This window comes from Hyla sarda, chromosome 1 (assembly GCF_029499605.1).
Source record: "Hyla sarda isolate aHylSar1 chromosome 1, aHylSar1.hap1, whole genome shotgun sequence".
NCBI classification, from domain to species: Eukaryota; Metazoa; Chordata; class Amphibia; order Anura; family Hylidae; genus Hyla; species Hyla sarda.
This window is the reverse complement of record NC_079189.1, coordinates 501,500,719-501,644,897: the sequence shown is the minus strand read 5'-3', so window position 1 is coordinate 501,644,897 and position 144,179 is coordinate 501,500,719. Positions and strand designations below refer to the sequence as shown.

The 144,179-nt window shown below is 42.4% G+C and overlaps 1 protein-coding gene across 4 annotated transcripts; it reads right to left on the bottom strand.

Annotated features, from left to right (window-relative positions):
- Positions 1-67,133: 67,133 nt before the first annotated feature.
- Positions 67,134-123,353, bottom strand: PJA2 (praja ring finger ubiquitin ligase 2). Of its 4 annotated transcripts, none has more exons than XM_056537486.1 (10): positions 123,183-123,353; positions 107,240-107,440; positions 98,764-99,790; positions 97,975-98,088; positions 97,124-97,300; positions 80,912-81,097; positions 80,118-80,229; positions 76,759-76,873; positions 74,967-75,088; positions 67,135-67,786 (listed from the first exon to the last, which is right to left on the bottom strand). In XM_056537486.1, exons 2-10 carry the CDS (start codon positions 107,436-107,438, stop codon positions 67,661-67,663), a joined length of 2,178 nt encoding a protein of 725 aa, XP_056393461.1. In that variant the 5' UTR covers positions 107,439-107,440; positions 123,183-123,353; the 3' UTR covers positions 67,135-67,660. The 4 variants fall into 4 exon arrangements, with proteins under 4 accessions (XP_056393464.1, XP_056393461.1, XP_056393462.1 ...); XM_056537487.1 differs by lacking the exon at positions 123,183-123,353 and adding an exon at positions 123,046-123,066; XM_056537489.1 differs by lacking the exon at positions 123,183-123,353 and having other exon boundaries at positions 67,134-67,786; positions 107,238-107,363.
- Between the last annotated feature and the right edge of the window lie 20,826 nt (positions 123,354-144,179).

The following is a 144,179-nucleotide window of genomic DNA, read 5'->3' as shown; positions in this document are numbered from 1 at the left end:
AATCCCTAAACAAAAACACAATTTTTGACATTTTAGAAGAAGATTTTGGATAGCAGGTGCTACCTATCATTAAATTTTAATTCCCAGACCCAGGGCCAGCAGCGGCATCAGTAAACCATATATTGCCTGAATGATACAGCCTGGAGTTGGCTGATGCATGAGTAGACAAAAGGGCTTCACAACCCCTGAAATAAAACACAACAATTTTTGAAATTTTAGAAGAAGATTTTGGATAGCGGGTGCTACCTATGATAAAATTTAGATTTCCCAGTCCCAGGCCCAGCAGTGGCAGCAGTAAACCATATATTGCCTGAATGACAAAGCCTGGAGTTGGCTGATGCATGAGTACACACCAGGGCTTCACAATCCCTAAAACAAAACAACAATTTTTGAAATTTTAGAAGAAGATTTTGGATAGCGGGTGCTATCTATCATGACATTTTTATTCCCAGACCCAGGGCCAGCAGCGGCATCAGTAAAACATATATTGCCTGAATGACACAACCTGGAGTTGGCTGATGCATGAGTAGACACCAGGGCTTCACAATCCCTAAAACAAAACACAACAATTTTGGAAATTTTAGAAGAAGATTTTGGATAGCGGGTGCTACCTATCATAAAATTTTTATTCCCAGGCCCAGCAGCGGCATCAGTAAACCATACATTGCCTGAATGACACAGCCTGGAGTTGGCTGATGCATGAGTAGACACCAGGGCTTCACAATCCCTAAAATAAAACACAACAATTTTTGAAATTTTAGAAGAAGATTTTTGATTGCGGGTGCTTCCTATCATAAAATTTTAATTCCCAGACCCAGAGCCAGCAGCGGCATCAGTAAACCATATATTGCCTGAATGACAAAGCCTGGATTTGGCTGATGCATGAATAGACACCAGGGCTTCACAATCCCTAAAATAAAACACAACATTTTTTGAAATTTAGAAGAAGATTTTGGATAGAGGGTGCTTCCTATCATAAAATGTTAATTCCCAGACCCAGGGCCAGCAGCGGCATCAGTAAACCATATATTGCCTAAATGACACAGCCTGGAGTTGGCTGAAGCATGAGGAGACCATTGAAATGTCAGATTTTTTTATTTGAAATTTAAATCAAAGTTTGAGTGTCCCGGACCCCGGCGTGTGGGTGCAAAGGACCAAATATAACAAGCCCCCATAGGGCTCATGTGGCCGTGAGATGTAGGTGCAACGTCTCCATTTCCCTGACCGGCCATTGTTTCCAAAACTTTTCGCCAAGGCAAACCATGTGAAGAACAGCGTGACACCACCGTGCCCTGCACACATGGTATGCTGAAGGGCCACTGAGACTTGTCTGGGCAGGGCAGTGGAGGCTTAGGACACAGTGGAGGATGAGGAGGCAGAGTCGCACACTGTCACAGGACCAACGGGCTGACAGAGTGGAGCAGGAAGCAGCATGAGTACACAAGAGGGGTTCACAACCCTAAAATTAAAAGGTGAACGTTGAAATCTCTATTGAAGATGCATGTTAGATAGTGCTACCATCAAAAAATTTAAGGCCCAAGCCCAGAAGCATCAGTAAGCCAAGTAATTCTTGAAACACACAGGAATAGTCAGGAGCAGTCATTAGCAGTACACCCGAGGGTTTCATAACCCCTTACATTGAAAGATCAATGTGGAAATTTGCATTAAGCATGTCTTAAGCTACTGCTAAACATCCAAAAATTAAAGGCCCAAGGCCCGAAGCATCAGTGAGGCAAGTAGTTCCTGAATGACACAGGATCAGTCAGGAGCAGGCAATTCATAACCCCTTACATTTAAAGATCAATGTTGAAATTCGCATCAAGCATGTATTTAGCTTCTGCTAAACATCCAAAAATTAAAGGCCCAAGGACCGAAGCATTAGGAAGCAAATAGTTCCTGAAAGACAAAGGATCAGTCAGGAGCAGGCATTCACAGTATCCAAAAGGGTTTCATAACCCCTTACATTTAAAGATCAATGTTGAAATTCACATTAAGCATGTATTTAGCTACTGCTAAACTTCCAAAAATTAAAGGCACAAGGCCAGAAGCATCAGTGAGGCAAATAGTACCTGAAAGACACAGGATGAGTCAGGAGCAGACATTCGCAGTACCCAAGAGGGTTTCATAACCCAAGAGGGTTTCATAACCATAATTGTGAAGTGCTGCTGTAGCAGAATGGTCAATCTACTCTGAGGCATCTGTCATTGGTAGCAGGAAATTCTGGCTGATCCATACCTGATTCATCTTCACAAAGGTCAGTCTCTCCACATTTTTCGTGGACAGACGAGTTTGCCTTGGGGTGACTATGGCCACGGCCGCACTAAACACCCGCTCTGATGGCACACTACTGGCTGGGCAGGGCAGCTTTTCCAGGGCAAACTCTGCTAGTTGCGGCCATAAATCAAGTTTGGCTGCCCAGAACTCCAGCGGATCTTCAAGGTTTGTTGGCAAGGCCATGTCAAGGTATGCCACCACCTGCTGGTTCAGGTCCTGCTCCATGTCTACCTGCTGCTGATGAGTTGCTTCACTATGCGGGTGAAGAAAGCTACTCATCACCGACTGTAGACTTAGGCTGTTGATAATGGAGCTGCTACTGCTCCTGCCACCCCTCCCCTCCCCAGCAGCCATGGCAGTGGAAGGTGAGCGCAGAGGGCCCCCTGAGTCAGACCTGCGAGTGGATGGACCATGTCGCCGATGACTACGAAGGATCTCTCTGTAGTAGTTTAGTTTGTCCTCCCTCTCAGTGGGTGTAAAAAAGGCCCCCATTCTGGGACGGTAGCGAGGGTCCAATAAGGTGGAGAGCTAGAAATCATCCCGCTGACGAATTCTGGGGTCACTGTGCAAGCAACTGAGCATGCATTGTGCCATTTGCGCCAGTGACTCGAAGGGACTACCTGCCTCCATCTCCACTGCATACTACCACAATGTGTCTGGGTCCTCTGTCTCGCCTTCCTCATAACCCTATAGCTCCTCTGGCTGTTCCTGCTCCTCCTCTCCTGTCGGATGACTAGAAACACCGGCCATCTCATCCAACCAAAACTGTGCTCTACTCTGCCCCTCATCCTCCTCCTCCAGTTCAGCCCGCACAGGGCTCATGTAGCCATGAGATGTAGGCGCAACGTCTCCATTGCCGTGACCAGCCATCGTTTCAATGATTTGTTGTATGAAATGTTGGAGTGGAATTACGTCGTTCATGCCGTAATCCAGGTGACTTACAAATAATGTGGCTTCCTCAAAGGGCCTCAGCAAATGGCAGGTGTCACGTATGAGCTGCCACTGGTTCACATTGAAGTTACACAGGGGAGCACTCCTATCTGCTTGGATCATCAAGAAATCGGTGATGGCTTTTCTTTGTTCGTATAGTCTGTCCAACATATGGAGGGTGGAATTCCAACGTGTGGAAACGTCACAAATAAGACTATGTTGTGGGATACCGTTCTGACGCTGCAGCTCAAAGAAGGTGTGCTTTTCTTTGTACGAGTGGCTGAAGTGCATGCACAGTTTCCTTGCCATTGTCAGGATGTCTTGCAAATGGGGTGAAGACTTCAGGAAGTGCTTGACAACCAGATTCAACATGTGTACCATGCAGGGCGCATGTTTCACACTTCCTTGTCGCAGTGCGGACACAATGTTCTTCCCGTTGTCGGTCACCATGGTTCCCATTTCCAGATTTCGTGGAGTAAGCCCTACTTCCGATTTCTTGAGGAATGAATTTTAGTAGTTCCACCCCTGTGTGACTCCGTTCGCCAAGGCAAAACATGTGAAGAACGGCGTGACACTGCCGTGCCCTACACACATGGTACGATGAAGGGCCACTGAGATTTGTACGTGCGGTGGAGGCGGAGGACACAGTGGAGGATGAGGAGGCGGAGTCACACACTGTTACAGGACCAACTGCCTGAGAGCGAGAGTGTGGAGGAGGAAGCAGTGTGACCTGTCCAAGTTGCTGTTGTGGCTGTGCAGGAACCACATTAGCCAGTGGGCCATAAAAGACATGTATTGTCCCTGACCGTAGTTACAGCTCCACACGTCAGAGCTGCCATGCACTTTTGAACACACCAAAAGGCTCAAGGACTGGCCCACCTTCTCTTGTACAAACTTATGCAGGGCTGGTACTGCCTTCTTCGCAAAGAAATGACGGCTTGGGACACTCCACCTCGGCTTGGCACAAGCCATCAATTCTCTGAAAGGTGCAGAGTTCACCACTTGAAAAGGTAGGGACTGCAGCACCAGCAACTTAGACAGGAGCACATTCAACTTCTGAGTGGGCGCATATTGTTGTCTCTTGGACATGGCTTCGCCGATGGATTGTTTGCGGAATGGCTGACTAAAAGCGGGAGAAGCAGGAACATCTGGAGCGACAGAAGGAGGGTTTGACACACAGCTGCCTTCGGCTGAGGTGGTGGAGCCTTGGCTGGATGAAGGAGGGAGCGGATGGCCACTGGGTGATGAAGCAGGCTGGACCACTACTTCGGAGCCACAGTTCTCCCAGGCCGCTTTATGGTGGCGAAGCATTTGTTGATGCAGGGCCGTAGTGCTGACATTGGGACCCTGGCCACGCTTTACCTTCTGCCGACATATCTTGCATGTGGCTACGTGAACCTCCTCCGGATGCCTGATGAAAAACTGCCACACCGCCGAGTAGCTGATTTTACCAACTACAGTCACCACTAATTGACTGCTACTGGCGCCGCCTCCAGGAACCCCTGTTCCACTACCTCCCAGAAAAGTAGGCTGCCACGAAGCAGGTGGTCTCCCCCAGGCACGTTTTGCTCCAGAATTTCCACTCATGCGACCATGCTGACTGCCAACCATGCTACCGCCTTGCTGGTTCAGCAGCTGTCTCAAGGGCAACCTGCAGCTCTCTTCTCCTGATGATAATTAAGCCCCTTCTGCACCTGGCTCCCAATTGTGATCGGCTTCATCATCATCAACAGGTGTCTGCATGTCACTGATGTCCTCCTTAGGTTCTCCAATAGTGTCTGCTTCAGGACCCTGAACCCTCAACAACGCCTCCCACGTCACTCTCCGCATCACTACTTTGCTGCCTAGTGGAGCAAGCGGCGCATGTCTCCTCCCCTTCTTGGCTGGGCAGTAGCTGCTGACTGTCCTCTATTAGATCGTCCTCAGTGAATAGTGGAGCTGAACCCACACAGCATACGATACTTCTCTAGGAGAGGGAACAGCATATGAACAGCAATGGGAGGACAGGGACTGCTCCCGGGCCATGCCAACTGAGGGTTGTGTCTGAGGAACCCACCGACTGTTGACTGGGTGTGTCAGATGTCACTTGTGATGAAGTGGATGACCGTGTTAACCAATCGACGACGGCAGATGGGTTGCTGGTCGTGACACGACCGCTGGCTGATAACGGGAGCTCAGGCCTCTCGCTGCAACTCCTGCTGCCACTCACCCCTAGTCTGCTGCGACCTCTGCTGGAAGTAGTTAGGCCTGTGCCACTCCTCTGTGCACGTCCTGGCACTTCTCTACCTGACATTCTTAATGCGTATATGAGGGTATTACAATACGCTTCCCTACTCTTTAAACAGTATTTGTTTAGAACAACAGCAGGTGATTACTTTTGGCTGTCCTTTGACAGTATGTAAGCCCTTGACAGATTAAAAGGTACAAAATGGTACACTACTTAGATGTACGTATGCGGTATGCACTGATGAGGGCAGTATAGTGCACCATAATATGCAGAAAAACTCTGTATTTTTGTAAAACACCAGCCCGTGAGTACTATTGTTTGGACTTTTACAGTATGTAGGCCCTTGACAGATTAACAGGTACAAAATGGTACACTTAGATGTACGTATGTGGTATGCACGTATGAGGGGAAAAAAATGCGCAACAATACGCAGAAAAACTCTGTATTTTTGTAAAACACCAGCTGGTGAGTGCTTTTGCTTGGACTTTCACAGCATGTAGACCCTTGACAGATTAACAGGTACAAAATGGTACACTTATTAGATGTACGTATGTGGTATGCACGTATGAGGGCAAAAAAAATGCGCAACAATATGAAAAAAAAACTCTGTATTTTTGTAAAACACCAGCCTGTGAGTACTGTTGCTTGGACTTTCACAGTATGTAGGCCCTTGACAGATTAACAGGTACAAAATGGTACACTAATTAGATGTACATATATGGTATGCACGTATGAAGGCAAAAAAAATGCGCAACAATACGCAGAAAAACTCTGTATTTTTGTAAAACACCAGCCGGTGAGTACTATTGTTTGGACTTTCATAGTATGTAGGCCCTTGACAGATTAACAGGTACAAAAGGGTACAATTATTAGATGTACATATGTGGCATGCACGTATGAGGGCAAAAAAATGCGCAACAATACGCAAAAAACTCTATTTTTGTAAAACAACAGCCGGTGAGTACTGTTGCTTGGACTTTCACAGTATGTAGGCCCTTGACAGATTAACAGTTACAAAATGGTACACTAATTAGATGTACGTATGCGGTATGCACTAAAGAGGGCAGAAAAATGCGCAACAATTTGCCAAAAAAAAACTCAGTATTTTGTAAAACACCAGCAGGTGATTACTTTTGCCAGGACTTTCCCTGTATCTAGACTTGTTACAGATACAAAATAGTAGACTGCTTTGATGCAGGTGTGTGGTATGTACGTATGAGGGCAGATAAATGCACTATAGTCCACTGAAAAACTTTTTTTTTTTTTTTGTGGAACAGCAGCAGGACACAACAGTGCAGCACCACCAACAAAAACAAAACAAAACAGGGATTTAACCCTAAATTGCACTCTGTCACAGAGTGTTAAGAATGGGGTGCACTGGTTTTTATACAGTCTACACACAATTATAAGTAGCAGATGTTTTCTGGAGGAAAAAAAAGCACAGAATTGCGCTGAAAATAAGGTGATAAGGTGGCTCATAAAGTTCAGGCAGCTTGTTGATCTGTATGAGGCAATGAAAAGCTATCTGCCCCTCTCTGATGAAATGCTCAATAACGTGAATAGTAGGTTTATGTCATAAGATTCTTCTCAGTGACTTCTGTCTGTCCACAATGCTGATGTGACTAGCAGTTGCCAGTGGTACACTGTGGTATAAGCAATACACACACACACGTAGTCCGTCCTCTCTCTCTGAGTGCATGGATGAAATGAGCAGCAGCAAGATATCCGCCGATTATATAGGGCTGTGACATCACAGGGGTCAATGAATGCTGCATCTCGCATGTGATTCAGGGTCATCCCGCCTACTTCCCTTCCCGCCGTACTTTCCCGCCCTCCCATAATCCCCTGCCCCATGTACTCACATGTGGATCCGCAATTTTAGGTCTCCTTTAGCCAGGAATGCTGTAAAATGTAATTTAATGAAGTGATTTGTGCAATAGAATCGCGGCGATATTTGCATTCATTGCGAATCGAATATTTCATGAAATTCGTAAAGAATTCGGGTTCATCAGCTTCGATTCGCTCATCTCTAATCTTGACCACTGCCATTCAGTTGTATGTTGACACAGTAGACTCAGTCATTAAAGCTACATTTGTTCTCCAAAACTATATTCTGGTCTATACTAGCCCCGATATAGAAGTGGAGGAAAATGTGTCATGGGGTGAGTCTGCTGGGTTACGGGGTTCGGGATCTCAACAAGCGCTAGTGGATAGAGAAGCCTTCACTTCCTATTTCCTGTCTCCCGAAGGTGCTGTTCCCTGGACAAATTGACAGCCTTTTGTTGATCAACAGGTTATCCATTTGAAGATGGCTTAAAGACCCAAAAAGATGTTCATTGTTGTGCCTTTTTATGTTTTAGGTACTTTTTGTTAGAGATGAAGAACACCCTTTGTAAATTTTGTTTAATGCTTTATTTTCCCTATTATTATATTTATATCAAAGGATGAGAAGTAAACTCAATGCCTTTAAAAATATATTTGGCTCAATGCCTTTAAAAATATATCATTACCATATCCTGTATTCAATTTTCTGTATTTTGTATCCAGTTGAAGTGTAGATGGAGTTTATTTAGCAGACTCACAAAAACAAATTCTCAATAGACTGATTAAAAATGTTGTGTGTAGTAACCAGGCCCCCATTGAGGTCCTGTGTTGCAAATAGTGCAATGTAGTTGAGTTTGCCATATACATGCCACAAGATATCAATGGTCAATGCTATTAGACTATAGTATAAGTAATTTTAAAAGTGATTCCTTGATATTCACAATGTAATTTTAGAAAAAACCTGCCACCTCCATTCAGTTCCCATGTGGAATCACCTATACTTGACCATGGATATGTTGTAAGATCAATATCACAAGATAAACAACCCATACCTCCTTGAGGATCTCATTATGTTTTCATATAAATTAGCGGACAGACAACAATGTTTTGGAGGGGAATTTTAAAAAATTCGAACTAGCCTGAAAATCTGACTTTGTAAACATTTTGTAAACATTAAAGCACCAATGGCTCCAAGAAATAAATTAACAACATAAATAGCTTGAGCAACAACATACAAAGAAGGCAACACGAAAATATGTTGATCAACTTAAAAGATGCTTCTGCAAAAAAATCACATAATGTGATACGTGGGTTCAGAAGAAAATGACTCCAAAGCAGATGAAGCAGAGGGGTTGGGGTGGATAATTCCACTGCTCGGGTATTGTGGGTGAAAGGGAGGATGGTAGGGGTAAACCTCAGAAGAGGACAGAGAAGGCTGGGGGTTGTAAGTACCCACATAAAAACCCTCGGTTTGGGTGCCAATATTGTGGGCATGTGGTGGAGGGCTGGGGTCCCTGTGTCAAGCTGTGATGTGCAGATTTTTTATCATATCCTCTAATGGAGGCAGGGCCTGGGGGTAACCAAAGACTTGTGTAACAGCGTGTCAGTGTGTTTTAAAGTGTTTTGGATGTCAATAGCCATCTTGCGGCAGCAAGATGCCATTTCATACCTCAACCCTCAAAATAAATGATAGAGCTTGAGTTTCAACCTCAAGCTGACTATTACTTATTCAGAGGGATCTACGGCTCCTCCTAGCAGTGGGTGTTCTGGTCGTTGTTTGTGAAGAAGGGATGTTCATGGATTCTTCCATCTCTTCAGTCCCACCAGCAGCTGGTGTAGGTGTGCTGCTGGGTGGCTGATCAGTGCTAAGGTTAGACATATCCTCCTCTCCTTCCACATGTTGGTCAAAAAATTCCAATGGATTGGATGGGCCCGGTCCTTCAGATTCCAAACCTGTGTCTGCACGTACTGGGTCAGACCTTGCCTCTTCATTTGTATCTTGTTGTGTCCTGGATGGTGCCTGAAAGTTGCCTGAAGTTCTATGACAAAGAGATTTATCATTTTCAAGTTATTTATGTTTTAAAGAGGGAGCATGGGGGGGATGAAGCTGCAAGCACAAATTAAAAATGTAGTTACGGTCTGAGAAGTCGGTTAGGGCGTAAAAATTGAAGTTGGCCCTCATAGGGTATTTTTTTCCTTTTGCCACCAGCTGACCCACTTTTTTCAGCTTTCTTGATCCCCTTTACAAAAGATTCCCTCGCAGATTTCCACCTGTTTCTGATGTACTTTACTATATTTAGTTGATTTTTTTTTTTTTTAAATAAAAAAAAATGTAAACCATCAAACATTTTGGTCACAAATAAGATAAAAACCAAGATATAGAAACACACAAAAGGTTTAAGGTCAAAAAGAATAGAACATTTTCAAAAGAAAACTTACTAATCTCATTCTGAATTGAAGAAGAGATTTGGTCAAAATTGTCAAGTAAGGCATCTGCAATCTCATGCTATGCTTCTTCACGTCTGGTTCGATTAAAATATTCGCCATGGCCCTTATCCCAAATCCAGGGACGAGACTCAACCTACACCAAAATATAAAAAAAAAAAAATGTATTAAAAATAATACCATAAATACACGTTTTTACAAACAACATGTGCTTTGCAAAATGCATATCTCCTCATGGCTACATTACACTGTACCTGCAAACACATATCCCTAGTTCATGTACTTTTGGAAATACATTACTAACACCAAGCAATATACAAAGTGGACTTTTGGGCCAGCAGATACTAGTTGACATAGTTATACCTCAGCGATTAAGTTCTCTGTGCTTATACACATTCTGGAATAGGCTTGCCAGCTCATGTCTGCACCTCAGCAGCTTCCTTCCCCAGCCAAGCATGAAAAAGTTGACTGAAATGGGTCGGTCATGTGATCTAATGGTCCAAAAAGGGCAGAACTTGGCTCCTTAGTGCATCCCCACTGTTTTCTACTTCAATTTTAGGGCAGAATTGGAGGGATTCCATTTGGAATAGCAGCGGATTACTCGCGGAAATGACAAAAATCTGCATGAAACCGAAAAACGCCTTTGGAGGCAGAAATTAATCATGGAAAAGTTTGCAAGCAGACAGGCAGAAATTCCGTAGTGTGAACCTAGCCTTACAGACAATCTTATTATTGCCAACACTGAACAATGCTGCGCCATAGCAGAGCATTTATCAGTGTACATTACTACAGGCTGCTTAGGCTGCTTGGATGAGATGCAGCCAGGTAAGAGAACTCTACCGATCCTCTCAGCAGATGAGGACCCCATAATTTTGCGTGGTGGTCCGAACAACTTCCTGAGTTAACTGGCAATAGATTTTTTTCTCTTTTAGATGCCAAGATCAACTTTGATTGCATAGTCTAAAGGATTAACGGCAGACATAAATTGGCAATGTCTGGCATTAACTGTGGGTTCATACCATCCGGGGGGGGGGGGAGGTCTGGCCACTGGGACTCCTGAGATCTCCAGGAAGCACTCTAGCCACTGGGTTTGGGCAGCCATGATCATAATGTCACGCCACACCCCATCCATTCATGTCTATGGGAGGGGGCTTGACAGCTATGGCTGCTCCCATAGACATGAATGGAAGGGGTGTGGGGGACATCACGACCATGGCTACCTGAACCCAGCAATCTGAACAAAAATGAAGCTCCATAATCAGACATCTTATTCCCAATCCTTTGGATAGGGGATAAGATGTCTAGGGGCAGAGTACCCCCTTTAAGGTTTTAAACATTTCTGACATAATGTAGACTTATGAAGTTATTGTAGACTGAAAAACTTAACTGGCGAAAGATGAATCTAAAATGTAAAATAGATACCTAAAATGCAAAGTCAGTGTTATTTTAGCAATAATCAATAACAAGCTAATAGAGTATCTGTATTCTGACCAGTTTAACGATCAGGCCAATTTTTGCCCTAATGAGCAAGGACCAATTTTATATGGGTGTGTAGATGAAAAAATAAAAGAGTTATGGCTATTAAAGGGCGAGAAGGAAAAAACAAAAGGGCAACAACAAAAATTGGCCTGGTCCTTAAGGGGTTAAAAAACAAAATGTTTGTGTGTTGCCACATTAAGAGAGCTGTATTTGTTTTGTTTATATACCTTTTTTTCTCCAATAGAGCTCTGTGAAAGTTGCCTTTAGGTTGTACCATTTTGCCCAGTGGCCAGATCCCCCGCCCCCTCCCCCTCAAGACATTTATCCCCAATCCTGTGAATAAGGGAAAAGCTATTAATTACCAAAGTACCCCTTTAAGACCCACTATGAGGAATATACTGTATATTTTTAAATGATAATGTTTTAGTCTTAAAGCAGATACAGGTGGGCTGTAGTTATTCATCAAGAGCATAAGCCAACTGTTCTTAAAAGTCCTTTTTCTTATTGTATCTATTTAAAAAAAAAATCCCAGTGTTATTGGTTCTTTATATTAAATCCTTTAATATTCTTTTCCATTGTATCTATAAGATTGCAGCTGGGTTTAAACTGTGCATGAGTATACATTTCTACAAAAGGTCCTGGCATTTCATTTTAAGCTTATTATACCAATCCTCCTAATCACCTTTTTCAGACAGTGACATTCTTTGCATTACGCAAGTTTATATTGTTTTACCAATCTTTAAAAAATCATAGGCGATTAGATGAAGCAGAAAAGAATTGGTGGTGAAACACAGGAAATGCAAAGCAGGACCAGGTCTAAATATGGCCCAGCAAAATGGAGCCTCAACTAACAGAGCTTCAGCGCGCACTCAGTGTGGAGTCTTAGGTTAAGTTCACACTAGGGAATTTCCAGGGGAAATTCCGCTTTGAAATTTCTGTCCGAAATTCCGCTTGCTAAAAAGTACATGTGAGTCAATGGGATTTCTGTGCACCTGTTCACACTTTGGAGTTTTTTCATCGGAATTTGCGTATGTAATTTCCACTTTAAAAATTCTGTATGAAGAATGGAGGTGCTATTTCTCAAGGAATTGTTTCTCAAGGAATTGTGTTTTTTCTGGTTGCTTGTTTTTTTGCTTCCTTGCAGCTTAAAAAAAAAATTATAATATGTTGGATCTTCCTTCTCCTGCAATCCTTCCTGTCAAGGAACCACGAATTACGCACTTGCAACCCCCTGAGATGCCGCTATTGGGTTCACTCCATAAATCTTATTCGAGTTTTTATTGGTACCATTTTGTTTTGATCAGACTTTTTAACTGCTTTTTCTTCATTTTTTATGGCATAAAAAGTGACCAAAAATATGCCACTTTGGACTTTGGAATTCTTTGCACATACGCCATTGAACGTGCAGTAGACATGTGCAATTCGTTTCGGACGTAATTCGTTTTTGTCCGAATTGTTCATATTTCGTACATTCGGATTGATCCGAATGTACGAAATATGTACATCTGAATGAATCCGAAATCAGAACAAAACGAATTGTACATACCTACGAAATTGTGAAATCCCCAACAGTGTCACCAGCAAAGAACCCCCACACCATCACACCTCCTCCTCCACACCAGCACACCTGTGAAGTGAAAACCATTTCAGGCGACTACCATGTTTCCCCGAAAATACACCCTACCCCGAAAATAAGCCCTAGCTGGATTATCGGGGTGGGCTGCAATATAAGCCCTACCCCAAAAATAAGACCTAGGCAATGCCCGGGCTGCAAATATTAAAAAACAAACTTTAACTTACCTTCTTCCTCTGTTCCCCCATTGCTAAGGAACCGACGTCACTGTTCTCCGCTGCTCTTGCTGCTTCCTGGTGTTAGGACGTCTCAGAGCCTTCAGCCTTTCACCGGCCGCAGCAATGTCCCACCTCTGCTGATGATAGGCTGAGCTCACTGTCATTTAAGAAGCCGGCCAGCTTCTTACATGACAGTGGGCTCAGCCTATCATCGGCAGAGGCGGGACATCGCTGGGGCCGGTGATAGGCTGAAGGCTCTGTGACGTTCCCATCCCCAGGAAGCAGCATGAACAGCGGAGGGACCATGAGGCCAGTTCCTTAGCAAGGGGGGAACGGAGGACGAAGGTAAGTTAAAGTTAGTTTTTTTATATTTGCAGCCCTGTCACAGGAATACAGAGTACAGCGCAGCGGCTGATAATTATTTGGCGGGGGGGGGAGAGAAGCAGCGCTTGCGGGTGACATACGGTACGATTAGTCCTCCGATGTGGGGTGCAGAGCTGGGCTGATAAACCGGCGGGGGGGCGTTGGGGGGCAATGTACGGTATGTTGTTCAATGTACATACTGTAAATGAATAAGCCCTACTCTGAAAATAAGCACTAGTGTGTTTTTCGTGACTAAAATTAATATAAGACCCGGTTTATTTTCGGAGAAACACGGTACCTCTTGAAGCTCAACAAGAGAATGCCAAGAGTGTGCAAAGCCGTAATCAAAGCAAAAGGTGGCTACTTTGAAGAACCTAGAATATGACATATTTACAGTTGTTTCACACTTTTTTGTTATGTCTATAATTCCACATGTGTGAATTCATAGTTTTGATGCCTTCAGTGTGAATATACAATTTTCATAGTCATGAAAATAAAGAAAACTCTGAATGATAAGGTGTGTCCAAACTTTTGGTCTGTACTGTATATATATGTGTGTGTGTGTGTGTGTGTGTGTGTGTGTATTTCTCTTTCAGACAAGCTATTTTCTAGCATATAGCTTTACTTTTGCATATACCCTTGTGTTGGTTGTATACTACAGTGATCCCCTAAGGATGTCCCCTGTGGCGATAATAGCACAGGACAGAAACCTACGTTGGGAATAAAAAATAAAAAATTAATTTTTTCTTGGTTGAATATCACCTGGTTTGATAGGGTATATATGGAATATATTTGTGTAGCACAAGATGTGAATGTGCAGTGGCATGTGATTATATGAGACCACTCAATTACTTGTAGGGCTATGATAGCATCTGCCCGAAGGTTTACATGATGCAATAAAAAATTATGTATAGCTCCGCATGATTCTATGCAATACTTTTATTTAACGTATACCAATAAAAATTCGTTTTAGGCACTTCCCCCTTCTTATTTTGTGGCTGTGGAACAGGCCTGGGTGTTAGACAGTTGGGAGGGATCTGGAGGATCATCAGTAGCAGCAGCAGCATTTTCTTCACATTGTGGGACGTCTCGACTGTCCCACGCAGCCTTGTGGTGACGCTCCATATGCCTATATAGAGATATAGGTGGAGATTTATAAAAAAAAAAACTGTGCAATGGAAAAGTTGCCAAGTTGTCCATAGCAACCAAACAGATTGAAAGAATTGAGCTGATTGGTTGCTATGGTCAACTGGTCAACTTTTCCTCTGCACAGATTTTGATAAATCTCCCCCATAGTTCCTATACTGGGAGCCGGCCACGGCTTATTTTCCGTTTACAGAGACGACATATTGCCACCAGTATCCCCACCATGCCTACCACCACAAGTTTCGCTTGTGCTGGGCTTGACCGTGGATTTCACCTGATTCCAGACATGTTTTTTTTTTTGTTTTTTTTGTCACTTTTCGCCTTTTTGGTGAATTTTCAACAACCTCCTTGTCAAATCTAAATTTCAATGCTTTTTGCGTGGCAGAGATGACAGCACAATGAGTATTGAAGGTTTTTGAGGAACAAAATGAAATACACCAGAACTGCATTCATACGACAGGCTAGATACATGTAACTTCAACCCGCTGTTTGGTTTCTATGCAGCACAATGAGCACTGAAGGTGTTTGCGGAACAATAATAAATGCCCCTTAACCATATAACACTACAGGCTAGATACATGTAACTTCAACACGCTTTTTGCGTGTCAGGGATGACAGTACAACAAGTACTTAGAGGGGTACTCTGGCGGAAAACTTTTTTTTTTGTTAAATCAACGGGTGCAAGAAAGTTAAACAGATTTATAAATTACTTCTATTAAAAAATCTTAATCCTTCCAGTACTTATTAGTGGCTGTATACTACAGAGGAAATGCTTTTCCTTTTGGATTTCTCTTCTGTCACGATCAAAATGCTCTCTGCTGACCTCTGCTGTCTATTTTAGGAACTGTCCAGAGCAGCATATATTTGCTATGGGGATTTTCTACTGCTATGGACAGTTCCTAAAATGGATAGCAGAGGTCAGTAGAGAGCACTGTGGTCATGATAGAAGAGAAATAAAAAAAGCATTTCCTCTGTAGTATACAGCCGCTAATAAGTACTGGAAGGATTGATATTTTTTTTATAGAAGTAATTTACAAATCTGTTTCATTTTCTGGCACCAGTTGATTTAAAAAAAAAAAAAGTTTTCCACAGGAGTACCCCCTTAACCCCTTAAGGACCAAGCCCATTTTGGCCTTAAGGACCAGACCAATTTTATTTTTGCATTTTCGTTTTTTCCTCCTCGCCTTCTAAAAATCATAACTCTCTTATATTTCCATCCACAGACCCATATGAGGGCTTGTTTCTTGCGTCACCAATTGTACTTTGTAATGACATCACTTATTTTACCATAAAAGGTATGGTGCAAGCAAACAAATATTATTTATGTGGGAAAATTGAAAAGAAAACCGCAATTTAGCAAATTTTTGAAGGTTTTGTTTTCACGCTGTACACTTTCCGGTAAAAATTACACGTTTTCTTTATTCTGTGGGTCAATATGATTAAAATGATACCCATGATTATATGCTTTTATATAACTGTACCGCTTAAAAAAAATCTCAAACCATTTTAACAAAATTAGTATGTTTAAAATTGCCCTATGTTGACCACCTATAACTTTCTCCGTATATGGGGCGATATGAGGGCTCATTTTTTGCGCCTTGATCTGTAGTTTTTATCAGTACCACTTTTGCTTAGGTTTTACTTTTTATTCATTTTTTATAAAAAAAATTGAAATAAAATGTTACAAAAAAGCAGCAATTTTGGACTTTTTTTTAAAAAAAAATTACGTTTACACAGTTCACCTTACGGGATAATTAACAATATATTTTAATAGTTCATACTTTTACGCATGCGGCGATACCAAATATGTGTATTATGTGGGCGAGGGGATTTTTCAAAATGTTTTACTTTTTTATTTTACATTTTTTTACTTTTTTTTTTTTTTTTTTTACACTTTTTATGTCCCCATAGGGGACTATTCATTGCAATCAGTTGATTGCTAATACTGTGCAGTGCTATGTATAGGACATAGCACTGCTCAGTATTATCAGTGATCTTCTGCTCTGGTCTGCTCGATCTCAGACCAGAGCAGAAGACCCTGGGAGATAGCCGGAGCAAGGTGAGGGGACCTCCAGCCGCCATGCTGGATGATCGGATCCCCGCAGCATCGCTGCGGGCGATCCGATCGTCCATTCAAACTACCGCAATGCCGCAGATGCCGTGATCTGTATTGATCACGGCATCGGAGGGGTTAATGGCGGACATCCGCGCAATCGCGGATGTCCGCCATTACCGGCGGGTCCCTGGCTGCTGATATCAGCCGGGACCTGCCGGGCATGACACGAGCACCGCTCCGGCGCTCGCGATCCTGTCGGCGCGTAAATGTACGTCATGGTGCGCTAAGTACCACTTCACCATGACGTACATTTACGTCCATTGTCGTTAAGGGGTTAAGGACGCTGTTTTTTGCATTTTAGTTTTTTCCTCCTTACCTTTTACAAATCATAACCCTTTCAATTTTCCACCTAAAAATCCATATTATGGCTTATTTTTTGCGTCACCAATTCTACTTTGCAGTGACATTAGTCATTTTACACAAAAATCCACGGCAAAACGGGAAAAAAAAACATTGTGCCACAAAATCGAACAAAAAATGAAATTTTGTAACTTTTGGGGGCTTCTGTTTCTACGCAGTGCATATTTCGGGAAAAATGATACCTTATCATTATTCTGTAGCTCCATACGGTTAAAATGATACCCTACCTATATAAGTTTCATTTTGTCGTACTTCTGGAAAAAATCATAACTACATGCAGGAAAATTTATACATATAAAAGTGTCCACTCTGACACCTATAACTTTTTTATTTTTCCAGGTACAGGGCGGTATGAGGGCAATTTTTTTGCTCCGTGATCTGAAGTTTTTATCGGTACCATTTTTGTTTTGATTGGACTTTTTGATCACTTTTTATTCATTTTTTAATGGTCTAAAAAGTGACAAAAAATATGCTTTTTTGGACTTTGGAATTTTTTTACGTGTATGCCATTGACCGTGCGTTCGGACATTTACGCACGCGGCGATACCATATATGTTTATTTTTATTTACACTGTTTTATTTTTTTATGGGAAAAGTGGGGTAATTCAAACTTTTATTAGGGAAGCGGTTAAATGATCTTCATTAACACTTTTTTTTCACTTTTTTTTGCAGTGTTATAGCTCCCATAGGGACCTATAACACTGCACACACTGATCTTTTACACAGATCACTGGCGTGCATTAACACGCCTGTGATCAATGTTCTAGGCGCTTGACTGCTCCTGCCTGGATCTCAGGTACGGAGCAGTCATTCGCTGATCAGACACCGAGGAGGCAGGGAAGGGCCCTCCCGGTGTCCTGTAAGCTGTTCGGGATGCCGCGATTTCATGGCAGTGGTCCCGAACAGCCCGACTGAGCAGCCGGGATACTTTCACTTTCACTTCAGATGCGGCGGTCGGCTTTGATCGCCGCGTCTGAAGGGTTAATACAGGGCTTCACCGCGATCGCGGGAGTCGGCGGAGGACGTAAATATACGTCATTTGTCGTTAAGGGGTTAAGGACCGTTTTTGCACTTTTGTTTTTTCCTCCTTACCTTTAAAAAATCATGACCCTTTCAATTTTGCACCTAAAAATCCATATGATGGCTTATTTTTGCTCCACCAATTCTACTTTGTAATGAAATAAGTCATTTTACCCAAAAATCTACGGTGAAACGGGAAAAAAATCGTTGTGAGAGAAAGTTGAAAAAAAAAAAGCCATTTTGTAACTTTTGGGGGTTTCTGTTTCTACACAGTACATTTTTCGGTAAAAATGACACCTTCTCTTTATTCTGTAGGTCCATACGATTAAAATGATACCCTACTTATATAGGTTTGATTTTGTCGTACTTCTGAAAAAAATCATAACTACATGCAGGAATATTTATACGTTTAAAATTGTCATCTTCTGACCCCTATAACTTTTTTATTTTACCACGTATGGGGCGTTATGAGGATTTTTTGCGCCGTGATCTGACGTTTTTAGTGGTACTATTTTTGTATTGATTGGACTTGTTGGTTGCTTTTTATCCATTTTTTCATGATATGAAAAGTGACCAAAAATACACTATTTTGGACTTTTTTGCACGCACGCCATTGAGCATGCGGTTTAATTAATTATATATTTTTATCATTTGGACATTTCCGCATGTGGCGATACCACATATGTTTTTTTTTTATTTACACTTTTTTTTTTTTTATGGGAAAAGGTGGGTGATTCAAACTTTTATTAGGGGAGGTGTTAAATGATCTTTATTCCCTTTTTTTCACTTTTTTTTGCAATGTTATAGCTCCCATAGGGACCTATAACACTGCACACACTGAGCTTTTACATTGATCACTGGTTTCTCATAGGAAACCAGTGATCGATGATTCTGCCGCTTGACTGCTCATGCCTGGATCTCAGGCACTGAGCAGTCATTCGGCGATCGGACACCAGGAGGCAAGGTAGGAAACCCTCTTCGTGTCTTACAGCTGTTCAGGATGCCGCAATTTCGCCACGGCGATCCCAAACAGCCCCCTGAGCTAACCGGCAGCGATGTACTCTCACTTTAGACGCAGCGTTCAACTTTGAACGCCGCGTCTAAAGGGTTAATAGCGTGCAGCACCGCGATCATTGCCGCGCGCTATTATCCACGGGTCCCGGCCGTTGTTAGACCCTATAACGCGTTCTGGCCCCGCGTCATAGAAAGGGAAAGGACTCAGGACGTACCGGTACGTCCTTGGTCCTTATCAGGTTAAGGGGTTTGCGGAACAATATTAAATGCACCAGAACCGTATAACACTATAGGCTAGATATGTGTAACTTCAACAAGCTTTTTGCATGGCAGGAATTACAGCACAATGAGAACTGAAGGTGTTTGTGGAACAATATAAAATGCACCAGAACTGTAGAACAATACAGGCTAGATACGTGTAACTTGATTAAAAAATGCACACACAAAAAATTGGATAGGTAATCCAAACTCTAGACCCATCAAAAATTATTTGTTAGCATGTCATAAGTAGCACACACTTGGATGATTGTAAGATGCTTAGTGTAACAAATGCAAAGTCTCAATCTGGAATTTCTTTTACACCAGTCCTTAAGGTGCAAAGAAAGTCATTTAGTCCCCTCACATTGATAGCAGTGGGAAACATCCACAGGTTAATTGCACTGTCCCAGAGATAATTTATTGCAACAGGGGTTATATCCAGTTGTGTATACAGGAATCAGGAAACTTAAATATGCATAGGCCTGATGGAATTCATTTATATATGTCCTGTTAACCCCTTAAGGACTCAGGGTTTTTCCGTTTTTGCACTTTCGTTTTTTCCTCCTTACCTTTTAAAAATCATAACCCTTTCAATTTTCCACCTAAAAATCCATATTATGGCTTATTTTTTGCGTCGCCAATTCTACTTTGCAGTGACATTAGTCATTTTACCCAAAAATGCACGGCGAAACGGAAAAAAAAATCATTGTGCGACAAAATCGAAAAAAAAACGCCATTTTGTAACTTTTGGGGGCTTCCGTTTCTACGCAGTGCATATTTCGGTAAAAATTACACCTTATCATTATTCTGTAGGTCCATACCCTACTTATATAGGTTTGATTTTGTCGCACTTCTAGAAAAAATCATAACTACATGCAGGAAAATTTATACGTTTAAAAATGTCATCTTCTGACCCCTATAACTTTTTTATTTTTTGACGTACAGGGCGGTATGAGGACTCATTCTTTGCGCCGTGATCTGACGTTTTTATTGTTATGATTTTTGTTTTGATCGGACTTTTTGATCACTTTTTATTCATTTTTTTTAATGGTATAAAAAGTGACCAAAATACGCTTTTTTGGACTTTGGAATTTTTTTGCGCGTATGCCATTGACCGTGCGGTTTAATTAATTATATATTTTTATAGTTCGGACATTTACGCACGCGGCGATACCACATATGTTTATTTTATTTATTTTTTTTACACTGTTATTTTTTTTATGGGAAAAGGGGGGTGATTCAAACTTTTATTAGGGAAGGGGTTAAATGACCTTTATTAACACTTTTTTTTTACTTTTTTTGCAATGTTATAGGTCCCATAGGGACCTATAACACTGCACACACTGATCTCCTATGCTGATCACTGGCGTGTATTAACACGCCTGTGATCAGCATTATCGGTGCTTGACTGCTCCTGCCTGGATCTCAGGCACGGAGCAGTCATTCGTCGATCGGACACCGAGGAGGCAGGTAAGGGCCCTCCCGTTGTCCGATCAGCTGTTCGGGACGCCATGATTTCACCGCGGCGGTCCCGAACAGCCCGACTGAGCAGCCGGGATACTTTCAGTTTCACTTTAGAAGCGGCGGTCAGCTTTGACCGCCGCTTCTAAAGGGTTAATACCGCACATCGCCGCGATCGGCGATGTGTGGTATTAGCTGCGGGTCCCGGCCGTTGATGAGCGCCGGGACCGAAGCGATATGATGCAGGATCGCGGCGCGATCCCGCTTCATATCGCGGGAGCCGGCGCAGGACGTAAATATACGTCCTGCGTCGTCAAGGGGTTAATCCCCTGTGTTGTCTGGAATCCCCTACTAGCAAGTTAAAAAGTTAAAACTCCCTTCAGGTCATAGGCGTGCGCAGCCTATTGCATTAGGGTGTGCACCCTAAAGCACAAACTCACTCCGCGCATGCGTGTGTGTGTGTTTATGTATGTGTATATATATATATATATATATATATATATACATAGACACACACACACACACACTCCTGCATGCATAGTATAGGAGGATTGGATCCAGGGCCAGTTTTAGGCTTAGCATGGCCCTGGGCAAAATCAGAAGTGGGGTCCCAAAAGTCGTAATAGTGCACTAATCAGATTAGCACATTTTTGGTCACTTCAAATACCATAACAAATATCTAAAAAGCAAAAAAAAATGGTACCGATAAAAACTACAAATCACAGCGCTAAAAATGACCCTCATACATCCCCATATACAGAAAAATAAAAGTGCTATATCAGAATCAGAATAGTACAATTTTATATTTTTGTATTCACATTAGGTTGGCAGCATAGTTCCCCCACATTAGGTTGGCAGTATAAATCTCCCACATTAGGATGGAAATATATTTCCCCCACATTAGGTTGGCAGTATAGTTCCCCCACATTAGGTTAGTAGTACAGTTCCCCCACATTAGGTTGGCAGTATAGTTCCCCCACATTAGGTTGGCAGTATAGCTCCCCCACATTAGGTTGGCAGTATAGTTCCCCCACATTAGGTTAGTAATACAGTTCCCCCACATTAGGTTGGCAGTATAGTTCCTCCACATTAGGTTAGTAGTACAGTTCCCCCACATTAGGTGCAGTACAGTTCCCCCACATTAGGTTAGTAGTACAGTTCCCCCACATTAGGTGCAGTACAGTTCCCCCACATTAGGTTCCCCCACATTAGGTTGGCAGTATAGTTCCCCCACATTAGGTGCAGTATAGTTCCCCCACATTAGGTTAGTAGTACAGTTCCCCCACATTAGGTTGGCAGTATAGTTCCCCCACATTAGGTGCAGTATAGTTCCCCCACATTAGGTTGGCAGTATAGTTCCCCCGCATTAGGTTAGTAGTACAGTTCCTCCACATTAGGTGCAGTATAGTCCCCCACATTAGGTGCAGTATAGTTCCCCCACAATAGGTTAGTAGTATAGTTCCCCCACATTAGGTTGGCAGTATAGTTCCCCCACATTAGGTGGAGTATAGTTCCCTCACATTAGGTGCAATATAGTTCCCCCACATTAGGTGCATTATAGTACCCCCACATTAGGTGCAGTATAGTTCCCCCACATTAGGTGGAGTATAGTTCCCTCACATTAGGTGCAATATAGTTCCCCCGCATTAGGTGCAGTATAGTACCCCCACATTAGGTTCAGTATAGTTCCCCACATTAGGTGGAGTATAGTTCCCTCATATTAGGTGCAATATAGTTCCCCCACATTAGGTGCAGTACAGTTCCCCCACATTAGGTGCAGTATAGTTATAATTGTAGGGAGGAGGACAAGTCTAGAATTTACCATGAGGCTTACGGGACTAATTCTACCCCTGATCTTATATTTGCCATGGGGTTCAATGGGCGGAGCCAAAGGGTTGTCAAAATTAGGTTTTGCCATGTATGATTGTGACTGTCTATTATATGTTGGCTCACAGCTCAGGACTACATTCCCATCATGTATGATTGTGACTGTCTATTATATGTAGCCTACATGTAATAGACAATCATACATGATGGGGATGTAGTCCTTAGCTGTGAGCCTACATATAATAGACATTCACAATCATACATGATCAGGGCTGGTGCAAGGACTTTTGGCACCCTAGGCGAAAGCTAATGTTGCCGTCCCCTTGACCCTACACATTGGCTCTGCCCTTTGACAAGCCCAACCTTACTACTGGGGTGACACACTGTAACAAACCCCCTCCTCATGTAATCTCCATACTACAGGGGTGACACACTGTAACAAACCTTCTCCTCATGTAATCTCCTTACTACTGGGGTGACACACTGTAACAGACCTCCTCCTCATGTAATCTCCTTACTACTGGGGTGACACACTGTAACAAACCTCCTCCTCATGTAATCTCCTTACTACTGGGGTGATACACTGCAACAAACCTCCTCCTCGTGTAATCCCCTTACTACTGGGGTGACACACTGTAACAAACCTCCTCCTCATGTAATCCCCTTACTACTGGGGTGACACACTGTAACAAACCTCCATCTCATGTAATCTCTTTACTACTGGGGTGACACACTGTAACAATCCTCCTCCTCATGTAATCCCCTTACTACTGGGGTGACACACTGTAACAAACCTCCTCCTTATGTAATCTCCTTACTACTGGGGTGACACACTGTAACAAACCTCCATCTCATGTAATCTCCTTACTACTGGGGTGACACACTGTAACAAACCTCATTCTCATGTAATTTCCTTACTACTGGGGTGACACACTGTAACAAACCTTCTCCTCATGTAATCTCCTTACTACTGGGGTGACACACTGTAACAAACCCCCTCCTCATGCAATCTCCTTACTACTGGGGTGACATACTGTAACAAACCTCATCCTCATGTAATTTCCTTACTACTGGGGTGACACATTGTAACACACCTCCTCCTCATGTAATCACCTTACTACTGGGGTGACACACTGTAACAAAAACCTCCTCCCCATGTAATCTCCTTACTACTGGGGTGACACAGTGTAACACACCTCCTCCTCATGTAATTTCCTTACTATTGGGGTGACACACTGTAACAAACCTCCTCCTCATGTATTCTCCTTAATACTGGGGTGACACACTGTAACAAACCTCCTCCTAATGTAATCTCCTTACTACTGGGGTGACACACTGTAACAAACCTTTTACTCATGTAATCTCCTTACTACTGGGGTGACACACTGTAACAAACCTCCTCCTTATGTAATCTCCTTACTACTGGGGTGACACACTGTAACAAACCTCCTCCTCATGTAATCTCCTTACTACTGGGGTGACACACTGTTTAGCAGACAGTGTAACAGTATTAGATAGAGACAGTATCACACATTATACGATTAGATACAGGGGCTCAGCAACCAGTATCAGACATAGGGGGATTAGATACACAGCTCAGCAGACAATATCAAACATAAAGGGATTAAATACACAGCTCAAATCCCACATGGGGATTAGATACAGGGGCTCAGCAAACAGTATCACACATGGGAGGATTAGATACACTGCTCTTCAGACAGATCACACCTGGGAGGATTAGATACACAGCTCATCAGACAGATCACACATGGGGGAATTAGATATAGGGGCTCAACAAACAGTATCACACATGGGAGGATTAGATACACAGCTCATCAGACAGATCCCACAAGGGGGATTAGATACACAGCTCAAACAGTATCACTCATGGGGGGTTTAGATACACAGTTTAGCAGACAGATCACACACATGGGGGATTAGGTACACAGCTCAGCAAACAGTATCACACATGGGGGGTTTAGATACACAGCTCATTAGACAGATCACACACATGGGGGATTAGATACATATTTTATCAGACAGATCACACATGGGGGATTAGATACACATTTTAGCAGACAGATCACACATGGGGGGGATTAGATAAACAGCTCATTAGACAGATCACACATGGGGGATTCGATACACTGCTCAGCAAACAGTATCACACATGGGGAGTTTAGATACACAGCTCATTAGACAGATCACACACTGGGGGATTAGATACACATTTTAGCAGACAGATCACACACTGGGGAATTAGATACACATTTTAGCAGACAGATCACACACTAGGGGATTAGATACACATTTTAGCAGATAGATCACACACTGGGGGATTAGATACACATTTTAGCAGATAGATCCCACACTGGGGGATTAGATACACATTTTAGCAGATAGATCACACACTGGGGGATTAAATACACAGCTCATTAGACAGATCACACACTGGGGGATTAGATACACATTTTAGCAGACAGATCACACACTGGGGGATTAGATACACATTTTAGCAGACAGATCACACATGAAAGGAGCCTCACCAGGTCAGTGTCTCTTCCCTGTCCGGCGGAGGCTCTGAGGACAGGAATGGCCGATATTTGTGACTGACCTTTTCACCCTGATTTGAAGACACGTGTAGCGCAGCAGCTGAGGCAGAGAGAGGCACTTCAGGGGAGGAAGCAGCGCTCCTCGTCAGGATGAAGTAAGCAAAACAGCAGCCGCAATGTGGTTGTGATTAGGGTGGGGGGGGGGGGTCTTGCAGCTCCTCCAGCAAGATGAGGCTGAGGGGAGGGCGTGTATGTTGTCAAGCTAGGTTTGCTGTGACAGGGGGGGGGGATGTTGGGCTGGTGATGTCGGGGATGTCCCGTGGGGCTGGGGTTTAGTAGTGAGAAAAAAAAAATCCTGCAGCAGCGGGCCGCGGCCGCGGTGATTAGGGTGTGCCTGTGCACACCCGGCACACCCCGTGCGCACGCCTATGCTTCCGGTATGCATGCTCAAAGTTCATCTAGTGTCCTAGTAATTATTTTACACATTGTAGAGCAATCAGGAGTGTAACATGCTTGTTCAACACATTAATATGCAATAAAGTGCCCGCGCAGAGCAATAGCAGCATATGACTGATTGTCACTATGATAGGTGACTATGCAGATTGCACACAAGTGTGAATAAGGCAAAAAAAAACTGGTATCCTCGGCGTTCCTTCTGACTAGAGTTGAACATAGATGTGGCTTAAGGTTGCGATTCAACCCGTTTCACTGTCCGTTCATAGCAGCATCACTGAGTAGAGCGTGGTGTACATGGGTTCTGATGGCAGCCGTGCACTAATTCAAGATAGCTGTGTGTTATTTATATACCCTCTGATTGTTCAAAACATCCCCCCCCTGCCAGAACCCTATCGCTAGAAGCCTCACTGGCCAATCAGTGTGCGAGTGGGGTTGTCGGTTTGTGGGTGAGGAGTGTCGGGGTGGAGTGTTCAATGTGCACTGCAAGCCTCCCTTGCAGCGGCACTATCGGGAGACTATGTTATGCAGGAGAGTCAAGCCTTGTTTTCATGTTACTAGGTGACTAGCTAAACAAGTGGATGTCAGGCCTTGTTTTCACGTTACTAGGTGACTAGCTAAACAAGTGGATGTCAGGCCTTGTTTTCACGTTACTAGGTGACTAGCTAAACAAGTGGATGTCAGGCCTTGTTTTCACGTTACTAGGTGACTAGCTAAACAAATGGATGTCAAGCCTCGTTTTCCCGTTACTAGGTGACTAGCTAAACAAATGGATTTCAAGCCTCGTTTTCACGTTACTAGGTGACTAGCTAAACAAATGGATTTTAAGCCTCGTTTTCCCGTTACTAGGTGACTAGCTAAACAAATGGATTTCAAGCCTCGTTTTCACGTTACTAGGTGACTAGCTAAACAAATGGATGTCAGGCCTCGTTTTCCCGTTACTAGGTGACTAGCTAAACAAATGGATTTCAAGCCTCGTTTTCACGTTACTAGGTGACTAGCTAAACAAATGGATTTCAAGCCTCGTTTTCACGTTACTAGGTGACTAGCTAAACAAGTGGATGTCAAGACTCGTTATCGTGTGCGCATCCACGGACTAGTGTATACATCGTCGCTAAAGGATTCTGGATGTGTACTTTCTGAGTGTATATACTGTACCATAGGTGAGTATATTTCTATTCATTTGTATGTATCGCTAGTTAAGCCAAAGGGGATTTAAAACAGAGCGATAAATATTTAAATAAATGGACTAGTGGGGAAGTTATATTATAACCAGGGTCAGAAATGCCCAATAAATTAACCCTGTGTTGACATAAGGCACTAGCTGGATAGGGGGTGGGCAAAAAATGGGGTTACATTTGTTAGAAGCTGTTTATTATTTAACTTGGATTTGAATAGTTTGGACATATGACTATATCTATGGTTTTTGATATATGGTATGCTGTACAACTATAATTATCTTACTGGTAGCAGTGTACTAACTATACAGTGTTAAATGAAACAAGCAAAAGATATATAGTCATTCAGACCATTGGGTTTAACCGACCCTAGTTTAAACGTCCACTCTGCCTCACGTTTGTCCCATTTGCCCCCCTCGGTGATGGTTTGATAACTTTGATGTTTCTCTTTGAAATGGATTCCAATTGGAGTGTTCCTTTCATTAACTATATCTCCCACATGCTCCTGTACACGTTTTTTCAAAGACCTTATCGTTTAACACACATAGTTCTTGGGACAGGAGCACATAAGAAGATATACCACTCCAGTGGTGTTACAGCTGGCAAAGTGCCTCATGTTGAACTCTTGTCCTGTAAATTCACTTTTGAATTGTTTACTAGGTTTAACATATCTACAGATGGAACAATGACTGCAACGATATGTCCCCAGTGTTTTGTTGTTAAGCCAAGTTGTCATGCTAGGGGTAGGTGGTAAGTAACTGCTCGTGAGATGATCACTTAAATTTCTGCCCCAACGATATGTAATTAATGGGCTGTCAGGTAAGATGCCCTTTAACCTGTTAAGGACCAAGGGCGTAAACTTACGCCCCTAGTCCGGCTCCCGTGATATAATGCGGGGTTACACGGTAACCCAGCATCATATAATGGCGGGCCCGGCGTCATAGTGAAGCCGGGACCCGCCGCTAATAGTGCGCGGCACTGATCGCGGTGCCGCGCTCTATTAACCCTTTAGCCGCGCGCTCAAAGCTGAGCCAGGTGGCTAAAAGTGAAAGTAAAATGTGCCGGTTAGCTCAGGGAGCTGTTCGGGATTGCCGCGGTATAATCGCGGCATCCCGAACAGCTGTAGCACAAGAGGAAGGTCTTTTACCTTCCTTCCTCCAGTCCGATTGCCGAATTAATGCTTCAAGCCTGAGATCCAGGCTTGATGCATTCCTATGGAGATGGATCAATCAGTGTAAAAGATCAGTTAATGCAATGCTATAGCCCCCCCCCCCCCCCCCAGGGACTATAATATTGCATAAGAAAAGTGTAAAAAAATCACTAACCCTTTCAATGATCCCTTCCCCTAATAAAAGTTTGAATCACCCGGCATTTCCAAGAATTAAAAAAAAAAAACTGTGTAAATAAAAATAAACATATGTGGTATCGCCGCATGCGGAAATGTCCGAATTCTAAAAATATACAACTTTTTAAACTGCAAGTTCAATGGCGTACGCGCAAAAAAATTCCAAAGTCCAAAATAGCGTATTTTTATATCATTAAAAGATGAATAAAAAGCGATCAAAAAGTCCGATCAATGCAAAAATGGTACCGACAAAAACGTCAGATCACGGCACAAAAAATTAGCCCTCATAGTCCCCTGAACATGGAAAAATAAAAAAGTTATAGGGCTCAGAAAATGACAACTTTAAACATATAAATTTTCCTGCATGTATTTATGATTTTTTTTCAGTAGTAATACAAAATCAAACCTATACAAGCAGGGTATCATTTTAACCATATGGACCTAGAGAATAAAGAAAAGGTGTCATATTTAATGAAAAATGTACTATGTAGAAATGGAAGCCCCCAAAATTTACAAAATGGCATTTTTTCAATTTTGTCGCACAAGGTTTATTTATTTCCGTTTCGCCGTAGATTTTTGGGTACAATGACTGATGTCATTACAAATTAGAATTGGTGGTGCAAGAAATACGCCATAATACAGATTTTTAGGTGCAAAATTGAAAGAGTTATGATTTTTTAAATGTAAGAGGAAAAAAACGAAAGTGCAAAAAACGAAAAACGCCTGGTCCTTAAGGAGTTAATGTTTCGTCAGATGTAAGAATTTTCCAGTAAGTGGAAATCACTTCCCTTACCTCTCCTGCCTTATTGTCAAATGTGCCAATTATGCCCAATGGTTCCTTACTCATGGCTGTACTCATATTGTCTTGTCTGTCTTGATTATGTGCAGTGAGGAGGGACTCACGATTGCTGGTTAGGGCCCTCACATAATCGATATAATAAAATCTTGCATTTTAACCCTTCCAACCTTCAGTGCAATATACAGTTCCAGGAAGGTCTATCCCCTGTACACTTGTGTTTATCACAACCAATGCTACCTAGATACGTGTAACTTCAAAACACCTTTTGCATGACAGCTTAATGAGTACTGAAGGTGTTTGCAGAACAATATTAACCCCTTAAGGACCAGGCCCATTTTCACCTTAAAGAGTAGCTCCCACCATCCCTTTTTTTTTTCTGTCCCTGACTATTGCCCATCTATCCCTAACCCTCTCCCTGCCTTAATTTTATTTTTTTTACTATATTAAGAATGCTTTTTTGTCTGCCTCGTAGTGTGCTCACTACCAGGCAGACTTCCCCAGCAGGCGCGACGTCACTGATGCCTGCTGGGGCCGACACTTTCGCCCTTTGTTCTTCTACACAGGGTGCCTCCAGCTGTTTCACCACTACAACTCCCAGCTTGGAGTTGTAGTGGTGAAACAACTGGATGCACCCTGTGTTAAAAAAGATATCCTTCCATGGCCGTGGCGCAACCTGCTCCCCTCTCATATCAAACTGCAGGACAGTCCGATAATACCCCCCTGCCGAACCCCGCCCCGCAACCCGCTCCCCCCTCCCCCCTCATACCAAACTGATGGACAGCCCAATAATACCCCCCGAACCGCGCAACCCGCTCCCCCCTCATACCAAACTGCAGGACAGTCCGGTGTGAGGTGAGATTCACACCGGCAGCAGCGACGGGATGCCAGGAGGCGGGGCCGCCGTGCGAGGCCAGGGAGCAGGGGAGCCAATGTGCGCTTCTTCTGTTCTCAGCGCTCGCTCCCATCTGTCTGATTGACAGGCAGGGAGCAAGTGCAGCCTGAATGAATTTGATCCGATTGCCCGGCCGGCATCGGTCCAAATTCAGGCGTGACGTCAATGTATGTTTAAATGATGTGTGTGTATATGTATGATGTGTGCATTTATGATGTGTGTGTATGAATGAAGTGTTTAGGTATGATAGGTGTGTATGTATGTAATGTATGATGTGTATATGCATGATATATGTGTGTAAGCTAGATGGATTTATGTATGATGTGTATGTATGATTTATGTATGAATGATGTGTATGTATGATAGATGGATGGATGGATAGATGATGTGTGTATATATGTGTGATGAATGTATGTATGAAAGAATGATGTATATAGCAGATGAATGGATGATGTGTGTGTATATATATATATATATATATATATATATATACACACACATGTGTGTGATGTATGTATGTATAAATGATGTGTGTAAGTATGATAGATGTATGCTAATGTCCAATTAAAGCTACACCTTGGGATCCAGCTGCCTGAGGTTTTCTACTGTATCTATCCTGAGCTAGCACTGTGTGGCCCGTTGACTCACTGGCTCCTGTGCCCACAGCTAGGAACTTCCGACTCCTCCTGGGTGGGACACACTTGCAGAATGGCGTGGTCTCTCTCTTGATTTTCTTTACGCTTCCCTTGAATCACCTCACACTCCTGCTGACTCCTCTCCACACTAGCTCACACTGAGCTCTGCACAGAATCTAAACTAGACTAAACTAGACTGAATAACTTCTCCCCCTACACTATATATGGGCTAGCTAGAGGGCCTCCCATTGAGCATCAGGGTCACATGGTTTACTCTGTATCATTTCTCCTGACAGATATCCTTCACATTTATTAAAGATATAGTCCAAAAACAACATAAACTAGCAGGCAAAACTGTAATGCATATGAAGCCATCGCCTAAGCAGTTTTTCTTTATGTCGGCTCTACTCTGAGTTTTGGCTTAATATAGTCACCACAATAGTGTAACCCAAGCCTTACACAGTGCCCACAGATATCAATAAACAGACATGCTAAGTCCTCTAGAGCAAAAGATGTACTTTGTGGCCATTCTCAAATCTGGCTAATAGCTGAAGGTCCTCAAAATACAACTAAGTTACCTAAAACTGTATTTACAATGGCTTTTTATTATTTATTTTATTTATTGCTTGCTGTTATACAAAGTCACTTCACCATATGACTCAGAATATAAAGAAAAAGCATCTGTGTATAGCACACATAAGATATAATCTATTCTGTGCTGTTATACTTCAATAGTATGATGCCCCTTCAGTTAGTGCAGAGGACAGCGACTTTGGTAATAAAGCTAATATGTATCATATGTCATCGTTATTTTGGAACAAAAGCCTAGTAGGAAATGTATTGAGTGAACATAAAAGGCAATTCATATTGGAAATAAGCTCCTGTCCCTTCAATGACAAGCAAGGGCTGAATGTAGGAAAGGTCAGTGCGGGAAGAGATTGAAGATCAATGCTAGGCAGAGGAAGAAGTAATCATTCAGACTAATCATTTTCATTACACTTTCCAACAGAGAATTATGTCCATAGAATGCAAAAACAGAAGAAATTTGTATTAAGAGTGTAAATGGGAATGATTTGCCTTTAAATGAAGTTAGTAATTGGACTGTGTCAAAATGTACAAGTAGTCATACAGCATGCCAATGTTTTCTAAATCTGTTTTCCAAAAAAAAGCACCACTCCTATCCATGGTTAGAATGTGGTATTGCAGTTCAACTCTACTGAAGTGAATGAGGATGGGCTGCAGACATGTTTTTCTTATCCTGTACAAACTCTTTAAAGGGGTACTCCAGTGAAAACCTTTTTTCTTTTAAATCAACTGGTGACAGAAAGTTAAACATATTTGTAAATTACTTCTATTAAAAATAAAAATATCTTAATCCTTCCTGTACTTATTAGTTGCTGAATACTACAGAGGAAATTCTTTTCTTTTTGGAATGCTCTCTGATGACATCACGACCACAGTTCTCTCTGCTGACGTTATTATAATAATAATAACGCTTTATTTATTGTTGTCCTTAGTGGGATTTGCACCCAAGTCCCCAGCACTGCAAGGCAGCAGTGCTAACCACTGAGCCAACATGCTGCCCTTAGCATACATCTGCTATGCATGGTTGATAAAATGGACAGAGATGTCAGCTGAGAGCACTGTGTTCTTGATGTCACCAGTGTTCCAAAAAGAAAGGAATTTCCTCTGTAGCATTCAGCAGCTAATAAGTACTGGAAGGATTAAGATTTTTTAATAGAAGTAATTTACAAATATGGTTAACTTTCTGCCACCAGTTGATTTAAAAGAAAAAAGGTTTTCACCGGAGTACCCCTTTAAATACATGAGAAATACATGAGTCAAGCACTCCTCCTTGGGTCCACCATCAGGGGGTACAACCCAGTAAGGGTCCCGGACCCCCAGGAAGGCCTGGCCACTGGCCAGAGCAGACATGGTATGTTTGTATTGCACTCAAGCACTGTGTCAGTATCCTTTTCTGGGGCTGGCGTCCACTGCCAAGTTAAAACAGCATTGGCTGCCGGGAGGTAGAGTAAGGAATGTGCAGGGACATCCACTGCACTATCATGCAGCATGTTCTTGACATCACTACAGTAGCAGACTGCACTTTGTGTGCGAAGGGGAGAGCGGCGCAGGAGAGAAGAGCCTGCCCTGAGAGTGGACAATATCCTGAGGTTACTGGTCATGGAAGTTAGTGTAATGACTCGTCCATGTTTGAACCATTGGTTAAACTTTCCTAGGTTCTGGCTTAGTTTGGTTGCTGGACTCTATCTGATTACTTACCGGTGTAGCTGGCTATTTAAACCATCTATGTGCCTCCAGAGTTTTCCAGTGAAAGAGATTTCTTCCACAGCTAGCATTTCGTTTGTGATTCAGCTTCCTGGTTTTTGACTTTGGCGCTGTATCTCTTGACTTCCCCCTTGCTTTCTGATTTGGTTCCTATTTGCTCCTCCCTGTTTAGACTTTGGCTTGTGGATCTTCTTTGTGCATTCAGGTGTTCCCTAGCCTAGATGGTCTGTGGATGTTCCAGAGTACTTGGGACTAGGGAACGAAAGAAGTTAATTAGCAAACTTGGATTGAGTGGAATATCTCTGAAACAATGGAGCGCAATGGGGTTTTCAATTAATTGTATCGCTAATGGGTGTCCTGGTGGCAGGATTTATATTTTTTGGTCAAGAAAGAATTCCTTTCTGAAATCACTGATGAGTTACTTTTTTTTTTTGAGTATTTCTTTGTAGTTTTAGGAAGAAATAATAAAATTGGGGGGTGGGGGACCCTAGGGGGGCAGGCTTTGAGCTTTGTAAAGGGCCCCAACATTTCTGATCGCAGCCCTGCTCCTCCTATACAGCCTTAGCCAGACAATCTGCGGCATCATAAATTTGGACAGTTTACTGTGAACTGCTTAAAGGAGATATGCAGCAGAAAAAAACATATCCCCATGTGTGTCGTACCCAGCAAAGAAGCTGATCAAAACACGCCCCCGCCATTCATCTCTACCGTTCGTCTCCGCATCTTCCATAGAAATAAATGGAGGAGGCGTGTTTCATCGACTTTCCATACTGGGAGCAACACGTCATTACATGAGCAAAGCCAAGGCTGAGCCGGAGCCCCATACGAGAGATCGCGGAGGGGGGGTCCCAGCAGTAGATACGTTTTTTATCAACACGTATCTCATTGCAGATACAGATAACATACAGATAAAGTACTGGGTGGCTGCATGTGTTCATACTTTTCTTCGAGGTCAGAAAAATATGGTAAATCAATAGTCCCATAAGCAATATATTTTTTGTGAACCTGTATACAAGGAGAATATAGCAAAAGTAGAGAAAGAAAGACAAAAGTACAAAAATAGAAATGGGTGACATGTGGCATCCTAAAACAGGAAAAAGTACTATTTACAAATGAGTCTTACAGGGGGTTCTGTCAGCTGGATTTTACCTAAAGTGTCCCAGTCATTAAAAAAACTTTTGACACGTCATAAAGACACGTCTAAAGTTTTTATCGTTCAGGCAGTAGTGCACTTCAAACCCCGACTCTTATCAATCTTTGTTTTGCTGCTCCATAAATTTATAATAGAGCAGTGAGACAAAGATTGCTGAGAGCCGGGGAGTAAAGCGGGCTACTGTGTGCTAGCTAATCCACACTTGTTTTCCTGATTGGTGGGAGTCTAAGCACTGAGACCTAGACCGATAAAAGTTTCGACATGTCTCTTCGACATTGTGAAATAGTTTTTTAGGCAAATAAATCAACTGTACCTTTTAGTATAAATGTAGTAATGTTCTATGTAGAAACAGTCATTCCGTTATTAGACTTTGTTCTATCTGCTTTCTTTATGTAGTACTAAGATGCATTATGGATTGTGGCATGATACAGGGCTCCTGGAAGTTTTATAAAGATAGCTTGAGGCTAAAGAAAAAGCGGTTGAATGACTATATACTGTAATATAGGATTTAGGAGTAACTTATTTTTACAGATATTGGCAGATTATGTCAATAATATGACAAACATACAGGTAACAGATATCCTTATAGTCACAGGTGTAGTTTAAATGTTTGTTTTTTATGCATCATTCTTAACCCCTTAAGGACCAAGCCCATTTTGGCCTTAAGGACCAGAGCAATTTTTGCACATCTGACCACTGTCACTTTAAACATTAATAACTCTGGAATGCTTTTAGTTATCATTCTGATTCCGAGATTGTTTTTTCGTGACATATTATACTTTAACATAGTAGTAAATTTTTTTTGGTAACTTGCATCCTTTCTTGGTAAAAAATCCCAAAATTTTATGAAAAATTTGAAAATTTAGCATTTTTCTAACTTTGAAGCTTTCTGCTTGTAAGGAAAATGGATATTCCAAAGAAATTTTTTTTTGATTCACATATACAATATGTCTACTTTATGTTTGCATCATAAAATTGATGAGTTTTTACTTTTGGAAGACATCAGATTGCTTCAAAGTTCAGCAGCAATTTTCCAATTTTTCACAAAATTTTCAATTTCGATATTTTTCAGGGACCAGTTCAGGTTTGAAGTGGATTTGTCTTCATATTAGAAATACCCCACAAATGACCCCATTATAAAAACTACACCCCCCAAAGTATTCAAAATGACATTCAGTCAGTGTTTTAACCCTTTAGGTGTTTCACAGGAATAGCAGCAAAGTGAAGGAGAAAATTCAAAATCTTAATTTTTTACACTCGCATGTTCTTGTAGACCCAATTTTTGAATTTTTGCAAGTGGTAAAAGGAGAAAATGTTTACTTGTATTTGTAGCCCAATTTTTCTCGAGTAAGCACATACCTCATATGTCTGTGTAAAGTGTTCGGCGGGTGCAGTAGAGGGCTCAGAAGGGAAGGAGCGACAAGGGGATTTTGGAGAGAACATTTTTCTGAAATGTTTTTTGGGGGGCATGTCACCTTTAGGAAGCCCCTAGGGTGTCAAAACAGCAAAAAAAACAAACATGGCATAACATTTTGGAAACTAGACCCCTCGGGGAATGTAACATGGGATAAAGTGAGCCTTAATACCCCAGGTGTTTCATGACCTTTGCAAATGTAAAAAACTAAATAAAAATTTTACCTAAAATGCTTGTCTTCCCAAAAATTTTACATTTTTAAAAAGGGTAAAAGCAGAAAATACCCCCCAAAATTTGAAGTCCAATTTCTCCCGAGTACGGCGATACCCAATATGTGACCCTAAACTGTTGCCTTGAAATACGACAGGGCTCCAAAGTGAGAGCGCCATGCGCATTTGAGGCCTAAATTAGGCATTGCATAGGGGTGGACATAGGGGTATTCTACGCCAGTGATTCCCAAACAGGGTGCCTCCAGCTGTTGTAAAACTCCCAGCATGCCTGGACAGTCAGTGGCTGTCTGGTAATACTGGGAGTAGTTTATTTTGCAACAGCTGGAGGCTCCGTTTTGAAAACAGTGGCGTACCAGACGTTTTTCATTTTTATTGGGGAGGGGAGGGGGGCTGTGTAGGGGTATGTGTATATGTAGTATTTTTTACTTTTTATTTTATTGTGTGTGAGTGTAGTGTAGTGTTTTTAGGGTACAGTCACACGGGCGGGGGTTCACAGTAGTTTCTCGCTGGCAGTTTGAGCTGCGGCAGAAAATTTGCCGCAGCTCAAACTTGCAGCCGGATACTTACTGTAAACCTCCGCCCATGTGAGTGTACCCTGTACATTCACATTGGGGGGGAGAAACATCCAGCTGTTGCAAAACTACAACTACCAGCATGCGCTGACAGACTGTACATGCTGAGAGTTTTAGTTTTGAAACAGCTGTAGGCACACTGGTTATGTATCACTGAGTTTGTGACCTAACTCAGTGTTTCACAACCAGTGTGCCTCCAGCTGTTGCAAAACTACAACTCCCAGCATGTACGGTGCATGCTGGGAGTTGTAGTTTGCAACAGCTGGAGGCACACCGGTCGTGAAACACTGAGTTAGGTTAAAAAAAACTGAGTTCCACAACCAGTGTGCCTTCAGCTGTTGCAAAACTACAACTCTCAGCAGTCACCGACAGCCAACGGGCATGCTGGGAGTTGTAGTTATGCAACCAGCAGATGCACCACTACAACTCCCAGCATGCACTTTAGCTGTTTGTTCGAGCTGGGAGTTGTAGTTATCCAACAGCTGAAGGTACACTTTTCCATAGAAAAAATGTGCCTCCAGTTGTTGCAAAACTATAAGTCCCAGCATGCCCATAAGGGAATGCTGGGAGTTGTGGTGGTCTGCCTCCTGCTGTTGCATAAATACAGCTCCCAGCATGCCCCTTTTGCATGCTGGGAGCTGCTGCTAAGCAACAGCAGGAGGCTGTCACTCAGCACCAACTGCTGCTCCCCAGGTCAGTCCCTCGCCGCCGCCGCTCCTGGGTCCCCGATCCCAACAGGGACGCCGGGGTCTTCTTCCCGCTCACGTCCTCCGGAAGAGGGGCGGAGCGGGTTGCGGGAGTGACACTCGCAGCAGGTGCCCTGATTGGTCGGCCGGTAAACCGGTCGACGAATCAGGGCGATCGTGAGGTGGCACCATTGCCACCTAACCCCTGCTGGCTATGGCTGCAGAGACCCGATTGACTCGGAATCCGCCGCAGATCGCTGGGCTGAATTGCCCAGCGATCTGCGGCCATCGCCGACATGGGGGGACATAATGACCCCCCTGGGCGATATGCCACGATGCCTGCTGAACGATTTCAGCAGGCATCCGGCTCCGGTCCCCAACCGGCTAGCGGTGGGGACCGGATTTCCCACGGGCGTATGGATACGCCCTGTGTCCTTAAGGACTCGGAATGCAGTGCGTATCCATATGCCCTGTGTCCTGAAGAGGTTAAAGGGGTTATCCAGCATAAGGTGATTTTAGTACGTACCTGGCAGACAGTAATGGACATGCTTAGGAAGGATCTGCGCTTGTCTTTGAGCTAAATGGCTATGTTGTGAGATTACCATAACACTGTGGCTAGCTTTCTGTGAACTTGTATTTCCTGTTTTCAGTTTTCTTGTTTGCCTACAAATCCCATGATACAATTTTCCTCCCTCCCACACATCAGCTACCCCACGCATTGCAACATAAATGAGCTGCAGACCTGTGGTCTTCAATCAGGGTACCTACAGCTGTTGCATTAGTTGCAGATTGATCCCTCCCATTGAAGCAGACAGGCTCCCTGTCATCAGCTGACTAGTGAGTCAGGTCTCGACCACATTGCAAGCTGGGAAAAATTCAGAGACAGCAGTCATTTTGTATGCTGTTAAAAATAAATATTGGGGTGAAAATCACATAAGAATTGTGAGAAAACCATCACACACAGGTACAGACACTATATTATGAACTACACTAACTTTACAGCCCCTGTAGCATAGTCAAATAAAAAAAATTCCTTGAATACCCCTTTAACATACTCTCTTGCTTTCTTATTCTTTCAGTTCTAGCTGTTAGAAGCAGATTGAAAATTGTTCTCTCTGGATATAGACCACTATTTAATTTCACATATACTATATGTCTCTGAACATCCCTCATAACTGATGAGTTCAGGTGTTTCCCCTACTGAACACAAAATTAAGTACACAGAAATGTATCTTGCACAGAGACATATTTGTAGCATTATGTGTCATTGTCAAGAACTCCAGGTATGACACTCTTCTCACAAGTACGTTTGTGAAATTCCTGATCTGCTGGATCCAGGGCTGCCATCAGAAATGTTGGGGCCCCTTACACAGGTCAAGGCCTGCCCCCCCCCCCCATAGGTAGTAATCAGTAGCCCCCTTAGGTAGTAATAGTCAGCAGCCTCCTTAGGTAGTAACAGCAGTAGCCCCCTCAGGTACGAATCCATATCCCCCTTAGGTATTAATAGTAGTAGCCCCCTAAGGTAGTAATCAGTAGCCCCCTTAGGCAGTAATAGCAGTAGCCCCCCTCAGGTATGAATGCAAAGCTCACTTATGTATTAATAGTAGTAGCCCCCTTAGGTAGTAATCGGTAGCCCCCTCAGGTAGTAATAAGTAGCCCCCTTAGGTATAGCCCCCTTAGGTAATAATAGCAGTAGCCCCTGTATGAATCCAAAGCCCCCTTAGGTAGTAATTTGCAGCCCCCCCAGATTAAAAAAACAAAACAAGAAAAAAAAAACATATTTACCTGACTCCGGCGCGGTCCATGGCCTCTTCTCTCCTGTCTTCTTCGGCGCATGATGATGATGTCCTGGCGCATGATGATATCCGGCACATGATGATGATGTTTAATATGTCCTGGACCGGCTGGAGACCACTATTTAAACAGCAGTCTCCTGGTTCTGTGATGTGGCGGCTGCAGGGGGTGCAGTGAGAGCCCAGGCCTCCTTGGAGCCCGGACCCCTTACTGGAGTACTGGCTGTACCCCCACTGACGGCGGCACTGGCTAGATCTACCCTTGTCAACTGTGTGTGTTTGAAGGTGACATCTGCACAAGAATTGTGTGCTAGAATATATGTATTACACTATTGCATGCTACAAACTTTGAAACAACAGTTTGGGGAGGGTTCTTACTATTAATAATATGACTGTACCCCTGCACTAAAGTAAGTTCCATATAGACATGGTTTGGCATGCCTGGTATACACACAAGTCCAAAATGCTTGTAGGTTCTCACTTCGAGGAACCCACTTTACCAATAGTGTATACCAATAGTAAGTAAGGTCTCTACACTTGTCTCGGTCTCCTGAAATAGGAGCACAGTAGAATACAGTGTCTACTCAGGTACTTGAGGCAATTGTTTAAAGGGGTACTCCGGTGAAAACCTTTTTTCTTTTAAATCAACTGGTGCCAGAAAGTTAAACACATTTGTAAATTACTTCTATTAAAAAATCTTATTAGCTGCTGAATGCTACAGAGGAAATTCCTTTCTTTTTGGAACACAGATGACATCACGAGCACAGTGCTCTCTGCTGACATCTCTGTCCATTTTAGCAACCGTGCATAGCAGATGTAAGCTAAGGGCAGCATGGTGGCTTAGTGTTTAGCACTGCTGCCTTGCAGTGCTGGGGCCTTGGGTTCAAATCCCACTAAGGACAACAATAAATAAATAAAGACTTATTATTATTATAACGTCAGCAGAGAGCACTGTGCTCTTGATGTCATCAGAGAGCATTCCAAAAAGAAAACAATTTCCTCTGTAGTATTCAGCAGCTAATAAGTACAGGAAGGATTAAGATTTTTTAATAGAAGTAATGTAAAAATCTCTTTAACTTTCCAGAACCAGTTGATTTGAAAGAAAAAAGGTTTTCACTGGAGTACCCCTTTAATGTCTTCGTCCTGAAGTCAGACCACAGCATCAAGGGCCCAATTCAATACATTCTCTTAAATTCTCTTTGATGACCCTCCTTCAGCACCTGCTGTACATTGCTCCTCTTCTGCATTGTTTAAGGCCCACAATCTCAGGTGCTTTTGATATCATGGATGGTACTTATCAGTACCTGCTCCAAGAGACCTCTAGTTGTCTCACTAGCTACTCTCTCTTAATACTCGCTAGGCATTGTTAATTCCTAAAGAATCATGTGGCATATTTCCACCTATGGCTTTAACAGCAGTCTCACAGACCATTACTTCTTCACAGCCAAAGCTTTCTGCATACTACTTGTTACAGTTTTTGGCATCCTCTGCTTGTTGATCTCTGCTGCTCTTGCAGGTATCTTCTTTTCTTACCCCACTGCACTCACCACAGTAGTTAGGAGTGTATACATTTTTGTAACAGCTCCTGCAGTACCTAACATATATATTGGTGATCAACAAGCATGGGGTCTCACCCACAGAATGGCCAGATGGTCTCACATTCACCATTTAGAGTCATACACAGTGGACTTTACATGCTAGCTTCTGCTAACTATAGAATCATGGCGTTCTGCTAACTATAGCATCATGTTTCAAAGCCATATATATACAACATCAATGAGTACTAGTGGAACAGGCAAAGTTTTTCCTATGCTCTGCCCATTAATATAAGCCTATACTGCTGAGGATTTAACCCAGGGACAGATTAAGGGTGCCTAAAACAGGTCCACTACCAATTCTAGAGTAACTCCAAGAACAGTTACATATGCAATTTGAGTACATACTATACTTTTTACATAAGTGACATTGCTAGGGTCTTAAAGGTAATCTGGCAGCTCTGTGGGTAGAGATGTTTCTTCCTATAAGCTACACACTAGTGTCCATAGCTCGATACTTCATATGAAGCTAACATACTCAAGGGCACAAGATCAAGGGCACAAGGCACATCCCCCTCATCAAAAAAAAAACAATTCCAGGAATAAATATTACCACCATATACAATAATGAAGTAATTACCTGGGAGCATCTTCTCTGAGTCAATCATAGGGGCATCTTCTCTGAGTCAATCACAGGGGCATCTTCGGAGTCAATCACAGGTGACGTCTTCTATGATCGGAGTCGTTCACTTTTTCATTTCTTGTCTAATCGGCTAAGAATATCAGAATGACTTCTCCCAACCATGTTGCATCTCCACAGAACCTGCCAGATAAACATTTTAGGCTTCTTTCTCCAGCACAATGCTCACCTTTATACAAACTCCCCACGTGTATTGCCTTACACAGTAATAATGCCCACATACTGTATATAGTTTTAGGCCCCATATAAAGTTTTTGGCCCCCTCTGTGCCCCCTTATATAGTTATAGATCTCTCTGTGCCCCCATATGTAGCTGTAGGCCCCCTCATGCTTGGCTGCACTCCTGCATGGCACATCAGTGACAAAAAGATGTGCGGACCAGTGAGTGAGTGAAGCGCTAGGCAACAGATTCCGGCCACTGATCCTTTTATCCGGGGCACATGCCCTGAATCTTACTGCATAGCAATGCCCCTGCATCTGATAATAAGACATCTAAAGATTGGTATTTCCCACCCAGTCTGACTCCTGCTCTTGCAAGACTATAGCTCCAAGCATTGGAGCAGTTTTTTCATTTTTGCACTTTCGTTTTTTCCTCCCCACCTTCTAAAAATCATAACCCTTTCAATTTTCCACATACAGACCCATATGATTGCTTGATTTTTGTGACACCAATTGTACTTTGTAATGACATCAATCAATTCACCACAAAATCTACAGTGAAACAAAAGAAAAATTATTGGTGGGACAAAATTTTAAAACAAATTTGTCATTTTTGGGGGCTTCCATTTTTACACAGTGCACTGGTCGGTAAAAATGACACACAATCTTTATTCTGTAGGACCATATGATTAAAATGATACCCAACTTATATAGATTTGATTTGATTCTACTTCTTTTAAAAAAATTATAACTTTTTGTACAAACATTTGTTTTAAATAGTCCTCTTCTAAACTCGTATAACTTATGGGCATGTCTGAGGGCTTGTTTTTTGCACCATTATTTGTAGACTTTATCAGTACCATTTTTGTTTTGATGGGACTTTTTGATCGCTTTTTATAATTTTTTTATGGTATATGAAGTGACCATAAAAAGCACAATTTTGGACTTTGGGATTTCTTTACTTAAATGCCATTGATTGTGCGGCTTAATTAACATTATATTTTTAGGGTATTTTCACACTACGGAATCTCCGCTCACAGAATTCCGCAAGCAGAGATTCTATTAGGCGGCGGCCGCCGATGATACTTTGGCGGAAGTATTGTGGGGCACTGCGCCATCACCATTGACGGCTATGCAGTACCTGCGGAATTCCTCGCAAAAATGAACATATTCTTTCTTTGTGTGGAACAATTTCAGCGGCGGAATTGTCCGCCGCTGGAATTCCACAGTGTGAACATACCCTTATAGTTCAAACATTTACGCACACGGTGATAACACAAATATTTATGTTTATTTTTGTTTACATATTTACTTATTTTTTTATGGGAAAAGAGGGATGATTCAAACTTTTATTAGGGAAGGGGTTAATTCACGTTTGTTAACATTTTTTTACACTATTTTTTAGTCCCCCTATTACATGCAATCATCAGATTGCATACACTGTTCAATGCTATGCCATAGCATAGCATTGATCAGTGTTATCGGTGCTCGATTGTTCCAGCCTGCTATGACTGGAGCAGACGGCAAGGAGGTAGGTAAGGACTCTCCTGTCATCCTCTCAGCTGATCAGGACACCGCAAGCGGCCAGGATAGTTTTAGTTTTTTTTACATTTTAGACGTTACAATCAACTTGTTGATTGCAGTGCTTACAGGGTTAATGCTGGGCATCACCGTGATCAGTGATGCCCTGCATTAACCACGGGTCCTGGCGGCTACCAGACCATACCACTATGATGCATGATCAGCTCCTGGGGCCAAGCCTTTTGCGCAACTCCCGTTAAAGTTAATGGGAGTTACGCGAATAGTGTAACTTACCCACTTCGACTGCTTTTGGCTTTTATAACCACCATCGGCCACTGCAAACAGCATTGTAGCTGCTATAGAGATTATATCAAGGCAAAAGAGTCTCTAATATATCTGAACTGTGGGTTTCTGCAGACCTCTAGGCCCTATCTAATTGGAACACATGCTATACATCTACCAAGGTCTGAGAATATTCCCATGGTACATAAAACATATATAAATCCATAGGGTTATGATGCGTGTGGGGGCTCAGTAAGAGGTAGAGCTCACTATCTGTATACAGCTATTATCTCCTTGGCCTTCAGTACATGGGAATACTTCCAACAGCTCAACTAATCTCTACTAGGGAAACTTGAAGATACCCAGTTTACAGTGGACTGTCCTAGTAACACATGGCCTTTGAGGGTCCTGGACAAGCTACAGTCATTATGATGAGCATACAGTTAAAAGCCGTCCAAAGCCACTGCAATGATTGATAGTGTCTGAATGTGTAGGGACATGAGAAAGAAATACAATATGTCACATAAGTGAGTAGACTCCTTTCATTTTTTTTTAAATGTTATTATATCATTTCATTAGACAACACTGAAGAAAGTAAAGTAGTGAGTGCACAACCTGTACAACAGTGTTTAAAGGGGTTCTCCGGTGCTTAGACATCTTATCCCCTATCCAAAGGATAGGGGATAAGATGCCTGTTCGCGGGAGTCCCGCCGCTGGGGACCCCCGGGATCTTGCACGCAGCACCCCGTTTGTAATCAGTCCCCGGAGCGTGTTCGCTCCGGGTCTGATTACCGACGACTACAGGGCCAGCGGCGTGTGACGTCACGCACCGCCCCTCAATGCAAGCCTATGGGAGGGGGCGTGATAGCTTGTATTGAGGGGCGGAGCGTGACATCACATGGGGGCGGAGGCGTGACATCACACGCCGCGGGCCCTGTGGTAGTCGGTAATCAGACCCGGAGCGAACACACTCCAGGGACTGATTAAAAACGGGGTGCCGCGTGCAAGATCCCGGGGGTCCCCAGTGGCGGGACTCCCACGATCAGGCATCATATCCTCTATCCTTTGGATAGGGGATAAGATGTATAAGCACCGGAGAACCCCTTTAATGTTGAGTTGAGTGCACATGCTTAGCTTCATATTCAGAGGCTGTCTTTAAGAAATAGATGTATGAGTGTTGCCAGCTTTTCTGCAAAGAAATATAAACATTTGTGGTACCACCGCGTGAGTAAATGTCCAAACTATTAAAATATAAGGTTGGTTAAATCGATGGCGTACAAGTAAAAAAAAATGCCAAAGTCCATAATTGCGCATTTAAAAAAAAAAATTTGAAAGTCTCCTCAAAATGGTATCAATGAAAACTACAGATCAAAAATGAGCACTCACACATCACTGTATGCAGAAAAATAACAATGCTATAGGGCAGGGGTTCTCAACCAGGGGTACGCCAAGGGTTGTGCAGGGGTACGGCAATTCCCTGAAAATACTGGACATGCATTGGCCAGTATTTGTCAGCGCAGAGCGGAAATTGGGAGCCGCAGTCGTCGCGGCAGCTTACTATGTTGTACCACGCCGGAGCTGCAGTGGCTGCCGGGCCTGACGTGGGATGCCCCTGAAGTTGCGCGGAGGTGCCAGCACAGTGCAAAAGGACGTCACCCGTCAGTGACCACAGTACAGGCAAAATAACTGGACAATCAGAACAAGGCTAAAAGCTAAATGAATCAGGGCAAAAAAGCCATGGCTATACAAAGTTACTAGTATGAACAGACAGACAGTGAAACTAAAATGAAACTGAAACCAATAGCCCAGCTAGAAGACTGAGGAAGTTACAAACATCCCTCCTCAGCTGCTGATTGGCCCAAGCCTGTAATGTTATGAAGGAGGGGGAAATCTAGGTTATAGCTCAGGGTCTATGGTCTACCTAATCTGCCACTGATGTACCTGTTCCTTTATAAGGTATGCCCTACAGGATTTATCATTAAATAACTGAAAAGAGCTAAGCAGCTAATATATTGTAGATAAATTAGAAGATCAGTCCTTTGGTAATACTACAAAAAAAAGATGTATTGTGTAAAACAGAAACACATATGTTTTGGATAATGTATCTTTGCTTGTCATTCTCCATTGAGCCGGGAAGGCTAAAGTACCATTCTTATGGATAGCTGTGAGTTGTAAAAACTGTCCAAGCCTTAAAACAAACTAAAAATTACCAATGTGTTTGCTTTTTCTTTCACATAAGAATTAGTGGTAAGATGGTAATCTTAAGACAACAGTGATTGGCAGCCTTGTATAAGATATTGCTTTAATTTTCAAGAACTTAATTACATTTCTGTGCTTATTAATCACCAGGAAGTATTACGCTAATGCGTGTTGTATTTAGGTTTTAGTTAAGCATTGCAGATTTTACCTCTGCTTAATAAAACTTATCAGTGTTTTTGTAAAGGTCATCTTCCAGATTAGCTGGTCACCGCAGAATGCTGTTAACCAATTTGCAAGACAAAATACTCCATTTATTGTGATTTTTTCTACTCAGCAGGTTTCCCATTTCATAGACGCTAAGCAATCATATGCTCCTTGTGGTTATTAATCAGACTTGGCATCTGTTTCAAGCTAACAATTTCATAGGTACCTGTGTTTTCATAAGATCCACAATATCCATTATGAGAAAAACCAATTCAAAAGGCTTTTATTTCATCTGCAATACCCAGAGCTTAATCTACTTGAAGGAACATGAAATTACAAAATGCATTTATATTAGCTATAGCATTAATTCTAAGACTTTCATAAAAAGGGTATCGAAAGGAAATCCAGCTAACTGTAATTTGCTTCTAAGGAAAATGAGAGTTCTACAAGCTGGACTTAACATGTGGAGAGTGATTAATAAAAAATAGAACCCTTGGTTTACCAGTAAAGAAAATTTATATTAATTTATAACTTCACAAGAAGGACATAGTTCAGTGGGCACAGTTTTGCCACGTCTGTGGCTTTATCAAGAGTCCCGCAGCCACTTGATAAAGCCTCGGACGTTGAGGGTGACCGGAGTGTAATGATTTTAAAATGATGCCCCACTCTATTGCTGTCTAACAGAGCGGACTGCAGACACTGTCTAGTTCAGTGGTTCTCAACCTTTATCGCGACTGTACCCCCAAAGGGTGAAAGTATGTCCACAGGTACCCCTCACGCATAAATTCGAGCAGACAAAATAAGTCATAAAAGTACTTAATTTCATAATGGCGTGTGCTTACCTTTTTAATGCGATACTTAATCCCCTTGAGCCATTATAATGGCACAAGGGGATTAAGATGGTCGGGGGCTCCATCTTAATCCCCCTGTGCCATTATTCTCCCCTCCCTCTGATCCTCTTTTGCCATTATCCCCCCTCCATCTTAATCCCCTTTTGCCATTATCCCCCCCCCCCCCCCCCTCCATCTTAATACACTTGTGCCATTATTCCCCCCTCTGATCCCTCTGGGTGAATATATGAGATACATACAACACCCTCCCATACTGCGCTAGTACAATTAGTTTAACATGCTTACCAGGCCTGTGTCTATCCCGTTCGGCGGGAGTCTGAGGGCCGCATTGATGGGTGACGTCCTTTTGCACTGTGCCGGCACCTCCGCGCAACGTCAGGGGCATCACACTTCAGGCCCAGCTGCCACTGCAGCTCACGTAAAGTGTCTGCTGTTGCAGCTCGGGCATGGTACAATCCCCGCTCCATGCTGACAAATACTGGCCAATGCATGGTCGGTATTTTCAGGGAATTGCCGTACCCCCACATAGCCCTTGGCATACGCGTACCCCTGGTTGAAAACTCCTGCCCTATAACATTGGTATTTTTATGCATACAGTGATGTGTGAGTGCTCATTTTTGATCTGTAGTTTTCATTGATACCATTTTGAGGAGACTTTAAAAAAAAAATTTAAATGCGCAATTATGGTATTTTTTTTACTTGTACGCCCTTGGTTTAACTAACCTTATATTTTAATAGTTTGGACGTTTCCGCATGTGGCGGTACCACATATGTTTATATTTCTTTTTGATTACATGATTTTATTTACAAAATATGGGAAAAGGTATTTAAAACTTTTTACACATTTTCTTAGTCCCCAGTTATCAGTGTTATCTGTGCTCTGCTGCTCCAGCCTGCCATGGCTGGCTGGGGACATCAGAGCACCAATCGGATTGCGGTACTGATTGCGGATTGCGCTACCGGGTTGAAAACTTCTGCCCTATAACATTGTTATTTTTCTGCATACAGTGATATGTGAGTGCTCTTTTTTGATCTGTAGTTTTCATTGATACCATTTTGAGGAGACTTTTAAAAAAATTTTTAAATGCACAATTATGGTAATTTTTTTACTTGTATGCCATTGATTTTACTAACCTTATATTTTAATAGTTTGGACGTTTTCGCATGCGGCGGTACCACATATGTTTATATTTCTTTTTGATTACATGATTTTATTTACAAAATATGGGAAACGGTATTTAAAACTTTTTACACATTTTTTTTAGTCCCCAGTTATCAGTGTTATCGGTGCTCTGCTGCTCTAGCCTGCCATGGCTGGCTGGGGACATCAGAGCACCAATCGGATTGCGGTACCGGGATCAGGGCGTACAGGAAAACAGGGCTTAAGTACCTGGATGCAAGGGTGTACCTGTACATGCTCATTCTCAACAGGTTAAACCCACTTTCAAAATTGTCCTTCCAGCACATGTATGTGTGTGTGTGTGTGTGTGTGTGTGTGTGTGTGTGTGTGTGTGTGTGTGTGTATATATATATATATATATATATATATATATATATATATACACACACACAATGCATTCAGAAAGTTTTCAAGTCCTTTTACTTTCTTTTTTACATTGTGTTATTTTGGGGCCTTACCCTAAAAAAAATAAAAACTAACAAAAATACCTGCATCATTCTGTACTCAATACCCAAAAATTTTAGGTAAGATGTATTAAAATGAAAAAGCTAAAATTTCTTCATTAACATAAGCATTCAGACCTTTCGCAATGGGACTTGTAATTTAGCTCTGGAGTCTCCCATTTCTCTTGATCACCTCTGAGATGTTTCTACACCTTGATTGGAGTCAGCTGTGGTAAATTCAGCTGGTTGGATAGGATTTGGAATGATACAGCCCTGTCTATATAAGATCGCACATCTGACAATGCATTTCAGATCAAAAAACAAATTATGAGGGAGAAAGAACTGACTTTACAGCTTAGAAAAAAAGAGAATTTTCTGCTGCACTAAAATTCCCAAGAGTACAGTGGCCTCCGTAATTCTAAAATGGAAGAAGTGTGGAACAACAGGACTCTTCCTAGCGCTACCTTACTAAACTTAGTTTTTCGGGGAGAAGGTCCTTGGTAAGAGAAGTGAGGAAGAACCCAATATTCACTCTGGTTGAGCTCTGAAGATCCTGAAGATCAACCATCACTATACTCCACCAATCTAGGTGTATGGCAGAGTGTCCAGAAAGAAGCTCCTCCTCAGTAAAAAGCACATGAAGGGCGACATGGCGTTTGACAAAAGGCATCTGAAGGACTCTCAGACTGTGAGTACCAAGATTCTCTGGTCTGATAAAGCCAAAAATTGAACTTTCTGGCCTCAATTGTATGCATTGTTTCTGGAACAAACCTGGAACTGCTTATCACCTGCCCAATAACACCCATACAGTGAAGAATGATGGTAGCAGCATTATGCTGTGGGGGTGTTTTTATTTTTTAGCAGTTGGCACATGGAGACTGGTCAGGGTTTAGGGAAAGCTAAATGGAGCAATATACAGAAATATTTTTAATGAAAACATGATCCAGAGTGCTCTTGAACTTAGACTGGGCTGAAGGCTCAGATTCCAACATGACAATAACACAAAGCACACCACCCCAAATTCAAGTGTGCAAACTTTGTGGCATTATACAAAATACTGGAGGCTGTAATTGCTTACCAAGATCATTTAACTAAGTACCAAGTTAATTCTTATGTCAATGCAATATTTAAAGGGGTACTCCCGTGGAAAACTTTTTTTTTTTTTTTAAATCAACTGGTGCCAGGAAGTTAAACAGATTTGTAAATAATTTCTATTAAAAAAATCTTAATCCTTCCAGTACTTTTTAGGGGCTGTATATACTACAGAGGAAATGCTTTACTATTACATGTCTCTGGTGTCACGACCACAGTGCTCTCTGCTGACCTCTGCTGTCCATTTTAGGAACTGTCCAGAACCGGAGAAAATCCCCATAGCAAATATATGCAGCTCAGGATAGTTCCTAAAAGGGACAGCAGAGGTCATCAGAGAGCACTGTGGTCGTGACATCAGAAAAATCTAAAAAGTAAAGCATTTCCTCTGTAGTATACAGCCCCTAAAAAGTACTGGAAGAATTAAGATTTTTTAATAGAAGTCATTTACAAATCTGCTTATCTTTCTGGCACCAGTTGATTTAAAAAAAAAAAAAAAAAAAAAAAGGTTTCCATGGGATTACCCCTTTAAGTTTTTCCTTTTCAATAAATTAGCAAAGATTTCTAACATTCTGTTTTCACATTCTCATTATGCGGTACCACTTTACATTGCAATTTTAAAGGATCTAGGCCCGCCTTCAGTCTAAATATTTTCAGACCTTTTCATAACCATGGAGTCTGTTTGGATGACATGGTAATATAAATAAGAAAGGTGCCAGGGATAGGGCGCATGTATTTGCAAAGCTGCCACATTTGGTGTGCTCAGAGCCGGCTTGTATCTCACAGAGAGCCAGGCTACAGGATTGCCTACATCATCTGAAGTTGCTCTGTCAGCATACTTGAAAGCATCAGGTTGTTATTATAGTCTATGTTTTGCTTTCACAATAGAGTTTGTCAGCACATATTCAAAGCTATTCATTGTGCAGCTGGGTTATACAAGAAGGAATAATGTACCTAAGCAGATGAACCAGTATATTATTCTGTGTCTCATGTTACCACTGCTTTGCTTATTATCCTGTTCTTTCATGTGATACTTTGGAAAATACTCCGTACATCCCCAGATTCTATTGAAAGGAATTATAATTATTACTGCAAAAAGGAACAGCTGAATAAAAAAAAATAGGTCTCATAAACAAGTATTTGTTCGGAATGACACCATCAGGAACAGCTATAGTCTTGGATTTCTTTTTCAAACAGAATTACACTTAATGAAAATTGCTATTATGTTACAGTGATATGTTTCCACATTATAAAACCACATCATATCCATACAGAAATAAAGCCAAAGTGAGCATAAAATACAGCAAAAAGACAAAAGTGTGCAATATTAAAGAAATAAAAAAATAAAGAAAGAAATAAAGGTTAAAAGGTTTACTTAAAGGGGTACTCCGGTGCTGAGCGTTCGGAACAAATAGTTTCGGAAGCTTAGAGCTAATGCTACATTTCACCTTGAGTGATCACATGAAGGAAGATGTATGCCTGAATGTTGCTTACTCAGGTGATAAAAGCTCATCACCAAGGATTAACCCCTTAAGGACCATTTGGGCCTTAAAGGAGAACTCCGGAATATAAAAATTGTCCCCATACTGCCGGCAGTAAAAAAAACATAAAGATGTACATACCTTCGTCCGCTTCCCCGGGGTCTCCAATAACCGGCTCCGGTCTCTGCCGCGATCCACTTCCTGGTTGCTGGTGGTCGGCGAGTCATACTGCGCTCAGCCAATCACCGACCGCAGTGAAGTCCCGACTCGGCCGGCGATAGGCTGAGCGACAGTGTGAGAACGCTTCAGGACACAAAATTCTTCACTACACAGACACCTGCTGCCGGGGGCAAAAATGTCACACTGCCGCTCAGCCTATCGCCGGCCGAGTTGGGACTTCACTGTGGCCGGTGATTGGCTGAGCGCAGTAAGACTCTCTGACCACCGGCAACCAGGAAGAGGATCGTGGCAGAGACTGGAGCCGGTTACCGGAGGCCCCGGGGGAGCGGAGGAAGATTATGTACATCTTTATTTTTTTACTGCCGGCAGTATGGGGGACAATTTTTATATTCCGGAGTTCTCCTTTAAGGACTCATACAATTTTATTTTTACGTTTTTGTTTTTTCCTCCTCACCTTCAAAAAATCATAACTCTTTTATATTTTCATCCACAGACTAGTATGAGGGCTTGTTTTTTGCGCGACCAGATGTCCATTGTAATGCCATCACTCACTTTACCACTGCACTTTTTTTTACGTTCACGCCGTTCACCGTACAGTATCATTAACATTTTATTTTAATAGTTGGGATATTTACGCACGCGACGATACCAAATATGTATATAAAATATTTTTTTTACACTTTTTGGGGATGAAATAGGGAAAATGTGACAATTTACATTTTTATTGAGGGAGGGGGTTTTCACATTTTTTTTACACTTTAATAGTCCCCATAGGGGACTATTTATAGCAATCATTCGATTGCTAGTACTGTTCAGTGCTATGCATAGGACATAGCACTGATCAGTATTATCAGTCAGAAGACCGGTGGAAGGCAGCAGAGGCAGGTGAGGGGACCTCCGGCTGCCATGCTGGATGGCCGGATCGCAGCGGCAGTGCTGCGGGCGATCCGATCATCCATTCAAAGTACCGCGATGCTGCAGATACTGTGATCTGTATTGATCATGGCATCTGAGGGGTTAATAGCAGACATCCGCGCGATCGTGGATGTCCGCCATTATGGGTGGGTCCCTGGCTGCTATCAGCAGCCGGGACCTGCCGCGCATGATGCGAGCATCGCTCCGATGCTCGCGGTTATGCATAGACGTAAATGTACGTCCTGGTGCGTTAAGTACCAGCTCATCAGGACATAAATTTCCCACCATGCTAGGAACAAGAAGATTCGATAGGGTGGGTGCCCGTCTCGCTGCGAACCTCACCCCCCCCCTTGATGATCTCCCCTACTGTGGGATCAGTAGATAGCAAAGGTAAATCCTTAGTTATTATGCGTTTAATATAATTGAATTCTAAGCTATATGTTGTAACAAAAGTAGGACAATTCTGTACCTCAGTCACCTGTTTATTTGCTAGTAGGGACTTACGATCCAAGGGATCCACTTTTAGACAAGCTTTTCTGAGCAGCCATCCTGGGTAGACACCACCTCCCTCAGATTCTCAGGCATTGAGATGGTAAAATTAGGTAAAAGGGGAGGAGATCACATTTGATCCCTCCACAATAGGAGAAATCATGTGGATATATTTTTTAAATTGCATACAACCCCATGGACTTAATAGTAAAATGGATTTAATATGACATTATTAATATATGTTTCTCTAAAAACAAATATACCCTATCTGTAATGGTCCCATGATTTTTGTTTTGGTTTTATTCATGTGCACATGTGATGTGAACCTGTCCCTCCCCTTCCTGTGGGAATGGGGAATACACCCTGAAGTATATAAGGGTGCCTCATTTGAGGATCTATAGGCTATGAGTAAGGATCAATAGATCGGATACGCGTCAGCTTTGTTTGGGACCCCCATCTTTTTGTGCAATATTTTACATTTTGATATGTCCGTTGTTTGTCTGCCACCGTGAAGGTTTTTTAAGGAAGATACCTGAATAAAGATTTATACATTTTTTTCTTCTACTTGCTAGCTTTTCTACAGTTTTTCTAAATTTGTTAATTACTTCTATTAAAAATCATAATCCTTCCGGTACTTAAGAGCTGCTGTATACTACACTGAAAGTTATGTTGTTCTTTTCTGTCTGACCACAGTGCTCTCTGCTGACACCTCTGTCCGTGTGAAGAACTGTCCAGAGTAAGAGCAAATCCCCATAGCAAACCTCTGCTGAAGAGATGGACTCTCACCTGACATTACCGATCCGTTGTCAATTTTTTATAATCGCTATGAAATAAATACTTAATACTTTTCATATTCCTTGAACCTTACCCTTTGGTACAGACAGTTCCAGTGCGTGACCAAAAGTATATTGACATCCCTCCTACTTATTAAGTTTCCTACTACACTCATTGCAAGAAAAAGCACACTGCCATTTTATTTTTATAGGCATACCACTGGGTAAGATAGGTGACACGAAATAAATGTAGCGCTGTCATGATACCATCTTTGGAAATACTTAATTCGTGAAATTTGTGATCTGCTGAATGTGGGTCATATAATTCTGAAGTGGAAGTTTTCTGGAGTAACAACAGCTCAGCCACAAAGCAGCAAACCAGGCAAATTTACAGAATCGGGCCACTAAGCGATTAAAAAAATCCCCTATCCTTTTTTGAAACTTAAACTTGTACTAAAATTGAGATCAGCACAAGAAGAGCTTCAAAAATGGATTCCCTTGGTTTAACAACTTTACATAAGCAATGCAAAGTGTTGGCAGCAATAATACAGTAATGCAGACAAGCACTGGATTTTGGAGCACTATTTGGGAGTCTAATGGGCAAATCATTGTTTAGCAGGTGCTTTCACATGCTTTCTATCAACATGAATACTGTCAAATGTATTGAGGTATAATATATATTATACAGTGTATTTATATTTATATATATATATATATATATATATATATATATATATATATACACAATTATACCGTATTTTTGGCCGTATTAGACGACTTTTAACCCTGTACAATGTTCTCAAAAGTCCGGGGTCGTCTTCGTCTTATAAACCGGGTGCTGTAGTCGGGCGGGACGCCCGGGGTATGGATTATTCATACCCTGGGCGTCCAGGCCGAGATGAACTTTCCCCGTCCCATTCGGGATATCCCTGTGTCCCGAAAGATCTTTTCGGGACTCAAGGATGTCCTTGTTACCTTCCTGCTACCCTGCGTTAACTTTAAAAACGCATGGGCCGCTGGGAGGTAGCACATGCAGAGATGTCACTGACAAAAGGAGAGAGGAGCGGAGCAGCGAGGGCGCGCTGGCATGGTGAGTTACCAGCAAGTCATCTTCGGTGCAACGACCACCGCTCCTCCTGGGACCTACTGCTATGGTCTATAGGCCATAGCAGTAGATCGTGACCCTGGACCGGAGGAGCGGTGGTTGGAGCACTGAAGTGGGGCAGTACACAGACACACAGTACAGCCTCCAGCCATACACTGTATATGGCTGAAGACCGTAGGTTTGTGGTGTACACTGCCTATCTAACGTGGGGACACTACAACCTAATGTGGGGGAACTACATCCTAATGTGGTGGAAACTATACTGCTTACCTAATGTGGGGGAACTACATCCTAATGTGGCGGAAACTATACTGCTTACCTAATGTGGGGGAACTTCATCCTAATGTGGTGGAAACTATACTGCTTACCTAATGTGGGGGAACTACATCCTAATGTGGTGGAAACTATACTGCCTACCTAATGTGGGGGAACTATACTGCCAACCTAATGTGGGGGAACTACAACCTAATGTGGGGGAACTAACCCTAATGTGGGGAACTATACTGACAATCTAATGTTGGGGGAAGAATACTGCCAATCTAATGTGGGGGAATTATGCTGACAACCTAATGTGGGGGGAACTATGCTGACAACCTAGTGTGGGGGGGGGGGGGGGGGAAATGGTAAGGTACCGTATCGCGGTAGAGGAGTAGTCCTATACGGAGAGTATATCCCAAACTCTATATTTTAACGGTAAAAGTTGGGGGTTTTCTTATACGCTGGAAAATACGGTATATATCGGTATATATCAGTATATATGTATGTATGTGTATATATATATATATATATATATATATATATATATATATATATATATATATACACACACACACACACATTATACAGTGTAATAGCGGGCACTGTTTTTTCATGGTTTAGGCTAGGACATTCAGAAGGAAAAACCAAACCACTCAGGAGTTCTTGACTGCTGTCAGTAGAGATGAGCAAATTTTTTGAAACATTCGATTCGGCCTATTCGCCGAATAAAAAGAAAAAAAATTGATTCGAGCCGAATAAATTCTCAGCAAATTTTTATTAGTAATGTATTTTATTAATGTGTTTAATAAAGTGTTTGTGTGAGTTTAACTTTTTCTCTCTCTTATTTTTTAGGTAGTACTACTACTCCCAGCATGGAACAGACTGTTCCACGCTGGGAGTAGTAGTACATGTGCTAATAGACAGATCGCCCAGGGTGTCACTCCTGACACCCGCTGCGATTGTATTGTATAATGTGTAGATGCAGGCGGTTTTCTTGCATTTAGATAGGATGATCGCATCGGGTGTCACTCCTGACACCTGCTGTGATCTGTCCTCAACTGCAGGTACTACTGCTCCCAACATAGAGCACACCCTGCTCCATGCTGGGAGCTGTAGTACCTGCATTAATAGACAGAACGCAGGGGGTGTCACTTCTAACACCCGATGCGATCGTCCTGTATAATGTTTAGATGCTGGTGGCTAACCGCTCTTCTCTGGTCCCACTGTAGTATGAGTATATGCCGTATATATATATATCTGTTATTCATATTTCCTGCAGAGAGCTGTGATTGGCTGGAACCAACTGGCCAATCACAGCTCTCTGCGGGAAATATGAATAAGTGATGTGAATTCTATTCACATCACTGGCCGGCCGGAGTATAGAGAAAGCTGCTCCATCTCTGCAATAGAAAGGACAATCGCCAGGAGTGACAGCCAGGTGATCTGTCTCTATTAGTACAGGTACTAAAGCTCCCATCATGGAACAGTCTGTTCCATGCTGGGATTAGTAGTTCTACCTAAAAAATTTAGAAAAAAAGTGAAACACACATACACACACTTTATTAAAACACAATATTAAAATACATTACTAATAAAAAAAATTACAACATTTTATATAAAAAATATATTTTTACATTTTTATTAATTATTGTCGGCTAAATTTTTAGGTCCCTGCCTGCCCACATAATTTTTAAACAGGGATCAATTTAACATAAAAAAAAATTTTGTCTTAAAATTTTCGGGAGAGGGCAGGAACCAGAAAATTCAGGGCTAAATATAAAAAATGAATGAGGAGTGCATTTTATAATTTTTTTTCTAGTTTCTGTTATAAATCAGTGTTCTATTTTTTTTTTTACTTCACTTTTTCTTTTTTACTTTTATCTATTTTATTGTTTCGGGCATTTAGATGTGCTAACATGAATAATTGCGGGGGTCAGAGACGAGTCAAGGACAGGGACATCAGTTTCTCTAGCCTAGGAGCCGAGTACATGAGTTCCTCTAATTTACCAAAAATCCATACATTTACAGAGGTCTTCTATCAGAAATCAAAGTTACTTCAAATTGTAATTTGCAGAGGCAGATAGCCAGGACAATAATGTATGTATTTAATGTAATTGTGAAGGACAAAGTAATTGTAATTAATAATTAGTAACTAATCGATGTCGGTGAATTATTGATCTTATTATTTTCATTATTTAAATATTTGGCTAATTAATGAATTTATTGCTTTATAATTAATGAATTTATTGCTTTATAATTAATTCATTTATTCATAATTGGTTAATTTGTATTATTTCATATATATATATATATATATATATATTAATTTAATTATATACACTATTCATTATATATATATATATATATATACACACATATACTCTGCTATATATATTATATACATTTTTCCTATACATTTCCTATATACCTTCAGTAGAGATGAGCGAATCGAAGCTGACAAACCCGAATTTGTTACGAATTTCAGGATATGTTCGATTTGTAATGAATGCGAATATCTCACAAATCGCTTAATTAAACTCCATTTTACAGCGTTCCAGGCTCCAGGGCATCTAAAATGGCAGATCCACATGTCAAGACATGGGGCAAGGGATGCTGGGAAGGCAAGGCAGAAAGGGAAGTAGGCAGGATGACCCTGAATCACATGCAGGATGCAGCCTATCAGCAGCCAGTCACCCCTGTGATGTCACAGCCCTATATAATCGGCAGCCATTTTGCGGCTCATCATATAATTCCTGCATACAGATAGGACGGACATAGCTGTGAGTGTGTGTGTTACAGCAGAGAAAAGCGCATTCCAGCAGCGTTTAAAGGGGTACTCCCGTGGAAAACTTTTTTTTCAACTCAACTGTTGCAAGAAAGTTAAACAGATTTGTCATAGCGGGTCGGGCCCGGCACCTAGCAACGGCCGGGACCCATGGCTAATGGCGTGCGGCACTGATCGTGGTGGCGAGCGCTATTAACCCTTTAGAGGCGGCGTTCAAAGTAGAACGCCGCGTCTAAAGTGAAAGTAAACTAATGCCGGTTAGCTCAGGGAGCAGTTCGGTATCGCTGCGATGAAATCATGGCATCTCGAACAGCTTACAGGACAGCCGGAGGATCCCTACCTGCCTCCATGCTGTCCGATCGCTGAATGACTGCTCAGTGCCTGAGATCCAGGAATGAGCAGTCAAGCGGCAGGATCATTGATCAATGGTTTCCTATGAGAAACCATTGAACAATTAAAAAGATCAGTGTGTGCAGTGTTATAGTCCCCTATGGGAGCTATAACATTGCAAAAACAAAGTGGAAAAAAAAAGTGAATAAAGATCATTTAACCCCTTCCCTAATAAAAGTTTGAATCACCCCCCTTTTCCATTTAAAAAAAAAACTGTGTAGATAAAAACAAACATGTGGTATCACCGTGTGCGGAAATGTCCGAATTATAAAAATACATAGTTAATAAAACTGCACGGTCAATGGCGTACGCGCAAAAAAATACCAAAGTCCAAAATAGCGTATTTTTGGTCACTTTTTTATATCATGAAAAAATTAATAAAAAGCTATCAAAAAGTCCGATCATTACAAAAATGGTACCACTAAAAACTTCAGATCATGGTGCAAATAAATGAGCCCTCATACCGCCCGTATGCGGAAAAATAAAAAAGTTATAGGGGTCAGAAGATGACAATTTTAAACGTATAAATTTTCCTGCATGTAGATATGATTTTTTCCAGAAGTACAACAAAATCAATCCTATATAAGTAGGGTATCATTTTAATCGTATGGACCTACAAAATAAAGATATGGTGTCATTTTTACCCAAAAATTTACTGCGTAGAAAGGGAAGCCCCCAAAAGTTAAAAAATTTAGTTTTTTCTTCAATTTTGTTGCACAATGTTTTTTTTTTCCATTTCGCTGTAGATTTTTGGTGAAATGACTGATGTAATTACAAAATAGAATTGGTGGCACAAAAAAAAAGCCATCAAATGGATTTTTAGGTGCAAAATTGAAAAAGTTATGTTTTTTAAATGTAAGGAGGAAAAAAACGAAAGTGCAAAATGGAAAACCCCTGGGTCATGAAGGGATTAACATCCTCCTAGTCACATCAGCATTCTCATGGACGGAGAGCATTCTTTTTTTTTTACTGAAAAGGATTTTTCTGCAGCTGCAGACATTAACTCCTTAAGGACTTAGGACGTATGAGTACATCCTAAGTCCGGTCCCTGTCTATAACGCGGGATAGCGGGATGGTCCCGGCGCCTATTCACAGCCGGGACCCGTGGCTAATAGCGCGAGACCACGATCGTTCGGCCACGCGCTATTAACCCTTCCGATGCGGTGCTCAAAGCTGAGCGCCGAATCGAAAGTGAAAGTAAATGCTTCCCGGCTGCTCAGTCGGGCTGATCGGGGTAATCGCGATAAAATCGCGTAGCCCCGATAAGCTACCCGGAGAGAAGAAGGTCCCTACCTTCTTCCGTCGGCGCCCCGGCTCTGATTGACTGCTCCATGCCTGAGTTACAGGCTGGAGCAATCAACCGCCGATTACACAGCTTGTTGCCATGCAACGGCAAGGCAACAATCTGTGTATGCAATCAGCCATTGCAAGCTCATAGGTCCCTATAGGAGCTATGAGCTCGCAAAAAAAAAAAAAGTGTACAAAAAAAAAAGTTAACCCTTTCAGGTATTCCCTAAAAGTTTAAATCACCCGGCATTTCCTAGTAATAAAATAAATCACCGCGTGCGGAAATGTCCGAATTATAAAAATATACTGCTTTTAAAACCGCACATTCAATGGCATACGCACAAAAAAATTCCAAAGTCCAAAATAGCGCATTTTTATCACTTTTTATACCACAAAAAAGTGATCAAAAAGTCTGATCAGAACAAAAATGGTACCGCTAAAACCTTCAGATCACGGCGCAAAAAATGAGCCCTCGTAGCGCCCTGAACACGGAAAAATAAAAAAGTTATAGGGCTCAGAAAATGACAATTTTAAACGTACAAATTTTCCTGCATGTATTTATGATTTTTTTCTGAAGTGATACAAAATCAAACCTATACAAGTAGGGTATCATTTTAACCATATGGACCTACAGAATAAAGATAAGGTGTCATTTTTACAGAAAAAATGTACTGCGTAGAAACGGAAGCCCCCAAAATTTACAAAATGGCATTTTTTCTTAAAGTTTGTCGCACAATGAATTTTTTTTTACGTTTTGCCGTGGATTTTTGGGTAAAATGACTAATGTCACTGTAAATTAGAATTGGTGGCGCAAAAAATAAGCCATAATACAGATTTTTAGGTGCAAAATTGAAAGGGTTATGATTTTTTAAAGGCAAGGAGGAAAAAACGAAAATGCTAAAATGTGAAATCGCTCAGTCCTTAAGGGGTTAACCTCCCAGTCACTTTCTTCGACATAGTATTACAGAGAGGGGCAGATAGCTGTGTATTGCCTCATACATTTCAACAAGCTTCCTCAACTTCCTAAACCTTACTTTTTAAGTGTACTGTAGAGCATTTTTCTGCTCTCATCAGTGCATACTACATACCTACATCTAAGTAGTGTACAATTTTTTTACCTGTTAATTTGTCAAGGACAGCCAAAAGTAATCACCGGCTGGTGTTTAAAAAAAATTACAGAGTTTTTAGGCGCATCGTAGCACATTTTTCTGCCCTAATAAGTGTATACCACATACTAGACATGTGTAATTCGGTTCGGCACCAATGTCTAATTTACCGAATTTTACCGTTTTCAGACATTCGGACCGATCCGAATGCACGAAAACATATTTTGAACATTCCCGAATAGCCACGATAATACGAATAGCAAAATAACGAATGCATTCGTTATTTACCGAATGCATGCGGTAAATAACAAATGCATTCGTTATCCGTAAACGAACGTAGAGAATTCATTCTAACAACAAAAATAATAAAAAGGATACAGATACGGTTTGATTTTTCGGATACATTCGGTAAATCTTTTTATTCTTTTTTGGACTTCAGCGATTCTAAAAAATAATGGAGATACCTTTTTTATTAAAATTTCGTAGGGTACCATATAAAAATAAAAAAAGATACAGTAGTGATGGAAAAAATTGTATCTAACAAAATGTATCTTTTTTTATTATGAAATGTTTATAAATTTTTAAACAGGGATCAATTTATGTGAGCGGGTAAAGCACTAAAAATGTAGCAGACAATAATAAAAATGTAGTGTGCGCGTGTTTTTCACTTTTTTTAAAAACATTTTTTAGGTAGTACTACTACACATTGTTCCACGATGGGAGTAGTAGTTACCTGTACTAATTGACAAATCACCGGGGTCCCTTGCAATACTCTTGTATGATGTATAGATGCGGCGGCCGCTTTTCTATGGTCCCCTGCACTCACGTGTATATACACATATTCATATTTCCCGCAGAGCTGTGATTGGCCAGATGGTTCCAGCCAATCACAGCTCTCTGCGAGAAATAGGAATATGTGTATATATACGGCCGTGCAGGGGACCATAGGAGAGCGGCCGCTGCATCCATACATTATACAGGAGCATCACCGTGGGTGTCAGGAGTGATAGCCGCATTGATCTTTACTACAAGTACTACTACTCCCAACATGGAGTACACTCTGCTCCATGCTGGGAGCTGTAGTACCTGCATTAATAGACAGATCGCAGCGGGTGTCAGAAGTTACACTCGCTGCCATATGTCTATTAATGCAGGTACTACAGCTCCCAGCATGGAGCAGAGTGTGCTCCATGTTGGGAGTATTACTACCTGCAGTAAGGGACAGATCCCAGCGGTTGTCACTCCTCCTGACACCCGCTGCGATCCTCCTGATGTGAATGTCGGGCACAGAGACAGAAAAAAAAAGGTGGTATATGGTACGCTATTTGCTTGAATGTAGGCCCTTTGCAATGATAAGGCCACTGTTAAGCGTATTTTTACGAAGGAAAACCTTTTTTTTTCCTTTTAATACACCGGCAGGTGTATAACGTGTGGTATAACACTTAATTTAGCACAGAGACAGAGTAACAGGTGAAAAATGGTAAAAAGGCACTAAAGTCCACACTAATATGACTTATTTCTGAACAGCAGCAGGGCCCAACAGTGCAGCACCACAAAAAAAAAAAATATCCAGGGATTAAACCCTAAATTGCACTCTGTCACACAATTCTGAGCAGCAGATGACTTGTGGAGCAAAAAAAATGCTTCAGAAAGTATGAGCTATTCACACACACGCAGTCCAGTCCTCTCCATCTGAGTGCATAGATGAAATGGAGAGGCAAGATGGTAGCAGATTATATAGGGGCTGTGACATCACAGGGGTCAGTGAACAATGCATCTCACATGTGATTCAGGGTCAGCCCGCCTACCTTCATTCCCGCCGCTGTTTCCCGCCCTCCCATAATCCCCTGCCCCATGTACTGACATGTGGATCCGCCATCTTAGCTCTACAATAGCCTGGAACGCTGTAAAATGGAGTTTAATGAAGCAGTTCGTGCGATAGAATCGCGGCGATATTCGTATTCCTTGCTAATCGAATTTTTCATGAAATTGGTAAGGAATTCGGGTTCGTCAACTTCAATTCTCTCATGTCTAGTTAATATGCATGGACTGTGTTTGCATTGTGTTTTCTCTTATTGAGCGTATCTGTTTCTAATCCAAGTTTGATCATGTCTGCTCTTCTGTAGTGCTTGCATTGACTTAAACCATTTGTTGTGAAGACACCAAGGTAATCTGACCAGCTTTCTCTTCTGTCTCGATTCCAGTGATCTTATGTTATCTTTCAGATCATGAGCAAAAGTTACACTGTTGTAATCGTATCTATGTCTGTTTCAGGATTACAGATTCTGTCCCCTTATACAATCTTGTTTTGGAGTTTAAACTTTTTATTTTTCTTCTTCTGAAGTACAGATAAGAGTTTTTGGTTGCAGGACCTTTATGTGCTGAACACTGCTTTTTTACCATGCCACAGTTCATGGTTTTTTTTTTATCGTTCTAGCGAAGAGTCTGTTTTATAAGTAACTGTAAGCAGTATTAACCTATTTTTCAGGTAATCCAGAATTTGCAGCAAATATGTGATCATTTCACAGTCTGTATAGTGGACTTTTTTGATGTGGGTTTTACAAAGCTCCTGTTATCAAACCATACTTTCTAAACTAACTAGATTATATCTACTTACTACTTCTGCCCTTACAGAGCTTTTTTTTTTTTTTTTTAAAGAAAAAATTATACCTTTTCCCTTGCTCCCGGCAGGATAAAGTGGATGTTCCCCAGCAGGCGCAACATCACTGAAGCCTGCGAGAGCTCTGCCCTGCACTCACTTCCTGAGTTTGGAGTTGTGTATATATTTTTGGGTGAAAAATGCTGTCCCGACAGCTATTGCATGTGTGTCTCTGTGAGGAGACCAAATACAGGAAGTGGAGGCAGAACAAGTAGGGTTCTATACAGACTCCTGGCTTGTCAATCATCCTGCTGTGTGAGCCGGGAGCATGTCACAGAGCCACAGTGCACAGAGCCCTGCTAGTCCCACCCACACTTCCTGAATTTGTTCTCACAGAAACACACAGGCAATAGCTGCAGGGACAAAAATATAAAAAATGTTAACCAATGTATATAACATACACATTTTTTTTTACATTATATAAAATTATTTTTTGCTAATTGACAGGTACACTTGAATGAATGAATACCTGAAGCAACACTTTTGAGGTAAGACCCTGTGGCTCAGATTTACTAAGGTGTGTGCCACACTTCCAGCTTCTTACTGCAGGCTGTGTGTCACATAGGCTTACTGGTGCTTGAGCTAATTAATGCCTTTCACCATGGGGTCAAAATACTAGAATAATCCATTTTATCTATAAAACCTTGAATAGTTGAAGACTTGAAACAAACTGTTCAGTCTTACAAATTTCAGCTTTGGTGAGCCTGTGTTTAGGTGTCTCATGCAGGCCTGCAGCAGCTGCCGCTGGTCACTTTCTCAAAGTGGCCTTGGCTGGGCTGCTGGTCTTTAAACAAGTAGCCAGCACTGCGGCCACTTTCAATCTTGTGGTTAAATACAGTGGATTTATCTGGGTATAATAAGCAGGTAGGGTATTTGCCTATTTTAGTTAAGTGCGTGTTATACAGCGATAAATCAGACCCAGAGACACAGACACACAGAGACACAGACACACAGAGACACACAGAGACACACCCTCATCCACTGCAACTGTCCTTCTGACATCTCCCAATTCTTGCTCATCACTTCTGCTTTCTGTGAAGCGTTGTGTCAGCAAGAACTGCCCATTCAACCAATCACTGACAGAGAAGAAACACTTGCTATACCCTTTTAGCAAGAAGCAGCAACAGGAACCAGGAAGTGGTAGTGATGAACAGGGACCAGGAAATTTCAGAACAAAGACTGCAAGGGATTGGGGGGGGGGGGGGGTTGGGAACCAAGTATATCTTCTATTTGTATGGCTTATGCATCTTCAGCCCACTGGAAAACCCCTTTAAAAAGTGGTATAAAACTTTGAACACACACAGAACCCCCAACAATTGCTTAACTCCTTAAGGACTTAGGAGGTACCTGTACACCCAGAGTCCGCTCCCGTTCTATAACGCGGGGCCACAGCGTGTCGGGGCCAGCCCCTAACAATATTAACTTGTTAGGGGCCGGGACCTGTGGCTAATAGCACACTGCACATATCGCGGTGCCGGGCGCTATTAATTCTTTAGACGCGGCGTTAAAAGTTGATCGCTGTGTCTAAAATGAAACTAAAATGTTGCTGTTAGCTCAGAGGGCTGTTCAGGATTGCAGTGGTGAAATCGAGGCATCCCAAAACAGCTGTAGGGTCCTGGAGGGTCCCCTACCTTCCTCCTCGCTGTCCAATCGCCGAATGACTGCTCAGTGCCTGAGATCCAGGAATGAGCAGTCAAGCGGCAGAATCATTGATCAATGCTTTCCTATGAGAAACCATTGATCAATGTAAAAGATCAGTGTGTGCAGTGTTATAGCCCCCTATGGGCTAGTGAAAAAAAGAGTGAATAAAGATCATTTAACCCCTTCTCTAATAAAAGTTTGTTTTTTTAAATGGGAAAAGGGGGGTGATTCAAACTTTGTAAATAAAAATAAACATGTGGTATCGCGGCGTGCGGAAATGTCCAAATTATAAAAATACACTGTTAATTAAACCGCACGGTCAATGGCGTACGCGCCAAAAAATTCCAAAGTCCATTTTTGTTCACTTTTTAAATCATGAAAAAAAATGAATAAGAAGCGATCAAAAAGTCTGTTCGGTACAAAAAAGATACTGCTAAAGACTTCAGATCACGGTGCAAAAAAATGAGCCCTCATACTGCGCCGTACGTGAAGAAATAAAAAAAAAAAAGTTAGTTATAGGGGTCAGAAGATGACAATTTTAAACGTATACATTTTCAAGCATGTAGTTATGATTTTTTCCAGAAGTACGACAAAATCAAACCTATATAAGTAGGGTATCATTTTAATCGTATGGACCTACAGAATAAAGAGAAGATGTCATTTTTACCGAAAAATGTACTGCGTAGAAACGGAAGCCCCCAAAAGTTACAAAATGGCATTTTCTCTCCAATTTTGTCGCACAATTATTATTATTTTTTTACCATTTCGCCGTAGATTTTTGGGTAAAATGACTGATGTCACTACAAAGTAGAATTGGTGGCACAAAAAATAAGCCATCATATGGATCTTTGGCGCAACATTGAAAGGGTTATGATTTTTTTTAAAATGAAAAATGAAAGTACAAAAAAGGAAAAAACGCTCACTCCTTAACCCCTTAAGGACTCAAAATTTAGTTACTTTTTTCCTCCTTGCCTTCTAAAAATCAAAAAAACTTTTATATTTTCATCCACAGACTATTATGAGGGCTTGTTTTTTCGCAACCACTTGTCCTTTGTAATGACACCACTCATTTTACCATGAAATGTATGGCGCAACCAAAAAAACTACTATTTGTGTGGGAAAATTGATTAGAAAACCGCAATTTAGCAAATTTTGGAAGGTTTCATTTTCGTGCTGTACATTTTACGGTAAAATAGACATGTTTTCTTTATTCGGTGGGTCAATACGATTAAAATGATACCCACGATTGCGTTTTTTTTTTTTTAGCGGTTGAATAATAGAAAAATATGTAAACTTTTTGCATTTAAAACCCCTCTATTTTGCTGAACTATAACTTTTTCATTTTTCCATATAAGCGGCGGTAAGAGGGCTAATTTTTTGCGCCGTAATCTTAATTTTTATACCATGTTTGCACATATAAAACTTAATACATTTATCAATTTTTTTGCGAATAAAATGTTATGAAAAAAAAGCAATTTTGGAGTTTTTTCTTTTACGTTCACGCCATTCCCCATATGGGATAATTAACATTACATTTTAATAGTTCAGATATTTACGCATGCGGCAATACCAAATATGTTTAAAATTTATTTTATTTTATTTATTTTTTTTACTTTTTGGGGGTAAAATGGGGAAAACTGACACTTTAAATTTTTATTGGGGAGGGGATTTTTCACTTTTTTTTATTTTTAACTTTACTTTTATTATCACACTTTAATAGTGCCCATAGGGGACTATTCATAGCAATCATTTGATTGCTAAGGGTGGGTTCACACTACGTTTTGTCCCATACGGGAGCGCATACGGCAGGAGGGAGCTAAAAGCTCGCGCTCCCGTATGTAACCGTATGCGCTCCCGTATGCCATTCACTTCAATGAGCCGACCGGAGTGAAACGTTCGGTCCGGTCGGCTAATTTTTGCGCCGTATGCGCTTTTACAACCGGACCTAAAACCGTGGTTGACCACGGTTTTAGGTCCGGTTGTAAAAGCGCATACGGCGCAAAAATGAGCCGACCGGACCGAACGTTTCACTCCGGTCGGCTCATTGAAGTGAATGGCATACGGGAGCGCATACGGTTACATACGGGAGCGCGAGCTTTTAGCTCCCTCCTGCCATATGCGCTCCCGTATGGGACAAAACGTAGTGTGAACCCAGCCTCATACTGCTCAGTGCTATGCATAGGACATACCACTGATCAGTATTATCGGCTATCAACTTCTCTGCTCTGCTCGATCACAGACCAAAGCAGAAGACGCCGGGAGACGGATGGAGGCAGGTGAGGGGACCTTTGTACGCCATTACAGAGGATTGGATCGCCGTGGCAGCGCTGCGGGCGATCCAATCATCCATATTAAGTGCCGCATTTCTGCAGATGCCGTGATCTGTATTGATCACGGCATCTGAGGGGTTAATGGCGGACATCCGCACGACCATTACCGGCGGGTCCCTGGCTGCTATCAGCCGGGACCTGCCACGCATGACCCGAGAATCGCTCCGATGCTCGCGGTTATGTATAGATGTAAATGTACGTCCTGGTGCGTCAAGTACCACCTCACCAGGACGTACATTTAAGACCTGAGTCGTTAAGTGGTTATCAATAAAAAGAAAAACCAAGCTAATTTCTTCCAAAAACAGTGCCGCATTTGTCCTCAGGTTGTTTTTGTGTGGTATTCATTTGGCTCCATTGCAATATCACACACAAACTAAGGACTGGTGTGGTGCTGTTTATTGAAGGAATAAGCTCTGTTTTTCTAAACCTGAAAAAAACGCTTTAACCATATCAGCATTCTTTTATGTATCAAGAGTTGATGCCACAATACTGATGCTTAAATAAGCGTCTACTGTTTGAAGATCAAAATAAACAACACTTCTAAAATGTTTCAATATGCCTTTAATTTTTAGTGGAATCAATTGTTTAAACTATTATTGTTGTCACAGAACTTCTTCACATTTGATGCAAACATGAGAGATCAGTTACAAAAGTGGCACAGCTGCAACCTTTTCACTATTGGAGGGTGCAAAACACAATGCTTTGCAAAGAGTCTGTGACCCCTTGTGTGGAAAGGATGTAAACATAACATTTAAGATTTAGTAGCTTCATTCAGTAAAGTTTTAACTGCACTGCAGTTGTGAAAACACAAATATGTGCCACAAAAAAAAAAAAAAAAAAAAATGCGCTGAACATGAAAGACTTGAAGGGGTACTCCGGTGGAATATTTTTTTTTTTTTTAATGAACTGATGCCAGAAAGTTAAACAGAGTTCTATATTACATATATTAAATAAAAATATTTACCCCTCCAGTACTTTTTAGCAGCTGTATGCTACAGAGGAAATTATTTTCTTTTTTGTCTTGTCCACAGTGCTCTCTGCTGACACCTCTGTCAGTGTCAGGAACTGTCTAGAGCAGCATAGGTTTGCTATGGGAATTTTCTCCTGCTCTGGACAAATCCTGATACTGACAGAGGTGTCAGCAGAGAGCACTGTGGACAAGACAAAAAACTATATTAAAAAAGAAAAATAATTTCCTCTGTAGCACAGCTGCTAAAAAGTACTGGAAGGGTAAATATTTTTTAATAGAAGTAATTTACAAATCTGTTTAACTTTCTAGCACCAGTTGATTAAAAAAAAAAAAAAACAATCATTTCCTCCGGAGTACCCCTTTAAGCAGCATGTATATCTTGCAATCTTTCCAACATAACTCAACAATCTTTCAGAACTAAAGTTATATACATAAGCATTGCTTTCAGAGCCTTCAAGCTGATCTAAACTAATAAACATTAGGCTTTATATATATATTTTTTACATTTTTTCGAGTCTTAGTGGGTGTGTACATAAACTAGCATGTTCATACAATATAATTTAAAAGAAAAACAATCTACAGCATTTGGTTAGTATATGAATTTTATCGGGTTCCTGCTGCATTATGAATTGATGGGGGGCTGTCATGGTCCGTTAGGAAGGAAGTGGCTGCAGCAGCTTCAGGAAGCAGAGATGTCAGGATGTGACGGCACACAGGGCATGTTCCAGACTAGAAATAGTAAGTATGTAGTTATTTTTAAGAGAAATATATTCTGCTTTTGTGCATTTTAAAGATTAGCAGAAGTGATGTTTACATTACATTATTTTAAATACAAACATCAATATAAAAAGGAATGCATCACAATTTTGATTTACAAATTGCATGAATTTAGTAAACTATAAGTTTTACTTTCAGTAACATTTTCTGATAAAATATCCCCTTTTTTCCCAAACCTATTTTACGAGAGCAGCTGTGTTCTACAGATCTGTTTTGAGCTGGGAAGGAGAAAGGTTTTGGCATGCTTCGGGTTTGTATTGCCTACACGTTGTAAGGGGGTAGGGTTTACGTGAATAGCCTCATGCCATGGGCATCTGTGGCACATAACATCTCTACATCAACAATGCACATTACTGTGGAAGAATGTGTACTCTGCCAGGTGTATAGTGCAAAGGTGGCTGGCTTTTATGAGAAGGGGAGTGTGAACCATGGCTAGCAATTATAATGGGTAGTATGATTCTGGGCACCATCTGCATTATACAAATATGAGAAATCTAGGGTTGTGTGTCTGGTCACCTATGAGGCCATCTGTTTGTGTACTATGAGCACACAATTTTAAATGCTAATTGTTGTTTGTTTGTTTTTTGCATCCTTTTATACACTGCTTTTAAAAAGGAGTATTCCCATCTCCTTAATCGTGTCTATGTGGAGCATGAACAAGTTGGCTTCATTTAGCAAAGATTGGCTTTATTTAGCAAACTTGCCTGGTTCTGCAGATAAAGGAGATTTTTTTTTGTACTCGCCGTAAAATCTCATTCTCGTAGCCTTCATTGGGGGACACAGAGACCATGGGTATATGCTCTTGCAACTAGGAGGCGCTGACACTAGGGAAAAAAAAAAGTCTACCTCACTTCCAGTGGGCGCGTATATACTGCCAGGGAGGAGCAATCAGTTTTGTTACAAACCAGTTTGAAGGACCCTAGAAAGGAATCCCGGAGAAACACTCAAGAACCGGAAAAGGCTATACAGACAGGAATGAAGATAGAGAGATAGAGAGTCAAGGTGAAGACCAGAACTCCGGAGAGGCATGGTACAGAAGATCCAAACCAAAAAGCTTTAGGTGCCAAAAAAACACTGTCCCAGGGGCACAGTGTGAGCACCCGGGGAGAAGAGCGGACTCTGAGAGGACGCTACACAGGCTGAACAGCGGGAAGAAACCACAGCCATGCTGCAGCCGAAAAATGGCCCTACTGGAACAACCCGGTAGACAGACTTGCCGTCCAATCCCGGGTAAATGGACCCTGAAGGAGGAAACGGAAAGTAAGTAGTACCCCGGAAAATAGGAATGAAGACATGGAACTGGAGACTTTTGAGACACCGGGTGATGCCCCACCAACAACCGCAAAACACTCCGGGAAACATACCGCTATGTCAAGACAAGAAGAGCAGTATAGAACAATGGTACTGCCCCACAATGGAATCATGGAGAAGCCTGGGCAGGGCACTACATGTGCCCGGGACCGCAATCCTCACAAAAGCCTGAAGGACTAGGAGGACCGACCCAGAAAATAAGGTACACCACAACAGTCTAGTAGAGAGCCCAAAACAAGGATTACTTGGTTTTGGACCCAGTGGACGGAGCAAACCAGAGCACTCCCAGCAATGACTCGTCAGGACAGAAATGGAGGGAAAAGCAAAAGGGGACCCAACTGGGACTCCCAGGCTCTGGGCACAAGAAGGTTACTCCAAAAGATCGGAGTGGCAGTGCTGTGCCACCGACCCTTACAAAAGGGAAGGATGAGCACACCCTTCCCTGATATTACTCCAAGAAAGGAAGAGAGCAATGGCAGACTGGCTGTCGCTGAGCTATACAAGACTGCATAAACTCCTCCTACAGAGGAAAATGCCACAGCTGCATGAGCAGCAGTAGACAACCAGAAACAGGAGGAGAGCCAGGCTGCAATAGTGAGCAGTAAGGACACAAGCAGAGCCGGCGAAAAGCACTTCTGATTGCTCCAAGCAAAAAAACAAAACACAAAACAAAGGCCCAGCAAGGTACCCCACCATGTAGGGGGAAGTGCGAGATTACACCATCTTGGCAGAAGAAAGTGCTCAGTGAAATAGTTCCCCCCCCCCCCATGGAGGGGAAAACAAGGGGAGGTGGAGACAAAACTCAGGCACTGACCGTGCCCAGCTTCCTGGTCCCAGAACTACTATGGAAGGGAATTTCCCAAGAGCGCCATGTACTGTAGAAGCAAGGAAAAGACGCCCTAGAGTAACAGACCAAAGCACTGGGTGGACGTAGCCAACATGGATCCTGCGAAAACACACCGAGGCATGAAGGAGCTATGTTGTGTCCCCAGAGTGATTTGAATCCTGGACACTGGAGCTAGGAGATACAAAGACATAACTATGAACGTAAGTAAGAAGCACACGTAGCAACCTACAACGTTGGGAAGAAACACCCCATTGGTGCAAAACCTTGGACCCTGCGAAAAAAAAGGGGGGGGGGAAAGAGATGGTGCGGCCACGGAGCCATCCTGGCTGATGAATAGGGCAACAGAGCAGGCACCTAAGCCATCCCGTACACGAACCCAGGAAGATACCTGGAGGCATGGGGTGGGCTGCAGAACAGGCAGTCGCCCCAGAAGGTCCCATGCCCGAACAGCGGTGCTAACTGCCACAGACCACAAGGCCTGAGGTATACCCCACTAAAAAGGAGGGGAGGAAGGCTCTACATGAGCAGGGTGCCCAGAACATATGTAGGGACACTGACATGGGTACCAAGACTGCCACCACGAAGGGAACCAGACATCCAAATGTCCGGAAGCATGGAAACTAGTCTCAGCACTCAACGGCATGCTACAACCATGCCCTGAGAAGACTAACGTTACGCTGTTAGAAAGGGGAACCAAGAGTGCTGCTGCGAGGTCCATAGAACATGCAGGAAATGCCCACACCCCATCTCTTAACGGCGCTACACACCAGAACTGCAGTCGCAGACTAAAGAGATTAAGAACGAATGAGGTGCAGGAAATATGCAGAAACAGTCTGACTTACTGGCAGAAAGGTCCAATGAATTCACAGCCATTTCTTCAGAACTTCACACTGAATATGAGTCACCAGACGTCTGCTGCTGGAGCAGCAGGAATGGGGAAGGTGACCTGGTGAATGAATGAACCATGCAGACAGACAGTCTGGCTAATTGGCATAGGGACCATGGACACACCGGTCCCGTCCTTGGAACCACACACTGAAAGTGGCTTACCAGCCCTTATCCGTGATAGCAGCAGGCCTGTGGAGAGGGACCTGGGAAAGTAGGGAACCCTGTGAACCACTACGTGGTGCATTGTGAAAGGCCCATGGAACAACATAGGGTCCCTCACTCAGAACTACACCTCGGCAGTGGGATACCTGAACTTATGCCAAGGTGTGGCGAAGTGTATGGCAGGTGATCAGACGTAGTAGTAAACCACCCAGACCACTGCCTGGTTGACTGGTATAGGGTTCCTGAATGCAGAGTCACTTCTGGTAACCTTCCCACCGAAAATGGGGTACTGGAGTGAGGCCGATCTGATGTGAAACCCTCAAGCAGAAGAAAGTCTGATGTCAGTCCCATGTACCTGCAGGGGACCCTCTTCCAGATTTCTCCCACCAGCAGTGAGGTACTGGAAACCCTAGCCATGCATGCGGCAGCCCAGGGATGGGAGACAGACTGTGTCGGAAACCGTGCAGACAACAGTCTGACTGAACGAGTACACCTCCAGGTGCTGGCGAAAAAGGAACAGTCCTATCGCTGAGCACTGTGCCCCCTTGGTTGCAGATGGGAGGACGGGGAGGCTGGGGAGCCATGGATGGTATCCCCCGTCGCCCTGTATAGGGTCCATAGGACACGTCAGGGCACTTCTTCAGACACCACGCACTGGTAGTGGGGTATCGGAACTCCAGCCGCAGAGACCTCAGGCATTTGAGAAATAACAGGCGGCGGAGGAACTACGCAGACCACTGTCTGGCTTATTGGTATTGGTCCATAGTATGCAACAGGTCACTCCGTCGGACACCTCACACTGGCCTAGGGGTACCGGAATGTCAACCACGGATGCGGCAGATATGAGATCTGTGACCTGTGGAGGAGACAATCATAGTGTATGCACACGCCAAGAACCCTCCCCTGATGGATGACCGTCAGAGGAAAAACACCGAAAAGGCCCTAGGAGTCCACCAGGAACGCAAAAGCCTTGTAAGGGCACCGGACCGAAGCCGTGCAGAGATAGGTAGGGACTAGCACCGGTCGTGAACAGTAAACATGGCATGGTACGCACCGTAAGAGGAAATCAGGCATGGAATATAAATCTCCAGGCACCAAGTAACGGCCCGCCACCACGGTTCGCATATGCTCCCTTACAGAGTGAGAACTCTGCAAAATTGGTATGGCAGAGGCAAGGGGCAAAACACATTGAGCCGATAGCGCTATCTGGAGAAAAAAGGCGGACCCCATATACAGTCCCAGCAGATATTAATCTGATAAAAACAGATATTACGGGCAAAAAACTAATAGCTATGAGCTGCCACAGAGGGAGCAACAAAAATAAATAAATAAATAAAAACACAATACCAATAACAGCAGCTTGTGGGAGTTTTCCAGTCAGAGACCAGAGGAAGATATTTTATTTTTTATTTAATTAATAAAATGAACCTGGCGCGAGATGAGGGCGTCCTGCAAATTCTCTGCATTAACCCCAGAGCCCAAGCCTGGACGTGCTACAGGGTAAGGAGAGGGGTGGGGCTAAATTCTGTCTGAGAGAGGTGCAAATTTGCGCCGGTCCTTGCCCATCAGGATAGGAGAAGGGAGGAACACCCTCCAGGATGGCGATGCTTGTCACTGCTGGAGTGACGGGGGTATTTCGCAGCTGCAGAAAGGATCCTGGCCGGTACCTAAGCAGTAAATCGCGTGCCTCGGCAAGTCGCTGCACTGCTGCACTAAGCCAGCAGCTGTGTACAGTCAATGGAGACTGTGGGCCACGAACAGGAGCGGTGATGCAGCATGCTGTAGGAGCGCTTGCCCCTCCGAGGCCAGGGAGGGGGGGGGGTGGGGTGTGACAGCGGTGCCCAGCTAGACAGGCTTCTGCTGAGCTGTAGGAAAAAGAACCCTCTCCTGAACCAAAGTGTCAGAGGAGAGAGTCCTCCCTCAGTTCATCTCCAGATTCCCACACTGAGCACGGGGAGAAGGGGGGTGGAGCTGCCTGCCTCCAATATGGGTCCCGCTGGTCAGCAAGCACCAGAGGAGAGCAGACCAGCTGAAGAAAATCAGCGGACGCAGAAAGCACAGGGAGCCGCTGCAAAAGCTGGCGGCTGCCCTAAAACAGAAACGTCTGCCGTAACTGTGAGTCCACTGGCGGGCGGGCGGGCGGAGGGGATGATATACTCACCCACGGTTTTCATATACTCACCCAGACGGCTTCAACCAGCTTATGGCCACGCTGCATCATACCAGGCTAAGATAGCGGGGCGAGCAGGGGCAGTGGGGGACCCAGACCCAGGGTACAACCTCCAGGCGCTGGCCGTTGGCAAGAAGGGGTTATGTCTGTGCCCCTTTGTCACATATGGGGCGAAAGAGGTAGCGCCATGCAAAAAAAAAAAAATAAATAAATAAAAAAAAAAAAAGCTAACAGCCATTACTAGAAAGTCATTAAAAAAAAGACCAGGTCTGGGGAACTCCCAGACCTGTGTCTTGCCTCCTACTGACACTAGCTAAAACTGATTACCTCACTTCCAGTAGGCGGATATATCCTGCAAGGGAGGAGCTGACTTTTTTTTTCTTCTAGTGTCAGCGCCTCCTAGAGGCAAGAGCATATACCCATGATCTCTGTGTTCCCCAATGAAGAGCAACCAAGAAATCTCTTATGTCCCCTTATGTTGACAGCTGGTAGTCATGGTTCCCGTCCACGAGCTCTGCTTTTGAAGCAAAGCCGACGTCACTTCGAGTGGCCAGAAGATTCTCTGCTCCCTCTCTCTGTTTGGATTATCTCAGCACATTCATCATGTCTGACAGTTGCAGGCATAGTACTTTAGCTTGCAAATTGCCTCTGACCTCAGCCCTGTCCTCCAGGGAGTTTGAGCTGACAGGGGTAATCAGAGGAGAGGAGACTACTCCTTTAAAATAAATAAAGTATATCTATTTCCCACTATACACAACCATTTTTTGTCAAGCAGTTGCTCAGCACTACAATCCCCATAATGAATTGCTTTCCATCAGCTCCTTATCACAGCCCTCCCACAATATGCCAGCCAGTTTCTCACCCATAGCTGTTGCAGAATATACCATTTCACAGCAGACTATGACCCAGTCAGTGTGCCATAGTGAGGTGAGGTTGTTACCTCTGCTTTTCTGACTGTGGCATTGTTCCGCACAAAGCAAGATAATATATACACACGGCATATGCTCCCTAAATGTGCCAACAAAGGCTGTAGGGGCTGTTCAGAGGTAAGGAGATCAAACAGGGAGCAGAACTAGAGCTCAGAGACAAGATTTAACCACAATCCCTGGGAAAGAACTACACAACTTCCTGTTAGGGGTGAATTACACAATAGCATGCTGAAGTTCATACAATTTGTGATAACCCTATATTAGAAAGATGTATTTATTGGGGTGATAAAAAATTGCAGTTAAACAAGACTGACACTGAAACACCCCTTTAAGATAAAATCAGCTACTAAGGTATAAATCCTCAAAATAACATTATTATCCAGTTAAAATACAACTATCCTGGGACAGCAGGAAACAAAGCAATATACTTAAAAGAATTACTGTTCTTTTTATTAAAAAAATAAAAATACAGTCAGTGACAGTAACTATTAAACCATCCATCTCCCGCTAATCTCCTGAGCACATGGTCTCAATCGCAGCCGTCTTCTTTACTAGTTCTACTGACCTGACAGGAAATGCCCTCTCAGCAGCTGATCTCTATGCTGTCAATTTTCATCAGCTGCTGAGCGGGCATTTCCAGTCAGTACAGAGTCTTAGAGGAACTAGTAAAGAGGACCACAGTGGAGACCAGGTGCTTTGGATGCTGGCAGCAGTGTGCACCGGGTAAGTAGACCATATTGTTTTTTTACCAGCAACATATAGAAAAATGGCTAAGAAACCACATTAAGTTTTGAATCACTAGATGTTAACTCACAAGATACTTACTTTTTGTAACCACAATATCACGCAAGGCTTATGGAAGAGGTGATGACAAGGGAGCTCTGTTAATATTTCATCTTTGATATACTCGCTACAACATATGGCACAGCACTGCTCTTGACCTACAACTGAAAAATAAGAATTTATAATTTTTTTTCCAAAACAGGAGCTATTATATGAAAAGCCTCCCCATATTAACCACATCTCGATTTGCTTTCAACAAGAGAAACAGCCATACATATGAAAGAACAGATGAGACAGATAAATTGTCTCATTTTCTTTTTAACCAACCTTAAAAAGTTATTAACAACCACGTACAAGTTGAAACTCACTGGCTTTGTTTCTGAAGGAGGTAAAAAAAAAAATCTAAAAAAATCTTTATTTTTAAGGTTTGACAGAAATGTAATCTATACAGACGGATAAGTGCTTCAATATAGGTCTTAAAGGCCCTTTTAGACAGATCAATGGGAGCAAGATATAGAATCCTGATCTATTGTTTCCAGAGCCTACAAACATGTCCTGTTTAAACAGGGTGATCTGCAGCAAACAATGATTTTACTGGCCACACAAAAAGATCCAATCAGCTAATGAATGATCATTTACTCATTTCTCGACCGATCACTAGCATTTTCACATTGGCTGATTTTCCTAGCATTCCTAGGAATGCTCATTCACCCAATAATCAGCCTGCATTAAAGAGCCTTTGGTGTGAACAAAGCCTAGAGTAATAACAACAATCTATATATTACATTTCTTACAATCCCAGTTTGCCCTGTGAAGAATAAGATCAGTGAATAAGGTGGCAAGCATTTACATCAGTGTTATACCAGTCTTATAAAATCTGAAAGTTTACAAAAATGATTATCTTATGCCACACTGATTGCTTATAATTATTTACGTTATGCCTTAAGAGTTTTGTGGATGGAACAGAATCAACTAAAAATCAAGGAAAATACAGTATTAGAAAATATAAAAAGTGAGTTATAGTGAGCCATTCTAGCCTAAAGATAGTGGTCATGAACAGATCTCATTATTAACTCAACTTTCTTATAGGGTATATACATATTGGTTTTCTAAACTGGAAACTTTCTTAAAAGGATAAGCCCCTCAGACATCATGGAAGTATCCCAGTCACAGACCAGATCGCAATCAAAGGACTTCTCATCTATAAACTACTCCACCCATTTACAGACTGCTACTTCACATCACTTGTCCTATTCACCACAGTACTAAGTTTTGTCTTTACAAAGGTGATTCTTCAGATAGTGTGGGGTAAATATACCTGATTGAGATCAAGGCAGTATCAAAAGCTTGCCATTTGTAATCCTGTCCCTTGCTAGCCATTAAAGGATAGTTACTTTATCTTAGGGTCTACTAGCTAACACGGTACAAAGTGTTTTTCTTCTTTAATAGATGTATATTAAAAATAGAAGTAATAGAAGCATATTATAGAAGTATATTAAGTTACACATACTGAAACTCTCTAATAAATTAAGTAAAACAAATTAAGAGAGGCTCAAAAATGTAAACTTTCCCTTTTAGGTAATAAACGGGGTCAGTAATTTCCTCAGGGAAAGGACACTTCTGGTGTAACGGAGATATAAGTAGGCCATATAGCACTCCGCAGGTTCCTGGGTACAAAAATATGCAAATCAGCTCATCAAACCACCTTCACAGGTAGTGTGTCCTGCAAGCAGCTCAGGCTCCAGTTAAGAAGTCTCAGAACTGATTGGGATATATGCACTTTTCCTTCCTTACCCTATAGTTTCATGATAACATTTTACGATTTATAGCTTACTGTTGTGATCATCTGTGACAATGATTTGTGGGAGACACTCAATGCTTTCCTTTGTAGCTGGAGGGTGAGCTTGTTCAACATCTACTGCTAGAGACTCCAAATGTGCCAAAGCAGTCTATGGAAACAAAGACCATCAAATCAATAACATTAAGACATTCAACATTATCAGGGAATTACAATGTGCATCATAAAATGTCATGACCAATTTAACCTGATGCCCTAGAGTTTTTCAGTCCATACATTGCCAAATGTTTTACTACTGAAACAATGGGCAAAAAGTAGTCAGAGGTAATGCGGGAGATTTATCGAAACCTGTCCAGAGGAAAAGTTGCTAAATTGCGGAGTTTCCCATAGCAACCAATCAGATAGCTTCTTTCATTTTTAAAGAGGCCTGTGAAAAAATGAAAGAAGCAATCTGATTGGTTGCTATAGGCAACTCAGCAACTTTTCCTCTGGGCAGGTTTTAATAAATCTCCCCCAATAACTTTAATCCAGAATAAATATACCGATCAGTCATAACATTACATCTGCAGAATATTGTGTAGATCTCCCTCATGTGGCCAAAACACCAGTGACCTATCAAGGCATAGAATCAAAGACTTCTGAAGGTGTCTGGTGAAATCTTGCATCAAGAAGTTAGCAGCAGATCCTTTAAGTCCTGTAGTTTGTATGTTTGAGGCTCCATGGACTGGACTTGTTTTACCAGCACTAAGCATACTGGAATCTGGGAAATATAGAGGCCAACATCTTAAATCGAGATGAGCGAACTTTACGAAAAAGTTTTGTTTGTGTCAAACAGGTTCTCTGCAAACTAGCAATGAAATAAACTTCAAAACCGTGCCTAGGAGCTCTAAAGTTCTGTACAACACTGCTAGGTCACCAAGGAATGAATTCACTTTAAAACTACTTGGTTTTAAAGGAGAACTACAGGATTTAAAAAAAATGTATCCCCTATCCTAAGGATAGGGGATAAGTTTCAGATCGTGGGGGGTCCGACCGCCGGGGCCCCCCGCGATCTCCCGTACGGGGCCCCAGCTCTCTGGTTAGAGAGGGCGTGTTGACCACCGCACAAAGCAGTGTCCGTCACGCCCCCTCCATACACTGCTATGGGAGAGCCGGAAATTGCGGTACCATTTTTGTATTGATCCGACGTTTTGACCAAAAATACGTTATTTTGGACTTTGGAATTTCTTTGTGCGTACGCCATTGACAGTGCGGTTTAATCAATTATATATTTTTATAGATCAGACATTTACACATGCGGCAATACCACATATGTTTACATTTATTTTTATTTACATGTTTATTTTATTTATTATTTTTTTATGGGAAAAGGGGGGTGATTTGGACTTTTATTAGGGAAAGGGTTAAATTACATTTATTAACTTTTACAAAAATTTTGTGCAGTGTTATGGCTCCCATAGGGGGCTATAACATTGCACGCACTGAGCTTATACACTGTTCACTGCAAAGTCATAGCTTTGCATTGATAAGTGTTATCGGCGGTCGATTGCTCAAGCCTGCATCTTAGGCTTGGAGCAATCAATCGCCGAAGGGACACGCCGGAGGAAGGTAAGAGGACCTCCGCTCGTGTCCCAGCTGATCGGAACACCGCATTTTCACTACGGTGGTCCTGATCAGCCTCACAGAGCAGCCGGGAAGCTTTCACTTTTGTTTTTAGACGCGGCGTTCAACTTTGAACGCCGAGTCTAAAGGGTTAATAGCACGCGGCACCACGATCACTGCTGCGCGCTATTAGCCCCAGGTCCCAGCTTCAGTTACATGCCGGGACCGACCCGATATGACACGGGGTCCAGATATGCTTAAATACTAAAGGGAAGGTGAGGGGTCAAGGAAAATGGGAAAGGGGAGGGAGGGCCTAGGGGAGTATGGGAAGCTATTAAAAGGGGTTATCCAGGAAAAAAACTTTATATATATCAACTGGCTCCAGAAAGTTAAACATATTTGTAAATTACTTCTATTAAAAAATCTTAATCCTTTCAGTACTTATGAGCTTCTGAAGTTAAGGTTGTTCTTTTCTGTCTAAGTGCTCTCTGATGACACGTGTCTCGGAAACCGCCCAGTTTAGAAGCAAGTCCCCATAGCAAACCTCTTCTAAACTGGGCGTTTCCCGAGACACATCACAGCAATTTGACGTGGGGAAGACTGGATTCTCGGCGGATTATCCAGTATCGCGGGACTGTGCCCTGGTCACAGACCATGTGACTATTGTTTACTTGTACATGCACAGTAGAGTATAGCCCACGCTATCGGCGCCATGATGGGTCCACAGAGCGGGTAGGTTGCGTTGCCACCTTTTTTATTTGTTGTTGTATAATTATAATTTGCACATTGATGCATATTGTTAGTAATTAGGATGAATTAATATCATGAATTTTGATACAGTTCCTGTGGAATGTTTTCTTTCAAGCTGATTCACTTTATGCACTTTATTATGTATGACACGAATATGAAATAATGTTTAATATATGAATTTTTATGTAATTGTTTATTGATTGTGATATGAAGCACTTGTGACACTAATTGTATTTTGCACTTGGTTTTGGTATAAATACCCCTGAAGCTGTATGTATCACTAGGCTTGAAAATGGCTCCATAGGAGCAGAAACGTTGCTGTACTGAGATGTGTGAATAAAATGCACCTTTTTTATTGGAGTGCTGCGTCATTGGAGTTTATATATATATATATATATATATATATATAATCACCTTTCAGTAGAGAGTTGGGAGGCCGCCATTTACCTTAGTCTTTAATTAGGTCTATATTTCACGCTTTCAACATGCAACTACAGAGTGTTTACTTTCTGCCTAATGTATCCTTTCCCTTGGCAGGTGTCAGTGTAAATAGATAATCCATGTTAATTTACTTTACTTCAGTTCAGCGGTTTTGATGTTACAGTATTCAACATGCTTAGATGCACATTATCAATAGAATATTAAACAAAGAATTGTCTGATAACTTTCTATTTAAAGTAATAACATTTTTTTTTTATTAAAAACAAAAAAGTCATTTCAGGAAACATGAGAATTCCCAATTGTTGTTTGCATCAAAAACTGGGTGTGTGATCCCAGCTTTATATAGTATTTATTATCGTGTAGGCTTATGTGGACAGGGGCTTCCAATATTTCATTAATTTGGTGGTCTAAGGATTAGAAGTCATATGCCAATTACTACAACAGAATGTTATTTATAAGCACACAGTGGTGTCCACAATATCCAATCGCATACACAGCGGGATACAAAATCTCATTTCTGTTTTCAAACAAAAATCTTACTTTCAAAACCACATTCACAGGATAATTCTCTGCACAAATTTCAGTCATATGATAGAAAGTACCTCCATAGCCTGTGCAAGCCTCTCTTCAAGAGCCATATATGTAAGAAACTGAGAATCCATGTATGACATAGCTTGAGCTACACCAATACCATCTCCAAAGTCATCCAGCAACCTAAAAAGGTGCAAAGTAAATCCCAAAAACAAGTTATAATTGTAACGCTACATTGTTCTGTAAAATTAATCAATACATGAAGGAGTCTATACAGGAAGAGGTAACATCAAGTCAGCAATGCTGCCTGGATAACAAGCTTTGGCTGAGTGTATTTAGTAGGTGCAAGAATAACCATAGGACAGAATGCCTCTAAGATTAACCTGTGGCAGGTTAAACTAAAATAGTAGGTTATCATTAAGGCTATAAAGAACTTCATATATCATTAATTCCATAACACATAAGCATATCCTTATGACACTACATTCTGTGGGCTTGGCTATGGTAATGATGCTCAAATACATGCTGTTGTGTGTGGCTCTGAGCACATTTACATAGATGAGGTGCATCCAGGTTTTCATCTGGTATTTCAGTCTTGTTAGCAAGAATATACTAGTATGGAGAACTTGAGTATGGAGGAACCCATAAAAAGTCAATAGGTTCAGTAAGGATTGGTCGGCATCCATTTACATACAGATCTGGCATAACTGTTAAGGCTTTGTTGTAACTGAACACAATAATGCTAGTGCAGACTAAGTCTCACCTGTTGATCATATGAAAGTCAGCCAAAAAAGTTTATTGAGTTCCACTTAATATGCATTATACTTCTGACTTAAAATAAGTGTGTATGGCACATTTGACCTACCTCCATTCAACTTCCAAGTCTTCACTCATACTCGAGTCATCTTCCAAATTATTATTCCCATCCAAAATAAAAAATCCTGGTGGCAAATAATGGGGTCCGATTTCATTTTCCTCATCTGTGCTGCTTTCGATGTCCTCACGATACTGTAACCAAGGGATTTCACCTTCTTCCAAAGAGTTTTGCTCCCTAAAAAGTTAATTTATTTTGAATAAGTGGCCACAGCTGCAAAATGACATGCATATACACCGCTTCATTTATTGGAGGCACTGCCTTGCCAGAAAAAGTGCTCAGATTACAGATCAAGATACTGCAGAATACATTGCACAGAAACTAAAACGTGAAGTGTGTGATTTGTCTCAAGAATCCTTTTACAGCATAAACATAAATCAATCATTCTCTGCTCCAATAAATACTTATTCTCCATATGATTGCCCCTTAATATCTGTACGTCCTTGAAAAACTTTGAAGAATGAGTGATGGGTTAATAAAGGGGAATATTTGGGATTTTCTAGTTGCAACTAAAGTGAACTACATACAAAGAAAATGTTTAAAAAAGGGGTAGTCCAGCATTTTACTTATTTCCAAAAGATAGGGGGATCATTGTCTATTTGTGGAGAAGCCGGCCCTTGCAACCCCCCCAGGATCTCCTGATCAGAGTCCTGGCTCTCCACGTGCAGGAATCAGGGTCAACACGCCCCCTCTATGCATCTCTATGGTAGCGCCGGTATAACGCTCATGTATCTCCAGCACTCCCAAAGAAAGAGTTAGATAGTGATATAATAAACTGCATTATATATATCATTTAAAACTGTAATTACATTTATTTTTTAATTACACACACATAAAATATATCTATGTATCTTTCGCCCAACCCTCCCCATAAAGTTTATTTAACAAACCTTGTTACCTGTCGATGAGTAGCAATGGAGCTCCCTCGCTCTGTCAAATCACTTATACACTAGAATCATTAAAAAAGGGCCAGACATATCAGTAACAATTACAGCAATAGACTGACTTCCAAGAAGCCCAATGCACCAGAGTTGTAATAGGAATTTGCTTTCAATTTAATATCCATATAAAAAAAATGTAAGGCAAAACGGTCTCTGCAAGCCAAAACTCAACAGCAGCATGCTAACATCAGCATACGGGAAAGCTGTGCATCAGAATATGGGGAAGCCTTTTCTTGCCCAAATAACAGTATTAGAATGTATGCCTGGATTTACTCATGTTGGGTTTATTGATTTCGAATGTCTAGTAACAACTAAGTTCAGTTCATTTTTGCACAGTTTTAGGTGTCTATTTGCAATTTGGAGAAACCATACACTTGAACATTGACCGAATGTAGTCACTGTGTAGAGACCATTTTTGTGGAAGAAACATAGATACCCTACAGTATTAGTCAGCCTACCGTTCTGCCACTATGCAAATAAATGCCCCAAACTTAGGCTACTTTACAGACGTGTACATAGCCTTCCTTTACAATGATAATACACAAGTGCCATGGAGTGCCCTAAACTCTATTTTTGTCTGTGTGAAAAATCATGGCTCTGCTAAACTAAAATTAAAAGCTACAGCAGGAAATGAATAAGCGGAGATTCACTTAAAAGCTTAAAGGGGTACTCCGCTGCTCAGTGTTTGGAACAAACTGACACTGGATAACAACAATCAAGATGTGGCAGTCTTGAACAAAACTATAAACCATAGGGGAGAACCAGATGAGGTCACAGCGGGAGCCTGGGGAGACAGGCAGGAGAGTATTTTTTCTTTTTCTCCTCCAGAAATATAACATTTTTCAGTATCCGGAAAACCCCAATAGAAGTCAACTAGTGACGCATCTCTATTTTACAATCAAAGTAGGACTACTTTATTCTGCTGTCAATTCAATTACAGAAATACCAAATTTACACAGTTTTTCATAGTTTTTTTATGCTTTGTATCTCCATGTTCTGACCCTTACAACTTTTCTGTCACTGTGTACAGTGATCTGTAGTTTTTATTAATGAGATTATGGGATATGACGTTGATCTTTTTAATTCCATTTTTTCTAGGTTGTGAGGTAAGCAAAAATCATCAGTTCTGGCATTTTTCTATTAAGAGGGATTCACCAAGTATGATCAATACTATTACAAAAAAACGCCATAGGACCATAAAGCAATCCTACCATTCAGTAAGGAGACGCGTTTTATCTCCTTGAGATAAATACACTGTCAGACAATGAATACAAATCAATCCAGAAACAACTGCAAATGGCCTAGCAAAGTTGAAGGAAACAGGTACAAAAGGATCTCTGAAAAAAGCGTTCTTATATACCGCTTAGCAAGGAACACGCCACTACTTTAAATACTCAATAAAAAGCCAGGTTACTGTTTGCAACGGAACATGGGGACAAAGATTTTACTTTTTGGAGAACTATTGTCTGGTCTAATGAAACAAAAACGGAAATGTTTGGCTATAACAGGTACCGTTGTGTATGGATGAAAAAGTGTAGGGAGCAAGGAGGCCTACAGACCACCATGTTTTGTTGCACAGATCATGCGGGAGAAGCTCAAAAGCGCATCTTAAATAATCAATGACAGAAACTTGCAGACCTCAATCCAATCCAATGGCCTGAATTAAGTCACCTAGTGACTCTGTTCAAGTCATTTTCCAACCGTATCAGACTTTATGGCTGGACTGAAAATCGCAGTCTACCGTGGTTCAATCAAGACCAAAAATTAGATAACGGTCAGAAATCAACCCAAACACAGTATTGAGGTGACACCATTTAGGTAATTTATTGTGGTTGGCACAGATACATCAGCAGGTGCTTCGCCCACCGTGGTGTGAATGCACCCTTACAACAGTGCTGTCAGGAGAAAGAGGAATGGGGCCAAAATTCTAACAATTTATTATGAGAAGCTTGTTAAGAGCCCCAAAACTTGTGACCAAAAGTTAGACAATGTAAAGGCAAGTCTATAAAATATGTGAATGTAAACTAATGAACCATGGGAAAGTGAAAGAAAGGCGAAAATAAACTGTTCTCTAGTATTATTCTGACATTTCACATTCTTGAAATATAGCACTGATCCTAAAGTAGTAGACAACTTTTGAAGAAAAAAAAATAAAATAAAATAAAAGCAGTACCTACTTAAAAAGGGTTACTCCAGCCCTAATACATCTTATCTCCTATCCAAAGTAAGATTTCTGATTTAGGGAGGGGGGCTTGAGGGGGGGGGGGGGGGGGGGTCCTGCTGCTGGGGACCCCCGCAGTCTGTCATTGTGCACCCATCTTTGTGAGCTCTCCGTAGCGCTGGAGGCTCTGAGTGTATAGAGCGACGACCACGGGGCTGGATTTCTGTGACGTCACGACTCCGCCCCCGTGTGATGTCACACTCCGGCCCTGTGGTAGTCACGGTACACGCTCAGAGACTCCAGCGCTGCGGAGAGCTCACAAAGGTGGGTGTGCAATGACAGATTGTGGGGGTCCCCAGCGGTGGGACCCCCGTGGTCATACATCTTATCCCCTATGCTAGGCGATAAGATGTATTAGGGCCAGAGTACCCCTTTAAAGGGGTATTCCAGTGAAAAACTATTTTTTTTTCTCCAGTTCTAAGGAAATGTCCAGAGCAGGAGAGGTTTGCAGCACTTCCTTATACAGACAGAGGTGTCAGCAGAGAGAACCGTGGTAACACTGAAAAGAACAACTCCACTTCAGCAGCTGATAAGTACTGGTAGGATTAAGATTTTTTAATAGAAGTAATTTACAAATCTGTTTTACTTTCTGGAGTCAGTTGAGATGGAAAAAAAAAAATATATTATATATATATATATATATATATATATTTTTTTTTTTTACCAGAATACCCCTTTAAGGACGTAAAGCAATATTTCTTACATTTTTTTTAATACACTAAATGACTTTTTACTGTATTTAGGGGCCCTTCATATGAACACCAACATTTATAGCTCAGCCAAGACATGTCTAATGTTTGTTATTGTTATAGACACCTTAATACTTAATTTTTGTTTTATAACATATCTCCATTGGTAATAAAGGATAAAAAAAAAAAAAATAATAAAAAATCTGGATTAAAAGGTCAAATCATGTGGACTAAAGTCACTCATTGGTATGACAAATGGTTAATACAATTTGTACAAAATAGCACAGTGATAATCCAGAAAGTCTGATAACTCAGCAATTGTTTTCACCAGGGAACTGCTTTATAATGGGGAATTTCAAAAAAGCAGAACACAGATCGGACATACTGTACCTAGTTAGACAAAAGTAAAAGCACACAATCCGAGGAATTTCCTGAGTTTTAGATACTTTTTAATAACTCTCATATAATCCAGAATGTTTGACAATCTGGCATTTATCCGGTTCCATTTAAATTTTACAGTAAATAATATTTTGAATGCCTTATCTGTGCACCTTTGCCATTTGTTTTTACCCTTCAAAAGATCCAGGACCTTTTCATCCCCTTCTTGTGGAAGACATTGGGAATTAACCTGTTCAGGACGCCGGGCGTATGCATACGCCCTGCATCCCGAGTCCATAAGGACGTGGAGAGTATGCATACACCCGTGGGAATTCCGGTCCCCGCCGCTAGCCGGTTGGGGACCGGACCAGAATGCCTGCTGAAATCATTCAGCAGGCATCCCGGCACATCGCCCAGGGGGGTCCTGAGACCTCTCCCCCCCCCCTAACCCCCCCCCATGTCGGCGATCGCAGAAAATTTCATGTCAATTCAGACGTGAAAGTGAAAGTAAAGTGATCTTTACTGTGGCAACCACTAGGAAGGCCAAAATGCAACTGCCAGCATGCCCAGACAGCCTTTGGCATGCTGGGAGTTGTAGTTTTGTAACATCTGAAGGTCCGCAGGTTGAAGACCACTATTGGGTTCAAAATCTAAAATTTTTTAAATTTTGCACCTAGAAATAGGGTGCGTCTTATACGCCGGTGCGTCCTATAGGGCGAAAAATACGGTAAGATTGAAGACCACTGCATAGGAGGTAATACTCACGTGTCCCCGCCGCTCCGGACCCGTCACCACTGCCCTGGATGTCACTCCATCGCGGTCGCCGTGTCCCCATCGCTCTGCTGCCGGCCTGCTGCTGAGCGTTTCTGCTGCCGGCCGGGTATGTTCGCTCTCCGTCGCCGTCATCACGTCGTTACGCATGCGACGACGAGGAAGGAGAGCGCCGGCCATACAGGGGATCCCTGAACGGAGAAGACACCGAGGAGGCAGGTAAGGTCCCTCCCGGTGTCCTGTAAGCACTAACCCGGCTATTCAGTCGGGCTGTTCGGGACCACCGCGGCGGTACTTGAACAGCCCGACTGAATAGCCGGGTTAGTGTCACTGTCCCTTCAGACGCGACGGTCCGCTTTGATCGCCGCGTCTGAAGGGTAAATACAGGGCATCTCCGCGATCGGTGATGTCCTGTATTAGCCGCGGGTCCCGGCCGTTGATGGCCGCAGGGACCGCCGCGATAGGGGTGTATTCGCCGTATAAGACGCACCGACTTTTTCCCCCCAAAAAGAAAAAAAAGTGCGTCTTATACGGCGAAAAAAAATACGGTATCCCCTATACTTTGGATGAGGGAGGAGTTCTTTTTCACTGTACTACTCCTTTAAGATATACCGAGAAACAAAAAAAAAATGTAATTCTTTGAAATATGTCTATACCTTGATTGTAAAGATTTGATTTAGAAAGAGATACTCCTCTTTCTATACAAGGTCACCAAGCTGACAATACATATAAGAACAGAAACCAACCCATAAGGCAGAAAAAACTGCCTAAGGAGATGAAAGACAGCATTTCCCAAACATTTCTGCTACACAGAAGGTTTAGAGCACAGTGGCCTCCCTAATTCTTAAATAAAAGACATTTGGAACAACCAAGAATCTTCCTAGAGGTGGCTACCCAACCTAACCAAGTAGTCAAGGAGAAGGGCCTAGGTAAAAGAAATTACCAAGATCCCAATAGTCACTCTGGCTGAGCGCTAAAGATACGGTGTGCAGATGGCAGAAACTTCCAGAAGGTCAACCATGAGTGCAGCACTCCAACATCTTAGCATTACAGCAGATAGGGCTCTTTCGGGACACTTTTCCAAAAGAGACGTTTGAAAGCCTATCTGGAGTTTGCAAAAAAGTGTCTACCTGTACTAAGTGAATCAAGAGTCTCTGTTTTAATGAAACAAATATTGAACTTCTAGTCCGTTTAGAAATCACATCGGGAGAAAACCAGGCACTGCTCATCACCTGTCTAATATCTTCCCTACAGTGAAACTTGGTGGTGGCAGCATCCTGTTGTTGGGGCGTTTTTCAGCAGCGGGGACAGGAAGACTGGTCACGGTTCAAAGAACCTGACCAGCAGTTCAGAGAGATACTCTTAGTATAAACATGATCCAGAGTGCTCTGGACCTCAGACTGGACCAAAGGTTCACCTCCCAACAAGACAATGACCCTAAGCACACAGCCAAATCAACAAAGGATTGGCTGAGGAACAACTCTGCAAATGTCCTTAACCCCTTAAGGACCCAGCCCAAATACACCTTAAGGACCCGGCTTTTTTTTAAACATCTGACCACTGTCACTTCAAGCATTAATAACTCTGGAATGCTTTTACCTTTCATTCTGATTCCGAGACTGTTTTTTCGTGACATATTCTACTTTATGTTAGTGGTAAAATTTTGTCGATACTTGTTTCATTTCTTGGTGAAAAATTCCAAAATTTTATGAAAAAAATTGAAAATGTTGAATTTTTTTTTTACTTTGAAGCTCTCTGCGTATAAGGAAAATAGACATTCCAAATAAATTATACATTGATCCACATACACAATATGTCTACTTTATGTTTGCATCATAAAGTTGACATGTTTTTACTTTTGGAAGACATCAGAGTGCTTCAAAGTTCAGCAGCAATTTTCCAATTTTTCAAAATCGGAACTTTTCAGGGACCAGTTCAGTTTTGAAGTGGATTTAAAGGGCCTTCATATTAGAAATACCCCACAAATGACCCAATTATAAAAACTGCACTCCTCAAAAGTATCCAAAATGTGTGGACGTCAAGTGCACTGCGAGCGCACTACAATGCTCAGAAGAGAAGGAGTCACATTTGGCTTTTGGAAAGCACATTTTGCAGAAATGGTTTTTGGGGGGCATGTCACATTTAGGAAGCCCCTATGGGGCCAGAACAGCAAAAAAAAAAAAAAAAAACACATGGCATACTATTTTGGAAACTACACCCCTCAAGGAACGTAACAAGGGGTCCAGTGAGCCTTACCACCCCACAGGTGTTTGACTACTTTGGATGTGTAAATTATTATTATTTTTTTTTTTTACTAAAATGTAGTTTTTTCCCCAAATTTTAGATTTTTTAGAAGGGGTAATAGGAGGAAATGCCCCCCAAAATGTGTAACCCCATCTCTTCTGAGTATGGTAATACCCCATGTGTGGACGTCAAGTGCACTGCGGGCGCACTACAATGCTCAGAAGAGAAGGAGTCACATTTGCAAATTTTGCTGAAATGGGGGGGCATGTCGCATTTAGTGCCAGAACAGCAAAAAAAAAAATTAAATTTGTAAATACATTTCTTTGGAATAAGGACATACCTCCTATCTGGACCGGTCACAGAAGAACAGGAGTGCAGTCAGGGGCCTTGAGCTTCGAAATCGCTGCCTGTGGAGCCAGAGCAGTGGGACCCCCCCCCCCCCCCAAGGGGCATTACATGGGGTAATTAATAAACGTTACATGGGGTAAGTTACTAAAATGGGGTACAGTGGGACATAAAATTATAAAACAGGTTATGTTCCCAGAATGATGACCCAGAGCATAGCCAAAACTAAAGAATATGCCCACCCCAAACCCTATGCTCTGAATCATCATTCTGGGAATGTGATGTGTGTGGCCGTCCCTAACCTGTTGCCTCAAATGCGCACCTCGCTCAGGTGGAGAGAGAGAGCGCTGCGCATTTGAGGCAACATAAAAAGTCCCAGATGATAGTGACTCAGTGACCCATGACCCGTTATTTTGAAAAAATACCCCCAGAGGTCTTATCAGTTTATTTATTTATTTTTATTTTTTTGCAGAAATTTTTTTTGGGGCAATTTAGTGGTTTTATGGGGTTTCAATTTGGAATGTACTCTGGACTTGGTACATTGGGGTCAAATTATGGAAAATGTAAATGAAAAGGGAAAATTTAGTACCGCATGGAAGGGTGATACTCCCTGAAGCAGTTTTTAATGCAGAGGCCCGGATGATCGGGGCAAGTGTCACATTGATAGGTGGTATCCTTCCGTATCCCCCTCCTGTTACACACTCTGCATTTTTTCTGCGTTCGTCCCTTCTTTCCAGTGTGGGGGATCTCACCTGGAAAGTGTTGGCCGGGATGATCCTGGCACCCATTACTTCAGTTCCTTCTGAACTCCGGCCTGCTATTTCCCGGTCAGCAAAAGATCAGGGCCTTTAGGACTTCTTCTTGGAACTGGAGGTATGTCCCTGTGCTGCCAGCGTTCTGGTACAGTACAAAAGAGTTGTACATGGCAACCTGTCCAAGTAGACCACAACTTTCTTGTACCATACACGTGTTTTCCGCATGGCGTTACATGGCTTCAGGATTTGATCAGAAAGATCAACTCCCCCATATACAGATTGTAGTCCAGAATACAATCGGGCTTGAGGACCATTGTTGTGGTACCTCGCACAGGGACAGGTGAGCTGCCGTTGCCATGAATTGTGGTCAGCATAAGGACATCCCTCTTATCCTTATACCTGGACCAGCAACAGGTTTTCATGGGCAAGGGCACGGGACTCACCCTTGGGCATAGGTGTCTGCAGAAAATTTAGAGGGAGGCGCCTCCGATTCTTCCGCACGGTCCCACAAGCGGACGTGGATCTGGCGGCAAGGGATATGAAGAGAGGGATGCTGGTATAAAAGTTGTCCATGTACACGTGGTAACCCTTATCCAGCAATGGGTACGTAAGGTCCCAAACAATTTTCCCGCTAACACCCAGAGTGGGGGAACAATCTGGGGGTTCAATACGGGAATCTCGTCCCTCATACACCCTAAACTTGTAAGTGTACCCGGAGGTACTCTCACAAAGTTTATAAAGCTTCACGCCATACCGCGCCCACTTCGAGGGAATATACTGGGGGAAGAGGAGTCTCCCCTTAAAACTGATGAGAGACTCATCTACAGAGAGCTCCCCAAGCGGTACGTAGGCCTCCAAAAATTTGGCCCCAAGTGATTGATGACCGGCCTCACTTTGTAAAGCCGGTCATAGGCGGGATCACCTCGGGGTGGACATGCCTCATTATCTGCATAATGAAGGCATTTCCGAATGGCCTCGAACCGCTTCCGTGCCATGGCCATACTGTACAGCGTGGTCTGGTATAGGATGTCCCCGCTCCAGTACTGCCTGACACTTTGCTTTTTGACCAGGCCCATGTGCAGCACGAGGCCCCAAAATGTCCTCATTTCGGCTGCACTGACGGCGTACCATTCATTGGACCTGGCCAAGAAAGAATTAGGGTGGTGGGCGATGAACTGCCTGGCGTACAGATTCGTCTGCTCCACCATTAGATTGACCACGCTGTCACTGAAAAAAATAACTGAAAAAGTCAAATTCCGTGAACCCAGCCGTGTCAATCCGGATTCCGGAGTCGCCAACAAACTCTGGAGACCCCCAGAGGGTTATCAGCTGAGGATTCCTACAGGTTCACCGGAAGGGGGCTCCTGTAAAATCGCCTGGGGGGAGGAGGGGGGGGGGGGACACACTCCTAGTACGAGCGGCATTGTCGTTCGTACTAGTGCCGGCCACTGGGCCACTTTCATGGGGGGTGCGTGGCCTTGCCTGGCGGCGTCTCTGCCGCCGTGCAGGGGGCTCATCATCACTGCTAGATGATTAGGAGAACGATGAAGAACACAAGAATGTTGGATCTTCATCGTCCTCACTGACAGATTCGGAGTCGGAGGCAAGAAAAGCGTATGTCTCCACTGCCGAAAATGCCTGGCGAGCCATCGCCTTTTTCTACGGTGGTGGGGGTCGGAGGGGGGGGGGGGCGGGGGGGGGGGGGGGGGGTTGGGCGACGATGTATGTAGTGAGTGCTTGATGTAACTATTAGATATAACAGTGTGTGATTAGAAATCACGCACAGTTATGTAAGGGAGGAAAAAAAATTGCGGAGAAAAAAAAATGGGGGGGGGGGGCAAATGCAGCGCCCTGAACACCTAATAGAGCCCGGGTCACAATGAAAAATTTGTGGTGGACCCTTGGGGACCTATTAGGGGGGTCGGGGGGGGGGGGAAGATTTAAAAAAAAAAAAAAACTTTTTTACACGCACTCCTACCTTGCCCTGGAGCGTATTCTTTCCCTGCAGATCTTCTTCCCTGAGGGGGCTCTGATCGCACCTTCGAGCAGCTTTGCCCGCTGACTGAACTCAGTTAACGGGCAAAGCTGCAAGAAGATGCAGTTAACCCCTCCCCTTCCGGCTGCTATTGGCAGCCAATAGCAGCGCTCCTGGGGGGGGGTGACGAAATCGCCACCTCCCCATAGATACAGTGGGTGATAGGGAGTGTACTGTATCTTGTAGGGAGTGTACTTGTATCTCCGGGTCATACGTGACCCGTATGACCCGAATCCCGGCAGATCGTTAGTGTGAATTCACTAACCATCTGCCGCGATCGCTGACACGGGGGGGGGGTTGGCGGTCTGATGACCCCCCCTTGGCATTTGCACGGGATGCCTGCTGAACGATATCAGCAGGCATCCCGGTCCAGTCCCCGCCCGGCACGCAGCAGGGACCGAAATTCCCGAGGGCGTATGGATTCGTCCTGGGTCCTTAAGTACCAGAAAGCCAGGGCGTATCCATACACCCTAGGTCCTTAAGGGGTTAAAGGGATAGTCCTGTGGAAATTTTTTTTTTTTTTTTTTTTTAAATCAACTGGTGCCAGAAAGTTAAACAGATTTGTAAATCACTTCTATAAAAAAAAAAAAATCTTAATCCTTCCAGTACTTTTTAGGGGCTGTAAAAAAAATTAATAAAAAAATAAAAATAAGAAATGTATTTCCTCTGAAGTCATGACCACAGTGCTCTCTGCTGACCTCTACTGTCCATTATAGGAACTGTCCAGAGCAGCATATGTTTTCTATGGGGATTTTCTCCTGTTCTGGACAGTTCCTAAAATGGACAGCAGAGGTCAGCAGAGAGCACTGTGGTCATGACATCAGAGGAAATGAACTTCTTTTTTGGATTTCTCTTTAGTATACAGCCCTTAAAAAGTACTGGAAGGATTTTTTTTATAGAAGTGATTTACAAATCTGTTTAACTTTCTGGCACCAGTTGATTTAAAAAAAAAAAAAAAAAAAAAAAAAAAAGTTTTCCATGGGAGTACCCCTTTAAATGGTCCAGCCAGAGCCCTGACTTTAACATCTCTGGCAAGACCTGAAAATGTCTGTCCGTCGATGGTCCCCATTCAACCTGACAGTTTGGGAATTTTCTACCATTCTTCTCTGCAGATCCTCTCAAATCCAGATGTGCAAACCTTGTCTGGTGTTCTTTTGTAGTTATATTCAACTCTTCCCAGAAGATACTGTTTGTTACTGGCTTCCTGTGACTGGCGCTCACATTTCACTCGGCCATGTTGTGAGTGCCACGTCACTTACTCAGCTTGACGTTTTCTGCTGCACCTCCTCCCAGCTGCCATTCTACCCTGCCCTTCATGAATATGTTAATCACATTTGCACATTTTTTAAATTTTTTTTTTTTTACTGATTCATCGGTTGTAGCAGTCAATAACTGTTCAGAATGGACTCCGCAGCACTTCTCTTCTTACTAGTTGTGCAGCGTCCTTAGCAACTGACTTAGGCTGGGTTCACATCATGTTTTTCCCCATACGGGAGCGCATACTATTCATTTCAATGGTTCACTCTGGTCGGCTCATTTTTCCCCGTGTGCGGTTTTCTACTAGACCTAAAACCATGGTTGACTACGGTTTTAGGTCCGGTAGAAAACCGCATATAGGGAAAAATGAGCCGACCGTTTCACTCTGGTTGGCTCATTGAAATGAATTACATACAGGCGGCATACGGCAGGGATATAGGAGCGCAAGTATGCGCTCCCGTATGGTGAAAAAAACGTTATTTGAACCCAGCCTTAGTTCTGGGCAGGCTCCTGAAGTGCTGAGGGACTACTGGAACAGGCTGGTTTCATGATGGGAGTGATAGTTTCCCAGCTGCGGGAGTCTGCTGTCGGCTGGGGAGGCTACATTAGTGTTTGTACTACTACCCAAATCATGGAACAGAGTCTGTTACATATTGGGGGTAGTAGTACAGGGGCTGAATGATTGATCGCACCAGGTCTCACTTCTGACACTCAATGCGATCAGCAGTTCTAAAGCAAGGGAGCGAGCGGCATGCTGCGCTACTCTGCGATATATATACTGTTTAAACATTTTTAAATACCCCGCGGGAAGCCCTGAATGGCCAGCACTGAGGAGCCATTCAGGGCTCCCGGCATGGTTTTTAAATTACTACTGTGTTAGCCCTAAATGTATGCCCCGTGCATATTTTAAATAATTTATTGGCCCCAGTGTGCATAAGCTTATTCCCCCCCCCCCCCCCATGTTCATTTTCCCTCATGTCCATATATATCCCCCGGCTGGCTGCTGCTCCTCATCTTCTATGAGCCAACATGCAGGACATCAGCTTCATTCATTTTCCGCCGCAGCCGCCGCCCAACATGTCCCCACTGCGGCTCTGCTCCTAGAAGATGAGGAGCAGCAGGCAGCCGGGGAATAAGGCCACTGGGGTGGATATGGACACCAGGGGATATGGACATTGGGGGGGGGGGGGTAATAATTTATTGGCCCCAGTGTGCATAAGTTTATTAAAAACATGCACGGGGGGGCATACATTTAGGGTTAACACACAGTAGTGTCGTCCATTCAGGGCTCCCTGCGGGGGATTTAAAAATCATGTTTAAGCAGTATATACATCGCAGAGTAGAGCAGCATGCCGCTCGTTCCCCTGCTTTATAACTGCTGATCGCATTGGGTGTCAGAAGTGAGACCAGGTGTGATCAATCATTCAGCCCCTGTACTACTATCCCCAACATGGAACACTGTTTCATGATGGGGGTAGTAGTACAAACACTAATGTAGCCTCACCAGCTGACAGCAGACTCCCGCAGCCGGGGAACTTACTCCCATCATGGAAACCAGCCTGTTCCATGATGGGAGTAGTAGTAGTCCCTCAGCACTGCAGGAGTCTCCTCAGAAGTACGTCAGTTGCTAAGGACGCAGCACAGCAAAGAACAGACATGCGCACAACAAGTAAGAAGATAGGTGCTGCAGAGTCCATTCAGAACATCTATTGGCTGATCATCAGCCAATGACTGCCACAACCGATGAATCAGTAAAAAAAAAAAAAAAAAAAAAGTGCGAATGTGGTTAACATATTCATGAGGGGCAGGGCAGAGCGGCAGCTGGGAGGAGGTGCAGCAGAAAACGTCACAGCTGAGTAAGTGATGTGGCACTCACAACATGGCAGACAACACTGAGCGAAAAATGTGAGCACCAGTCACAGGAAGCCAGTAACCAACAGTATCTTCCGGGAAGATTTGAAAATAACTACAAAAGAACACCAGACAAGAAAAAGAAACCAGGCACAGAACTGGCGAGCTAAATATAATGATTTGCACCATATAACTAAAGAAAGAACCACAGGACAAACCCTTTAAAGCAGCAGTGGCAGCAAAGTACTGATTAAGGGTCTATTCACAGGTACAGTATTCTGAGCAGATTTGATCCGCAGGATTTCAAGCTGTGCTCAGTCAGTCATTCTGTTTATATTGGAATCTGCAGCAGAAAATCCTGTCAATTAAATATGCACATCAAATCTGCGCAGAATACTGTACATGTGAATAGACCATAAGGGGTCGGAATACTTATTTTAGTTTTTCCTTTTTTAGATAAATTAGCAGTGATTTCTAAAACTCTTTTCACTTTTTCATTATAGTGTATTGAATATAGAACAACGGGGAGGGGGATTTTTTTTGTTTTCTTCTTTGCCCAAGACCACAACTTAGAGTACCTGTCATAGCCCACAAAAGTTCATCATGTACATATAGTTTGTGTCTAGCACCTATATTTCTCTCACAAATAGCTTATATACGTTGCTCACTTAGTTTGTCTGTCCATACTTTGCAGAGGGCGCATTCTCACTCTGCATGACTCACTTCCCTCCCTCAGTCTGCTGTGTTGTGCTGACTCTCTCGGTTTTCATGCCACAGTAGCGAGTATAAAGAAGTGCTAGTCTGACCGTCACTTACAGGAAGTTGTCCATGCCTGTACTTTAGCTTCGACAGAGATGCTGCTGCCGCCAGACAGGATTAAGTATTAGATTGTATGGTGACCCTTAAGGTTTTTTTTTTTATTTATTTTTTTTTTAAACCATGATTTCTATTAAATTGGGGAAAAAAAAAAAAAAAAAAGCTTCATATTTTAGTTCTCTATCAGGCTTTCAGTGTGATAGCCTAATTATGTCAATGGCTCCTGGGCTGAAGCCTGAAAAGCTGTAAAATTCATCACATGAACAAACAGGCTGCGGTCTCAAGGAGCAGTGCTGCAGCCCATTAATTAACATGGGTCAATTGCCAAGGGGCTAAATTGAGCAGGTACATCCTGCAGCCTGATCTGACATAAGACATGGAGAGACAGCTGCATGCTGGGCAGTCAGGGTGCCAAGGCTATTGACTGATAACCAGCGAGTATTGTGCATAGGGCCAATTAACCAGAATGAGACCTGTGCACCTGCTCTGCAATGGATAGTTACCTTGACAATGTCATCATGCATGAAAAATATCACAAAATTGCTGTCATGTTGGACATGAGATTAGCGATAAAGGAGAACTCCGCAAAGAAGCATTTCTACACGGATGAAACACTACATAGGATTCCACCTAAAAGATAAAATTGACCACTCGTCGTACACTAGTCAACCTTTTTCTACAAAAGTCCACATAAAGGTGCTCTTACACATACAGTCTTTGTGACACAGTTCTGAAAGCCAAAACTAGGCATAGATCATAATGTGATAGAGAACTAGAATCTGCATACTCTCTTATATCCACTCCTCACTTTAAACTTCCGAAACTGCATAAAAAATCCTGATCAAAACCTGAATGTGTAAGAGCACTCGTACGAAGAAAAACAATGTGTCCTTAATTTTTGCCGGTACAAAAGTATGATTTTCCATTAAGGGTGCGTTCCCACAGGGCGTATACGCAGCGTATTTGACGCTGCGCAAAATGTATGGCAGCAGCGGGAAATACGCTGCGTATCCCTTGCTCACTATACACACAGGGCTTTCCGGCGGCAGCCCTATGTGTGTAGTGAGTTTTGGAGGCGGAGCCGCGCGTCACAGATACGCCGGCACACGGCCCCGCCTCCAAAACTCACTACACACATAGGGCTGCCGCCGGAAAGCCCTGTGTGTATAGTGAGCAAGGGATACGCAGCGTATTTCCCGCTGCTGCCATACATTTTGCGCAGCGTCAAATACGCTGCGTATACGCCCTGTGGGAACGCACCCTTAATGTGTTTTTCTCCACAATTAAAAAAAAAGGTAGAGGTGGTCGGGGCAGAAGATCCAGCACCTGACACTCAACTCATTGAAACTTTGCAGCTCATTTCAGTATAAATGACAAAATACTTCCAACCATTTTAAGCTTAAAGTTCTTAACTTTATAATGAAAGCAATGGGCTGGAAAGGTTATTTTTATCTATACAGGATAAAGCTCGAACAATTTCAGTGTCAGGCATTGGATCTGTTTTCTTTTGTCTATGGAGCAAGTGATTTACACTGCACCAGATGGGTGGTCGTATGCTGCAAGCAAAAGGAGCTGCACACTTTTTTTTTATCACACACACCAAACATTAGCAACAGCTTTAACTTCTGATTTACTCATTTCTTGACATTTAAGTTCCATGTGGAAATCAAGTACAAGTTTTGGTCTACTGAGGAACAAGTCTGCCCAACAGCAAAATAAATATGTTGACAACTATCTGAAATGTGTGTAGGCTACTGCAAGAAGCACCAGTCTTAGAAATAGGAGAAGGTTTCTAAAAAAAGTAAAAAAAAAAAAAAAAAAAAAAAAAAATAGATACAAGAACAGCTTAGCAAAAGCCACAGGGGAATGATTCACTTAAGAGAAGATAGGGAACACTTACTCAACCTGGAAGCAAAACTCTGAGTTTTCATCTTCCAGACTGCTGCTATTGCTCTGAACCTCTTGCTCTTCTTTTCCAGGCAAAGTCTCCCAGCTCTCCTCACTAGAGGAACGGTCTTTATCACGAGAGAAATATGAAGGTAAACACGTAGACCACTCTCCATCACTGCAATAGGAGCTGAAAGAAGGAGTTTAACAAGGGTTTTAACATTTTACAAGCCAGTGGTTTGGTAATTTTTCTCTCTTTTTACTAAACTAATAGCCAAAAACCAATAGATTGGAAATAAATGAATACATGTCTATGGAATTGGAGACCGCCTATAAAATATGGTATGACTAAGGCCCTTTGACGGGCTGAAACGCGTCACCTGTGTCTACCCTGCCTTTCGTACCCGGTGTATATGCTTGAATAAAGATTTGGATTTTAAACGGGAACTTGCGCTGGACAACAATTCTTTACCTTGCCATTGCCCATAAAATAGGCACATATATTAAAAATGCTACATCATGACATCATAGTATAATGGTTTCAAAAGATCACATAAATAGACTAATGTGGTCTCCCACCAAAGTGAATCATAGGATAAAGCTAGAATCCCCTTTTTTATAATATAGAAGGGAAGGAAAGGTGTGGCTCGGATTGTCAGGACCCCCCCTGCACAAGGACCCTACCAGCCACCCACCCTTTAAATAGAGCCTGCATGGTGGGACATAATGCCAGAAATGACACCGTGCAGAAGAAAAGCGAAAGTGAGAAAATGGCTCTCAGGATTACTGTGGGTTACGAAGACCCCAACAATCAGAACATCATGGCATATCATAGTGATAGGACACAAAATTATAAAGTCATACCAAAGGGAGAGCTGACCTAAGCTGCAATACCCTGGCTGCAAGCGGTTAACCTTCTTTACATTCTTAGATATAGCAAACATTTTTGAGAAGACCTTCACGTATACAGTATACTGCCTATAAAACAAATCACAAATTGAAAGCCTAAACAAAAAAAATAAAAATAAAACTATCAATATGTATACGCAGAAATTGAAGCAATAATCAGCACTTCCAAAACAGTAGGTGTGGTGCAAGGCAGTCTCTGGGACCCTGGTCTTGGGTCCAATTCATACAAAAAGAAAGGATGACTGCAACACTCAGTAGTAGCAAAAAAATAAAAAAAAAAATCTAAAAAGTGACTTCATTCCAAGAGCAAGGAGGTGCGACGTTTCGGTGTTCTCACAACACCATTCTCAAGGTTTAGAATGGTGTTGTGAGAACACCGAAACGTTGCACCTCCTTGCTCTTGGAATTAAGTCACTTTTTAGATTTTTTTTTTTTTTTTTTTTGCTACTACCGAGTGTTGCAGTCATCCTTTCTTTTAATTTGTATACGCAAATACCTTTCAAGAAGTCAAGAGAAATATTGTCGAAGAAAAAATTAAAAATTGAAAAGTCAATTTTTTTTTCCAGAAAACTTCACTCTTGTTCATGGGTTGTGTCCGATCTGACAGCTCAGTCTTAGTCAAGTAAAATTCAGCTTAATAGAATAACGCTATAGGAGCCTGTGCATTCACAGTCCCTTTTCTTGCAAACATACATTTCAGGTCTCAATATTGTATCACACACACGGGTCAGCAATAAAACATACCTGTCATCATCCTTTGGGCAATCAGGAAGCTTCATCCCATAGAACTCAAAGTCATCCCAAAACGTATCATCCACTAAAGGCTTCTCTTCTTGGAGTGTTACTAAATCCTTATCTCCTTTCTTCCAGGCACCATCCACATTAGTGGTGTTAGATTCTTTATTGTGGGGGGTCTTTTCGTCCTTGCTGTTCTTTTCTACTTTGACGTATGTTTCACGGTTTCCTTTTCTAGAAATTTTGGCCTCTTTTCTAGCTGAATTTTCTTCTGACAATTGGTTTTTCTTGGAAGAACTTGCTGGAACCTGCTTTCGAATTTTTGGTCTCACAACAGGCTCATTTGGGAGGTCAGACTTATTGCTGTCTGTACTCATTTCATTACAATCCTTTATACTGCTTTTAACGGCTGACTGAGGATCCTCCTGCTTTTGCTGCCCATCACACAGATTCACATGGTTAACTGCGGTGGCATTATCCTCCGACACGGAGCTTGACAAACTCCATGGTGTTGTGCACATATCTATACTGGTATATTTGGCTAAGGAAGTAGACTTTACCTGAGATAAACTGTCTTTTGGACATTCATTATTTAGGCTATAAGGGTCTGACATATCACTATAGGGTTTATTGTAGCATTCTGGAAGCATGAGGTTTAAAGATTTTCTTTGTTTCTCAGTTTCCAGATTTACATATTCATCACCTAAGCCAACACATTCCTCCCCTTCACTGCTGTCTGGCTCGAAAGAGTCAATATTCACAAATGAAATCGCATTTTTGGGGGAGTGGTGGGGATGATCCACTGATGCATGCTTGACAAAGGTTCTTCTGCTTTTCCTGCAGTCTGTGCTATTATTTAAAGCCTGACATCTTAGTACATGCTCTGACATAGGAAAAGGGGAAATGGCATTTTTCTTAGCTTCAGTAAACACAGGCAAACAGTCATTAACATCCAAAGTTCTCCTATCTTCCTTCAAATCAGCGGATACAACACTACCAAGTGAGGAGAGTGAGGAGTCATGGCTTCCCTTGGAAACTAAAAAAAGAATAAAAACATAAATAAAAAAAAAATAAAAAAAAAAAAAAGTGTTGAAATTAGGCTGAAAATCTGCATAAAGATTACATAAGCTGGTACACAGACAATTACCATATGGTCTACTACTATGTCATGATAGTATGAATAGTAGCCAACCCACTTTAAAGTAGAAAACTAAAACAAATTTTAAAACAAATTGCAAGGATATGTTTACAAAGGACAGATATGCTGCAGATTTTACTGTGTACTTGAACTCAAACGATGTAGATTTAGTATGGATTGTGACTTTCCTACTGGAGCCAATGGAAAAAAAAAAAATATTGAAAAAAAAAAATTTAAATTTCTCTTGTGAATTGACATGCTGCAAACTTAAAATTCACACTTTAGGACAACTTTTTTGTGCAGTTGTGACTTCTAAATATCCTACCAGGACCTGGGGTCAGTACTGGGTCCAATACTTTCCAATGTTTATAATTACCTTGTAGGGGAATTAGAGTAGATTAGAGTTTCTATATTTGCGGATGACACTAAACTGGGTAATGTGATCACCACAGAGGAGGATAATATAATATTACAGCGGGATCTCGGGAAGCTGGAGGCTTGGGTACAGACATAGCAAATTACATTTAATGTGGATAAATGTAAGATTATGCACTTGGGCCATAAGAACACAAATGTAGCATTATGTGCTAAGATATTAGGTAAAACTTCTACCAAAAAGGTCTTAGGGGTACTGGTAGACAGTAAGCTTAGCTTACTTACAGTGCCAGGCAGCTGCTGGAAAGGCTAATAAAGATCACATAACGTGTAGTGTGCAATTTTGGGCACCTGTATATAAGAAGGACATGGCTGAACTGGAGAGGGTACCCAAGATGAATAATGGTATGGGAGTATTACAGGGCAAGACAGGTTATCAAGCTTGGGGTTATATCATTTGGAGAAAAGACATATTAGGGGCGATTTGATCACAATCTACAAATATATATGAATGGACAGTATCTTTGCACTATTTTCTAGACGAATGTACTAGTCTCATATGATGCACCTTTTTATACATGCACCTTATGTATTAATTGTTCATTTCACTGTATATACACTTAATTGCTCTGGATGTTGTATTTAAACCACCTACTTTGGTCACTTGACATGCTTGAAAAAGGCTGCACAGGCAGCCGAAACGTTGCTCTTGTATTTGTAACATGGAACAAAGCCACCTTATTTTTTCATAATTTTTTTGGGGAGTGCTGCGACTATCTTCTGCTACTTTCGTCTGCATTTGGGCCTTTGACTGGGGCCAACTAGTCGCCTGCACCCACCTATTTTTTCTAAATTTCCTTTGGTTGTGCTGCTCTTCCGTTATTTTTTTCCTGTGAATGGACAGTAGAGAGAACTTTTTATACCTAGGCCGGCAACCATGACAAGGGGGCATCCTCTACATGTAGAGGAAAGAAGGTTACACCATCATCACAAACAGATTTTTTACTGTAAGAGCAGTGAGACTATGAAACTCTCTGCCCCATAATGTGATGATATGATGTTTCAAGTTCAAGAGAGGCCTGGATGTTTTTACGGAAAATATAAAAAATATTACAGGTTATCCATACAAGATTTATGGTAACAGAACATTGATCCAGGGATTTGTTCTATTGGAGTCAGGAAGGAATTTTTTCTCTGTCATGAGGCAATTGGCATCAGCCTCTTTTTTTTTTTTTTTAATGGGCACTGTCAGATACAAACAAATATTATATGTTGTACATCTGATTGAGAACACAGAGGAGTGCTAGCCCACCCCCCACACTGGACTTTGTCCATGCCTGTGCTTCATCTGGGACAAAGCCATGGTTTCTATAAAAAGGAAATAACATTTTATCATGAAGTATATTAGAAAGGTTAATGTTTTTGCCAAGATGTACAACATATATATATATATATATATATATATATATATATATATATATATATATATATATATATATATATATATATATAAAAAGTTTTCGTATCCAACAGTGCCCATTTAAGTTTAACTTGATAGACTATTGTCTTTTTTTTCAACCTTACAAACTAGGTTACTATGTAATTTGCTATGGATTATGCACATGAATCAGTTATAGAAAATCTACAGCGCTGTGTAAATGTACTAAAACCTATGTCAACTAAAAACTGTTGCACATGTAGTCTACAATAAAGCATACAAGATTTACCATAAGGAGTGCAATAGAAAAAATTAGTTTCAATGACAGCCCCTGACATGGACAGAGCCGACAGCAGAGAGAACTGTGGCCTGACTGGAAAGAACTACACAACTTGCTCTGGAGCCTACAGCAGCATTTGTCTTACCACCCGAGTACCCGTTTAATGCTCTTTAGCCTATAGAATTTTAAAGGGGTTATCCACCATAGTGTGATTTTAGCATTTACCTGCCAGAACTTGGCATTTCATTGGCCTGTTGCATTTTGTTCTCTAAACTACACATCCCACAGTTCCATGCTTGAAAGTTTGAGGTCACTTTCCTTCCTCCCACACATCAGCCACCCCACCTATTGAAACAGTGTTTTTGAACCAGGGGGCCTACAGCTGTTGCAAAATTGAAGCAGGAGAGGCTCTCTCTGATCACCTGACTAGTGATGTCAGGTCTCGATTGAAACATAGAATGTGTCGGCAGATCAGAACCATTTGGCCCATCTAGTCTGCCCAATAATCTGAATACTATGAATAGTCCCTGGCCCTATCTTATATGAAGGATAGCCTTATGCTTATCCCATGCATGTTTAAACTCCTTCACTGTATTTGCAGCGACCACTTCTGCAGGAAGACTATTCCACGCATCCACTACTCTCTCAGTAAAGTAGTACTTCCTGATATTACTGCAGAAACCTTTGCCCCTCTAATTTAAAAACGATGCCCTCTTGTGGTAGTTTTTCTTCTTTTAAATATACTCTCCTCCTTTACCGTGTTGATTCCCTTTATGTATTTAACTGCACAGCACTGCAACCTGGGACATGAGTAATTTTGTATGCTGTTAAAAATAAATATTGGTGCGAAAATCAAAAAGGAATTGTGAGACCACAGTCACACAGATACAGACACTATATTATGAACTACACTAACTTTAAAGCCCCTGTAGCATAGTCAAATAAAAAAAGATGCTGGAATACCCCTTTAAGCTATTCCAGGTTGGTCAGGGTAAGTAAAGGTATGTAATGTGCATCTGCACATGCACAATCCTTTGACTCTCAGCAATGCTCTCAGCAGGAGAACTAATTCTAATATTTAAACAAAGGCGTATTACTAAGTGTATTTTTAAATGCATCAGATAACAAAAGCAGAGCACAGCTATTTTTTTGGGTGGAAATCGTATATAGCATGAAATGGATTGACAATACTTATGAGCTTTCACTCTGAAGAGTACTAATCTGGTTGATGGCAGAGAGCAGGGAGTTGTGCAGCTATTGAGCACTCTCAGGGAGAAATAATCTAAGCCACTAGTCTTTCATCTGGATGGAAACATGAATCCAATCTTCTACATGTTCACTTTCATCATAAACCAGCTGTGCAAAATGAATTAAGAGGAAACCCCCCCCCCCCCACCTCTAATAACTAAATGGTCCTGTTAAAGGGGACTTAGACCTAGAAGTACATGTGCGGAAAAACTGAACCTCAGATGTAGATTGAATCCATTTCTCCAGCTACATAAGTGTTAGGAACAGTAATTTACTAGGACATAAATAATACTGTATTCCATTGGTATAACAATGTGGATAACAAAACAGTCAAAAGAAAGGTCAGATTTTACAGAACAATCATTAAAGGGGTATTCCAGGATTTATAATATATCACAACTGGCTCCAGAAAGTGAAACAGGTTTGTAAATTACTTCTATTAAAAAATCTTAATCCTTCCAGTACTTAATAGCTGCTGAAGTTGAGTTCTTTTCTGTCTAACTGCTCTCTGATGACACCTGTCTCTGGAGTTGTTCAGAGTAGGAGCAAATCCCCATAGCAAACCTCTTATGCTCCGGACAGTTCCTGAGACAGACAGAGGTGTCAGCAGGGAGCACTGTTGTCAGACAGAAAACAACAACAAGAAGTCAACTTCAGCAGCTGATAACTATTGGAAGTATTTTTTTTTTTATAGAAGTAATTTACAAATCTGTTTAACTTTCTGAAGCCAGCTGATCTTAAAAAAAATAAAAAATTAAGTTTTCCTGGAATACCCCTTTAAACCCAGCTGCTTACACTTAGCTAAGACAGAAGACCGATATAGAAGACGGATTATCCAAATGGCAATAATTCCATGATCGCACACCTACAGAGCACCTCATAATGCTATGTTCACACAGCGAAATTTCTGCTATTCCGCTTAGAACAGCAGAATGTAGATTTTCTGCAGTTTTGCAGAATTCAAGCGGAATATCAGATTCCGCTCAGACGAATGGATTTTGTCATGGGTTTCTAAAAACCCAATTACCAGTATTTAGACATCATATTGCCTCTTTACCTATCACAACACCCCTTGAGAATTAGACTTCTATGGACAAGTTGAGGAGGACGGGCTACCACTTAACAATCAAAGCCAAAAGCCAAGTTAGACACAGACTTGAAAAAAAAAAAAAAAAAAAACCTGCACCAACTTGTCTCCCTCCCGTAGGCTTGCATTGAGGGGCGGAGCGTGATGTCACACTGGGGCGGAGGCGTGACATCACACGGGGGGGGAGGCGTGACGTCACACGCGCCGGCCGTGTGGTCGCCGGTAATCAGACCCGGAGCGAACACGCTCCGGGGACTGATTAAAAAACGGGGTGCCACGTGCAAGATCCCAGGGGTCCCCAGCGGCGGGACTCCCGCGATCAGGCATCTTATCCCCTATTCTTTGGCTAGGGGATAAGATGTCTAAGCACCGGAGTACCCCTTTAAGGGATTGTCCAGGAATAGGAAAGCAGAACAAATTGCTTCAAAAAACAGCACCACACCTGTCCTCAGGTTTTGTGTGGTATTGCAGCTCAGTTTTAAGAAGTGAATGGAGCCAAGATATTGCATCATTTAAACCATTTTAGCCGCTAATCCCTGATGTCTAGTGGTCCGATTAAAGACCCCCTTAGATCCACATGGTACTATCAGAGGGCTTGGAACTGCCTCCTTCTTTCAGAGGCCCTCTACATGGTACAGTGGGGAGATTAACAGATTTACAGTAAGGCTGCAGGGCTGGCTGGGTGAGATCCACAAGCACTGCTGAGTATGCTGAGCCAACAAGGATGCAATCTCCCTTCCTCTAGAGCTTTTTTTTGATCCAGGCCACACCAGAAGTGACTTGTATGGTATGCCAGAAAGCACGGCCTTTAGTGAGGATCTCCAGCATACCTTACAAGTCCAGGGAGCCCCACAGTGAATATGTATGTCTAGGGACTGGAGGTCCAGCAGGAGAAGTCTACCTTATCTTCAGGGGGCAGGGTCCCCCTGAGAATCCAATCCACCAGAGAAGAAACCTGGACTGAGGTTCTGGGAGGCATGTCACTTTATCTTCCTCAGTTTTCCTGTTCTTGAGGGTCAAAATAAATGAGTGATTCCTACAAAGTTAACAGTACATTATAGCAAAAAACCTACAAGGTGGAAAGTTCTGAAAAGTCAAAGCAATTTACCTATAGAAAGAGCACTCTAAATAAGTGGGAGTTGCAGAAAACACCTATTCAACATTAGTGATAGATACTATTACTGACCTATCAGATTTGACTGGCTTCCTGGTGATTCAACTCACATAACGGTGATAGAAGACATAAAAAAAAACTAAAGGGACCCCCTCCCATAGGCTGGCATCACAAAAAGCTATTTTTGATGCAGTGTGAGCCAAAGCAAGAAGTAGATCCAGCAGGAAACTGATGTACCTACCTTTAGGTTTTCCAATCCTTTTGAACACACTGCTGGCTTTGGCTCATAAAAATGATCCAAAAACTGTGCATTTTCCCCAAAATGCTGTGTGTGTGTCATCAGGCTGAAGGGGTTGGCAGACTGGGAGAAAAAAATAAACCAATAAATGATAGCAGCACTAGCCAGTACACTGATCCACCCCAAGGCTGCCAAGGTCACTGACAGTCTCTACTTCCTGCTCCCCAGCTCAACACAATGAAACGTCTGCTCAGCCAACTACTGGCTGAGGTAAGTCACCACTGCGGCCAATCACTGGCTGAGCATGTGTTTTCTCAGTGCTAAGCTGGGATCTGGAGTTTAAGTTCAGGGGGGGAGGAGGATAGGAGGGGAGAATACCCCCCCCCCCCTCTTCAACCAAGTCTTGCCCTTTTTATTTAAAGTTATCCCATCCTACAAACCCTTTGATATGCACAGTATTAAATGTATCAAAGTATAATAGGGATGATCAAAAAAACTAATTCTTAGAAAGTGTAAACGTAAACTAGACAATGCAAGTAGTCATCAGATTTATAATAGCAACTCACATTTGCACCCTAAATTAGTTGGCTTACTAGTACAGTGGTCCCTCAACATACGATGGTAATCCGTTCCAAACGGACCATCGTTTGTTGAAACCATCGCATGTTGAGGGATCTGTGCAATGTAAAGTATAGGACAGTGGTCTACAGCCTGCGGACCTCCAGATGTTGCAAAACTACAACACCCAGCATGCCCGGACAGCCGTTGGCTGTCCGGGCATGCTGGGTGTTGTAGTTTTGCAACATCTGGAGGTCCGCAGGTTGTAGACCACTGTAAGAGGAAGTTGTACTCACCTGTCCCCGCCGCTCCGGACCATCACCACTCGTCACCGCTGCCCGGGATGTCGCAGTCCATCGCTGTCGCCAAGTCCCCGAAGCTCCGGTAAGGCCTCTTTTTCCCCAGCATCCTCGCTCTCAGGCGCCGCCATCACGTTGCTACGCACGCCGCTCCTATTGGATGCCGGGACGGCGTGCGCAGCGACGTGATGACGACAATGGAGAGCGCCGACGATGCAGAGGATCCCGAAGAGGACGCGCCGGAGCCCCGAGGACAGGTAAGTGATCGTCAGCAAAGGGCCGGGGCACTGTAAACGGCTATCTGGTGGCAGCTGAAGCAGTCTGCGCTGCCGCATAGCCGTTTATGCAATGGCCCCGGCATACAAAAGCATCGTATGTTGATTCTGCCTTCAACATGTGATGGCCTCAGAGGCCATCGCATGTTGAAATTATCGTATGTCGGGGCCATCGTAGGTCGAGGGGTCACTGTATGTCAAAAACCATTTTATAGAACTTAAGTCATGCCCCTTTCCATCCAAACTGCACTTACTTTCCAGTAAGACATGTCTGCTTGTTGAGCACAGCACAAAAAAAGTGTTTTAAAATGTAGTGAAAGCAATGTAAGCTAGTTTTTTGGCGCAGGCAGTTTTGATTCATCATTTACCATCTAGGGTGTTTAGTCCACAACTGGACAACAATACATAGACAACAAAGAATAACATATCACACACTTAAATCCTTCTCGATCTGCACACTGTCCAGTTCCAGTCCTTCGCTTTCTTTCTCTTGATGTGCTGAAGTTCTAAGTGGACTTTCCAGAGCTGGTCGAAAGCTGATATATGCATGACGTCTTCCATATCTCCTCCCTGTGACTGTCTGATAGCCCCCCGATGGTTTTGGCCAGGCAGGTCTACAGGACTCCTGACCCATTCCTGAAAAGAAATCAATAAATTACCCCAAATATCTGTACATAAAGACAAAACAATAACTTGTAGGTTTATGTAAGTTTTAATTCAAAAAGTGCTCATGGGAGATCCTGCTTTCACATAGGAATTCTATATTTTTTTACCTTTCCTAGGGCATAGCAATGAAATCACATGATAAGGGAGAGTTTTTAAAACCTGTTCAGAGGAAAAGTGGAGTAGTTGCCCATAGCAACCAATCAGATGGCTTCTTTCATTTTTCAGGACTTTTTTACAAATTAACCCCTTAACGCCAATGGATGTACATTAACATCCTTTGCCGGCTCCTGCTGTATGGAGCTCACTCAGGAGCTGAGCACACTTCCTACCCAGTGGGTCCCGGTTGCTACCAGAAACTAAGAACCACGGCTAATTGCAGCCCCGATTGGGCTGATGTCCAGCATTAACCCATTCAGACGCTGGGTCTAAAGCGGGAGAAACCTAATCCCGGCAAGCTCAGTGGGCTGATCGGGAACACCACAAAAAAATCCTGGGGACCCAATCAGCTGAGGACAGCGGGAGGTCCCTTACCCTGCTCCCCGCCATTCAATCAGGCCGCCAATGCACCAGTCTGCCAGGACAGGCTGGAGCAATGGAGCACTGATAATAAAAAAGCAATCAAAAAAGTCCTATCACAACAAAAATGGAACCAAAAAAAAAAAAAAATACAGATCTCAGCGTAAAAAATTAGCCCTCATATATCCTTGTATATGAAAAAATAAAAATGTATAGTTGCCAGAAGGGGACAATTTTAAGCATATCCCTTATCATACAAGAAGTTATAATTTTTTTTAAGTAGTAAAATAAAACAAAACCTAAATAAAATTGGGTATCATTTTAATTGTATGGACCTACAAAATGTAGATAAATGTGTCATTTTACCAAAAATTGCACTGTGTAAAAACGGAAGCCCTCAAATTTGGTAATTCCCCCCCCCCCCTTCAATTTTGCCCCACAAATATTTTTGTGGTAAAATGAGTGATGCCATTACACGGTAAAAGTGGTGCTGCAAAAAAAAAAAAAAACATTTTTTATAAATAAATAAAAAAGCCCTCAAAAAAATCATAACCCTTTCAATTAAACCTTAAAATCCATATGATGGCTTATTTTTTTGCACCACCCTTTTACTCTGTAATGACATCAATCATTTTACCCAAAAATCTACAGGGAAAAAAAAAAAATCATTGTAAGACAAAATTGGAAAAAAAATAAATAAAAGCCATTTTGTAACTTTTGGGGGTTTCCGTTTCTACGTAGTACATTTTTCGGTAAAAATTATACCATATCTTTATTTTGTAGGTCCATATGATTAAAATGATACCCTACTTATGTATATTTGATTTTGTCGTACTTCTGTAAAAAATCCTAACTACATGCACGATAATTAATACGTTTAGAAATGTCCTTTTCTGGCCCCTATAACTTTCTTTCTCCCCCCGCATATGGGGATGTATGAGGCAAGGATGTGGAATTCCTATCGCCCGACGCCCAGGACATGCAGTTACGGGCGCCAGGCAGGTGAATTTTTCCGGTCCTTAGCCGGCTTGACCTGACAAGCGCTGAGACGCTCTGCAGTCTGTATGGAGCGGGCTCCTGACTCATGCCCGCTCCATACTCTGCAGCCCCCGGCTGTGGAAACTTGCGTCCTCCGAATGCAGACCAGGTGGAGGGGAGATAAGAAGCTGTGTACGTCTTCTTTTCCCTGCTTTACTTTCTTTCTCCCTGTGCAGACCTGCGTCCTCTGCCTTCGCTCCACACAGCTCTAAGCTTCGAAGAGCTGAGGGGAGGAGCGGACGCAAGTCCGCATGCGGCGCAAATTTACACCTCACACTGCCGCTAATAGCCAGCATGCGGTGCTCAGCAGTCTGTATGGAGCGGGATCTGGACTCCTGCCCGCTCCGATCGCCGCATGCTGGCTATTAGCGCGGCCCCCAGCTACTGAAAACAGCTTGGGGCTGCCGCTAATAGCCAGCATGTGGCGATCGCCGCAGCTGGCTATTAACCCCTTAGATCGCTGCTGTCAAAGCTGACAGCGGCGTATAAAGGGACATTAGAATGCTCCCTGGTGGGCTAGTGGAGTGGACCCCCCCACGCAGAGTGACCGCAGGGGGGCGATCCACTATAGAGGTAACCGGAGGGCTTACCTCTGTTCCCTGCTGTCCAGTGGCTCTGTCCTTGATAGAGCCTGGCTGGACCAGGCTCTATCAATGGATCGCAGAGCACACAGATCAATGAGTTCAATAGAACTCTATTCATGAGGAATCTAATGATTCCTCCTAAAAGTCTAATAAAGTGTTAAAAAAAAAAAAATAAAAAGTTTTAACAAAAGTTTAAAAAGAAACACATTAACCCCTTTTATGTTAAAAGTTCAAATCAACAACAAAAGAACAATTGCCCCAAGAGAAGGGGAGGATATCTCTAATAGTAAACAACAATAGTGCCCATAAGGCACAAAACAACTCTTAATTCCTACTCCTATAAAACTTAACTTTTATTTCATTCTTAATTAAACCAGGAGGGTTAATATTTAAATTTCCACTAGTTCCACTGTATTGGTCCACTATCCTTCCCACTATATATTTCACTGTTCTAATCAAGAACTAGTTTGGGAAGGATATTCAGCACACTGGTGCTGACTAATATTGAGATTATGTTAATCAATCAGGCTAACTGCCAGTAAGGAAGATTACTGCACCTGCCGTGTGCAGTATCTCTCACTTATTCTACTCTCTCAGTGGACACTAGTGCAATTAAAATCATGTTCTTGCTACCATCCTACATGTTTCGCCACTGCACGTGGCTTTATCAAGGACGGCAGGTAGCAGAATGAATGCTCCACCTGTCGGGGATATGTTTAGATAAAAGCCGACACCAACATATCCCCACACCTCTTGTTTGAATAGTTATTGTGTAATTTTATGTCGGATACTGGCCTTTGTTTGTACCCCATAATTGTAAGCGCTGCGGAATCTGTAGGCGCTATATAAATAAAATAAATAATAATAATTAACAATCTCAATATTAGTCAGCACCAGTGTTAGCCGTGGGTTCCGGCCATTGATGGCCGACAGGACCGACCCAACACGGGGGGTCACCATTTGACCCCGCGTTATATCGCGGGAGTCGGCAGAGGGCGTAAATATACATCCTGCATCCTTAAGGGGTTAAAGGAGTATTCTAGTGCCAACTATTCCTCCTCCATTATGCCCGGGCTGGAGAAAAAAAAAAAATATATACACACGTTCACTTGCCTTCCTGCGTTCCTCCGGAGCGCTGCTACAGCTGATCGGTCCTCCGGTCCAGTCTTCTGCCTCCTTCCTGTGCAAGGATTGTCACAGCGCGCTCAGCCTATGACTAGCCGAAGCGGGACATCGCTGCAGCCGGTGATAGGCTGAGCACAGTGTGAAGATACGTGCACATGGAAGAAGATGGGACCGGAGGACAGATCAGCTGTAGCAGCGCAACAAAGGAATGCAGGAAGGCAAGTAAAAGGTACCGTATATACTAGAGTATAAGCCGAGGCCCCTAATTTCAACCCAAAATCCCAGGAAAGTTATTGACTCGAGTATAAGCCTAGGGTGGGAAATACATCATCCCCCCCCTGTCATCATCCAGACCCCTGTCATTAACATCCTCATCATCATCACCCTGTAATCATCCAGACCCTCATCATCATCATCACCTGTCATCATCCCCTTGTCATCATCCCACACACCCCCTTCATCATCCCCTTGTCATCATCCCACACACCCCCTTCATCATCCCCTTGTCATCATCCCACACCCCCACTTCATCATCCCCTTATCATCCCACTACCCCCCTTCATCATCCCCTTGTCATCATCCCACACCCCCCCTTCATCATCATCATCATCCGCCCTCAGTGGTCTTCAACCTGCGGACCTCCAGAGGTTTCAAAACTACAACTCCCAGCAAGCCCGGGCAGCCATCGGCTGTCCGGGCTTGCTGGGAGTTGTAGTTTTGAAACCTCTGGAGGTCCGCAGGTTGAAGACCACTGCGGCCTTCGACATCATCCAGCCCCCTCTCACCCCCTTTAGTTCTGTACAGTACTCGCCTCCGCTCGGCGCTGGTCCGGTGCTGCAGGGCTGTCCGGTGAGGAGGTCGTCCGGTGGAATAGTGGTTCCGGGCTGCTATCGTCACCGGGGGCGCTTCTTCTCCGCGCTTCGGGCCCAGAATAGAGGCGTTGCCTTGACGATGACGCAGAAGTACGTTGGTAATGAGCGTACCTCTGCGTCGTCATCAAGGCAACGTGACTATTCTGGGGCCGGGCCCGAAGCACTTAGAAGAGGCCTCCCCGGTGAAGATAGCAGCCCGGAACCACTATCCCACCGGACGACCTCCCCACCAGACAGTCCTGCAGCACCGGACCAGCGCCGAGCACTGTACAGAACTAAAGGGGGTGAGAGGGGGCTGGATGATGTCGAAGGCCGCAGTGGTCTTCAACCTGCGGACCTCCGGAGGTTTCAAAACTACAACTCCCAGCAAGCCCGGACAGCCGATGGCTGCCCGGGCTTGCTGGGAGTTGTAGTTTTGAAACCTCTGTAGGTCCGCAGGTTGAAGACCACTGCGGGTGGGGAGTTCACTCGAGTTTAAGCCGAGGGGGGTGTTTTAAGCCCGAAAAATCGTGCTGAAAAACTCTGCTTATACAGTAAGTGAACTTTTTTTTTGTTCTTTCGTTTTTATTTATTTATTTATTTTTTTAACCCGGGCACAACAAAGGAGAAATAGTTGACACTATAGTACTCCTTTAACCACTTAAGGACGCAGGGTTTTTCAGTTTTTGCACTTTCGTTTTTTCCTCCTTACCTTTTAAAAATCATAGCCCTTTCAATTTTCCACCTAAAAATCCCTATTATGACTTATTTTTTGCGTCACCAATTCTACCTTGCAGGGACATTAGTCATTTTACCCAAAAATCCAGGGCGAAACAGAAAAAACAAAATCATTGTGCGACAAAATCAAAGAAAAAAACATTTTGTAACTTTCGGGGGCTTCCGTTTCTACGCAGTGAATATTTCTGTAAAAATGACACCTTATCTTTATTCTGTAGGTCCATACAGTTAAAATGATACCCTACTTATACAGGTTTGATTTTGTCGCACTTCTGGAAAAAAAAATCATAACTACATGCAGGAAAATTTATATGTTTAAAAATGTCCTCTTCTGACCCCTATAACTTTTTTATTTTTCCACGTACAGGGCGGTATGAGGGCTAATTTTTTGCGCCATGATCTGAAGTTTTTATCGGTATGATTTTTGTTTTGGTCGGACTTTTTGATCACTTTTGAATGGTTTAAAAAGTGACCAAATACAGGCTTTTTCCGACTTTGGAATTTTTTTACTTGTACGCCATTGACCGTACGGTTTAATTAACGATTTATTTTTATAGTTCGGACATTTACGCACGCCATATATGTTTATTTTTATTTACACTGTTTTATTTTTTTTTTAGGGGAAAAGGTGATTCAAACTTTTATTAGGGAAGGGGTTAAATGATCTTTATTAACACTTTTTTTTTGCAGTGTTATAGGTCCCATAGGGGTCTATAACACTGCACACACTGATCTTTTACACAATTCACACTGGCGTGTATTAACATGCCTGTGATCAGTGTTATCGGCGCTTGACTGCTCCTGCCTGGATCTCAGGGACGGAGCAGTCATTCGCCGATCGGACACCGGAGGAGGCAGGTAAGGTCCCTCCCAATGTCCTGTAAGCTGTTCGGAACGCCGCGATTTCACCGCGGTGGTCCCGAACAGCCCGACTGAGCAGCCGGGATACTTTCACTTTAGCTTCAGATGCGGTGGTCAGCTTTGATCGCCACGTCTGAAGGGTTAATACAGGGCATCACCGTGATCGGTGATGTCCTGTATTAGCCGCGGGACCGACCCGATATGACACGGGGTCACTGCGTGGCCCCGCTGCATATCGCGGGAGCCGGGGGAGGACGTAAATATACGTACTTCGTCGTTAAGGGGTTAAGGACGCAGACAATTAATTTTTTTACGTTTTCGTGTTTTCCTCCTCGCCTTCAAAAAATCATAACTCTTATATTTTCATCCACAGACTAGTATGAGGGCTTTTTTTTTGCGTGACCAGTTGTCCGTTGTAATGCCATCACTCACTTTACCATAAAATGTATGGCACAACCAAATAAATACTATTTGTGTAGTGAAATTAAAAAGAAAACCGCAATTTTTATAATTTTGGAAGGTTTTGTTTTCACACCGTATAATTTACGGTAAAAATTACGTGTTCTTTATTGTTTGGGTCAATACGATTCAAATGATACCACACTTTTCTATTAGTGTTGCGAAAAAAAATAAAAAATCAAAAAATTGCGAACTTTTTAACCTAATTAGTACGTTTAAAATCCCCCTATTTTGAAGACCTATAACTTTCATTTTCCCGTATAAGCGGCGGTATGAGGGCTCATTATTTGCGCTGTGATCTGTACTTTTTATTGATACCATATTTTCTTATATAAAACTTTTAATCCATTTTTTATAAAAAATTTTTTGAATAAAATGTAAAAAAAAAAAAAAAAAAAACAGCTATTTTGGACTTCTTTTTACTTTCACGCCGTTCACTGTACGGAATCATTAACATTTTATTTTAATAATTCAGATATTTACGCACGCGGCGATACCAAATATGTATATAAAACATTTAAAACTTTTTGGGGGTGAAATAGGGAAAATGGGACGATTTAAGTTTTTCACTTTTTTTTTACTTCTATTTTTACACTTTAATAGTCCCCATAGGGGACTATTTATAGCAATCATTTGATTGCTAATACAGTGTTATCGGTCATCTTCTGCTCTGGTCTGCGGGAAGGCAGATCAGAGCAGAAGACGCCGGGAAGGCAGGTGAGGGGACCTCCGTCTGCAGTGCTGGATGATCGGATTGCCGCGGCAGCACTAAAACCCTGTTTTAAACACCGGGACCAGGCGCAGGGCGTACAGGTACACCCTGCGTCCTTAAGAGGTTAACCGTGTGGTTTAACCCCTTAAGGACCACATGTTTTTCCGTTTATGCGCTTTCGTTTTTTCCTCTTCACCTTTTAAAAATCATAACCCTTTCCGGCGAAACGGGAAAAAAATCATTGTGCACTTTTGGGGGCTTCCGCTTCTAGGTAGTACATTTTTCGGTAAAAGTGAAACCTTATCTTTATTCTGTAGGTCCATACGGTTAAAATGATACCCTACTTATATAGGTTTGATTTTGTCTTACTTCTGTAAAAAATCATAACTACATGAAGGAAGATTTATACGTTTAAAATTGTCCTCTTCTGACCCCTATAACTTTTCTTATTTTTCCACATATGGGGCCGTGATCTGAAGTTTTTAGCGGTACCATTTTTGTATTGATCAGACTTTTTGATCAGTTTTTATGCATTTTTTGATGATATAAAAAGCGACCAAAAATACGTTATTTTGGACTTTGGAATTTTTTCGCGCGTACGGCATTGACTGTGTGGTTAAATTAATTATATATTTTTATAGTTCGGACATTAACGCATACGACGATACTACATATGTTTATATTTATTTTTATTTACATGGTGTTTTTTTTAAATGGCAAAAGGGGGTGATTTGAACTTTTATTAACCCCTTAAGGACACATGACATACTGGATCGTCATGTGTCCGCTCCCAATCTATAACGTGAGGCCACGGCGTGGCCCGTGTCATAGCGGGTCGGGCCCGGCCTCTAACAACGGCCGGGACCCGTGGCTAATAGCGTGCGGCATTGATCGCTGTGCCGCGCGCTATTAACCCTTTAGACGCGGCGTTCAAAGTTGAACGCTGAGTCTAAAGTGAAACTGAAACCATGCCGGTTAACTCAGTGGGCTGTTCGGGATAGCCGCGGCGAAATCGCGGCATCCAGAACAGCTTACAGGATAGCAGGAGGGTCCCTACCCGCTGTTCGATCGCCGAATGACTGCTCAGTGTCTGCGATCCAGGCATGAGCAGTCAAGCAGCAGAATCATCGATCAATGGTTTCCTATGAGAAACCAGTGATCAATGTGAAAGATCAGTGTGTGCAGTGTTATAGGTCCCTATGGAAGCTATAACACTGCAAAAAAAAAAGTGAAAAAAAAAAAAAAAAGTGTTAATAAAGGTTATTTAACCCCTTCCCTAATAAAAGTTTGAATCACCCCCCTTTTCCCATTAAAAAAAAAATAATTAAACAGTGTAAATAAAAATAAACATGTATGGTATCGCCGCATGCGGAAATGTCCGAATTATAAAAATATATCGTTAATTAAACCGCACGGTCAATGGCGTGTGCGCAAAAAAATTCCAAAGTCCAAAATAGTGCATTTTTGGTCACTTTTTATATCATAAAAAAAAGATCAATAAGTTCTATCAATGCAAAAATGGTACTGTTAAAAACTTCAGATCACGGTGCAAAAAATGAGCCCTCATACCGCACCATACACAGAAAAGTAAAAAAGTTGTAGGGGTCAGAAATTACAATTTTAAACATATAAATTTTCCTGCATAAAGTTATGCGACAAAATCAAACCTATGTAAGTAGGGTATCATGTTAACCATATGGACCTACAGAATAAATATCAGGTGTCATTTTTACCGAAAAATGTACTACGTAGAAACGGAAGCCCCCAAAATTTACAAAATGGCATTTTTTCTTCAATTTTGTCTCACAATGATTTTTTTTTCCCATTTCACCGTAGATTTTTGGGCACAATGACGGACGTCATTACAAAGTATAATTGGTGGCGCAAAAAATAAGCCATCATATGGATTTTTAGGTGCAAAATTGAGAGAGTTATGATTTTTAAAGGCAAGGAGCAAAAAACGGAAAAACCCCCGATCCCCCTTTTTTTTTTTTTTTTTTTTTTTTTTTTTTTTTTACACTTTTTTTTGCAGTGTTATAGCTCCCATAGGGACCTATAACACTGCACACACTGATCTTATACCCTGTTCACTGCAAAGCCATAGCTTTGCAGTGATCAGGGTTATCGGCGGTCGATTGCTCAAGCCTGAATCTCAGGCTTGGAGCAATCAATCGCCGAGGGGACACGCCGGAGGCAGGTAAGAGGACCTCCGCTCGTGTCCCAGCTGATCGGGACACCGCATTTTCACTGCGCTGAGCAGCTTTCACTTTCGGTTTAGACGCGGCGTTCAACTTTGAACTGCCGCTCGCTATTAGCCCCGACATCAGATACATGCCGGGACCGACCCGATATGACGCGGGGTCACCGCGTGACCCCGCGTTATATCGTGGGAGCCGGCCAAGGACGTAAATATACGTCCTTGGTCGTTAAGGGGTTAATTAACTATATATTTTTATAATTCGGACATTTCTGCACGCGGCGATACCACGTGTTTATTTACACAGTTTTTTTTTTTTTTTTTAATGGGGAAAAAGAGGGTGATTCAAACTTTTATTATTAGGGAAGGTGTTAAATGATCTTTATTAACTTTATTTCACATTTTTTTTTGAGCAGTGTTATAGCCCCCCCCCCCCCCCAGTGGCTATTACACTTTACATACCGAGCTCATACACAGATCATTGCCGTGCGTTGACACGGCAAAGATCAGTGTTATAGATGCTCAATTGCTCATGCCTGGATCTCAGGCTTGGAGCAATCAATCGCTGATCGGATGCGACTTAGGCAGGTAAGGGGACCTCCGCTCGCGTTCTAGCTGATCGTGACATTGCCATTTCCCTGCGATAGTCCCAATCAGCCCGACTGAGCTAACGGAAAGCTTCTACTTTCATTTTAGACACGGCGATCAACCTTGGACGCCGCGTTTTAAGGGTTGATAGCGCACGGCACAACGATCGGTGCCGCACGCTATTAGCCCAGGGTCCCAGCTTTCATAAGCCGCCAAGACCAACCCGGTATGATGCGGGGTCACCGCGTTATATATACCGGGACCAGGGCGTACAGGTACGCCCTGTGTCCAGGTACGCCCTGCGTCCTTAAGAGGTTAATTTACATATTCATTGTCTGTGACTCGGTGGTCACATGAGCCCTATGCTCTTTGCAGCGCTCACCAGCTACTCCACGTCACTAGGACATGGAGTCACAGACAATGAATATGTATGTTAGCCGGAAGAGCCCCACCTCCAGCGCACAATACCCGGAATATAGCTTTGGATCTTCGGAGGGGGTGACATATCTCTGTACCTAAGGTACGTATTTTAGTCAGTGACCCCTTGTCAGACTCCTGTTCACCCACACTATAAACCAGTGTATGGGTGTAGTGTGGGTAAACAGGCTGACCGGTTTCCTTTCAATTTCCTAGTAATTCAATGTCCCTACAGCTGCCATGACATCACACAGAAAAAAGGTCACTCATCCAGAAAGACAGGAACCAGAACAGACCAATCACCTCTGTCAGGCCTTGTCCCATTAAAGCCATGTACACTATTAAAAGCTTTATGACAAAGCAGGATGGGGGAATTGAACTGTGCTGTGGTATGTTCGTGCTGACAGCACAGAAAATAAAATACCGTACATATTAGGGCTTTACAATATATTGCAATAGAATGGCATTTTTTTGCAAATTGTGATATGTCAATATGGCCCCCTGGAAAAATTTGAGATTACCTGCAGACGAAATTCAAATGCTAGGTCAGTTTTTCCCAACCAGGGTGTCTGCAGCTGTGGCAAAACTACTGAAGTTTTTCAACAGCTTGAGGCACCCTTGTTGGGAAACACTGTCTTAAGGGGGTACTTTTTTTGAAAAAGAAAAAATTGTGTTTTACCAGAGCACCCCTTTAACGACTGCTGAGTGTCAATAAGGCATATGGGCATTGGGCGGAATTATTCAATGATTGACAGCCTAGGACTAGGATTGCCAACTCGACTCCTAAGCACAGAGGGGACGTTTTGGCAATACCTGTGTAGAGGAGAAGTGGTGCAATTTCCCATTACAACCAATCAGATTGCTTCTTTCATTCTCCTGAGGTCCTTTTAAAAACAGAAGGAGAAGGGGTTATAAAGAATAAAGGGGGTATCAAAACTTGTGTAGAGGAAGAGTGACGCAGTTGCCCATAGCAACCAATCAGATTGCTTCTTTTAGTTTTCAGAGACATTTTTTATTTTTTTTATAATGAAAGAAGCAATATGATTGGTTGCTCTAGGCATTGCACAACTCTGTCTCTATACAGTTTTGATAAATATCGCCCCCAAATTCTCAAATAGTACTGAGTGTTTTACTATATATACTCCTCACCCCCTCCTCTATATCAGGAAGCTGAAAGATCAGACTGCCTGTTTAATGTAACTGGTTTCTTCAAACCCCTCAAGAACAAAGGGCATACATGTATGCCCTTGCGTCCAGGAACTTAAGGACCGAGGGCATAGCAGTACGCCCTTGTCCCGTTACCGGGGTTAGGAGCGTGCTCATGAGCTGAGCACGCTTCATACCTGGTGGTCCCGGTTTCTATGAATAGCCAGTATCCATGTGGGGGTTAACATGCTGTTAGCTCAGCGGAGCTGTTTGTGACATCCGCCGTGAAACTGCAGGTCCCGATCACCTAAAGGGATGGCAGAGGGGCCCTTACCTGCCTCCTCCGCGTCCGATTGATACTCTGAAGCTCTGCCCAGCCATGGCAGGCTAGAGAAGCAGAGCACCGATAACAATTATCAATGCTCAGCATTGAACAGTGTATGCAATCAAAAATTGCATGTTATGGGCCCTCTATGGGGACTTAAAAACAAAATAGAGAATTAAAGGAAATCCGCAGGATAAGTGTCTGATCGCGGGGGGGTCCTAACGCTGGGAGCCCCCCTGCGATCTCCTGTACAGAGCCACAGTCAACATGCTCCCTCCATGGGAGAGGCATTCATGCATCCCCACCTCACACAGAGCTGTATGGGAGGGGGGGGGGGGGGGGGTACAGTGTCATCGACCTCAGTGAGGTCGACGACGGACTCCGTACAGGAGATCGCAGGGGGGTCCCAGCGTTCGGACACCCAGCGATTAGACACTTGCTACCTATCCTGTGGATAAGTGTTGTGCACCGCAGATCTCCTTTAACCCCTTCCTAATAAAAGTTTGAATCACCCCTCTTAAAAAAAAAAAAAAAAAAAAAAATGTTTAAATAAAATAATGTTATCAAAAAGAAACAATCATATGTGGTACCGCAATGTGCGTTAATGTAAAAACAATTTAAATATAAGGTTAGTTAAACTGCACGGTTGATGGCGTACACGTAAAAAAAATACCAAAGTCCAAAATTGTGCAATTTTGGTCACTTCATATACCATAAAAAAATATATATTTTAAATAAAAAGCTATCAATAAGTCCCAGCAAAACAAAAATGGTACAGATGAAAACTAAAGACCACGGCGCAAAAAATGAGCCCCCAGACATATGCCCCGTAAGCAGAAAAATAAAAAAAGTTATAGGGGTCAGAAGAGGATAATTTTGAACACACAAATTGTTGCATGTAGTTAAAAAATTTTTTTTTAAAGTAGTTATCTTTAAGTCACCTTCCTCCATTCCCCGTAGCACCGCTACAGCTGTTCGGTCCTCTGGCCAGTCTTCCGTGTGCAATGTCCTAACAAAAGCCACAAAACAGGCAAGGCGGCTGTTTTTGGAGTTTCTGTAAGTCCTTTAGAGGTCAAAGGGAGCGGTGTAAAGATGCAGCACTGCTAGCTATGCTGTTATTGTAATGAAAACAGTATCTTGTGTTGTAAAGCTGTTTGCACAAGTTCCATAAAATGCAATAAAACTGCAGCCTTGCCTGTTTTTGGCTTCCTGGACACCTCTAGCTTAAAAACGCTCAAGCCAGAATCACACGTACAGTTTGTGATGCAGATTTTAAAGCCAAAGCCTGAGAAATAGGAAATATACAGGAATGTGGCTCAAATATCTCCTCATTACAGACAACCCCTACAAAATGACAATGACAGCAGCATTACAAAGCTGCCACTGAGATGAATGGCTATATATGCGACTATGTCCAACCTGGGGCTCTCTAGCTGTTCCAAAACTACGACACCCAGGTTAGGGAATACTGCATTAGGGTACGTTCACACAGGCGGATTTACAGTGTATTTTACGCTGTAGACCCGCTGGTGAAGGCTCGCTCTATGCTGTCTTTACAGGTGCCTGCTCGTAGCGGCAATACGCTGCGACGAGCAGACACACTGCAGCGATGTGTGCGGCGTACTCGCACATCGCGGCCACTCTCCCTGCTCTGAGCTAGGCCGAGAGCTCCCGCGATGTGCGAGTATACTGCGACTCACACACCGCAGTGTGTCTGCTTGTAGCAGCGTATTGCACACGTAAAGACAGCATAGATTCACCAGTGGATCCGCAGCTAAATCCGCTCGTGTGAACGTACCCTTAGGGAATGTAGGCACCACGGTAGGTAGGAAGTGTCCTGATGGGATATCCCACCATGCTTTATTACAGTGGTCACCAAATTATGGACCTCCTGATGTAGCAAATGCTGGAGGTTGACACTTTGGAAACCACTGCTATATTAGATAATAAAATGAGGCTACACTTAATATTAAAGGGGTACTCTGGTGAAAACCTTTTTTTCTTTTAAATCAACTGGTGGCAGAAAGTTAAACATATTTGTAAATTACTTCTATTAAAAAAATCTTAATCCTTTCTGTACTTATTAGCTGCTGAATACTACAGAGGAAATTCTTTTCTTTTTGGAATGCTCTCTGATGACGTTATTATAATAATAATAACGCTTTATTTATTTATTGTTGTCCTTAGTGGGATTTGAACCCAAGTCCCCAGCACTGCAAGGCAGCAGTGTTAACCACTGAGCCACCATGCTGCCCTTAGCATACATCTGCTATGCATGGTTGCTAAAATGGACAGAGATGTCAGCAGAGAGCATTGTGCTCATGATGTCATCAGTGTTCCAAAAAGAAAGGAATTTCCTCTGTAGCATTCAGCAGCTAATAAGGACTGGAAGGATTAAGATTTTTTTTTTAATAGAAGTAATTACAAACATGTTTAACTTTCTGCCACCAGTTGATTTAAAAGAAAAAAGGTTTTCACCGGAGCACCCCTTTAAACATTCTATTTTGGTCTTAAAGTGAACTCCGGTGGCAAAAAAAAAATAAAAAAAATTTCAAATCATCTGGTGCCAGAAAGTTAAACAGATTTGTAAATTACTTATATTATAAAATCTTAATCCTTCCAGTACTTATCAGCTGCTGTATGCTCCGCAGGAAGTTAAGTTATTATTTTCTGTCTGACCACAGTGCTCTGTGCTGACACCTCAGTCCGTGTCAGGAATTGTCCAGAGCAGGAGAGGTTTCCTATGGGGGATTTGCTCTTACTCTGGACAGTTCCTGACACGGACAGAGGTGTCAGCAGAGAGCACTATGGTAAGACAGAAAAGAACTGTAAAACTTCCTCTGGAGCATACAGCAGCTGATAAGTACTAGAAGGATGAAGATTTTTTTAATAGAAGTAATTTACAACTCTATTCAACCTACTGGAGCCAGTTGATATAAAAAACAAAATAGTTTTCCACCGGAGTACCCCTTTAAAACTAAATGCAGATTCTGTGTGCAGCAGGCACCATCGCCAGGAGTCGGCGCTTTAACCACAAGGACATGCACCGTCCCAATTGATGGCTATGCAGTGCTGCACAGTATTTTGCTGAAAGAAGGAACATGTTCATTGTGGTTTTTTTTTTTTTTTTTTGGGTGGTTGGGTGTAGTTCAACATTTTTTTATTTCTACAACGGAATTGCGCAAAATTCAGCAGAATCACACTGAAGACCTTCCGTGTGGATATTCTGTAGTGTGAATGAGCCCTAAGGGTGTGCTCACACGTATCCCCTGCGGATTGTCTTCAGATTGGTTACTTCTTTATCTGCCATTTGTCATCATAGACTAAAACAATGATATTTGAATTGCAATTGATCAGAATCTATGCGGCGCCCCTATACTCCCCAGCCTAGTTTTCTGAGGGTATGTTCACATGTGGCAGATATGCTGCAGATTTGCCCCAGATTTTGACTTCCCTATTAGAGTTAGAAAACTCCACAACAGCACATCCATGTGTGAACACAGTCCAATATAGAGACACAATAACCTATAAGGCTTAGGGAAGTGTTTATTAACAAGGGTGCCTCCAGCTATTGCAAAATTACAACTCCCAGCAAGCCCGGACAGCCTTCGGCTGTCCGGGCATGCTGGGAGTTGTAGTTCTGCAACAGCTGGAGGCACCCTGGTTGGGAAGCACTGGCTTAGGGGGTGTACACACCTTCCCAGAATGATAGGTGACACACTACAGCAGTGATCTCCAACACTGTGGCTCTACAGCTGTGGCAAAACTACAAATCCCACCATTCTCCTGCCTGCAGCTGACTTGGAATGCTGGGAGTTTTTCCTACAGATCTACAAGATGCCTCCAAGACCAACTCAATAACAGCAACCACAGTGTACAGCAGCGTAGCTTCGGCCCGGCTATATCCAGTGGCAGCATGTAACTTTCCTGGGCCTGAGGACTACAAGTTCCTATCACTCCCCACCCTGCAGGCTGATGCACCGTGCAGTGTTTACAGTGTCAGGCAGTGATGCTGCACCTGTGGCTCCGCCCCCTCTCTACAGGCCTCAGCCGTGACCTCCGCTCAGTACTCAGCACCAGCCAGCATGCACAACGCGACAGCATGCCCGAGACTGCTGGTCCTCCCGGCCCCCGTCTCCCACAGTGCTCTGGTACCTGCCACTCGGTATCCCGGTAATACCCGGAGCCTCCAACGCCGCTGACTATACGGCTCGGTCCTCACACAGCTCGGCGTCACCGGACAGCCAGCGTCTGAACGTCAGCCAATTGCCTTTCAAAGCCTTCATATAGCTGACCAATAGGCGAGTAACGAGAGGCGGGCTCTAGAAGAGCTTCAGCCAATCACAGTCTGTCTGCTCACAGGTAAAGAGCAGAATGGGAGCATGAATGGTGGTGTGCGGCTGTCAACACTACACTTCAACAGGCCCTGCCAACTCCAGCAGTGGCGATTGGGGGCATTATATGTAAGGGGCACAAGACAGAGGGCATTATTGTTATGTGGGGGAAACAAGGACGGACATTATTATGTGGGGGGCACAGGACGGACATTATTATTATGTGATTATGTGGGGGGCACAGGACAGAGGGCATTATTATTATGTAGGGGAAACAGGACGGACATTATTATTATGTGGGGGGCACAGGATGGCTCATAATTATTTCTATACGTGGGCACCGGATGGGGGATTATTGCTATATGTGAGGGCACAGAGTGTTTTGCATTTCAGAGCTATAGGCCCAGATTTTTCCCATGTTTATTTGGGTGGTGGGTTTGACTATTATTTATCAAGAAGGGGCAGCAGGATGATGAATTTTGCGCAGCTCTGCTGTGGTGGGAAAAGCTCTACCACATACACTTGTGAGAGAGGAAAGTAGACACTTTCCCGGGTCGAGAATTTGGCAGGTTAGGTGTTTTTACTTACTTTCACAGAGCTGCCTGGACATTTTTATTTGGATTTTGGGCGTTACAATCAAATTTGATTGCGGTGTCTAAGGGGTTAAAGCTGGGCGTCACGGTGATCGGTGATATCTGGCATTAGAGATGGGTCCTGGTGGCAGATAGCTGCCAGGACCACCCAGCTATGACCCCTGCTCAGCTCCTTGGGAGGGGAGTGGGATGCTGTCGTCCACAAGAGATTAAAGGGTGAATTGTGGAAGGTAGAAGAGATTCTCACGCCTACTGGTAGGTGGTGTAGCTTTGCGCCTAAAAAAAGTACCTTTGCGCACAGAATAGCAACTTTTGACAAAGGTCGCAAATGATAAATACGTGACCACTGCATGGTCAAAAAGAAAAAGTTCTATGGGTAGGCAAAAAGAGTGAAAGTGTCTATATCAAAAGACGCATAAAAGTCTCTAAATATGCTGCTTGCGCCTGAACTGCGCCTAAACATAGACAAAAAATGCTTATATTATAAGGAATTTCTGGGGTAATACAATTTTTATGGTCCACAATACGTTACGGTATGGTATTCAGAGGGTGCACTGCACGCCAAGGTTATATTCAGAGAGTGTATGCAGTGTATGGTGGAATTATATTTAGAGGGTGCAGTGTGTGGTAGTATTATATTCAGAGGATACAATGTGTGGTAGTATTATATTCAGAGGGTACAGTGTGTGGCAGTATTATATGCAGAGGGTACGGCGTGTGGCAGTATTATATTTAGAGAGCGCAGTGTGTGGTGGCATATTTAGACGGCACAATGTGTGATAGGATTATACTTAGAGGGCACAGTGTGTGATACTATTATATTCAGAAGGTACAGTGTGTTGTAGCATATTCAGAGGGTACAGTGTGTAGTAGTATTATATTCAGAGGGTACGGTGTGTGGCAGTATTATAATTATTCATTATAATTATTGTTTTTATATATAGACTCAGAATCCACTGACACAGTGAGGGCCATCTGGGTTCTACTCAAGTTCTACAGAGTGAAAATTTAGCTGGAACAAGTTGCCAGCTGAATTAGATAAGAAAGGACTATAGAGAAGACGTCACCTGTAATCACTGATATCATTGTGTATTCCCCTCACTATAGAGAAGACGTCACTTGTAATCACTGATATCATTATGTATTCCCCTCACTATAGAGAAGACGTCATCTATAGTGATATCATTGTGTATTCTCCTCACTGTAGAGAAGACGTTACCTGTAGTCACTGATATAATTGTGTATTCCCCTCACTATAGAGAAGACGTCACCTGTAGTCACTGATATTATTGTGTATTCTCCTCACTATAGAGAAGACGTCACCTGTAGTCACTGATATTATTGCCTATTCTCCTCACTATAGAGAAGACATCACCTGTAGTCACTGATATTATTGTGTATTCCCCTCACTATAGAGAAGACGTCACCTGCAGTGACTGATATCGTATATTCTCCTCACTATAGAGAAGATGTCCCCTGTAGTCACTGATATTATTGTGTATTCCCCTCACTATAGAGAAGACGTCACCTGTAGTCACTGATATCATTGTATATTTTCCTCACTATAGAGAAGACGTCACTTGTAGTCACTGATATCATTGTGTATTCCCCTCACTATAGAGAAGGTGTCACCTGTAATCACTGATATTATTGTGTATTCTTACTATAGAGAAGACGTCACCTGTAGTCACTGATATCATTGTGTATTCTCCTCACTATAGAGAAGACGTCACCTGTAGTCACTGATATTATTGTGTATTCTCCTCACTATAGAGAAGACGTCACCTTTAGTCACTGATATTATTGTGTATTCTCCTCACTATAGAGAAGACGTCACCTGTAGTCACTGATATCATTGTGTATTCTCCTCACTATAGAGAAGACGTCACCTGTAGTCACTGATATCATTGTGTATTCTCCTCACTATAGAGAAGACGTCACCTGTAGTCTCTGATATTATTGTTTATTGTTAGGATTCGGCAGGCTGGATGTGGATCCTCTGTGTCAACGAGGGATTGGCGTGGACTGTACCGGTGGACCGGTTCTAGGTTGCTACTGGTATTCACCAGAGCTAGCCGCAAAGCGGGATGGTCTTGCTGCGGCGGTAGCAACCAGGTCGTATCCACCGGCAACGGCTCAACCTCGCTGACTGCTGAGAAGGCGTGGGACAGAAGGACTAGACAGAGGCGAGGTCAGACGTAGCAGAAGGTCAGGGCAGGCGGCAAGGTTCGTAGTCAATGGTGATAGCAAAGGTCTGGAAACACTGGTATGGCAAACACAGTAAACGCTTTCTCTAGGCACAAGGGCAACAAGATCCGGCAATGCTGGGAAGGGGAAGTGAGGTTATATTGACGTGGAGCAGGTGGAAGCTAATTAGACTGATTTGGGCCAGGCACCAATCATTGGTGCACTGGCCCTTTAAATCTTAGAGAGCTGGCACGCGTGCGCCCTAAGGAGCGGAGCCGCGCGCGCCAGGACGTGACAGCCGGGGACCGGGACAGGTGAGTAGCTTGGGATGCGATTCGCAAGCGGGCGCGTCCCGCTATGCGAATTGCATTCCCGCCGGCAGTGTCAGTGCGGCGCTGCAGAGAGGGGAACGCTGCGAGCGCTCCGGGGATGAGCAGGGACCCGGAGCTCTCGGCGTAACATTTATTCTCCTCAATATAGAGAAGACATCACCTGTAATCATTGACATTATTGTGCAGGGATGTGAAATTCCTATCACAGGTAAATTTTTCCGGCCCTTAGCCCGGCTTTGGGCAAGCAGGGCCGGGCCTGACAAGTGCTGCGGCGCTCTGCAGTCTGTATGGAGCGGGCTCCCGACTCCTTCCCGCTCCATACTATGCAGCCCCCGGCTGTTCTTAGTAGCCGGGTGCCGCTGTTAGGTGGAAATTTGCGACCCCTGCAGACTTGCGACACCTCCTCCCCAAATTTCCACCTCACACCGCTGCTAATAGCCAGCATACGGCGATCGCCACGGCTGGGTATTAACCCATTAGATTGCCGTTGTCAAAGCTGACAGTGGCATCTAAAGGGACATGTGAATGCTCCCTGGTGAGCTAGTGAGGTGGATCCCCCCCCCCCCCCGCGCTGGGGGGGGGCGGGGGGAGATCCACTATAGAGGTAGCCGGAGGGCTTACCTTGGTTCCCTGCTGTCCCGTGGCTCTGTCAATGATAGAGCCTGGCTGGACCAGGCTCTATTAATGGATCACAGAGCACACAGATCAATTGAGTTCAATAGAACTTTATTGATCTGTATGAGGAATCTAATGATTCCTCCTAAAAGTCTAATAAAGTGTAAAAAAAAAAAAAAATAACCCCTTCCATATTAAAAGTTCAAATCACTCCCTTTTCCTATATAAAAACATGTAAGCATAATAAAAATAAACATATTTAGTATCGCTGTGTGCGTAATTGTACGAACTATTAATATATAGCATTATGTATCCCATATGGTAAATGACATAAATATAAAAAAAAATACCAAACGACAGAATTGCAATTTTTCTAATATCCCAGAAAAAAAAAAGTTAAAAAGCGATTAAAAAGTCAGATCAATACCAAAATGGTATCGATACAAGAAACAGATTATGGCGCAAAAAATTAGCCCTCATACAGCCTGGTATGAAAACATTTTTTTAAATAAAGCTACAGGGTCAAAAAATGGCTATTCAGAAAAGTTCAGAATTTTTTTTTAATTAGTAAAACATGACGGAAACAATACAAATCTGGTATTGCTGTAATCAGGCCGGCCTAAAGTATCAAAAAAACTTGTTAGCTCTACCATAAGGTAAATGGCGTAGAAAATAAAACCACCAAATTTGCTAAATTATCTTTTACTATTTAAATTTCACTTCATCGATTATATATATATTTTCTTGGTTCGGAGAATATGTTATTGAAAAATCGAAATGTCTCATTATAGTAGGTAGTTATGGCTATTATAGGGTGGGGAGGAAAAAACGTGTGTAAAAGCGAGTGTAAAAGTGAAAATTGGCCCGGACAAGTGGATCGTCATGAGGGACAAGTAGATTTTGCTCCATTTTAGTCCCGTGGACAAGTAGTTTTTTTTATTACATTTCCACACCCCCTGTTGGATATTCTCCTCACTATAGAAAAGACTTCAACTGAAGTCACTGATATTATTGTGTATTCTCTTCACTATAGAGAAGACGTCACCTGTAATCACTGATGTCATTGTGTATTCTCCTGATTATAGAGAAGACATCACCTGTAGTCACTGATATTATTGTGTATTCTCTTCACTACAGAGAAGACGTCACCTGTGGTCACTGATATTATTGTGTATTCTCCTCACTATAGAGAAGACGTCACCTGTAGTCACTGATATGATTGTGTATTCCCCTCACTATAGAGGAGACGTCACCTGTAGTCACTGATATCTTTGTGTATTCTCCTCACTATAAAGAAGACGTCACCTGTAGTCACTGATATCATTTTGTATTTTCCTCACTATGTCCCATCAGAGCTGTAGTCAGTTGTAAGTTCTGCAGTTAGGATGAGTGAAACAACAACTCCTAGCATAACCTTACCACTGCTCAGGTCATACTGGGGGCTTTAGTTTTAAATAGTAAAAACTTCTTTAGCACTTTCCCATTTTGTGGCAACTGGTATTTATGATTATTGTACTGGAAATTATTTTCAGGAACGTGCTACACTGTGGGCATCACAACATGCTAAAAAAAAATCAGGGCCTATATCCCTTAATGTTATGTTTTAACAATTATTCATCCAGTTGCCATTTAAAGGAGAAATGCAGCACAAAAGTTTTACCTTCCCCTGTGCCCGGGCTGAAAAAACAAAAAAAATTACTTTAACTCACCTTCCTACATTCCCCCGTTGCGCCGATATCAGAATCATGGTCCTCTGGCGCTGCTCGGCTCCTGGCTTCTTAGGCTCGGAACATCACACAACACTCAGCGTATTGCCGGCCGCAGAGATGTCCCGCCTCGGCCGGTGATAGGCTGAGCGCACTGTCATGTAAGGAGCCTGGGCAGCAGGGAGAAGGCAGGGCCCGAGCTTCTTACATGACAGTGCGCTCAGCCTATCACTGGCCGAGGCAGGACATCTCTGTGACCGGCAATACGCTGACTGCAGTGTGACGTTCCGAGCCTAAGAAGCAGGGACCCGAGCAGCATTGGAGGAACGGGACGCCGATATCGGCGCAACGGGGGAAAAATATGAAGATGAGTTCAAGTTTGTTTGTTTTTTTGCAGCCCAGGCACAAGGAAAGGTAAAAGTTTTGTGCCACATTTGTCCTTTAATCTCCCCAAAATAATACCTCCACACCAAGACAACCTATTACTCCTGCTAATGCCTTCATACTATTATTATATGAAAAAAACTATAGACAGACCAATACCACTATACAAGGGACAATTGCACCAAACCATGACCACTACCATTATCCATGTAGTGATGGGATAATACCACCATACTGATAATGAATAAAACCGCTATATACAGACCAGTATCACCAGCAACTCCACTATACAAGGAACAAATAATTATACCACACCATGACTATACATTACCCCCATATAGTAAAGGGAAAATACTACCATACTGATACTGAATAAACCACTGTTCACAGATGTTAGTGAACTCACCTCTACACAGGCAGACAATATCAGGGTGCTTTCACACCACGTTTTCACTGATAGCCAGCCATCTTGCCTCGGGACCTAGGGGGGTCCCCCCCCTCACATCGATCAAATTAGTCAAATCTGACTAGCTGATTGCAGCGTTTCGCACAGAAAAATCCTGAGCAGCGCAGTGTGTGTGTCCCGATCACAGAGGAACTCCCTGAGGAAGCCAAACGGCGAAACGTCGTTGGAGTACTGGCGTTGTGTGGCTAGGTACACTGTCTATGTCTCCCAGCCTGTGTTCTGTGAGTGGGGAAGCTCCATATTTATGTTGCTCATTGCGCTCAAGACATGCGGATGTTGATTGTTATCCCGCAGCTTCATCTGGGCTCTTATCTGTACTTTGTTACTCCCCTTTCTTCCTGAACACTCGCTGGAGGCCATTTGTTCAGTGACCTCCTTATCTATGTATTGATATCTGTGAAATTCTTGCATGACTTTTATGTGTAACTAAGTTTTTGTTATACTGGTGGCCGTCCTCCTTAGGTAGGAATAGTTATGCTGTTTTTGCATTTATGCTAATTAATGATATATTACCTACCTCACTAACTCCAGTTTTTGTCTGGCTATACTGTCCTTTTTAAATTTTTTTTATCAAATGATGTTCTCAATAAAGTTTATTATTAACGTATGGAGTGGGTGTTCAAGTGTGTATATAGGATCACATGTGGAATTATAGACATTACAAAAAAGTGTGAAACAACTGAAAATATGTCATATTCTAGGTTCTTCAAAGTAGCCACCTTTTGCTCTGATTACTGCTTTGCACACTCTTGGCATTCTCTTGTTGAGCTTCAAGAGGTAGTCACCTGAAATGGTTTTCAATTCACAGGTGTGCTGGTGTGGGGGTGCTTTGCTGGTGACACTGTTGGGGATTTATTCAAAATTTAAGGCATACTGAACCAGCATGGCTACCACAGCATCTTGCAGCGGCATGCTATTCCATCCGGTTTGCATTTAGTTGGACCATAATTTATTTTTCAACAGGACAATGACCCCAAACACACCTCCAGGCTGTGTAAGGGCTATTTGACCAAGAAGGAGAGTGATGGGGTGCTGTGCCAGATGACCTGGCCTCCACAGTCACCGGACCTGAACCTAATCGAGATGGTTTGGGGTGAGCTGGACCACAGAGTGAAGGACCAACAAGTGCTAAGCATCTCTGGGAACTCCTTCAAGACTGTTGGAAGACCATTTCAGGTGACTACCTCTTGAAGCTCATCAAGAGAATGAGTGTGCAAAGCAGTAATCAAAGCAAAAGGTGGCTACTTTGAAGAACCTAGAATATGACATATTTTCAATTGTTTCACACTTTTTTGTTATGTATATAATTCCACATGTGTTAATTCATAGTTTTGATGCCTTCAGTGTGAATCTACAATTTTCATAGTCATGAAAATAAAGAAAACTCTGAATGAGAAGGTGTTTCCAAACTTTCGTTCTGTACTGCATATATTATAAATATACACACATACACACATATATATTCAAAATGTTATTGTTCCCCCCAAAAAATGTGATTTTAAACTTTTGTCGAAAATGTGAAAAAATGCTCATAATAATATAAGCTTTCTAATGTCGTAAAAAAGTAAAAGAATGTTTAACAAATGATACCAACATAAAGTAGACATGTTGTGGATGTGAATTAATAACTAAATTTATTTGGCATGGCTATTTCTTTTACTAGTAGAGAGTTTCAAACATAGAGAAAAGACATTTTTTCACAAAGATCGCTTCATGTATCAACAAAAATTTCCCGACATTTTCACAAAAGCCAACATATTTACTAAGGTTTCCACATAAAATGTGGTGGATTTGAGCTGAGGAAAACAAACAGATCAGAGCAGGTGTAAAAAAAGCAAAGTGTAGAGAAAGTGGAAAATGTAGGGAAACCTTAGTAAATACCATGGAAAATAAATTGTAGGGAATTAAAACCCACAAAGAAACCTACACTCCACTCTTAGTAAATGAGGGCCTATGTCTTGAAAAAACATTCTCTGAATCACTTTGCCAGTTAAAAGCAGTTCAAAGTTATTACCACTTAAAGAGACACATGTCAGATTTGAAAAAAAAGGACTGGGTCATGAAGGGCAAAACTAGCTGGGTCATGAAGGGGTTAATAAGCTGACCGGAGTCACCGTTTGACTCCTGTAGGCTCATTTCGGAAATGAGCCAACCGGAGTCAAATGGTGTCTCCGGTCGGCTCATTAAAGTCAATGGATTTCAGCGACTGTCCGGCTGGGGTACAGGAGCGCACGGTTTTCGCCTCCCCCAACCGGATCTGGCACCCGTAGGCTTAAAACGTGGTGTGAAAGCACACTTAGTGGTTACATACAGTTACATCAGGTGACGTCTCTAATTGAATTCGTTCACTTTCTTTTCCTTCTCCATCTGTCCCAGACCATCATTACGATTTCTTCCAGCCACAAATCGTCTCACCAGAACTTGTCAGACAAACATTTTAGGCCCTGCACTTTCCCAGCACATATAGCGCTCTATACAGTAATAATATAATAACTACACAGTGGTCTCCAAACTGTGGCCCTCCAGATGTTGCAAAACTACAACCCCCAGCATGCCCAGATGCTGGGGGTTGTAGTTTTGCAACTTTTAGAAGGCCACAGTGAAGATCACTTCCCAACGATCTTCACTGCAGCCTCCTCGACCACTGCACTTTCCGGCCTGCCTCCTCCTGCTGCTGCTGCTCTGATGCTGTCTCGTCCTTAAGTACCAGGACGCAAGGGCGTACCTGTACACCATCCATCCCCAACAGGTTAAAGGAGCATCACATACTTGAAACAATCTTATTTTCCCACAATTTTGAAAGGGTGCCAATAATTTTGTCCAGACCATTTTTGGAGTTTGGTGTGACATTATGTCCAATTCGCTTTTTTTTCCTCCCTTTTTTGGTTTAGTTCCAATACACACAAAGGGAATAAACATGTGTGTAGCAAAATGTGTTACTGCAATCCTTTTTTGTTAGAAATACTTCATTCTCTTGAAAAATTTCAGGGGTGCTAACATTTACAGGCATGACTGTATGTAGGGTATCATTTTAACTGTATGGACCTACAGAATAAGGATAAAGTGTCATTTTTACAGAAAAATGCACTGCATAGAAACAGAAGCTCCCAAATGTTAAAAAATGTCATTTTTTCTTAAATTTTGTTGCACAATGAACTTTCTTTCCGTTTTGGTGTGAATTATTTTGGTAAAATGACTAATGTCACTGCCAAGTAGAATTGGTGGCGCAAAAAATAAGCCATCATATGGAATTTTAGGTGCAACATTGAAAGCGTTATGATTTTTAGAAGGTGATGAGGAAAAAATGAAAATGCAAAAACAGAAAATACCTGCGTCCTTAATGTCCCGGATACCCGAAGCGTATACTTTAAACTAATACTATATGACCCCAAAACTGAAGATAACAAGGAGTCACATGGCAGCACAATGACAGAGCCTAGAGGTGTCAGCAGCTCGACGAGACCATAGGGCCTCACAATTGAAAAGACTAAAGATATTTAGTAAAATTTTAATTGAAGATTTTATATAGATTTTAAATTTTAAAGTTTAATTTAATGTGCCCACAGCAGGAGGAGACCATATGGTGGCAAGAATGACCCAGTCTGGAGGTGGCAACAGCCTGACGAGACCATAGGGGTTCTCGGTACCACTTCCTTCAGTATGGGATCGGCTAAGATAATGGGCTAATTTTTTCTTTTTTAATGTCTGGTGCACTACTATTGAAACTTCTTTAGAAAGATTTTATATTGTTCTTTTGTTTCTATCCCATTTTTATCTTCACTTGTCTCTATCCAAATCTTCATTCCCATTTTTAATCCCCAAAAAATCAGATTGTTTTTTTTAGTTCTCACTGTACCCCTGCAGACACAACTCATCCAACACGCTCCATATCGAATCACACACTATTTCCCTGCACTTCCAGACCCCAAAAAGAACAAACTGTAAAACTTTTCATTTTATCTTCATATTTATTAGCTGAAAATGAGATTGGGTTATTGAGCAAGGGGCTTTCTTTTTGCCCTTCGTCCAATCCCAATGATTTTCAGTTATTTCTAGACCTCAACCAGTATATCTGAAAGCTTACATTAACTCACCATTTCAGTATAATAAATAGAACCCTACCTTTTGATCTGCCTCCTATTGGTGTTAGTTAGTACTCCAGCACAAAATAACTTATCCCCTCGCCAAAGGATAGCGGATAAGTTATAGATCGCGGGGGGTCCGAGCGCTGGGGCCCCCCGGGATCTCCTGGACGGGGCTGCGGCAGTCTGCAGGAAGTCAAGTTTCATCCCCAGCAGAAAGCCGCGGCAGACACGCCCCCTCCATGTATTGCTATCCTAGATAGGAAGTCTTATATTCTTGGGGCGCGTAGAATCATGTCTGATACAGAATACTATGAAGTTTTACCTAGGGATCCCTCAGGGGATTACTTCAGATTATATAACAACCTTGTGAATGGAGCCATGGAACCAACATCAAACATTATTCTCTCCCCATTTTTTTATTATTTGCCAAAGCTACATAAAAATGTAGTTAATCCCCCTGGCCGCCCCGTTATTTCAGGGATTTACTCCATTACTTCCCATTTATCACATTATGTTCATTTACTCCTTCAGCCTTATGTTTTACAGTTACCATCTTATTTGAAACGATTCTACACAGTTGATCAAGTAACTGTGCAATTTAACCCTACCTCCTTCCTTTTCATTTTTAACCCTCGATGCGTGAGAGAGGATCCAACTCTCAAAGAAGAACAATCTGCATTTATTTTAGCATCTATCAGGTTTATATTGGAGCATAACGTTTTTACTTTTAATAATTTTATTTATAGGCAGACCAGGGGCTGTGCTATGGGTACTCGTTTTGCCCCTAGCTATGCAACTTTATTTATCGGGCGATTCGAGTCCCTACATAAAGCACAGTCCCAGGCATATTTTAGTTATATTTCCTTTTTTAGAAGATTCATAGATGATTTGTTTTTTATTTGGACAAGTACAGGCCGAGGAATGTTGACATTAACAGTTTTCTTAGTTTCTATGTGCACATTATCCCAATTGGTTAAAAATTTCCCATATGGGCAATATGTCCGCATCAGGAAAAATTGTACTACTGATGCGGACTTCAGATCACATTCAGCTGTGCTCCAGGAGCATTTCCGAGCAAAGGGATATCCTGAGAAGCTTCTATGCACAGCATACTATAGTGTGAAAACTAAAAAACAATCTGATTTTTGGGGGATTAAAAATGGGAATGAAGATTTGGATAGAGAGATAAGTGAAGATAAAAATGGGATAGAAACAAAAGAACAAGATACAATCCCTCTAAATAATAATGACAGTACAGAGAATAAATTTAGATCAAATTTCATTACAAGTTTCAATAGTAGTGCAGCAGACATTAAAAAAAATTATAAGAAAAAATTGGCCCATTATATTAGCCGATCCCATACTGAAGGAAGTGGTACAGAGAACCCCTAATGTAACATTCAGACGATCAAAAAAACTTGAAGACCCTGCTTGCCCCCAGCAGCCTGAAAGAGATCCCATCATCTGGAGCGAGCGGGGGACCAGTGGTGGCAGTTTTGTTTCCATGTGGCAAAAATTGTTGTCACTGTTGTAGGAGGATCAAAGACACTAGGATCAATCATTTTGAATCATCCCAAACTAAAAAAAGATATGTTATTAGGGACAAGGTGGATTGTGGCACACAATACATGATCTGCCTGTTATCCTGCAGTTGTCACTTGCAATATGTGGGACGCACCATGCAGATGGTGCATTCCCGCATGTGCAAGCATTGATCAAATGAAAAATATTATTTCCTGCTTCATAATGTCTCGAGACACTTTTCAGGTGTTCATAAAAATGAGATTAATTCCATATGTTTGATTATTCTAGAAAAAATCCCAGAAGGTCATCCAAATCAATTCCAACGATTAATCAATCGTGTATCGTTTTGGATACATAAACTCGCCACATTGGTCCCTCAGGGACTCAATGAGACAATTGGGAATGCACGCTAGGTGGCCCCTCAGTTTTATGTATTCTTTTTAGTGTTGTGATACACATAGGTTGTATAATTTTATTTTTGCTAATTTTATTGTATTATGTGTGCTTTTCTCTGAAATATATGTTTTTAAGATAAATGCATGTGGATATATGCATCCCTTTAAGTGTGAGGACTTTTACGTTTTAGAAAAAATTGTTTTTCTATATATATACTTTGATGCATATGCACACATGCATTTGTTCATTGCCATTGAAATCGATAATTGTAGAAAAAAAAGTTGTTTTAGATACTTTTGCATGTTTATAATTATATTTATACAAATATTAGGAAGTGTAGGCACTGCCCACCCCTATTAGCTGGACTCTGCCAAAGGATAATGAATCAGCTGTGTAGGTACGGTAACCTTCCGTCGGTGTAAATAGTGGTGCACACAATCCCTTAGATCCAAGTTTAATACATGACAATGTCCAAAGAGTAAGAACGGGACTGCACTCGCCAAACTTGCAAAACCAACACATTCTTTTTTCCGGGACAGTGGAATCACATACAGCAGAACGCTTGCAGGTGTGTTCACAAAATAGAAGCAACAATTGTTTCACACTGTTGCGCTTCCTCTTGGCTCACCTTACTTATATTTATATTTGTTTGTCTCTTACCTATAGTAATCATTACCAGTAATAGCGTCGGTTTATCCGAATCAGCAGCTCTAAGAAAAAGTTTTAATTTGTTTTAATATGTATAAAGGCCTGCGCAGCTGGCCTGAGTTTGTGGGAGGAGAGGTCTGCCTTTAAGAACCCACGGCCGCCTCACATCCGGACGCCGTGGGTTCTTCGGTTGCAGGTCCTGTTACGTCATCACTGATCAGCTGACTGTCGGGTCAGCTGACCGGAAGTTGAGCTGACCGGAAGTTGGTCAGTGTCGGTATGGGTAAGTGGCTGGGGCTGACTGAGGCATGCACGGCGCCCTCCTCGCTCCGGAGGTAAGCCACAGCTTCGGGGGGGACCTCAGTCAGTCCAGCCCCGGTGTTTCATATGCCTTATTGGTGCACGTTTAGCATGTTATGGGGACCTGGGGCCGCATCGCGGGCGCGGTGCAAGGCCTCGGGATGCGGCACCAGGTGTGTCATATGTGAGTTTTCCAATCGCATATAATCGAATTTAACCCGCTCCCACCTAACCGCCACAGGTTTTTCACGTCATCCCCGATCAGCTGACTGTCGGGTCAGCTGATCGGAAGCTCATTTGGAATCGGAGCCGGTGTGGGTAAGTGGCTGGGACTGGCTGAGGTGTGCGGCGGCGCCCTCCTCGCTCCGGAGGCAAGCCGCAGCTTCGAGGGGAACCTCAGTCAGTCCAGCCCTGGGGATTATATTTGTTAGGGGGGAACAATTAATAGTGTGGTATTCACGTGGGATTTCTTTTCATATATTTTATATTCATACTTCAGTGTTCCGGGAGGTGTGCCTCCGGCTGTTGCGGAGCTACAGTTCTCACTCATACTGCGGTCGATTACGCTGCAGGGGTGGATGGGGGTGTACTCACTTAGCAGTGTTAATCCTGTCTCCCTTTATCCTTCTCCCCCCCCTCCCCCCTGCAGTTACTTGTATTCTCTCGGTGTGTTGCAAGTTGTTAGCAGTCAGGAATAATCATCTGAGTTGGAGCCCCACTTAAGGTGGGAGTTCTGTCCTTCATAAGCGGGAAAGGTGTATTGTTTAGCTTTGGGGCCTGTCAGTTCACAATTTCTATTTATTTAACACGTCATTTGCACGAATTACGCTTTTCATGTGTTTCGCTATGTTTAAAAAAATAAAATAAAAATGTCTACGCTCATATAGTCATTTCATGTACACATTCCTTATACATAGACGGTCATGTAGTTGTGCCGGGCACACACTTCTTTTTCTACGCATATGCTCATATAGTTGTCGGTGTACACGCTCTTATAAGTTAATTTACATAAGTTATGGTCTGTGCACGTAGTTGCTCTGTAAATACTCATATAATTTGTTTGCTCTTATAATTTGTTCTATACATTCGATCATATTGTTGTTCCGTGTTGTTGTATACGTTCATAGCATTTACACTATACACACGTTTATAGGAGTAATTCTGCACACACGCTGGTAGGATTCATGATGTACACATCCTGGTAGGATTCATACCGTACTCACGCTGGTAGGATTCATGCTGTATACACGCTTGTAGGTTTTATGTTGTACACACGCTGGTAGGATTCATGCTGTACATACGTTTGTAGGATTCATGCTGTACACATGCTGGTTGGATTATGCTGTACACGTTTGTAGGATTCATGCTGTACATATGCTGGTTGGATTTATGCTGTACACACGCTGGTTGAATTTATGCCGTACACACGCTGGTAGGATTTATGCTGTACATACGCTGGTTTGATTTATGCTGTACACACGCTGGTTGGATTTATGCCGTACACACGCTGGTAGGATTTATGCTGTACATACGTCTGTAGGATTCTGCTGTACACACGCTTGTGGGATTTATGCTGTACACACGCTATAGATTCTCATCATTCATACGCTTGTAGATTTTATACTGTACACACGCTCATAGGATTCATGCGGTACTTGTAGGACATACGCTCGTAGGGTTATATTGTATACACACTTGTAGAGTCATACTGTATATACGCTTGTAAGGTTTATACTGTACACAAGCTTGTAGAAATTATACGGTACACTCACTTGTAGGATTTATAACCGACACTCGCTCGTAGGACTTATATTGTACTCACGCTTGTGCACGTTTGTAGGATTCATGCTGGTAACATTTATGCGGTACACACGCTTGGACATGCTTGTAGAATTCATGAGTTTCTTATTGTCCATACGCTTGTCGGATTTATACTATACACACGCTCATAGGATTCATGCTGTACTTGTTGGGTGCATCCTGTACATACGCTTGCAGGGTCATACTGTCTACATGCTTGTAGAGTTTATACTGTACACACGTTTGCAGGGTCATACTGTACACACGCTTGTAGGGTCATACTGTACACACGCTTGTAGGGTTTATACTGTACACACGCTTGTAGGGTTCATACAGTACACACACTTGTAGAATTTATGCTGTACTCTCGCTTATAGGATTCATACTGTACACTCACTTGTAGGATTATATTGTACATTCGCCTTTAGGATTTATACTGTACACTTGCTTGTAGGATATATACTGCACCCACGCTTGTGCACGTTTGTAGGATTCATGCTCGTAGCATTTATACTATACACACGCTTGTACATGCTTGTAGGATTATGCTGTGTACATACTTGTAGGATTCATGCTGTACACACCTGTAGGGTTTTCTGCTGTACACACACTGGTAGAATATGCTGTACACATGCTGGTTGGATTCATACTTTACACACGTTGGGATTATACAATACATTCGCTTGTAGCATTTATACTGTACACTTGCTCGCATAATTTATACTGTATACTCGCTTGTAGGATTTATTTTGTACACGCGCTTGTTGGGTTCATACGGTACACACTCTTGTAGGTTCCATACGGTACATACGATTGTAGCATCCATACCGTACACTTACTCGTAGGTTACGCTGTATACACGCTTGTACACGCTTGCAGGGTTCATACTACACACGCTCTTGTAGGAGTCATGTTGTACACACACTCATAGGAATCATACTATGTACACGCTCATCTGAGTTACACTGTACGCAAGTTCATAGTATCACACGGTCCTCACGCTCGTCTGTTTAATACTATACATGCACTCATAAGGATTGTGCTGCACACCCGCTCGCAGGACTTATATCGTGCATGTTTGTAGGGTTATATTACATGTGTGCTCGTGGGGAATCATGCTGCGTGTGCGCTCGTGGCATGTGTTCTGCACATGCGCTTGCAGTATTTGTGAAGTTCGCACGCTTGCAGCGTTGGTGCAGCGCACATGCTCATACAGTGCATGGGGTGTGGCCCTGTACGCAGGTATGTGGTCATAATAGTTACTACATGAATGCATATTTTCTGTCATCGGTTGTGGTTAGCCACATATACGTTCGCTGGTGGTGCAGACGCGCATATAGTTGGCCCGAGTATAGGTTCATCAAGTTGGTGGTACAGCCATGCATAGCGTTTTTATGACAGTTTCGCACATAGTCGTTCTGTACACATCTGTATATAGGCAGGGAGATACATGGCAGTTGTTGTTGCTGACACGTCTTCAGAACGGCAATTACATGACGCACAGGCGGTGTTTACCCATTAAACCGTTCACGCTGCAGACGGGGTACGTTGCATTATCGTTGTTACTGACATGTCTTCGGAACGACATTGACACTACACACAGGCGGTGTTTACCCATTAAGCCCGCCACGTTGCAGAAAGGGTACATTGCATTATTGTTGTTACTGACACAGCACAACAATAACATGACACATAGGTGGTGTATGTATACCCATTATGCCTGCCTCGTCTGCAGGGGGATACATTGCAGTTGTTGTTACTGACACGTCTCCAGAGCAACGACATTATGACACATAGGTGGCGTATACCTGTTATGCCTGCCAAGCCCGCAGGAGGGGTACGTTGCATAATTGTTGTTACTGACACGCCTTCAGAACAGCAATAACACCACACATAGGTGATGTATACCCATTATACCTGCCACGTCAGCAGGGGGATACATTGCATAGTTGTTGTTGCTGACACTTCTTCAGAGCAACAACATTACGACACATAGATGGTGTTTACCCATCATGCCTGCCACGCCTGCAGGGGGGTACGTTGCATGGTTGTTACTGACACGCCTTCAGAGCAACAGCATTATGACACATAGGCGGTGATATACTTATTATTCCTGACACGTATATATATATATATATATATATATATATATATATATATAAAATCTAGACCAGTCACGTCTACAGGTCAGTCTGGATACAACCTGACAAGACTTAGGGTGGCGATAATGTCTTTGTATACGTTGTGTTCTTTCAGCAATTGGTTTATGCTACAGGGATAGCATGATGTTTCCATTGTTAATTGCCACGTCTATAGGTATGTCACGGTTACGACCTGTTTTGGTTCAGGGGGACGGTCATACTGTTAGTTACAGATTTAGTTGAGTCTTTCATGTTTCGGCCTATCACGTCTATAGGTCAGTTCAGTTGCGACCTGACACGACTTCAGGTCGGCGGTAACGTCATCACGTGTCCATACGTTTACTTAGCATTGGGGACATAGCTTGGTTCTGTGTGGTTGGTTTGGTTTGTCTTGGCTTAGATTGACAATAATAGTAGTCACATGTTGGGTGAGTCTCATCATCATGTTGCTGCATAAGGGGTTGCATTGCTGTTCACGTCCACAGGTCGGTTACAGTGGTTACCTGACACAAGTTTAGGTTAGTGATCACGTAGTCTTTTGTGTATACACGTTGTTAGCACTTGCAGTTGCATCTACGGGCATAGGGTTGTTCTCAGTCGAGACTTTTCACGCCCAAAGCTCAGAGAGCTTCCAACACGTAGCCTAGAATACTTACTTGATATTTTTCATCAGATACCTAGTGGATATCTCACATGCCATTTTGCTCCTACTTGCATTTCATCGGGTTTTGCCATTCTTCTTTGCAACCAGCATTATACTATCAAAATATATCTGTCAGGTATCCAGCATAAAATCACGTGGTTTTCCTCTGACAGGGAGTTAGGGGTTGGTATTCAGCAGTAGTAGGGTAGGTAGGTACACTTCTCGAGCAGGAGCTACGACCACTAGTATAAAGGCCTGTGCAGCTGGCCTGAGTTTGTGGAAGGAGCGGGCTGCCTTTAAGAACCCACGGCCTCCTCACATCCGGACGCCGTGGGTTCTTTGGTCCCACCCACCCTCATTTAATTTTCATTTACTCAGTTACAGGGTATGCCCTCTTTTTTCTCCAGGCATATTCTATGACTAAGCGCATCTAAGCGCGAAACACGTCAGAAAGGCTACTTGTGCCTGTTTGTCCTGCTTAATTCTAATAAACGAAAAGATTTTATCCGCATACCTGGTGCTGGACATTCGTTTGTGTTAGTAGGGTAGGTACACTTCTCGGGCAGGAGCTACGCACAAACTGTACTAGTAACCTGTGAAAGAGTTAATTCTACCCTGTATATAATGCTCCTCCCCATTTTATCCAATACATCTTTCCTACCTTACCTGATGTGCTTGTTCTGGTTTAGCACCGCTGAATCCCACTCCACCCCACAAAGTTGTTGCATAAGTGCTTTTATGCAGTGATTTAAACTTGTGGTGAATCGCTGCTGTCAAGCAGTTTTTCTGTGCAATGCACACAATGCTCTATCTCTCCATGCAATGAAACGCTCTTCGTTAAATAAAACGCTGAAGTGACTGGCCACAAGATGGCTGCCAATTATATATAGGGCTGTGACACCACATGGGTGGCTGGCTGCGGCTGCATGCTGCATGTGATTCAGGGTCATCCCGCCTTGCTGTCTTCCGAGAGTTCCTTGCTCCATGTCCACACTCGTGCATCTGCTATTTTAGATGCTCTGGAGCCTGGACCGCACTAAATGGAGTTTAATGAAGCGATTCGTACGATTGAATCGCAGCGATATTCGGATTTGTTGCAAAACTAATTTTTCCTGAAATTCGTGACAAATTCAGATTAATCAGATTCGATTCGCTCATCCCCTGAAACAGTGTCTGACAGGGTTATTTTCATAGAGTAGTGTGTAGCATGGTTATATTTAGATTGCACAGTTACAGGCAGGGTTATATTTAGAGGGCACAGTGTGTGGCAGGGTTATATTCAGGGGACACGACTGGCAGGTAAATATTAATTTTTGTATACATATAGAGGGACATATATCAATGTTTGCTTATGTATTCTTTTTTTAGTAATTTTTTCCTTACTTTTTTTTTGCTTATGTGTGACTTATTTATCAACTGGTTTCAGCCTGTTGATAATTTTCTTTCACGTAAGCAATTTTTCCTTTTTTACTTTGGTAGTAGCTTTTTCTGCTCCATGTTTGAGCTGGAGTAAATTTAGTCAATTTTAACCCTGTTGCGACTTTTTTTTGCGCAGTTGCGACTGTCGCAGTTAATAAATATCTGACTACCCGTAGTCCATTTTAAAATTATTACTACCTAGTTAATTTTTGGAAAACTTGCTTTTCTCGCTTTCCAGTCAAAATGTCGCAAGAAAAATCGCGTAGTCGCAGTTGCGACAATTTTGCGACAATTATAGTAAAGAAAACCTGACTAAACCCGTTGATAAATGTCCATAAAAGAAAATGAGGATCTTTTGACAAAGTGAGTAACCAATTATTTCTGGCATCAGACTCTGCATAGAGAAGATGTAACTAGAAGACGTCATGGCGGTCTGGACCTGAGAAGACATCACTAGTGAATCACTTATATTGTGTGTTCTGCATGACTGTGTTCCATCAGTGCTATAGTCACTTAAAAGGTCTACAGTTATGATTAGTGAAACTACAATTCCCAGCATCGTCTTACCACTGCTCAGATCATACTGGGAGTTGTGGTTTCACATGGTAAAAACTTCATTAGCACTTTTTTCTTAATTGGCAATAAGTATATTTGATTGTTATAGATCATTTTCCATGACACGCTACACCATCTGTCACGGCAGATGTAGTAGGAAACCTGTTGTTAAAAAATTTGGATCCCACTACTAATGCACACAGTGATTTTGTTTTACCTTATTAAGTTGATATCATATTATCATAGATGGCTTTATAGACCAGAAAGCTTTGTATACTTTATCTGTCTGTTTGAATCTTATACTATGCACATTTTATTATGTCGGGGGATTGTCCCTGCCCACATGTCGCAATGTTTTTTTATTGTTCTATAAAACTACAATACATGTTTAACCCCTTAATGACCACAGACGTATATTTATGTCCGTGGCCGGCTCCCGTTATGTGAAGCGCGCTCAGGAGCAGAGCGCGCTTCATACCTGGTGGGTCCCAGTTGCTATCAGCAACCAGGACCCACTGCTAATACCGGCCATTGGCGATCGGGCTGATGTACGGTATTACTCCTTTAGATGCCATGATCAAAGTTGATTGTGGCCTTTAATTAACCCCTTAAGGACCCAGCCAATTTTCACTGTAGGACCCGGCCATTTTTTGCACATCTGACTACTGTCACTTTAAGCATTAATAACTCTGGGATGCTTTTACCTTTCATTCTGATTCCGAGATTGTTTTTTCGTGACATGTTCTACTTTATGTTAGTGGTAAAATTTTGTTGATACTTGCATCGTTTCTTGGTGAAAAATTCCAAAATTTGATGAAAAAATTGAAAATTTAGCATTTTTTTAAGTTTGAAGCTCTCTACTTAAAGTTGATTGTGGCCTTCAACTCTCTGCTTATAAGGAAAATGAATATTCCAAATAAATTATATATTAATTCACATATACAACATGTCTACTGTATTATTGTATCATAACGTTGACATGTTTTTACTTTTGGAAGAGATCAGAGGGCTTCAAAGTTCAGCA

What these genes read in the sequence shown, in the direction of transcription:
- PJA2 (XM_056537486.1), bottom strand. Translation starts at nt 107,438, where the DNA reads ATGGGTCAGGAGTCCTGTAGACCTGCCTGGCCAAAACCATCGGGGGGC. An exon ending in TGCCCAAAGGATGATGACAG is followed by an intron (nt 98,089 to 98,763) that starts GTATGTTTTATT and finishes TTTGTTTTATAG; the next exon opens with GCAGTATACTGTATACGTGA. An exon ending in GAGTTTTGCTTCCAGGTTGA is followed by an intron (nt 81,098 to 97,123) that starts GTAAGTGTTCCC and finishes TTAACTTTTTAG; the next exon opens with GGAGCAAAACTCTTTGGAAG.